Source organism: Phyllobates terribilis, unplaced genomic scaffold (assembly GCF_046119375.1).
Source record: "Phyllobates terribilis strain yellow unplaced genomic scaffold, ASM4611937v1 Scaffold_4__5_contigs__length_816908805, whole genome shotgun sequence".
NCBI classification, from domain to species: Eukaryota; Metazoa; Chordata; class Amphibia; order Anura; family Dendrobatidae; genus Phyllobates; species Phyllobates terribilis.
The window spans coordinates 209,363,718-209,507,896 of NW_027362764.1; the positions used below are offsets into that span (position 1 = coordinate 209,363,718).

The 144,179-nt window shown below is 42.8% G+C and overlaps 1 protein-coding gene across 1 annotated transcript; it reads right to left on the bottom strand.

Moving 5' to 3' along the window:
• Nucleotides 1-35,786: 35,786 nt before the first annotated feature.
• On the bottom strand, nucleotides 35,787-101,595 carry TRIM71 (tripartite motif containing 71). The gene is made up of 4 exons (XM_073676583.1): nucleotides 100,287-101,595; nucleotides 51,714-51,881; nucleotides 42,665-42,799; nucleotides 35,787-39,522 (listed from the first exon to the last, which is right to left on the bottom strand). The coding sequence occupies exons 1-4, from the start codon at nucleotides 101,100-101,102 to the stop codon at nucleotides 38,071-38,073; spliced, it is 2,571 nt and encodes an 856-aa protein (XP_073532684.1). The 5' UTR covers nucleotides 101,103-101,595; the 3' UTR covers nucleotides 35,787-38,070.
• Nucleotides 101,596-144,179: the final 42,584 nt, after the last annotated feature.

A 144,179-nucleotide genomic window follows, 5' to 3' on the forward strand; every position in this document is an offset into this window, starting at 1 on the left:
GGCAGTAGGCCTCGCTACTCTTCACCGCTCTTATGGCGTCGGCACGCCTTGGGCTCACTAACCTGAGCTCCTTGAGTCTGGGCTGGACTGACTTCCTCACGGACTGTAGGTTCCAGACTGACTGTGACTGAACTCCTTACAGACTTGACTTCAGACCAGACTGACTAACTGCCTAGCTGCACCTTCCCTATTTATATCCCTAACGGGCTCCCTCTGGTGGTCTGAGGTGGAAGGTGGAGGTGTGTGAATGCTACGGGGGCCTCTTGTGGAGGAATCCGTCCATGCACCCCTCTGGGATCTGTGGCACCAATGCGCAGCAGGGCGCCACACAAGCACTTTCCAAGTGATGCTAAAATCGCTTGGAAAGCGCTTGTCAACCCGCATGCGGAAATGCATGTGAAGAACGCTTCACATCCGCATATCCCTGGCAGGAAAAACGCATGAGATGAGCATTTCAGCATCATGGGCACATAGCCTTATAAGCAGATTACTCGTCTATTCCTGTAACTCCATTTGTCTTCAAAGGAGAAGGCTGCATGTAAGATGGTCTGTGGAAACAGTGGCTACACAGAATCTTCTTTATCCTGATAGGTAAGGACAGGGTCATCCCTGCCACCAGATCGGAGCTGCACCCCCGTCCGAAGGTGCAACCTCAAAATCATTCTTACTTAAAGGGAACCTTTTTTGTCTGATGTTACAAACCTGAACATATAGCGTTAATCTGCAGGTTAAGAGTTAGGAAAGTGCCCAATTGCCATACCATAAGTGCAGCACCTGGGAGAAAATTAACTCTATTTATCCCAGGAGCCGCCATCTTTCAGTCATACAGGCGTGGCCCAGAGCAATTATAGTCACCCCTCACAGGACTGACAGCAGCGGCTATAGGCATACCCCGGACCTGACTGACAGCTGGCTATGCAAAATAAGCAGGAAATGACTAAAAAATTACACAAAAGATGCTTCAGAAATAAAACTCCAGAGTTTCCTGAAGCGTCTTCTGCCTGAAAAACTCATCAGGTTCTCCTGAGTGTAAAGCCATTGTGTGCACAGAGCCATTGGCAGCCTTCTCTCTAATGACAGCAATAAGAAGGTGTCAATCTGCAGTGGGGGGAGGGAAGCACTGAATGAGCACATCTAACACTGCACAGAACAGAGGAAGATAAAAGAGGTTTCGGAAAATCTTGGTACAGAGGCGCAGTTTGTTATAAAAAACAGACCGCACTTCACTCCCCATCCACGAGTCACCGCTGAGTCCCCTCCGCTGCTCCTGCTCCCCGGTATTGGTTACGGCATGGACATCACGGTGACAGTGCCGCAGAGGATCAGTGATCTCAGCTGCCTGTAGTAACGGACCCTCAGCTCAGAGCTGATGAGCTCACTGATTAGCTGTTGTGCTGACAACATGACGTCAATGCCGCAGCCAATACTAGTCACTATTTCATGCAGCATAAATGAGGTGAAAAAATTTCAATCAAAAAGATCCTGTCATCACATTTGAAATCCCTACACGACCTCCATAGCGTTACAATGGAGAATGACTGATCTCTAAAGCACAATTCCAGCATTTTTTTTCAGCACTGGAGTGGCGCTTTAAATCTAAACCCCCTGTTTTTTCGGCACCGCTCTGGTTACCTCGGTGCCATCGTGTGAGCGCAGCTTCTGACTGGCGAGAAGTCAGAAGTTAAGTCACAAGAGCGCAATGCAAGTCTATGAAAGCCAGAAAGAGGCTCTCATAGACTTGCATTGTAAAGTAACCTCCACGCCGCTCCATGAAACACTGGAGCTGCAGGCAGGTCACTTTACGCCAGAGACCCACGGGAGCGGCAGTGAAAACATCGGAAGGTGAGTATCAGACAGGGGGCAGGGGAATTACATTTAAAGCACCACCGTGTGAGTGTTAAAATCCAAGAGAAACAAACCAATGTTTTCTCAGGTGTCGTCCAAGTTGTACTTAATTGCTTTTGTATGTAGAGGCGTTCTTGCTTCCAAGCCAATTAAAAAATCTTTGGAAGATCACGTTTTTTCTAATTTATCACTAAGCAAGAAATCTGTGATGCAAAATGGAAACGTGAAGCCTCCGATCTGCATCCGTGTCTCACAGATCCCTATAGACCTGAATGACCGAGTCTGATGCCCGGATAGGATCCACATAGGATCAGAATGAGACCTGCTGTGAGTCACAGGGATCGGATCCATGGTTTTAATGATATGTGAATACATCTATTCTACTTTATGGGACAAAGTGCTGTCCAAGGAAAAAATAAAAATTGGACAGTACTCGGACGTGAATTAGCCTCCCATCAGCATCACTCTGTGCCTGTGACGTCGGCTGTTCGAGAGGAAATCTTGCACTTGCTCATTACTGTTCTTTCCTCCGCAGTCTTCCGTCCTTCTATGGACACAGCCATCAAGTGCTTTCTGCCCAGGTACCTTTCCCAGTGTTCTCGGCACATGAGGTTAATCACTCTGGGAACAGAAGCTGCGCAGGAGGCACTTGATCCCTATAGAAGGATGGAAGACTACAGGGGAGAGAAGAGAACAGTAATGCGCACGTGCGAGATTTCCTCTTAAGCAGCCACCGTCACAGGAACAGAGTGATGCTGATGGGAGGAGAGATACATGGAGATAAAGTGTGGAGGCAACGTTATCTTCCAGGCAGCATCCTCCCCAAAGCCTAGAAGACGATTTATCAACAACAAGGCGTCTGATATCAGACACACAGATATCAAGCTCCTCAGCAGTCTATAACTTGTATGCCCATATTAATAGTTTAGAAAGGTCAAATGTGGTGACAGAGTCCCTTTAAAGGGTAATTCCCATCTCCAAAATCTTGTGCCAATATATAGTAGGTGTAATAATTATAGTATGAGCAAATACCTCCAATTAGAAATGTAGTATAGTTTTTCTGATTTGCTATGTCTCTTTCCTCAAGTGTAGGCATTGCAAGACCTTAGGTATCCATGGTTATGTCCACTGATATAGTGATAGTTAGTTAGCTAGTCGTCGTAACAATGGATTCTTAAGGACCTGCAATGCCCCGCACATGAGGAAAGATTAGGATTGGGTCTTGGACATGGGAATACCCCTTTAAGCTTACTTAAATATCATTGTTCTCGGCAGCAGATCATCCTGTGTAAACGTGCTGCTGAGAACATTTTTATTCTAAGTGCACAGAGATATCATATTAAGGATGGCTTTCTGCACATGAAGGTGCAGTTGGCCAGTCTAAACAGGCTAATAAACGACTGCCAATCGGCTTCATAAAACCAGTCAGTGGTCATTTAAGTGCTGAGATTGACCAGTGTAAATGCCTCCTTAGATCCAGGTACCTTATAGGTGAAATCTCCTCTGGTTGACATGCTTCTCCTCTTCTTCTTCTGGGCCCAACGCTATAGCTAGTCTCTGCAGATGTCCCTCTTCTCCAGTCTTCTGCAGCACATCCTTAAAAATAAAAAGTGTCATTATAATGCCACCTAAATAAAAATGTTGTGCCTTAAATAAATAATTGCTCCTCACAGGGGTGTATATAAAAATCATGGGGCACCATAGCAGAAATTCTAATTGGGCCACCCCACCCCCCAAAAAAATACACAGTATGATACCCTCATGGTGATTTCCTCCACATGCACAGTATAATGACCCTATTTTACCCCACCTCAACTCCCAAGGCAAAGTATAGTGACCCCAACACAGTATGATCTCCCAACTGTGACACCCATACAGCTCTCCATGCACTATAATGGGCCTACATACAGTATGATTGCCCGCACTAGCCCTCCAAACAGTATAATAGCCCACACACAGTATAATGGACCCCACACAAACCTTCCCACTGTATAATTGATTGCATACAGTATAATGGACCCCACATATTATGATGGCCCCACATAGCCTTTCTTATAGTATAATGCACCCCCATAATCCTCCATATAGTATAATGCACTCCCCATGGTCCTCCATAGAATATAATGCACTCACCATGGTCCTCCATAAAATATAGGGCACTCCCCATGGACCTCCATAGAATATAATGCACTAACCATGGTCCTCCATAAAATATAGTGCAATCTCCATGGTCCTCCATAGAATATAATGCACCCCCATGGTCCACCATACAGCATAATGCACCCCCATGGTCCTCCATACAGCATAATGCACCCCCATGGTCCTCCATACAGCATAATGCACCCCCATGGTCCTCTGTACAGCGTAATGAACCCCCATGGTCTTCCATACAGTATAATGCACCCCCCATACTGTATTATGGCCATCGGTCACGGATTTAAAAAAAAAAAATACAGTATTCACCTCTCCTGGTTCCACCAGATGCTCCAGTCTCCTCAATGTGCGGTGGGAAGTGCCGGACATCTCAGAGCAGTGGGCACCCTGTAATTACATTATCGCGCCTGCTGCTCTGACACGTCAGACGCAGAGGGGGAATGATGGGGGTGGAAGCGTCTGCTTACGCTCCCTCCTCCATCATCATTGCTTGCACTGGGTCCCCCTCCGGCCTTCAGGGCGAGCAATGATGATGGAGGAGGGAGATTCAGCAGGCGCTTCCACCCCCATCATTCTGTGCGGGCGGCTGGGCGGTGCGGGTGCTGACAGGCGTATGTGGGGTCCGGTGTGGTGAGGGCCCAGTTCGGGCCCCTCGGCTCACGGGTCCCATAGCAGTGGCATGGCTTGCCGCCATTGGCTCCTCACTGTGCTCTCTGCCACAAAAAGTGTCTTCCGCACTGTCCTTCTTATGATACATGACCTCCTCTCCTATAAAATATTGCCTCCACACCGTCCCCCCTTATATTTTATAATGCCACCCCATCCCTCCCTCATGAACTATGCCCGCCACACTGTCCTTCCTTATGAATATAAACTGTCAAACCATCCCCCTTATCAATTATGCCCTATAAACTGTCCGCCCTCCGCACTGTACCTGCGTTATAAACTTTAGCCTCCAAATTGTCCCCATCTTCAGTATCCCTCCCCACACTATACTCCCTCCATGCTGTGCCAATAAATATCACTCCCCCTCATTGTCTACAGTAAAAATTCCTTGCATCTTCGGCTCCACTAAGGAGTGCTTACCTTCCCCTCCTTTGTGGCACTCTATCACGTACAGTAAGCACCCCATGTATCACACATACAGCTTGCACCCCTATGCACCCCCATATACAGCCTGCACCCCCATGTAACCGTCACATATAGCTTGCACCCCCATGAACACCCACATACAACCTGAACCCCCCCCACATACTTCCTGCACCCACATGTAACCTCCACATACAGCGTTCACCCTCATATGTACCTCCACATGCAACCTGCTTCCCCACATGCACCCTCACAAATAACTTGCACCCCCACACATATTTTATTTATTATGCATTGCTTATATAGCGCCATCATTTTCCGCAGGCATTATCACTGTCCCCATTGGGGCTCACAATCTAGATTCCCTATCAGTATGTCTTCGGAGTGTGGGAGGAAACCGGAGAACCCGGAGGAAACCCACGCAAACATGTGAAGAACATACAAACTCCTTGGTGGGATTTGAACCCCGAACCCCAGCGCTACAATGGTTCTAACCACTGAGCCGCCGTGCTGCCCTGCTTTGGTACATTTCCATTTATTTATGAAGATATTGTACAGTCTATGAAAAAAATGAAGGGGTGCCAATAGTGGTGAGAAGCACTTTGGTATGAGTATCCTTGAATTTATTGAGCAGTCTGATTTGTTGGTACAGGTTTGTGGTGTTTTTCCTGGTGTGAAGGGCTTCTGGTAAAACTTAGTATATGCCCCCTTCCATTTGATGGCATGGCTCTGTGACGCCTCATTCTCGAAAAAGCCCTTGTAGTTTACCCTGGGTGATGGGGGACTCGGAGTCGGGTCCTGCGATGAAGAGATGGGGTGCAGCCGTGGCCTGGACTCGACCCGTGCTCAGGGCCATCACATTAAAAAGAGATGGTGTGGGCTCATCCGGGTTGAGTGGCTGATTTATGACTACGCTACCTGTGGTGCCTGATGAAGAGTCACCAGCGCCACTGCAGTCCGCTGAGGCCTGGTTTTATGGCAGTCAGAGTTCTTACTACTCCCCACAGGCGGAGCAAGGCCTCAGGGCAGAGGGACAGGAGGATGGGGGTAGTAGGAGAGGGAGACGGGCGCCGAAGCGTGCGGTATGGCGCAGAATAAACAGTCGGGAGGCCATAGGGGTGAACTTCCAAGGCTTTACTCACTTTAGAGATGGCAGAAGGAAGGTGACTCCCTGCTCCCCACGGGGTCCTGCGGTCACCAGGGACGGGGGTCCGACAATCTCCGAGTAAGTCCAGCATTCAGTCGGGACCCTACACCAGAGTGTTCCTGAACTACAGACCGAATCCTTTCCTGTCCGTGTGTGTGCAAATAGGCCGGGACTCCCTCTGAGCTCCTCTCAGAACAAGGGCACGGGTGGCAGCTCCGCTCCGTCCGATACCCGTTGGGATCCTCTGGGCCTACCGGGCATCCCCAACCAGGACATAGAGTAGCAAGGTTGGGTGTCGGGGGCCGGTACCCCTCTTGCAGCCGGAGTCCCTCTGAATATATCAGCATGGCGAGGACAAGTGGCGTACTCCGCTCCGTCTGCATCCTGCCTGGGATCCATTTGCTGTGGAGCCACACTCTTAAGCTCCGGGCCTTCTTGATCCTGGTCAATGGCCGGGTTGAGACATTCCTTGTCTACAACCTACCTCTCGTCCCAAGGCCAGGGTATGAGGGCTGTGGCCCTTGCTGGTGCAGGCCCACACAGGATCTGCGCTCCGGGAGGGAGGTCACAGTACACACAGTATTTGACAGCACAGAAGAACAGCCGAAAGACTAGCAAAGGCTAGACAAAGGACAAAGGACCAAGATCAAAAATGGCTTTTTATTAAATATGAAATTTAAAGTGTAACTAACTTGTAAGTCCTCCACCCTCACTCACTAACTGGTTCCCCTCACTCTTGGTTCCCCAGTCTCCCTGTAACCAGGGGAGCAGCACCTAGTGCATACTAGCTCCCTCTGGTGGAGAAATGTGGTGTTGGATGCAAAAGGTTGGGTCACGACTATCACACTGTCCTTACCTCAGAGGAGGAACACTACACTCCATTAGAGAAGTGCAGCATCCCTGTGGCGGTCGAACCCTCAGGGGCGCCACATTTCCAGTCACATGATTCAAGGAGTCTGAAGGATACAGATGTGTCCTCCTAAAGCAGAGACATATCGTAAGCTATTATAAAAAAAAAAAAATAGGCTTATTTTGGTTTTTTTGTTTAGGTTTCCTAATCAAGCATGCATGCTGTGGCGGGTCCTTGGTGACAAGATGGGGTTCAATAACATAACTGTTTCACTTACCAGACTGAATGGTTGATCAACTAATAGCTATCTCTTCTACGGGGGTGGGGGGATGGGACCCTGGGGAGTGATAGCTGATGTTTTCATGGAGTCTTTGTACACCACTGCAACTGGTTGGAGGGTTTAGAGGCTAGTGGTGGAGGCTAACGCTGCACTTATTAGCGCACATGGGCATGTGTATCCAATTTTGCAATTTTAGCAGTTTAAAGGGGTTGTCCGCTACTATTAATAATTGGCCACAACCCAGCACCCACCGCGGGGAGCGCGTCACTGATGTCACGCCTCACTTGACTTGACATCAGTGACGGGTTAGGTGATGCCTGTGAGCGCCCAGCGATAGCGCCACTCACAGGCAATACCTGCAAAGCAAGGTATTTACAAAGATATTTATTTTCAACATAAAAATAGAATGGCCAAATATTAAAAGTAGTGGACAACCCCTTTAAGGGTGGAGCTAGTTTTGCCAAAAAAGAAAAGGTTTAAAAACAAATTATTACCACTTTTTCTTATTATTATACACAAGTGGTGCCACTGTAGCTGGATTGGTTTTGCAGCTTGTGGTTTGTAATATTGCAGTCGATTTTGGTTATTTAAATGTATATTTATTGCACTTTTCTCCCGCTTATACTAAACAGATGATGGCCCTATAGCTGGTTTGGTTGTGCAGCTCGTGGGTTTTGGTATTTGTGGACTGGTCAAAAGAAAAGTTGTCAGTCTTCAATCTGTCTACAGTCTTGTTAAGCTCAATACTAGTTATATTAATGCTCCGTTTTCCTACCGGCAATACCCAGATGGCACCACTAGGCTTGGTCAGCGGCTACTGGATTGTGGTGGTTTCAGAGAATGTAGTTATCAAGTGTCCTACGACATATCGAAAAGGGTTCAGAATGTTTTCCAATATATACGTTACAGAAACATGTTTGGGTATTTTATTTCATAGTCTTGGGTTGGTACACTTTCTTTTTCCATTATTGAATTTTTCTTAAGGTGTCAGAGGTAAGTTGGGATCTCTATAGCTATATTACAGTTTACAATTACCCCACTGCTTTGGCAGTCTTGAGTTTTAGAAGTACTGACTCAATACTTTACTGACAGCCAGGGCAAGGCCAGGATTGTATGATTTCATTATTTATGTCACTTAGTTTAAATTTTAGCAATAATCAGGTCTGGGGCTGTTGTATGTGTTTGTTGCTGTTAATCTAGTACTACAGATCCTCATCTTCAAGATGGCTGGACCTTCACTGTGAATACAGTAAGCCCCTGTACTTTGTGTCACCCCCACCTCATTGTAGATTGTAAGCTCTTACGAGCAGGGTCGTCATTATTTTTGCTTTAATTATTGTATTATCTTTAACTATGTTACTTATGACTGTTGAATATGAATCTCTGAATTGTAAAGCGCTGCGGAATATGTTGGCGCTATATAAAGATTATTATTATTACTACTACAGATAATATGGTTATCACTGGAAATTTAAATTGGTTAAATTTGATGGGGGGGGGTCAAGCCATTTAAGGTGTCAAATGGCCCCTCCTGTGGAGGTTGGGGAGTCAGGTGGAAGTGGGTGGCAAGTTATGGTGGAATAATTTTAATTTAATAGAAGCTGTTACACAAAGGTGGTGAATAGGCTGAGCTTTGGCGGCCATCCTGAAGGATGTGATAATCGTAACATCATCCAGGGCTTAGCTGTTAAGCACAGGAATGAGGATCTTTTGTAGAGTCATTGGAGCCCTTGAAGTGGACTGGCTTTGCTACTGTGGCAAGTCAGAGCGTGCCGCCCCTGGATTTCTGCCTGCTGTTTGCAATATGGCAAGCAGCTCATGGATCTCACGGTGTCCGTGAACCTCAGAATATACTTGCCTAGCATTTCACCTAACTCTTACTATACTATGTCATTTTAATTAAAAGTTGTGGCCTTTTGACACCAAAAGAATAATGTGTTGTGTATTTTATTTTATTGGGTTATGTAGTTTAGGTCATGTGTTAATAAATGAGGTCCAACTCATAACCAGAAGTCATGCAACAGAGTCTCTGTATCTTAGGTGATGTATGCAGCAGAGTCTCTGTGTATCTTTGGTGATGTATGCAGCAGAGTCTCTGTGTATCTTTGGTGATGTATGTAGCAGAGTCTCTGTGTACCTTAGGTGATGTATGCAGCAGAGTCTCTGTGTATCTTTGGTGATGTATGCAGCAGAGTCTCTGTGTACCTTAGGTGATGTATGCAACAGAGTCTCTGTATCTTAGGTGATGTATGCAGCAGAGTCTGTGTGTATCTTAGGTGATGTATGCAGCAGAGTCTCTGTGTATCTTAGGTGATGTATGCAGCAGTGTCTCTGTATCTTAGGTGATGTATGCAACAGAGTCTCTGTATCTTAGGTGATGTATGCAGCAGTGTCTCTGTATCTTAGGTGATGTATGCAGCAGAGTCTCTGTGTACCTTAGGTGATGTATGCAGCAGAGTCTCTGTGTACCTTAGGTGATGTATGCAGCAGTGTCTCTGTATCTTAGGTGATGTATGCAACAGAGTCTCTGTATCTTAGGTGATGTATGCAGCAGTGTCTCTGTATCTTAGGTGATGTATGCAGCAGAGTCTCTGTATCTTAGGTGATGTATGCAGCAGTGTCTCTGTGTATCTTAGGTGATGTATGCAGCAGAGTCTCTGTATCTTAGGTGATGTATGCAGCAGAGTCTGTGTGTATCTTAGGTGATATATGCAGCAGAGTCTGTGTGTATCTTAGGTGATGTATGCAGCAGAGTCTGTGTGTATCTTAGGTGATGTATGCAGCAGAGTCTCTGTATCTTAGGTGATGTATGCAGCAGTATCTCTGTGTATCTTAGGTGATGTATGCAGCAGAGTCTCTGTATCTTAGGTGATGTATGCAGCAGAGTCTCTGTGTATCTTAGGTGATATATGCAGCAGAGTCTCTGTGTATCTTAGGCGATGTATGCAGCAGAGTCTCTGTGTATCTTAGGTGATGTATGCAGCAGAGTCTGTGTGTATCTTAGGTGATGTATGCAGCAGTATCTCTGTGTATCTTAGGTGATGTATGCAGCAGAGTCTCTGTATCTTAGGTGATGTATGCAGCAGAGTCTCTGTGTATCTTAGGTGATATATGCAGCAGAGTCTCTGTGTATCTTAGGCGATGTATGCAGCAGATTCTCTGTGTATCTTAGGTGATGTATGCAGCAGAGTCTCTGTGTATCTTAGGTGATGTATGCAGCAGAGTCTCTGTATCTTAGGTGATGTATGCAGCAGAGTCTCTGTGTATCTTAGGTGATGTATGCAGCAGAGTCTCTGTATCTTAGGTGATGTATGCAGCAGAGTCTCTGTGTATCTTTGGTGATGTATGCAGCAGAGTCTCTGTGTATCTTAGGTGATGTATGCAGCAGAGTCTCTGTGTATCTTAGGTGATGTATGCAGCAGATTCTCTGTGTATCTTTGGTGATGTATGCAGCAGAGTCTCTGTGTATCTTAGGTGATGTATGCAGCAGTGTCTCTGTGTATCTTAGGTGATGTATGCAGCAGAGTCTCTGTATCTTAGGTGATGTATGCAGCAGAGTCTCTGTGTATCTTAGGTGATGTATGCAGCAGATTCTCTGTGTATCTTAGGTGATGTATGCAGCAGAGTCTCTGTGTATCTTTGGTGATGTATGCAGCAGAGTCTCTGTGTATCTTAGGTGATGTATGCAGCAGAGTCTCTGTATCTTAGGTGATGTATGCAGCAGAGTCTGTGTGTATCTTAGGTGATGTATGCAGCAGAGTCTCTGTATCTTAGGTGATGTATGCAGCAGTATCTCTGTGTATCTTAGGTGATGTATGCAGCAGAGTCTCTGTATCTTAGGTGATGTATGCAGCAGAGTCTCTGTGTATCTTTGGTGATATATGCAGCAGAGTCTCTGTGTATCTTAGGTGATGTATGCAGCAGAGTCTGTGTGTATCTTAGGTGATGTATGCAGCAGAGTCTCTGTGTATCTTAGGTGATGTATGCAGCAGATTCTCTCTGTATCTTAGGTGATATATGCAGCAGAGTCTCTGTGTATCTTAGGTGATGTATGCAGCAGAGTCTGTGTGTATCTTAGGTGATGTATGCAGCAGAGTCTGTGTGTATCTTAGGTGATGTATGCAGCAGAGTCTCTGTGTATCTTTGGTGATGTATGCAGCAGAGTCTGTGTGTATCTTAGGTGATATATGCAGCAGAGTCTCTGTGTATCTTTGGTGATGTATGCAGCAGAGTCTCTGTGTATCTTAGGTGATGTATGCAGCAGAGTCTGTGTGTATCTTAGGTGATGTATGCAGCAGAGTCTGTGTGTATCTTAGGTGATATATGCAGCAGAGTCTCTGTGTACCTTAGGTGATATATGCAGCAGAGTCTCTGTGTATCTTAGGTGATGTATGCAGCAGAGTCTCTGTGTATCTTTGGTGATGTATGCAGCAGAGTCTGTGTGTATCTTAGGTGATGTATGCAGCAGAGTCTCTGTGTATCTTAGGTGATGTATGCAGCAGAGTCTCTGTGTATCTTAGGTGATGTATGCAGCAGAGTCTCTGTGTATCTTAGGTGATGTATGCAGCAGAGTCTCTGTATCTTAGGTGATGTATGCAGCAGAGTCTGTGTGTATCTTAGGTGATGTATGCAGCAGAGTCTCTGTGTATCTTAGGTGATGTATGCAGCAGAGTCTCTGTGTATCTTAGGTGATGTATGCAGCAGAGTCTCTGTACCTTAGGTGATGTATGCAGCAGAGTCTGTGTGTATCTTAGGTGATGTATGCAGCAGAGTCTCTGTGTATCTTAGGTGATGTATGTAGCAGAGTCTCTGTGTATCTTAGGTGATGTATGCAGCAGAGTCTCTGTATCTTAGGTGATGTATGCAGCAGAGTCTCTGTGTATCTTTGGTGATGTATGCAGCAGAGTCTCTGTATCTTTGGTGATGTATGCAGCAGAGTCTCTGTATCTTTGGTGATGTATGCAGCAGAGTCTCTGTATCTTAGGTGATGTATGCAGCAGAGTCTCTGTGTATCTTAGGTGATGTATGCAGCAGAGTCTGTGTGTATCTTAGGTGATGTATGCAGCAGAGTCTGTGTGTATCTTAGGTGATGTATGCAGCAGAGTCTCTGTGTATCTTTGGTGATGTATACAGCAGAGTCTCTGTGTATCTTAGGTGACGTATGCAGCAGAGTCTCTGTACCTTAGGTGATGTATGCAGCAGAGTCTGTGTGTATCTTAGGTGATGTATGCAGCAGAGTCTCTGTACCTTAGGTGATGTATGCAGCAGAGTCTGTGTGTATCTTAGGTGATGTATGCAGCAGAGTCTGTGTGTATCTTAGGTGATGTATGCAGCAGAGTCTGTGTGTATCTTAGGTGATGTATGCAGCAGAGTCTCTGTGTATCTTAGGTGATGTATGCAGCAGAGTCTCTGTATCTTAGGTGATGTATGCAGCAGAGTCTCTGTGTATCTTTGGTGATGTATGCAGCAGAGTCTCTGTGTATCTTAGGTGATGTATGCAGCAGAGTCTCTGTGTATCTTAGGTGATGTATGCAGCAGATTCTCTGTGTATCTTTGGTGATGTATGCAGCAGAGTCTCTGTGTATCTTAGGTGATGTATGCAGCAGTGTCTCTGTGTATCTTAGGTGATGTATGCAGCAGAGTCTCTGTATCTTAGGTGATGTATGCAGCAGAGTCTCTGTGTATCTTAGGTGATGTATGCAGCAGATTCTCTGTGTATCTTAGGTGATGTATGCAGCAGAGTCTCTGTGTATCTTTGGTGATGTATGCAGCAGAGTCTCTGTGTATCTTAGGTGATGTATGCAGCAGAGTCTCTGTATCTTAGGTGATGTATGCAGCAGAGTCTGTGTGTATCTTAGGTGATGTATGCAGCAGAGTCTCTGTATCTTAGGTGATGTATGCAGCAGTATCTCTGTGTATCTTAGGTGATGTATGCAGCAGAGTCTCTGTATCTTAGGTGATGTATGCAGCAGAGTCTCTGTGTATCTTTGGTGATATATGCAGCAGAGTCTCTGTGTATCTTAGGTGATGTATGCAGCAGAGTCTGTGTGTATCTTAGGTGATGTATGCAGCAGAGTCTCTGTGTATCTTAGGTGATGTATGCAGCAGATTCTCTCTGTATCTTAGGTGATATATGCAGCAGAGTCTCTGTGTATCTTAGGTGATGTATGCAGCAGAGTCTGTGTGTATCTTAGGTGATGTATGCAGCAGAGTCTGTGTGTATCTTAGGTGATGTATGCAGCAGAGTCTCTGTGTATCTTTGGTGATGTATGCAGCAGAGTCTGTGTGTATCTTAGGTGATATATGCAGCAGAGTCTCTGTGTATCTTTGGTGATGTATGCAGCAGAGTCTCTGTGTATCTTAGGTGATGTATGCAGCAGAGTCTGTGTGTATCTTAGGTGATGTATGCAGCAGAGTCTGTGTGTATCTTAGGTGATATATGCAGCAGAGTCTCTGTGTACCTTAGGTGATATATGCAGCAGAGTCTCTGTGTATCTTAGGTGATGTATGCAGCAGAGTCTCTGTGTATCTTTGGTGATGTATGCAGCAGAGTCTGTGTGTATCTTAGGTGATGTATGCAGCAGAGTCTCTGTGTATCTTAGGTGATGTATGCAGCAGAGTCTCTGTGTATCTTAGGTGATGTATGCAGCAGAGTCTCTGTGTATCTTAGGTGATGTATGCAGCAGAGTCTCTGTATCTTAGGTGATGTATGCAGCAGAGTCTGTGTGTATCTTAGGTGATGTATGCAGCAGAGTCTCTGTGTATCTTAGGTGATGTATGCAGCAGAGTCTCTGTGTATCTTAGGTGATGTATGCAGCAGAGTCTCTGTACCTTAGGTGATGTATGCAGCAGAGTCTGTGTGTATCTTAGGTGATGTATGCAGCAGAGTCTCTGTGTATCTTAGGTGATGTATGTAGCAGAGTCTCTGTGTATCTTAGGTGATGTATGCAGCAGAGTCTCTGTATCTTAGGTGATGTATGCAGCAGAGTCTCTGTGTATCTTTGGTGATGTATGCAGCAGAGTCTCTGTATCTTTGGTGATGTATGCAGCAGAGTCTCTGTATCTTTGGTGATGTATGCAGCAGAGTCTCTGTATCTTAGGTGATGTATGCAGCAGAGTCTCTGTGTATCTTAGGTGATGTATGCAGCAGAGTCTGTGTGTATCTTAGGTGATGTATGCAGCAGAGTCTGTGTGTATCTTAGGTGATGTATGCAGCAGAGTCTCTGTGTATCTTTGGTGATGTATACAGCAGAGTCTCTGTGTATCTTAGGTGACGTATGCAGCAGAGTCTCTGTACCTTAGGTGATGTATGCAGCAGAGTCTGTGTGTATCTTAGGTGATGTATGCAGCAGAGTCTCTGTACCTTAGGTGATGTATGCAGCAGAGTCTGTGTGTATCTTAGGTGATGTATGCAGCAGAGTCTGTGTGTATCTTAGGTGATGTATGCAGCAGAGTCTGTGTGTATCTTAGGTGATGTATGCAGCAGAGTCTCTGTGTATCTTTGGTGATGTATACAGCAGAGTCTCTGTGTATCTTAGGTGACGTATGCAGCAGAGTCTCTGTACCTTAGGTGATGTATGCAGCAGAGTCTGTGTGTATCTTAGGTGATGTATGCAGCAGAGTCTCTGTACCTTAGGTGATGTATGCAGCAGAGTCTGTGTGTATCTTAGGTGATGTATGCAGCAGAGTCTCTGTGTATCTTAGGTGATGTATGCAGCAGAGTCTCTGTGTATCTTAGGTGATGTATGCAGCAGAGTCTCTGTGTATCTTAGGTCATGTATGCAGCAGATTCTCTGTGTATCTTTGGTGATGTATGCAGCAGAGTCTCTGTGTATCCTATGTGATGCAGCTTCAGCTTGCCTTTCACTGGTGGTAAGTCCCCCTCTCACCTTTTAGCAGGGTGAAGCTGCATCTACAGTATATCACAAAAGTGAGTACACCCCTCACATTTTTGTAAATATTTTATTATATCTTTTCATGGGACAACACTGAAAATATGACACTTTGATACAATGTAGTCAGTCAGTGTACAGCTTGTAACAGTGTAAATTTGGTGTGTCATCTAAATAACGCAACAGACAGCCATTAATGTCTAAACCGCTGGCAACAAACGTGAGTACACCCCTAAGTGAAAATGGCCAAGTTGTGCCCAAATTGTCAATATTTTGTGTTGCCACCATTATTTCCAAGCACTGCCTTAACTCTCTTTGGCATGGAGTTCACTAGAACTTCACAGGTTGCCACCGGAATCCTCTTACACTCCTCCATGACGGAGCTGGTGGATGATATAGACCTTGTGCTCCTCCACCTTCCATTTGAGGATGCCCCACAAATGCTCAATAGGGTTTAGGTCTGGAGACATGCTTGGCCAGTCCAGCACCTTTACACCCAGTTTCTTTAGAAAGGCAGTAGTCGTCTTGGAGGTGTGTTTGGGGTCGTTGTCATGTTGCAATACTGCCCTGCAGCCCAGTTTCTGAATGTAAGGGATCACGCTCTTCTTCAGTATGTCAGAGTACATGTTGGCATTCATGATGCCCTTAATGAACTGTAAGCTCCCCACAGTCTGCAGCACTCATGCAGCCCCAAATCATGACACTCCCACCACCATGCTTGACTGTAGGAAAGACGCCCTTGTCTTTGTACTCTTCATCTGGTTGCCTTCACACACACTTGACACCATCTGCACAAAATAAGTTTATCTTGGTCTTATCAGACCACAGGACATGGCTCCAGTAACCCACGTCCTTAGTCTCCTTGTCTTCAGCAAACTGTTTGTGGACTTTCTTGTGCATCATCTTTAGAAGAGGCTTCCTTCCGGGATGACAGCCATGCAGACCAATTTGATGCAGTGTGTGGTGTATTGTCTGAGCACTGACAGGCTGGCCCCTCATACCTTTAACCTCTGCAGCAATGCTAGCCGCACTCATATGTCTATTTTGAAAAGACAACCTCTGGCTATGACACCGAGTAAGTGCACGCAACTTCTCTTATCCACCATGACGAGGCTTGTACTGAGTGGAACCAGTCTTGTTAAACCGCTGTAGGGTCTTGGTCACTGTGCAGCAGCTCAGTGTCAGGGTGTTGGCAATCTTATCCCCTCGGACATCTTTATGTACAGCAATAATCCTTTTTTTTCAGATCCTCAGAGTTCTTTGCCATGAGGTGCCATGCTGACCTTCCAGTGACCAGTAAGTGTATGTGAAAGTGATCACACCAAATTTAACACAATTCCTCCCCATTCACACTCGAGACCTTCAAGCACTAATAAGTCACGACATTGAGGAGTGAAAATGGTTAATTGGGCACAATTTGGCCATTTTCACTGAGGGGTGTCCTCACTTTTGTTGCCAGCGGTTTAGACACCAATGGCTGTGTGTTGAGTTATTTAGAGAGCACACCAAATTAATACGATTATGCCAAGGCCTCACTATCAGTATTTGGTCAGTATTTTTTCTCAGGAGTGGGAGCCAAAATCAGGTGAGGAACAATCAGAGAAAAGGTACAATAGAAACAAGTCACCAATTCTGCATTTATCACCCACTCCTGGTTTTGGCTCCCACTCCTGAGAAAAAATACTGATAGTGGGGCCATGACCTTATACAAGTTGTGCACTGACTAATTTACATTAAAGCAAAATGTTATATCTTCAGTGATGTCCCATGAAAAGATATAAAATATTTACAAAAATGTGAGGGGTATACTTACTTTTGCGATATGCTGTATTTCTCCAAAAGAGAGACATACACTGAAACAGAGAGGTAAGGGTGTATGCCCATGATCTGTTAATAGTAGCATTTTGGACACAGCTCACATGTGCTGCGTCCAAAACGCTGCGTTGTACAGTAAAAGCATAGTGGATGGATTTATAGAAATCCTCTGCCCACTGTGCTTCTATTTGCCGCAGCGTAAACTTACCCGCGGCACAGCTTTACGAGCCGCAACATGTTAATTTTCAAAAGAAGTTTGAAAATTTTGATAGAATGGATAGGGTGCGGTAACTCTGCATGTGGTCAATGAACACATTCAGATTTAACTGCGTAATCGGCCGCAGCACTTTAGTTGCAGGGAAAATACGCTGCGTCCAAAGCGCTGCTACAGCCTGATTGTGGCCACATAGCCTAATAGGTGGGGAGAAGTCTAATGATTTACAGAAGCGATTTGTTGTCAAGCTGTAGTTCACAGGAAGCCAGAAAGTGACTTCCTGCCTACACAGAAAGGCATATAGTGGACCAATAGTCATGTGACACAGCTGCCCATAATGAAAGTATGTAGATATCATTTAGTTGGGATCAAACTACACTGCTGGAATAGTTAGCATTAAATGTGCAGAATAAAACTCCTGATGTGATACTTCGTTTTATAGGGCTACAACGCTTAGCACCCAATTTACCTGGTTAAGCACATTATGAGAATATAAGATATATAGGGGGTGAACTAGCCAGTTCTCTACAGTTCTGTGGTCCTAATGGTTGAGTTTTTTAGGCTTCCTAGCTCTACAACCCCTGGCAAAAATTATGGAATCACCGGGCTCGGAGGATGTTCATTCAGTTGTTTAATGTTGTTGAAAAAAAGCAGATCACAGACATGGCACAAAACTAAAGTCATTTCAAATGGCAACTTTAGGGCTTTAAGAAACACAAAGAAATCAAGATTAAAAATGTGGTACTCAGTAAGGGTAATTTTTTTTCAGACCAAGCAGCGGGAAAAAATTATGAAGTAATTTTTGCCAGGGGTTGTAGAAACCCAAATTCAACTTACTGCTTCTCTCACACCACTGCTTACCCATTAGGCTGGTCTCTGCCTCCTAAAATAACATTACTTTCCGACATTTATGTTTGTCGTCAGTCACTTTAACATAGTATGTCTTGTAACGCGCTATTGGTTGCATTACATTCCTCAAATATCTGGGCACTCGTATTACAGTGAGACGCTACCTATGCAACAATGACCTACATTGCAAATTACAACTTTGTGTCTTTCTCTTGCTGATGTCTAACAAAGTTCAATTAAAAAAATATATCCCGCTTCCAAGTGCCACAGAGTTCCACTAACTTTTACAGCAATGATCCTGCTACTCCTTACTGCATCTGGATTTATTTAGATTGTTTCATTTGTGAGGTGAACTGAAGAAATGATTCCAGTCCATAACACAGATGAATAACTCGTGGCCTCGGCTTCCATGAATCAGCCCCGTGGTAGATCCCGCTCAGGTGATGGGTCTTTTGAAGTCCGCTGTGGCTACAACAATCTGTTCAGTGCATTAAGACCTTCCTGTGGATGAGAAATGCGTGTTCCCGCTTATTTATTCTGCCTCCATTTTTCTATCTTTAGCTGTACTGATTGTGTGGTCTCTGCTCTTGAAAAGTGTATAGTTACGTTCTCCGCCTTACTCTCCATCCTCACTCAGGAACGCATAGCATTCACATGCAAACATGTTAATATTTCTCCTTTGCTCTTCCACCTCCTGCAGGCAATGCTTTGTGTGGCCGTGCACAAGAGAGAACAAAAACAACTGCAGGGCCCATGGGTTTCCCAGAAATGCAGAGGCCAATAGTGAAAGCTGAAGTATGCCAGTAGCAAGGAGATGCCTGCTTACCAGAACACGGTGCAGCTCATCTTAAAAACATCTTAGACACATTTACAATCCATAAAAAAAAGGTATGAAAATACTTTAAAAACTATAAATCTACATGTAATTCACCAGAAGTTTTGCAGCTCATACATGAGGCATCCATGTACTTATGTTTTTCTTAATATAATAAAGGAGGGTAGGGGAAGGGGAAGAATTTTTTTTTCAGAAAATGTATATTCTTAAAATTCTACTTTAGGAAAGAAAAAATAAATCAGGGAAGCAAAGCCTTTACAGCACAAATCTCAGACTATATAAATGAGCCATCATGTGTGGACTTTTACATCAATAATGAGGGGCCAGTTATCCTACAATCATGGGGAAAAGCCTTTAAAGGAGTTGTCCAGAATAACTATATTGATTATCGCTTTAGAATAAATTGATCATTATCAGCTTGGGTGGGACTGTGACACAGCTCTGCTCCTTTTACCTAGATGAAAACAGATGAACAGTGGAATGAAGTACACAGGAACGGCGACTATACAATGAATGAGGCTGAAAATAGCTGATCAGTAGGGGAACCGGACCTCTTCTAATCCGATATTGATGACCAATCCTAAGAATGTGTCACCAATACAGTAAGCCTGGACAACTCCGTTGAGACTATGTTAAAAGGGAACTAGACCGCTAATATATGCTACCCGATGCACAGGCAGCATATATCAGACACTGGCTGCACAATTTCAGCCACATATTCTGTGCTGACAGTGTCCCTTTAAATATGACTGTTGAAACTGGGTGCTCGGTTCATCATGGCATGGCAAATCATTTAAGTGCACCTTTCCACCTTATTTTGGATTTCTCCACCCCCACCTTTTTTTTGATTGACAGCTCTGGCTTCATAGAGCCAGAGATGGCAGGAGATCGATGGAAACCAAGCAGGTGGGAAGGTGTATATAAATGATTGACCTTGCCGTGAAACACCGAGCGCCTGTGCTTAGTTTGAACAGTCATTCTCTGCTGACAGAGTCCCTTTAACTCTGAAATGCTGCAGCCTTTCAGAAAAAAACAGGTTAAAAATCACCGGGGCCTGTTCCGTGCAGAATAGTTCGACAGACGGGTTCCCAGCTGCTTCTCCCTGCCCACTGACCTGGAGTGACAGTTCTATGCGTCTATAGGGAGAGACCAGTCACTCCAGGGCAGCCGGTGTGGAGAACCCACCAGGGACCCTCCTGCTGATTAGTCTCCTGTTCTGCTTTGTCCATGGTGGCTATTTAACTCTGTTTTACTCTGAAATGCCAGTGTTTCATAGTTTACCTTATATGGCTGAATATACATTCCCCTTTAAAGGGGCTCTGACAGCACAGAATGACCGTAAAGTACAGGTGTTCGATGCATAATGGCGGGGCCAATCATTTATATACCCCTTCCCACCTGCTTGTTTTCCATTTAGCTCTGCCCTTCTCTGGCTGTATGAATTCAAAGCCATCAAAAATAGGGTTGAAGGGGTTGGGAGTAGAGATGAGCAGTGTTCGACTAGAACTGTTCGCCATGTCAAATTCCAGCTGTTTTGGGCGGTGCTCGAGCCGTTTGACGAACGCGAACGATTTGCAAAAAATTCGGCTGTTCGAGGTTATGTTCGATAACTGTTCGTGCACCAAAAGCGTGTCCTGCAGTCTGGCGCTATTTAGAGCACCAATCATGCAGGGATTGTCTGCCACTCACTGTAATGCCACAGCCATGGTGGTTGTGGCATTACAGTGGTTGCCCAAATCGATGGGAACAGTGCTCATAGTGAAACATGAAAAGCCGGCAATTCAGCAGCGGCATACACCAGTACCCGACAATTTAGAACCGAAAGAATAGATCACCACACATAGATTAGATAGATAGAAACAGGTCAGTCACATATATAAGAAGTACAGTGATAGTGTTGGTTACTGTACTTGTCATTTAGTGTAAAGGATTTATTAAAAAAAATATTAGTGTTTTCATGCACCGTCTCTTTAAAAAAGCCGGCCGGCAATTCAGCAGCGGTACCCGACAATTTATAACAGAAAGAATAGAGCATCACACATAGATTAGATAGATAGAAACATGTCAGTCACATATATAAGTACAGTGATAGTGTTGATTACTGTACTTGTCATTTAGTGTTAAAATAAAGGATTTATTCAAAAAAATAATTGGCGTGGGGTTCCCCATAATTTTAGTCTCTAGCGGAGGTTAAGCAGACAGCTGGGGCAGATGTTTGAAGCCTGGGAAGGGGGTAATACCCACAGAGCTTCCCAGGCCACTAATATCAGCCCCCCAGCTGAATACCTAGCCTTTACTAGCTATTAAAATGGGGGACCCCAAAAAAATGACGTTGGGGTCCCCCCTATTTTAATAGCTAGCAAAGGCTAGGCAGACAGCTGGGGGCTGATATTAATAGCCCAGGAAGGGTGCCATGAATATTGGCCCCCACCCAGGGTAGAAACACCAGCCGTCAGCCGCCCCAGAAATGGCGCATCCATAGGATGCGCCAATTCTGGCACTTAGCCTCGCTCTTCCCACTGCCCTGTAGTGGTGGCAGTGGGGTAATAGGGTTGGGGTTGATGTCAGCTTATAATGCCAGCTGACATCAAGCCCAGGTTAGTAATGGAGAGGAGTCTATAAGACACCCCCATTACTAACCCCATAGTCAAAGTTGCAAAGAAACACAAACACCCAGAATAAAGTCCTTTAATTGAAATAAAGACAATTCTTTATTGTTCTAAATTAAACCATACTTACCATCACGCCCATTCCAGCTGAAGCCAACGATCTCCTGCAATAAAAGTAAAATAATAAAGCAACATCATCCTTATCTTTCCATGGTTCCCACAACAGCTTCAGCTCTGCTACATTCACATGACAGGCTGGATCGCAGCCGAAAGCTGCCATCCAGCTTGCCATGCCGCAGACACTGAGAAGCGCAGTCATGCTTGCGCTCCTCAGTGTCTGGCTGTGACGGCATCCAGATGAGCAGAGGTCATGTCCAATGAACTCAGCTCACCTCATGCACGTCACTGACAGCGTGGGAAAATTCTCCTGCGCATGCGGTGAGTGCAGGAGAATTTTCCCACGCTGTCAGTGACATGTATGAGGTGAGCTCATGTCCAATGAACTCGGCTCACCTCATGCACGTCACTGGGAAAATTCTCAGCGCTTGAGCAGGAGAATTCTCCCACGCTGGGATGGCATCGAGATGACAGGCTGGATCACAGCTGAATGCTGCCATCCAGCTTGTCATCCTTCAGAGACACTGCAGAGCGCAAGCATGCCTGCGCTTCTCAGTGTCTGCGGCATGGCAAGCTGGATGGCAGCTTTCGGCTGCGATCCAGCCTGTCATGTGAATGTAGCAGAGCTGGAGCTGTCGTGGGAACCATGGAAAGGTAAGGATGATGTTGCTTTATTATTTTACTTTTATTGCAGGAGATCGTTGGCTTCAGCTGGAATGGGCGTGATGGTAAGTATGGTTTAATTTAGAACAATAAAGAATTGTGTCTTTATTTCAATTAAAGGACTTTATTCTGGGTGTTTGTGTTTTTTTTTTACTTTGACTATGGGGTTAGTAATGGGGGTGTCTTATAGACGCCTCTCCATTACTAACCTGGGCTTGATGTCAGCTGGCATTATAAGCGGACATCAACCTCAACCCTATTACCCCACTGCCACCGCTACAGGGCAGTGGGAAGAGCGAGGCTAAGTGCCAGAATTGGCGCATCCTATGGATGCGCCATTTCTGGGGCGGCTGATGGCTGGTGTTTCTAGCCTGGGAGGGGGCCAATATTCATGGCACCCTTCCTGGGCTATTAATATCAGCCCCCAGCTGTCTGCCTAGCCTTTGCTAGCTATTAAAATAGGGGGGGACCCCACGTCATTTTTTTTGGGGTCCCCCATTTTAATAGCTAGTAAAGGCTAGGTATTCAGCTGGGGGCTGATATTAGTAGCCTGGGAAGCTCCGTGGGTATTACCCCCTTCCCAGGCTTCAAACATCTGCCCCAGCAGTCTGCTTAACCTCTGCTAGAGACTAAAATTACGGGGAACCCCACGCCAATTTTTTTTTTAATAAATCCTTTATTTTAACACTAAATGACAAGTACAGTAATCAACACTATCACTGTACTTCTTATAAATGTGACTGACATGTTTCTATCTATCTAATCTATGTGTGATGCTCTATTCTTTCTGCTATAAATTGTCGGGTACAGATGCTGAATTGCCGGCCGGCTTTTTTAAAGAGACGGTGCATGAAAACATTAATATTTTTTTTAATAAATCCTTTAACACTAAATGACAAGTACAGTAACCAACACTGTCACTGTACTTCTTATATATGTGACTGACATGTTTCTATCTATCTAATCTATGTGTAATGCTCTATTCCTTCTTGTCTAAATTGTCGGGTACCGGTGTATGCCGCTGCTGAATTGCCGGCCGGCTTTTTTAAAGAGTGTCTTCTGAGCAGTTTGTCAGCTTTTGGACACCTTTGAAGGTGTTTTCTATGTGTTTCTGTTTGCCTGCCATTGGTTTTAACGGTGTTCGACGGTGTTCTAAGGTGTTCGACGAACAGTTCCTCGAACATCCCGGTGTTCGACGAACCGAACCCGAACACTACGGGGGTGGCACAACTCTAGTTGGGAGTGAGGGAAAAAAAGCAGGTGTGAAGGTGCATTCAAAAACTTTGGCCATGACGAGAGAACACCTGTACTTCGTTTGAACAGTCATAAGTCATTTTGTGCTGACACCGAGTCCCTTCAACATATGCAAAACCAGCAGAATACAGATCTCAAATTTACGAGCAATCCCATTAATCCTAATTTCACACTCTCCCCATACTATGCTTATGGGGTCGTGAATGATAAATAAATATTTTTTTTATTTTGGGAAATATGTATGTCCATTATTATTTTAGCTTTATCATTCAAAACGTATGAATTCACAGTTTTTTTCAACATTGTGACCACAGCATTTCCTACATCTTTGATTTCTTTGCTTTAAAATTGATTGAAAATGTACATTAAATAGGTGTTTTTGTCCTTTGTATTTTTCAACATGTTAAAGGGAATCTGTCAGTACGCTCGTCCTATATGGGCATGTAGGTCACAGGAAGTTCAATAACCTGATCCGATGTTGTAGTCCAGAGAAATCCATGTTTTCCCTACTACGTAAATGAGTTAAGATCTATGGGCGAGACATAAGCTCTGGAGGCAGATTCTTGAGATCCATTTCAAATGAAAGGGGAAGTTACCAGTGTGAGACATGTAATGACTGACAGTCTGCTCTCCTGATCTACATGTCTCACACTGGTAACTCCCCCTTTTATTTAAAATAATCTCTGGAGGCAGACTCTCAGGGAGATCAGTGTCCGGCTCATAGATCTTACACAGCTCATTTACATATTAAAATGTGTATTTCTCTGGAAAAGACATCGGATCGCAGATATCAAGGCATTTTATTTAATTTTCTCCATGTTCATATAGACTGCTTAGGAGCGTTGATCCAACTGACAAATGCCCTTTAATATGCTTCTGTTAAGGTGATCCTTTTTTATTCTGGACAGCTTTGTGTGATTCCTTAATGAAATAGAGTTAAAAAGAAAACAAAAGGCGATGGTTGGACATAAAACATTTATTTAAGCAAACAAAAAGTAAACTGCATAGGAACAATTTAAGGTCCACACAGACAATGACTTTATTTAAAGGCTCCCAAGTAGCTGACGTTTCATCCCTTTGCTACCTCTCAGAGCCTTCTCTATGGACCGTGGAGGACATTCAGCAATTTCCATCGGATCATCATTTAACCTTTGCCTTTTCAGAGGCACACATTCAGTCATACTCTTCCTACATACAGTGTGGGAGTTCTGTGCAAACAGCTTGATTGTGGGACTGCCACTCTTGTGATACAGTGGTGCCTGTAGTGCATCGCTTTGCAATGTATTACTGGTTTACACCATCATCCAAGAGTCATCACCGAGTGGCAGACCCAAAAACCATGAAAAACATTCAAGAGAGTTCTCAACCTTATCAAGGTGCAGCAGATGTAAGACCACAAAGCAATGACAGATTAGAGTCATTTTTGTTACAACCCCCCTCCCCCAACTGGGATTCGGTCTGTGCTTTACAAACACCCACAGAGTAAAACAAAATAAAAATGTACTTGACAATAAAAAAAACAAACTCCAAATTGACAAAATGTAACAGATTTTAAAAAATTACAAATATAAAACACGTTATGGTAAAATACAAATAATAAAAGGGAACAAGTTACAGTGTGCGCCAATACCTTTTTAAACATGACACTTTAAATTTAAGGTTTCACTAGGAGGGGGATGTGACGGTATAACTGTCACATGCAGAAGTAACAAGTCACCGTTGTAACGAGAGGCTCGGCTACTCTTACTCACTCTTCCTTGATTGTCGTCCTGCTTGTCATGTCACGACGCACTGGCGGGGAAGAGCAAGCATGGTGGTCATCTGGGTGGAGCTGTAGAGGTGACTATTAGAAATCAGTGAGTCGTAGTGTTACAACTTTACATCCTCCCGCTCACTTAAAAACAAATTTGTCACAGAGCCAGTCTAAAAAAAAGGGTATTTACACGCACAGTAACAGCATTACATTGATTGAATAACAAACTTTGCTGATCTGTTCCATTTAGAGGGGAAGTATCAGTTTTTTTCCAAAAATTCTCACAGGTCTAGCACTACAGATCAATGCTTGCTATTGTGTGATCAATTCACAACATCAGAGACTCAAAATGCATTTTATAAAAATCTGAAAACTCTAATCTTGTACCTTAATTGATCTTTAGAAGAATTCTAGTTCATTCTAACCTCGGTCCTAAAATGTTACAAAGATATGCATCTTTAATCAAATAGATACTTCACCTTTAACTTATGAAGATCAGGGAGGTGATTAAGAACCTTAGGATCATGGAAGTGATGAAGAACCCTAGGATCAGGGAGGTGATTAAGAACCCTAGGATCAGGGAGGTGATTAAGAACCCTAGGATCAGGGAGGTGATTAAGAACCCTAGGATCAGGGAGGTGATGAAGAACCCTAGGATCAGGGAGGTGATGAAGAACCCTAGGATCAGGGAGGTGATGAAGAACCCTAGGATCAGGGAGGTGATGAAGAACCCTAGGATCAGGGAGGTGATGAAGAACCCTAGGATCAGGGAGGTGATGAAGAACCCTAGGATCAGGGAGGTGATGAAGAACCCTAGGATCAGGGAGGTGATGAAGAACCCTAGGATCAGGGAGGTGATGAAGAACCCTAGGATCAGGGAGGTGATGAAGAACCCTAGGATCAGGGAGGTGATGAAGAACCCTAGGATCAGGGAGGTGATGAAGAACCCTAGGATCAGGGAGGTGATGAAGAACCCTAGGATCAGGGAGGTGATGAAGAACCCTAGGATCAGGGAGGTGACGAAGAACCTAGGCTCCAGTACTGAGCAGGATTATGATCCTATCAAGAAATAGTTTCTCTGATTTAATATAACCTGGACCCAGGCTACCACACAATGAATATGAATTGGCTACAGCTAACCGGTACGTATGCCTCCGAGCTGGCAATATCAAGAGTATTTAAAACTAATTTCCATGAAAATAGCTGAGGTCACTGGAGATCTGGCAAGCGTCTATGGCAGCTGCGAGGGTACTTGTCCTAAGGAAGACCACTAATGTCTAACAAAGCATGACAGAGCACACCACGCCATACAGAAGTTACACAGTTAGGGTTACAGTGCAGCTGTCCTGTATCCACACAGATGAGGCAACTATTCGTATTGTTACCCAGATAGTCAGGATAAAGAAGCAAATGTCATTTAGCAAAAGAAATGTGACATGAGATTCAACCCACAAAGTGGCTTATCTATGCAAAAGAGGAAATTGGAGCACTGGCTGATCGTTTTACCCAGTAATGTTGTGCTCTCCCACATTTACAGTGACTCGCCTTCAAGCTGGCAGAGAACATTCTTCTTTTTTCTGACTTTAGGTAACACATTGAGTTATGTAGCTCGTGTCAGGACTGCTGCCACGTCCAATAGCCACAGAGTTGGAATGATTGGGTGACACTCATTTTCCTACATGTTTCAGATGACAAGATGGTGATCTCCATTTAGTATTGGCTTTAAGCCCCCATTAGACTAAGATCTGATATTGATGGGTTCAGACAACACTAATGTGTATGGGAGTCCTGGACAATTTATTGTCGGGGGAGACACCATCTCAGTATGTCCTGTTTCTAACTGTTGATTCATTTGTTCTCATGAATATAAGCAGCCGCAAGAGAGGCAGTGGTAGTCTCAGAACTCGGCCTCTCGGACAAATGAGCAATCCTGTGTATGGAAGAGCAGGCCAAATGATTAGCCGAAGCATTGGTTGGGTAGACCGCCATCTTGTGTATGGCGAGATTTAGGGTCTTTATGAAGACATTGTTTTCACATTTAAGTAAATGAAGAGTATTTGTTGGAGCTTAAGAGGGCCATACACGAGATAGATGTTGGCAACCTGAATTTTGGCCAACCACTATCTTCACCGTCTTCCCATCCCCTGAGGGCTTGGCTCAGCTAAGTGTTCATGTAGTAACCAAAAAGAGGAGGAGAAAACTGCTGGCAGACTCCTGGCAGGAGCTTTTTTTCCATTAAAACAAAAATGGTCTGTCATTAAAATTCCAACAGCATGATGCTTTTCTTCCGACATTATCTATCAGTGAACAGAGGTGCCCATACACATCAGATGTTAGTCTTGTCCAGCTAAAATTGGTGTTTGGAAGATATCTAACAAAAGGGACCCCCTAAGTGTCCTAGCTTGAGGGGACACATGGTCGCACATGCCAGATATAATAAATCAAAAATAGTGACTATAGTTAACATTTGTTTAAGGGTTGGGATTATCTAATTATGCTTAACCACTTCCTCTCCCCTTCACCTTCATTTCCTTTAATGTTCACTTATTTCCCCCCTACTATGCTCTGGTACTCCCTGTTGATGGGATAATTAGGAGTTTTCTTGTCGACCCTCTTCAGTTGGAGCCAGAAGAGATACTTTGATCTGACTGGTCCAGAAGGGTCAGCGTCGGGAACATTTTTCAAATAAAAGGCCCTGCTTGGGGCGGTCTCTGGTAGTTACGGGAATAACAGAAGCTGCAACCCACCCTTTCTCCCCCTAATTTTGTTAATTGTATTATTGTCGTGGTGTTTATTAAGCTGGGCATAGTCATCCAGACAATGCTGGGTGGATTTTGTTAATATTATAAATTGTTTTTTTCATCATTATTTATATTGACATTTATGGCTTTAATATTTTATTTGGGTAACCTTTTAATAAACAATGTGGCCTTATCCAAAATTGTAGTTTGTATCATTTTGTATTAGATAAGTAATTTATTAACTGTCCATATTAAATCGGCATTGTGCTACCATGTGTAACGACACCATAACATGTTTTGGTTAGCCAGTCCCAGCTATTAGAGGACACATTTGGAGACAATGGGTCATATATAAATTTGAGAGAACATAAAATTGTGAGGTATGGCTTTAAGACAGTAATTCAATCAGAATGCGACAATTATTTTAAATCTCTTAACACTATTTGGACATGTAAAACCTTCTAACATCTCCTGAGCATGCTGATCTGGTACACAAATAAAAGTAAAACTGCACTACAGGCAGCAACAAAAAAAAACACGCAAAAAAAAAAAAAATAGCAAAAACACAGAATTATCCTCTCCCCCAAAAAAACAAACGTATATAGACTAAGGGAGAAATGGCTCCAAACCCACAGGAAAAAACAACAATTGATACAAACGAACAAACACTCAAGGGGAAGAATTACATTATCATGACACTTTACATTCATCTTTAAACGCCTCTCCCTAACTCCAAGCTACTGCTGGGAAGCAAAGGATCGGTCTGTAGAGGAGACGCTGCAATAAAAAGATTTCTACCTGAGTTTGCAGCAAGGTAAGTACAATCATTAACAGGTCTATGACCGTGCATTTTCGTTTTCTTTTTTTTTTCCTATCTTCTCTTTGTATTAGAACCAGTTGTGGTTAACCCTTCCAGTACAGCAAGATTAGGTTTTCCAGATCAGCCACTGAAGACTTAACACAAATTAAGATGGCCGTACACACACATTGGCAATTTGCTTGGTGGTGAATATTAATCTTAGTTCATCCACTGTTTTTTCTGTGCTAAACACTAGTATTTACGAGATAGATTAGAAATTTGTGTTACGAGCAATGGGAGAAAAGCCATTGTGAGGGATTACAGCTGGTACACTTCTGACCTATTCCACCATGCTGTACAAACAAGGGCAAATAATTCAGCTTCCAGTTGTATTGCATGTGGCAAGCCTGGCAAATTAAAAATATTCAGCAAGATAGGCAACTCCTATTTCTTCAATTTAAATGGCTAATCTGGCAAAAATGGTGGCGATCAAGCATCAGCAACTTATTGATACATACTGTGGGAATGGGCAAATTGATCACAGAATCTAAATAAATCCCACATAAGCCTTAAGAAAATGGTTGATTGCATAATTTTTAACACTTTTTAATTGGTAATGTATAATAATCATATATAAAGAACGCTTCATAACGACAAACTTTTTTTTTTTCTAAAAGAGGAATACAGACAGCTACTATCTATTAAATAGTTGGCGAGTCTGTAGGGCCATCTTAAGCATGCGGACTGATCGGAAATTGAATCATGAAAATTATAGACCAGCAGTAATGATAACATTCAAAATGATAATCTGTAAATACTGGACTAAATCTGGGTTTACACATGTCGACCGCAGCCATTAACCACCACCAATTGGCTGCATGCAAGCTAATAGGCGGTCATTTAATAGCTTGCTTAGACCAGCCAACCGCATTTTCATGCGCACAGAACGATTGCTAATACGATTGTTCTGTGCCTATAGAGCATTATCGTACACGTCAGAGCCTGTGTCTACGCAGGACAACATACTGATGAAAACACTGATTTTTAAGCCAGCGTTTTTGCTTATATGTTGGGCGATTCCTGGCCTATTTAGACGGCCCGATCATTCCCAAGAATTATTGGCCAGTCTAAAAGCAGCATAAGCCATTAGTGTTTTAATTCTTTGTCTTACATCTAGAACCACAATCAAGACTGTCTATAAAACATCCATTTTCCTGAGTACCTATCAGTAATTTGGTCTTGCCTACAGAAAATGTGTTTCCACTAGAATAGCTCATTAAAAAAATAAAAAAAAAAGGTCAGAGGTACATTAAATCAAAATATTTACTCTTGGTAATGATCATGCATCATAAAATTTCCATATGTAATACGCAATCTAAACTAACAGATAGGTTTTACATTTTGAGGTATATTCCCAAACCTCAGTACTTGGGTGGTGATGGGGGGAAATATTGGCTACTGAGGTATATACAGAGGACTACTCTATGTCTAAGAGCTGGTAGTCTCATTTCCATTTGATGGTTAAGTGGTTTTGAAGCGGAGCCAGTTACTTTTGGCACCTTCTACACCTGAAAGCTTTGGCAACACATTAATATTTTATTAGACAAAAATTGTACAACGCTTAAAAGGAACCTGTCACGCTGTTCATGAAGTCCAAACTCTGGACAGCATTGTATAGAGGAGAAGCTGAACATAATATACAGAATATTTTCCAATAAACCAATATAACTTGTATTCTATTCATTGAAATCCCTGTTAGTATGCATATGGATTCAGTGGGTGGTCCTAGTCCATGATTGACAGCTATCTCTGCATGTACAATCATACATTGATGACGGTCAATCACTGAAAAGGACCGCCTACAGGACTCCGATACATCCAAACACCAGGAATTTCAATGAAGAAAATAAAATTACTGAACTTATCAATCTGATCAGCTCCTGCTGCTCGATCAAATCCTGCCCGCAGAACAGATCATTATCAACATGACATGTCCCCTTTAAGCCTGTTACTGGGATAAACTCTCTGAAATTATAGCTGTACAAGACATCCCATTATATAATGGTTTTACTATTGATAACAGGGACAAGATCAATCTAGAATTAAGGGACATTTGTAGTGTACATAGTAGGCATGGAGGTAGCAAACATCATATTGTATTTCATTGCAGCTCGCAACAGACATGACTGCATGTAAACGCATTAAACGCATACCCTGTCCTATACACACTCGTCAAGGTTATAACCCCTTGCAATAAAAATACCTGTAACACATGCACTGAGAAAAGTCTGTGACCCTATAAACATGCAACAAATTACTACGGTTGGCAAAGTAAAACATTATCCATTTAGCAATGAGTTAATCTATTCATTGCATTGTACTTAATTTTTGATTAATTTTAATCATTAAGAAAAATTTTGAAAAATGTCAGTCTGGGATGGAGAATGGAATGACATGCCAAACTTCTGACTCATATCCAAGTCTGGTGGCTACTGATATATTGTCTAGCAACCAAAGCATGAGGATATGTCTCCTCTACCTCAGAAGAACCTCCAAACCCACATACATTTGAGAAAATGTGTGTGAACCCCCTGAGGTTGGTGGATGGGCTGACTAATGTGTACGGGTGAGATCCTAATTCTTCCTGGTCAAAAAGGTTCTAACATGCTGAATTACAAGGTCCAATTCTTTCATTTGTTTGGCAGAGGGCTCTGCAGCAGCTTGAGCGTCACACAATCAGTTAGGATACATCTATACAGTGCATTCTATAAAGGTGTTTAATATGTGGATGCATGTAAGCACTACCATGTCTATGATGTCCCGTGAGCACAGTGGTGCAGTCAGTTCCATGCAATGCCACGGAGCTGTACCGCCTCATACTAATGCATTAATAACACATGAAAAGGCAAGGCTCATATGGTCCTATCCAGTGAAAAAAAGTTGGATCAGTTTCAAGCTGATGAAAACCTAGTACACTTTACGGGTCGAATTCAAAGTCCATGAAACCTGGAACTTATATGGACCATGATGCGCAGACTGGCAGTGGGTCTCCTGACCCGAACTTGACAGCCTCAAAACAGATCCATTCACACAGACTTGAATGATTTAACAAAAAGATCCTGATGTCTTATTCCAGAGAAATCCATGTTTTTCTTATATGTAATTGAGCTGTTAATATCTCTGGGCCAGACACAGATCTGTATGAGAATCTGCCCCAGAGCTTATTTTTAATAAGGAAGATTTACCCATATAGATGGCTTAGGAGGGCAGATTCTACTGACAAATTTCCTTTAAATAATTGAAGTCAATCTGAACGGATCAGTTTTAGGGCATGTGCACAAGTTAAGTATTTGTATCAGAACTTTTTGCACCACAAACGCTGCGTAAAAAACACTTTTATTGCATGTGTTTTTTGATGAGTTTTTCCCTATTCATTAGAATGGGTGAAAAACGCTGCAAAAACCCTGAATAAATTGACATGTTGCAGATTTTAAACTGCTTCCAATCTGCAAGGAAAAAATAAGAAGCATCTGCATGAGATTTCAGAAATCTCATTGATTTTGCTAGTGCTGTCAACTGAAGGGTTTTGGTACAGAAATTTCTGCTGCAAATACTTAACGTGTGCACATACCCTTAAGGGAAATCTGCATGAGGTAGAGGCTGAGACACTGGTTTCAGGGCTGTGTCACTTATTAGGTTGTGTGTTGTTTCAATACAATGAGTGTTTTATTAGCAGGAGGTTATCACTTCCAGACTGGTGCCCAAATGAGTCCTGGTCCAACCATGCCCTCAGCACTGATTAGCCGCTTACAGTCAGCAATGTACACAGAAAGCGGCTAATCAGGGATGTGGGCAGGGTCAGCTTTCTGAGCTTTTGAGCTCTGCTATGTGCTACATCTAAAAACTTGTCAACTGCTGCACTCAGTAAACCAAGTGATACATCACTGGAATCAGGGTCTCTTTCTGTACATTATGCTGCTCTCAGATGAGGTAGCAAAAACCAGGTGACAGATTCTCTTTAAAGTGTATCTGTTTTTCAGCAGTTTGAAACTATTTTTGCTTTTCATCAATTTCAAACAGATTACAGAAATGTGAACTCAGCCTTAAAATGTATTTTCTGCATTTATGTACAATAAATGACAGGATTTAGTTTATTTAAAGTTGATCTGCTAGAAGAAAAATACTGTAAAAAGTATTAAAAAATGTAGCACTGTGGGTTTTTTTTCTGCTGAGTGACATGTTTTTATGATGATACAAAAACCCTACCATGTGGTAATTCAATTAGATGTTGAAAGAACAAATTAAAACGAAAATCCCCATGAACGACAATGAATGAAAAGCCAGGTTCACACCATGCTATGTATTAGCCAACGTGATTACTTGTGCAATGTGAATAAAAGGGAATTCTAAAATGGCCAATCATACAGTAGTGTCAGCATGTTGCACGTTATCCTATTGCAGCATACTGCGAGTGTGACGTTTGTGTGTTTCTCTCTGGCGTGAATGAAGTGTTAGGTAACTAATAATATTTCCGCCCAAGCCATATCCTCCAATAACCGCATTAACCAGGAACCAATCTGGAGAATAAGTCTAAAAAATGCTAAACAAATTGCAACAGTTAAAATTTTCACCACTGTAAAAACTGTATAATATATAGATAATAGAGAAGGTAAATGGAGTTTCCACTAGATTTCTGATCCGCATGCAATGCCTTTCTACATGTAAAATCAGAATTTTCAGCAGTCAATACTCTGAACAGAATGGCAATATGAGATTATTGGCATAGTCTATGTATACAAAGAGCACTTGGAAAAAAAAGTTGACATTATAAAAAAAAAAAAAATCTTTGGTTTTTAGTTTACATCACATTCACATTTAAAAAGGGAAGATTCGGGTAGAAAAATACTAATTATAATCACACACATACATTCAATGTCCTAGAGGCATAGTTTGTATTTTAAGCAATACTTAGATCAATAACAAAAACTATGTGGGTGAAAGGGTGCACCCACACGGAGAATTTTGACAATATAAAAATTTTAGAAATCAGATTTAAATTTTTTTTTTTTATATATACTTATGTTTTTAGAAGTTTAAAGTGTTAGGGTGCTTTCTCATTGCGTTTTGGCACCTGTTCGTTGGTCACGTTGGGGCTTACGTCCAAACCCCCAGCAAAATGGGATTCGGCGTATGCGCCGACGGGGCCATACACTATAATGGTGCCGACAAAGCGAAGGTGTGCTCTGTCATGCATCACTTTTGGGCGTGTATGCCTACTGGAGAGACATGTGCCAGAACGCAGTGTGAAAGCACCCTTATACTGAAGCTATTCCCTGGAGGTCAGCGGTGCCGGTGACTTAACATTCTACAGGTGCTTGCCGGAAGAATGATCGTCCGATATCGTGCACCTGTCCTATTCTAGATTCCCGCCAGGACGCGTGCACAGTCATCAGGTGTGTGCATTTGTAGAAGTGGGTACAGATCAGTCTATAGGTACCATGCTATTAATCTGTACAACACGGATCCACAAAACAGCTGTGGGTATGAGGTCTAAGTGTTGCTCGTATTTTCTGTTTATTCTTTAATGTGTGTTTCTGTATATCAATCCTTTAAAATCCTTAAAAAAAAAAATCAGCAAAGCCTAAAGATTCACCCAGGATCAATTCTGGTGACATCAAATTTGGCTTAACTAAATAATAGCAAGAATTGGCAAAAATTGCAGCGCCCCAAGGGACTGCACACACTTTTTTTTAATCCAGTAGGATTTTTCACATTTCTCCACTTTAAGTCACAGCCATACAAATTACTGATACAACCACATACTCTTAAGACATGAAGACACAGTAGATGAGGCTGACCGCATGCACATTTGGTGGGCAACAGTGTTATGATTTTGCAAGCAAAATTAAGATATTATACTCAAAATGTTTGCACACTGGAATAATTCTTTGAGTTGTGGCAGTGATTGCAGATGATGATTGCACTGGAGAAGAGACCAGAACTAAACACAAAATTAAATTTGTTCTATGGACTGAGAGAGGTCATTAACAATAAATTTCGATTTGAACAAGCCCCGTTATATACTATTTGGTAGTCAGCTAAACAATTAGGTTTAGAAATTGTCACAATCTTCCATAATTCACATACAGGACAACATGAAGCCCAGGAACTAAGACTAGTGAGGCATTTTTATCTGTATATTTGCCAAACTACAATTACTAGCGTGTTTTGGCAGCCAGGGTAGTTAAAGCACAGATGACCTCCTGCCACAATATAGCTGTTGTGATCAAGTTATTACTCTACATAAATATTTTAACCTCTACTTCTCACTTATCTACCAATACAAGTTGAAAATTCAGATATTAAACACCTCTTAAGAGGGCATGCTTATACTCAACTGGCATCAGAGCATTAAGTGCAGCCAGAACATTAACTGGAGTGAGGTATATAAATCTTAAAGGGAATCTGTCAGCAGGATTTCACCTCCCAACCTCTTTACATTTGAATGTAGCTCTTTCAAAGACAAATCCAGCAATAACTTTACATGGCCAGTCCCTTCCTCAGAAATCAGTGATTGAATTGACAATTTGAAATGAGATTAAAGAGCTATTGTAGATCTGAAGCTTCTGTCACTCCAGCTCTATTCCCCACCAAGCGCCACCTCCTCCTCTCGATTTATTAACAGCCTCCATGCTGTGACTTCAGGCAAAGGAGCAGTCAGTCAAGCAGGAGGCAGTAGCACTGGGCAGGGAATAGAGCTGGAGTGACAGAAGCTTCAGATCTACAAATAGCACTTCAGACTCATTGGCATATCTCTTCAAATGCTGATTTCTCAATAATTGAGGAAGGGACTGCCCATGTAATAGGTATTGCTGGACTTGTTTTTGAAAGAGCTACATGTGCATATAGTTTGGGGTATGAAATCATGCTGACAGATTCCCTTTAATCCTTAAAGCAGAGCCACTGTTTTACAGACAATGTTTAATTCAGCCTTCTTTTCGGCTAATATATATATATAAAAAAAATTAAAAACAAGTGCAAATCAAGGAGAAAAAATATGCTCATTCACACAGACATATCATTTGACTTGCAAATCTGTTCAAATTTATATATATATATATATATATAAAAAAAATTGACAAGCTTGACTGACGTCCGGAGATCTATCAATCTTTGGTTGAGCAGCCACTTTTTGTTTCTGTAAAGTTTCATTAATTTTAAGAACAAAAGGACAATAAAAGTAGTATTTACCTGGGAGAAGCTTCACAATATAAAACTTAATTTGGTGAATGGAGTTTTCTGGCCAAATATATCCATTTTTAGGTTTGGTCTCAAAATGCAGTTTGCATATCATTAAGGCTGGATTTACGCACACCAGTGGTTTTTTTTTTTGTGGCGTTTTTCAAAAGGTCAAAAATTCTGAGGCCAAATTTTAACAACTGTAGTGAAATACAATAAACACAGAACAGCATACAGAGGTTTGTGGCATTTATGAGGAGGATGGCTTTTATCAAAATGCAGCATGCTCCAATGACTGGCTTTTTTTTTCTAGCATCTTTCACAAAGGCTTTTCTAACAGAACTTGTAAAAAATACCTAAAGAACAATTGTACAAAATGAAAACACAATTTTGTACCAAAAAGCTTGTAAAAACAGCATAAAAACTCAAACACCTAAATGGCTTTTTTTTTTAAGCAAGCTTTTAAAAATGCTGAAAAAAAGTTGTAAGTATGAACTAAAACTGTATCTGCCAATAAGTAAATCCCAAAGTGATTGGATATTATTCTAAGTTTTTTCCCCTAATAATGTATATTTAAAATAAAAAATAAACAGCTATTAATCATAAGACTTGTGAAGCTGGATGTCATGAATTGCAGATATGGATAGAAGCCAGACATACACTAAGTTAACTGTGGTCTTTGCAATAAACCCCCCCCACCTCCAAAAAAAACCCCACATCAACAGTGATATAAAAATAAAAAGTAGAATAGTCTTAACTCTGCTATTGTAACAATAACCATTTACACAACAAGTATACTGATCTTTACAGCAATATAGTTGCTGAACACCAATATCATGGGAGCTTTGGTGTCCAGTCACTTGCTGGAAATTATTCAGAATTGGGGTTTCCATGCGATCGTCTCAGGCCATGTCCATTAATAGTTTGACCCAAAAGCGGGTTCTACAAAAAAAAAAAAAAAACAACAAATAATACTTGGTTTTTAATTTTATTATATATAAATATATAAGATATAAATATATTTATTAATAAAAAAAATTAAAAACCACCCTGCAGTTCTGCCTGAATGTAACCCACAAAATGCTTATTATGTTTCAACAAGAAAATAACTTGACCTTTACATGTTGTGCTTCATCTTTCACAATTTTCAGCCTCCAGGGTATTTAAGAGGAACATGTAAAAAACTTGTTGCATTATTAGCACACATACAGTCAATCGCGAGCACACAAACATCTAAGACTGGAATTTGTAAAAAGAACGCCAACTTCAAAACAAGTAAATTATCAATACGTTCAGAATAAACTAAGCATCACACTACTAAAAAAATACAGAAAATAAAATATTGTCTTCGGTTTTTGAGGTATGTGACATTTGTTCAGAAAACGTTTAAAAAAAAAAATACACCTTGTAGAATTTGCATATTGAGGTATTTCTCGTATCGAAACGTACTGAGGTAATAGCAATATACAAGGCGTCCTCTGTTGCAGCAGCACAGGGAAAGGAGGAATTTAAAATTTGGTTAAAGAGGACACAAGTGTTTAAACCGTAAGAGGAAAAATTGAGACAGGTTTTTTCTTTCTTTTTGTTATAAAGTTTATAGCCCTTTTTGGCTTTTTCTTTCTCAGTAAGAGATTTTTTACACATTCTCTTAGCAGGTGTAGTCTTTTTGTTTCAATCATTCAAAGTGAGGTAAGTTGATAATAATTTGTGCAGGATCAGAAAAACAAAAACAAATCAAAATAACACTCTGAGGATCTGAGGTAGATTTTTTTTTCATCCCAATTTTGTTTTATTCTTCACAGGTTCTACTTCTGCAGTTGTGTGTTTACAAGAAAAAAAAATGAGGTAGGTGCTCCATCTTGGTGTATATTAATTATATACTTCTTGAAAACATATCCCTGAGACAATTTTGTGTTGAAAACGGATTAGAAGGCTACAACTCGGTCGTTACCAAAGTCTACCACAACAATTGTGCCATCCGGTGTGACAGCTATGCCAGATGGACGATCCATCTGACCAAAGCCACTTCCTTGAGAGCCAAACTTGTACAAGAAGCTGCCATTTGGCTCAAAAATTTGTATTCTGTGGTTTCGGGAGTCTGCCACAATAATGCGTCCTTCTTGATCAACTGCAACACCTTGTGGTCGCAGGAACTGCCCATTTCCTGTACCCTCTGTGCCCAAGAAATGTGCTGTCTGGCAATCTTGTTTGATGATTAGCAGTCGGTGGTTGTTGAAGTCAGTCACCACAAGATAGCCATCATGACTGAATGCCACTCCACGTGGTGAATCAAAATGCTTCCAGAGAGCACCTTCAAAACCATACTTATTTAGGTATGTCCCATCTGGACCAAATAATTGAACACGATGGTTTCGAGTATCGGACACTAAAATCTTCCCTTCTGAATTAATAGCAACATCCCATGGATAGTTAAATTGCCCATTCTTGGTCCCCTTCTCCCCAAATTTCAAAAGGAATTGGCCCTCAAAGGTGAAGACTTGAACACGATGGTTATCTTTATCAGCTACTACAATCCTACGGGAACTGTCACAAGTGATACCGGCTGGGCGATCAAACTGGCCAGGTCTTGAACCCAAGCTGCCAAACTTGTGATAAAATGTGCCACACGGTTTAAAAATCTGAATGCGGTTGTTGCTCCTATCTGCCACAATTATATATCCTTCTTTGTCCACGCAGACACCCCAGGGACGACAAAGCTTTCCGTCAATGTCACCTTCTCCTCCAATAGAAAGAGAAGGAAGACCAATGCCAGAATAGCATCGACCCGATTTCACATGGACTTTAAAAGGGCTGTTGTCAATGTGTTGATTGCACACCATTACAGAAATTATGTGTTCTCCCTCAAGCTGAGGTCTGTAACTAACCAAATATGTACCATTTAATTGGTCAGTAACCTCAGCTGCAAACAGATTTCCATCAGGACCCACCACTAGAACAGTTATGAGATCACCACCTGATAAACGTACTTCACCATCATGGTCATAACCTATTACTGTGAAAGAAGCAACTTGTCCTTGAAGGGCTCGTTTCAAGCCTTCTCCTGTGGCTTTGGTTAGAGCTCCAAATGCTCCACTACTTACTAGACCCATAGATTTGATTGCAAGATAAAGGGCCTGATCAGGGGGAGTAAACACAACTCTGTCATCCTCTTGAACTTGTAATAAGCCTCTAGCATTTTTTAGATCTTGCATTTGGGCCAAGACGCGGTCACGCGCTATGAGAATATCAATCGTGCAACCCTCTTCTAAAACCTGCTGCACTGCATTGATGGTGCTGTCCAATTTTTTAAGAGCCTGGTGGAGTTTGTCAACCTGGTGGTAGAGAGACTTGACTTTCACCTGACGAATTTTCTCAACCTATGAAAACAAAAAAACAGGAGACAAGTCTGGTAAAAATATCCAAGAAATCCTGAATTTCTTAAAAAAAAAAAAAAAAAAAAAAAAAAAAGCATGTCATGTTCAAAATGCTCTACAAATATTTTGAAATGAAACATTAATTTAGAGTGTCTGTCCCTAATAAGGCTTATCGATGTCACAGAGGGACACTACAGAGACCCATTAACAAGCAAAGACTTTTGCTATGTATCATACCCTTCATGATGTGGTCCAATGTGGGACGCATCCTTTGAGTGCAAGTAACGCCACTTCTTGTTTCCTCTGCAGCAATGTACCCAAGTGTGCATTACACCATTACGTCCATAAGTTATTTCTCACCTTTGAAAAAAGGTATGCGCTTTTCCAGTCACAGTTTTAAATGCGATACCAGATAGGTTGAGAGTTTATGCTATATCTTTATTACTTGTACAGGGTCCCATTTAATTGGTGCAGTGGAGTTTAAATAAATTAGTCTACTCTTATAGTGCCCTTGATCAAGAGTCAGGCGAAACACACAGTACAGACCAAAAGTTTGGACACACCTTCTCATTTAAAGATTTTTCTATATTTTCATGACTTTGAAAATTGTACAGTCACACTGAAGGCATCAAAACTATGAATTAACACATGTGGAATTATATACTTAACAAAAAAGTGTGAAACAACTGAAAATATGTCTTATATTCTAGGTTCTTCAAAGTAGCCACCTTTTGCTTTGATGACTGCTTTGCACACTCTTGGCATTCTCTTGATGAGCTTCAAGAGGTAGTCACCGGAAATTGTTTTCACTTCACAGGTGTGCCCTGTCAGGTTTAATAAGTGGGATTTCTTGCCTTATAAATGGGGTTGGGACCATCAGTTGTGTTGTGCAGAAGTCAGGTGGATACACAGCTGATAGTCCTACTGAATAGACTGTTAGAATTTGTATTATGGCAAGAAAAAAGCAGCTAAGAAAAAGAGTGGCCATCATTACTTTAAGAAATGAAGGTCAGTCAGTCCGAAAAATTGGGCAAACTTTGAAAGTGTCCCCAAGTGCAGTTGCAAAAACCATCAAGCGCTACAAAGAAACTGGCTCACATGAGGACCGCCCCAGGAAAGGAAGACCAAGAGTCACCTCTGCTTCTGAGGATAAGTTTATCCGAGTCACCAGCCTCAGAAATCGCAGGTTAACAGCAGCTCAGATTAGAGACCAGGTCAATGCCACACAGAGTTCTAGCAGCAGACACATCTATACAACAACTGTTAAGAGGAGACTTTGTGCAGCAGGCCTTCATGGTAAAATAGCTGCTAGGAAACCACTGCTAAGGACAGGCAACAAGCAGAAGAGACTTGTTTGGGCTAAAGAACACAAGGAATGGACATTAGACCAGTGGAAATCTATGCTTTGGTCTGAGGAGTCCAAATTTGAGATCTTTGGTTCCAACCACCGTGTCTTTGTGCGACGCAGAAAAGGTGAACGGATGGACTCTACATGCCTGGTTCCCACCGTGAAGCATGGAGGAGGAGGTGTGATGGTGTGGGGGTGCTTTGCTTGTGACACCGTTGGGGATTTATTCAAAATTGAAGGCATACTGAACCAGTATGGCTACCACAACATCTCGCAGCGGCATGCTATTCCATCCGGTTTGCGTTTAGTTGGACCATCATTTATTTTTCAACAGGACAATGACCCCAAACACACCTCCAGGCTGTGTAACGGCAATTTGACCAAGAAGGGGAGTGATGGGGTGCTACGCCAGATGACCTGGCCTCCACAGTCACCAGACCTGAACCCAATCGAGATGGTTTGGGGTGAGCTGGACCGCAGATTGAAGGCAAAAGGGCCAACAAGTGCTAAGCATCTCTGGGAACTCCTTCAAGATTATTGGAATACCATTTCCGGTGACTACCTCTTGAAGCTCATCAAGAGAATGCCAAGAGTGTGCAAAGCAGTCATCAAAGCAAAAGGTGGCTACTTTGAAGAACCTAGAATATAAGACATATTTTCAGTTGTTTCACACTTTTTTGTTAAGTATATTATTCCAAATGTGTTAATTCATAGTTTTGATGCCTTCAGTGTGAATGTACAATTTTCATAGTCATGAAAATACAGAAAAATCTTTAAATGAGAAGGTGTGTCCAAACTTTTGGTCTGTACTGTACCTACAGGGATTAGCATTTTACTTTTATTGTACTGCTGCAACCACCTATATTCATGTACTTCTAATATTACATTGTTGCATACCATCGCACTACAGTCATTTAGCACAACATTATTCTGTTATAGGTTTTGCTGCTATGCACAGGTCACTAATTGTGTAATTCTGCTAATACCTCCCTTGTATAGTGTTGCATTTTTTTGGCTGCACCTTCTGTTTCTACTTGATTTTGAAAAAAGTGATGTTGATTAAAAAACACAGAACTGCGAACCTTTGAGATATTCCTTCTAGGTATATGGCCGTGTGTTTACCAATGAGATGCAGGTGTTTCTGTGTATATGCGCTTCCAGTGAAAGCTGCAGGATTAATGATCAGGTTATAACAGCTTTTGTAGGCAAAATTAGCTGTTCGCCTGGATTATCAGTGAACATATTCATGCTATCTCTCTGTGACATGACAATCATGATATAGGGTTTTTTGACATGGTACAGCACAGGCCCCAAAGCAATAAAGTCTGGTTTGACTCCCTAATCCTCAAATTAGACAGTTTTAGCTCGAAGTCCACACACCAAATGTGCATGTCACCTTCTTTGGAAATGCAGGTTACACTCATTTGGAGACATACTAATTATTTTATTAGACAAGCCACTCATTCCTCATTATTCAATGTTTTAGGATATGTCCCATTCAAATGTTTTACAGCACAAATCACAACAAGAAAAGCCAGACTTCTACATTATAGCCAATATCCTTCAAGTGCTTCTCATCTTTAGAAGAATGAAATCGGTTACTATGAGGAAAATTAGACTTATTGCAATGAATGCATGAAGAAAGGTCAGATGGGAGACAAAAATGGACAAAGAAATTACCATATGGGAAGGGGGAAAAAAGACGACCTATATACACCCAGAAAAAAATGGACTGTATCACCCATACCCACCTTTATAGTAAGATCATTGGGGAGTCTGGAACAGAATGTTACTAACCTTCCATACCAGCTCACATTCCCTCTCCTCGAGTGCCTTCTTGTGTCTGGAGGTGACTGCTTTGATCTCAGATTGCGCGACTTTGGCTTTCATCTCCACTTGCTCTGCCAGTGCTTGGGCCTGTTCAAGAGTGAGCTGCAAGATGAAATAAGAAACCACCTTCACGATTAAAAAATGCATTCTGCTACATGCTTCATATCTCTCGTAATGTCAAGACACCCTGCTATGAGCACGGAGGTCACGGCGTTCACAGGACCCTCTGCAATGTATTACATTGACCACACAGAATATTATGAGCTAGTCTGCCATTATGACCAGAGCAGAATCTGCTTTCAAGTTTAAGAATTATTTTGAAACATTTGTATTCTAAACATAACCCAATATTTCCTCGCATCCTATTCTTACACTTTAAATAATCATAGTAATCTGGATTTTAGTGTACAGTTACATTTTTTTTTTGCAGTCGCATAGTAGCTTTTTGGGGAGAGATATTTAGCCTTATAATTTTGTACCTCCTTATCATATATGTTTCAACTAATGTTTCAACTAATGCGTTTCAATGTATCATATATGTTTCAACTAATGCGTTTCCAAAAATCTTACAAAACAAAAGCTATTAATATTTAATCCCTATTACAATGTCATTCTGGGGTCTTGAAACTGGTGGGTGAATAGTTGTTTAATTTGACACCCCCCAAAAAAGTTTGAGAAAACGCAGATTTATTATGAGGATCTGCAAATTGTGGTTAGGTGAATTTGTTTATGGATAGGTGTTATTATGGGTGTTTTATTCTAATGAAATAATGATAGTTACTTATGTACTGTTCGGGTCAATATGACCTAATAGTGTTTTATACAGATCTCTCGCCATAATTTCAGTCACAGACGATTTATAATATCATTGTGGATTATTTATTGCAGCTATTATTTATCAATTTCTCCAGTTCAAGCAGGCTGTGCTGCAATTATTATGATTGTCATTTATTCATTTAGCGCTATTTTATTCCACAATGCTGATTTTACCCCGTCAAAGTCGTGAGTGTCCATAACTTCGAAAGTTGGATAAAAATGTGGCGAAGATGTCCATAGATTGAAGCTGAAATGGGAAAGCTTGCAAATGCCTCAGATTCTGAAGAAGATATCCAACTGGAGAAAGTGTCTGAAGATGAGGACCACATAAATGGCAGGGAAAGGGATTATGAGAATTCTAAAGCTGAATCTGATGAGGCACGATACACAGACAACTAGTCCAATGCAAGCAATTCAGTCTAAAAACAAAGATGTAATATGGAACTTGCAGCCTTCTGCCCAGGCAGGAAAACTGTCCTCTGCTGGCAGCAGATAATAACTAGCCGCTATTAGAGAAGTTTTGGATAAATGGTTAGAGATTCTTCCAAAATGATACAATACTGGTGAGAATGTCACTGTGGATGAACCACTAGTGGCATTCTGAGGTAGGTGCCCTTCACACCATATATACCGAGTAAGCCAGCAAAGTACGGCATCAAGATATGGACACTGTGTGACAGCAGCAGTTCATACGCTCAGGTATATACAAGAAAAAAGCCTGGAGAAAAACCTGAAAAGAATCAGGAAATGCAAGTCACTTCAGATTTGACATATGGACTAAAAGGGCAAAATGTGACAACTTTTTTTTTATATCGCACCAACTTGGGCAGCTGTTGCCAAAACGAAAACTTACAAATATGGGCAATGTAAGAAAAAGCAAGAATGAACTGCTGCAAGGTATCCTTGGTAGAAGATGTTCATAGTTCAACGTTTTACTTTACGGCCTCGCTCAATACAAGTGAATCGAATCTGGCGGGGATTATACATTCGCATAATTGTGGTCACATGACTGCTCAGCCTCGCAGCCAACAGCAGAGAATCCTCATTGCATACTGTGTGTGATATGAGGAGTCACAAGCCTGCAGTCACAAAGACAACCCCTTTAAGTCCCCCTCACACACACCAGACTGTTGGCCAAACCCGCCGATTGGCCAACAGTCTAATGTGAATGGAGGCCTCAGACAACTAATTGCTAACTAGTGTACACATTTAATGTTTTGAAACTAAAGGATTTCAAACAAATATAACTTAAAAGGGAACAGGTAATTATATTCATGATACCAAAACCACAGGTAACATGAATCAGAGGCGATTATAGCCACGTATATTTTACTCTAAGATGTTTCAGATAAAACATAATTTAGGCACCCGGCCGGGGACTTTAGGGAGAGACCTGACTTGCCAGCTTCTCCCCACCCCACTCCAGTTGATAGACATGTCTCTCCCCAAGTACAAACTTGGAAGAGACATGTCTATCAAACAAAGAAAGGACAAGAGAGACCATACAATAGCTCACACATTAATTTTTATACCTAAAAGTCAGAAAATTCTAAAAACGAAAGCACAGTAGTGTTAAATGCATGGCTCCAGGGATTTGCCAAATTCTGACCTAAATATTTACCCAAGCTATGTAGAGCCGATCACATATGCCCATTGGGGTACATATAAAAGCAAACCATCCATCCCCTAATAAAGTTATATCAGAGGCTGCGCTGGCTGGGGGTGTAGACTATTTGTTGTTCACGTGTTGCTTTAGTCAGGTAATAAAAGCTTTATGGTACAAGCGTTTTACAATGGGACTCACGAAGAGTCTACATTTAATTAAGTAGATTTATATTAACATGGCTAATAATTATATGATATTTGCAGGTCTACATCTGACAGCTGCACCCACAACTGCAAACTACTCTTTGGGTTAGCATTAGACGAGAGGTCTACCTTAATAAATTTACTTTTATACATGGGGGGAAAAAAAACAACTTATTTAACAATGGAGAGAAAAAAATTGTAGACCTGAATTTTTTTTTTTTTTTTTTACAATAATTGTGTGATCTTGATAATACCACTGGAAACTGGTATTCACCTGGAATAAGCTAGTACCACATCTTGGTTAAATCAACATCCCCCTTTATAGGGCCATTCAAATTGGTTACATTCTCCTCCCCGCCCCTCCCTTGTGAGGAACAATGCTTGAAAGGTTTGATGGAAAACTGGCTGGGTGGCTGAAGCGGTGACCCCAGATTGGCAGAGCAGCAATAACAGCTCAGTGCTCCAGTGAGGATCACTTCAACTGGAAGTAACAGAAGGAGACCTTAAAGACATGCGTTTATGGCAGGGCTATAAGCCACAGATCCGCACAGCTCTTTGTTATGCAGGAAGCAAAGCTGACAACTATGATTGAAAGTTGGTTAAAGATTAAACATTGACTTTTTTTAATGTGTCTCGCTGGGAGAAGTAATCTCCATCTTTCTACCCATTAAATACCTAAGCTTTTTCTACGGGGAAAACAAAAATGTGAAAATTAAGATTCTAACATTGTTAATGAGGCTACAAAAAATATTATCAAAGTCTACCAAGATCATACTGATCAATTACTTGACATTGTGCCAAATGTGAAGGAACTGGTGTGCAAACGATGACACCGAATACAATTTCCAGTTCTGATTTTATTTTTCTTAAAGTGAGTTGGCTTACATTTTCATTCTTAGGACTTATAGCTTTAAGGTTGAGAGAAGACACAAGTCCATTAAGTTCAACTTGTACCCTGGCAGTAGTGTAAAAAGAAATATCCATTTTGAGCTTAAAAACACAGTTGTAACACAGGCATATTCTTGCATGGAGTTAGCAATTTGATTTACACTGCCCTGGTCCGGTGTCCAGTCCAGTCCTCCACGGCAAACAAACAATCTTCATTTCTATGCCCAGGATCTGGGTCATCTCTGGTGCTTACTAAGCACTGTGACCTCATGATGTAGGTGTTCAGGATGCCAGGCAGAGGGTGGCGGACACAGAAGTGAAAACCAGCTGTCACAGAGGATTGGACTGGACACCGGAGCGGGCCAGCACAAATTGAATTCTCATGCCTAGAGTCTGCATTACATTAGTTTTTTTATGCTGGCAAATCGTCATCGATATATATCCTTATTCAGCATGTTGGGCCAATAGTATATTGTGAATTGTATTTTGGATCCAGCATGGATTTTTTTCATCATATAATGAATGCAATTATCTTAGATCTGTATCGAAATACAAAAATTTAAATTGTGCATAAAAATATTTATCCGAAGGGTCAATGTACAAGCTGTATGGCTGTGTGTGTGTGTGTGTGTGTGTGTGTGTGTGTGTGTGTGTGTGTGTACACGTGTGTACAGTACAGACCAAAAGTTTGGACACCTTCACATTTAAAGATTTTTCTGTATTTTCATGACTATGAAAATTGTACATTCACACTGAAGGCATCAAAACTATGAATTAACACATGTGGAATTATATACTTAAAAAAGTGTGAAACAACTGAAAATATGTCTTATATTCTAGGTTCTTCAAAGTAGCCACCTTTTGCTTTGATGACTGCTTTGCACACACTTGCCATTCTCTTGATGAGCTTCAAGAGGTAGTCACCGGAAATGGTTTTCACTTCACAGGTCTGCCCTGTCAGGTTTAATAAGTGGGATTTCTTGCCTTATAAATGGGGTTGGGACCATCAGTTGTGTTGTGCAAAAGTCAAGTGGATAAGCAGCTGATAGTCTTACTGAATAGACTGTTAGAATTTGTATTATGGCAAGAAAAAAGCAGCTAAGTAAAGAAAAACGAGTGGCCATCATTACTTTAAGAAATGAAGGTCAGTCAGTCCGAAAAATTGGGCAAACTTTGAAAGTGTCCCTAAGTGCAGTTGCAAAAAAACATCAAGCGCTACAAAGAAACTGGCTCACATGAGGACCGCCCCAGGAAAGGAAGACCAAGAGTCACCTCTGCTTCTGAGGATAAGTTTATCCGAGTTACCAGCCTCAGAAATCGTAGGTTAACAGCAGCTTTGATTAGAGACCAGGTCAATGCCACACACAGTTCTAGCAGCAGACACATCTCTACAACAACTGTTAAGAGGAGACTTTGTGCAGCAGGCCTTCATGATAAAATAGCTGCTAGGAAACCACTGCTAAGGACAGGCAACAAGCAGAAGAGACTTGTTTGGGCTAAAGAACACAAGGAATGGACATTAGACCAGTGGAAATCTGTGCTTTGGTCTGAGGAGTCCAAATTTGAGATCTTTGGTTCCAACCACCGTGTCCTTGTGCGACGCAGAAAAGGTGAACGGATGGACTCTACATGCCTGGTTCCCACCGTGAAGCATGGAGGAGGAGGTGTGATGGTGTGGGGGTGCTTTGCTGGTGACACTTGGGAATTTATTCAAAATTGAAGGCATACTGAACCAGCTTGGCTACCACAGCATCTTGCAGCGGCATGCTATTCCATCCGGTTTGCGTTTAGTTGGACCATCATTTAATTTTTCAACAGGACAATGACCCCAAACACACCTCCAGGCTGTGTAAGGGCTATTTGACCAAGAAGGAGAGTATTGGGGTGCTACGCCAGATGACCTGGCCTCCAGTCACCATCTCGATTGGGGTGAGCTGGAGGCAAAAGGGCCAACAAGTGCTAAGTATCTCTGGGAACTCCTTCAAGATTGTTGGAAGACCATTTCTGGTGACTACCTCTTGAAGCTCATCAAGAGAATGCCAAGAGTGTGCAAAGCAGTCATCAAAGCAAAAGGTGGCTATTTTGAAGAACCTAGAATATAAGACATATTTTCAGTTGTTTCACTTCACACTTTTTTGTTAAGTATATAATTCCACATGTGTTATTTCATAGTTTTGATGCCTTCAGTGTGAATGTACAATTTTCATAGTCATGTAAATACAGAAAAATCTTTAAATGAGAAGGTGTGTCCAAACTTTTGGTCTGTACTGTATGCGTGTATGCACGCGTGTGTGCGTGTGTGTGTATATATATATATATATATATATATATATATATATATATATATATATTACTTATCCATCTCCTGCTGACTTAGATGTGTAAGTACGTGCATTTCTGCATGTGGTGCTGATACTCAAAGAATACATTGAGATTTATTTTTTTTTTATCATTTAAATGCCTATGGATCCTGTGATGTGCACGGCTTTTCCTTCTTGGTGTAGCAATCTCAGTATTGAGGAGGTAATATAACATTTACAAGGGGCAGCATGTTTGAGTAGCAGCAAAGTGAACAACAAATATTTAAAAAATATGTATCTTTTTCTGTACCCTGTGGATAAAACTGGAAATTGACATGTAGTAACAGATTTTAATTCTGCAGCATGTCAATTTATGTTGGAAACTTTAATTGTGAATGGACCCTTTTCTTTGATTAGATGTAAATCTTACAAAATCTGCTAAATCAGAGTCCCTCCACCAAACCGTTCTAAGTCACTGAGTACACATTCTAGCTACTCCATACAGTTATGAGCATGTAAGATCTATTACAGGGGGTAAACTGAAGCGTCATGTCTGTCCTAGATGATGAGAACTTTTCACCGATAAGGAGCAGAGGCAATGAGGAGGCTGCAAAAAGTAAAATGAAGATATAAACTTGGAATTTTTAGACAATTCTTTACTGGCCATTTTCAATGGCTTTGTCTTGCAGAAAAAGAGTGACCATCAGATAAGACAAGACATGATGTGGCACAGGCCCAGGCTCAATGAATTCATCTGCCACATGAGGACAAAACAGTTTTTGTGTGCCCTAATGACCCTTCTGTGCAACCAGCTTTCTGACCCTTTGATGTTGGGAGATAACAGAATTACTTCCTCTGTGTTCTGCTAATGAGCTACCCCTGCAGCAGGCTCCACAAAAGTTAAAAAAGGCACTAGCCACCATTCAGCACGAGTAGCCTACAGGGAGGCAGAGGAGGAAGGTGCCAAATTACCTCATTTACTGCATCCTTTTCAAATTCATGTTTACTCTAAATGGATTTTCTTTCAGCTCCAGGAAAAAAAGAAAAAACAAAAAAAAAAGAACACATTGTCCAAGACAGGCCTTTATCTTTGCTGTGTGCCCTAAAACTAATGGAAATGGCCAACATAGCTCACAGATGGCCTGAGATCTTTCGCTGTGCTCCTGGGATTGGATTGTCAACATGATCCAAAGGGTGTAACCTTCCCCATCTATAATGTAAGGGGATGTGTGCCTCGCTAAGATTTTAATTTCATGCAGAAAACAGTCATTATTTTGATTATTTTAAAAATCAAACTACCTAGAATATTAGACAAGACTATTACAAATGACAAAGATCTGAAAGACTTTGGGTTTATCAAGTACTAAATTTGTAATGGAGCATTAAGAAAGTTGCTTTCCTTTATCCGTTTAAAAGAAGAAGTCTGCATTAAAAGTGGTGCTCCTAGGTTGGTCTATAGAATGAGATTATATACAAGAGGTTTGTGGCATGGAAAATATAATATGACCATTGGTTTCCAGAAACACAAAAAGATCCACAAAGCTCAGGAAGAAAATGTTATGTTGAACTTTAGTAAGCAGGTATAAGGGCACCTCCCAGAGATTCATCACGCCACCATCCAAAATCACAAATTCTTTTAAATTTATGTCTAATAAACCTCTAGGCTTTATTAAGTAGGCCATATACATAGGACTGTCTCATTTTAACTAGGAAGACGCCTTAAAAAACGTAATGGCTTAACAGTACATCAAATTGTAAAGAATTTAGCTAATGTCAACATGACTTTTTTGTTTTTATTAATGTCTAGCTGCACTCATGTTAATTTTCTCAAGAGTAGACATAAAATTATGTAAGATTCAGTTGATACTGCTACTAGATTAGTGATTCTGGTTGATATAGAGCTAAAATAAAATTGACAAACATGTTTTTCCCCAATTCATTATAGTATTTACGTCAGAAATCTGGAGTAAAACACTTTGAAAAGTCTCAAAATTTTGCAGCTTTTGGCGTTTTCACACCAGTTTTGGCCATCTCACTCAAAATGGGGGAACCTGGGATGGGACAAAAATACGGGGCGCAACACTTATTTATTTCCTGGAGAGTTGTGGAATACTTTATGCCACAAATCTTATTCCAGCCACTGACTGGAGTAAAATTTGTGGCAAGGCGCACACCACTATTAAGATGCACACGACTTATAATGAATCAGGTGCCTCTGACTCCACCACATTCTCTCAAAGATTGACGTGAACAATGCCAGCCTTAATGAATCAGGACCTTTCCATCTTACACTTTAATACTCTTATCACAAGTATAATGTCTATTCAGACATCCAACCGAAGAGCAGAAATTAAACCCTTTACCATATTTGAGGGGCGCTAACCTTCTATAGACTATACAAACTCTAAGACCAAATTCACAAGTCTTCTTGTATGTGACAGACGGACTTTTTCCCAACATAAGTACCCATACCCATCAATGGGTGATGCCTGGTATTGCAGGTTAGTATTATTGAAGTGAATGGTGCAGTACAACACACAATCTAAAGACATGTGCGGTGCTGTTTTTTGGATGTAAGGAGTCACGTATTTCTAATCATGTACGTTCGTTAAGCAGTGCCAAAGTGAGACCTTATAAACTGCTCCACTTCCAGAAAAGATCCGTCTGGAGAGTTTTTTGCTTATCAAGTAAGAAGCAGATGTGGTAGACAAGCCGGATAGGCATGCCAGAGGTCTTCTTTAATGTCTCAATGCAAAAATTAGGATTTTAGGGATACGATCACCAGAAGAAAACCATTATTTGAAGGTTTTGTTGGAAAAACCATCGAGCAAGAGGAGATGCCTCCCCCTAGCTTGTCTACATATACCTTGTTGTGGCCATTCCCAGGCTATACTGGCTGGGTTATTTTACAGGTTTTTCTAATTTAGGGTGCTACAGTACTTAGTCACAGTCACGTACACATATGGCTCATCCGGACAGGGAATCTAAATTGACTGAGAATTCCCTAGTAGGAAATAGAAAGTTAGGTGAGCAGACCTTACCGAACTCACTGTACTGCTGCTGTGAAGACAGTAAGTCAATCACTGGCTCCATGCACCTACCTGGATCTAAACCTACATGCACAACTTCTGATATAAACCATATTCAAGTCGGGGGGTGATGAGGATGTTGCAGTATTCATCTGACAATAACAATATTCTTACCTGAATAGCCTGGCGTCCTTGTTGAACATCTGCCAACAGCTGAATAGTAAGTGCCCTTGAGTCTTGAAGAGCATCTTGGAGATAGATAAAGCTGTGCCCAGCATGACGTCCTATAGTGCACTCTCGACAGATAGGCGTAGAGCAAGTATCACAGTAGAAATGCAGAACCTAGAATGTAGTAAACAAATGGCGTATTACACAAACGGAAAAAAGAAAAAGCTTACCGCTTACTTTGGGTAGCACGGACCTATTCACATTAGCGAAGTGATCCTACAACAACCCCAAGGGAACGATGCTTGCACAAATGTCTCCCAACATCTAGTGTTAAAGTTAATTAATGATCTGTATTCAATTATTGCATATTTTCCTAGGTTATCAGATTATGAGCAGCACGGTGGCTCAGTGGTTAGCACTGGAGCCTTGCAGCACTGGAGTCGTGGGTTCAAATCCCACCAAGGAAAACATCTGCAAGGAGTTTGTATGTTCTTCCCATGTTTCTGAGTACTACTGTTCCCCCCTCACACTCCAAAAGACATATGGATAGGGAATTTAGATTGTGAGCCCTAATAGGAAAAGTGACGTTGAAGTGCTGTGGAATATAATGGCACTATATAAGGAAGCATCAATAAAAAACAGAAGCCAACTCCACCAATGATATCTTCACAACAGTAAATCCAGATAGGAAAAGCAAACTTCTCCAAAAGGCTTTATTTAATGCTGTACCATTACTGTCTGCAGAAAATAAAACCTTTCTCAATCATTCTTCAAGGACAATCATTCTTAATTCATCAAGATTGAGGTGTGGTCCCAATATGTGACCTCCATAAATCAGCCAAGGCTAGGAGTCACTGCAGTGTATCCTCCATGTATTACACAGGGAGCCTAATGAGTTGCGGCCCCTCCATTACCCGCAATCTTGGAGCACAGACTTGAGTATACACTAATCAATTCTATTTTAAACAGATAATTTTATAGTACTGTTAATAAAAAAAAAAAAAAGTTCTCCATATGAAACGTTATATGACAAAGCTATTTAACATAGCAGTATTCAATTAATCAATAATTAATGTAATATGGGATCTAAGCCAAGCAAAAGATGAAAAGTCCTCACTCCGTTTTTTTAAAGAAATGACACAAAATAATCAGATTTATTCTATATATATTTGCAGTCATTTAGTATGGATATTGGAGAAATATGTGCATTGCTCCTCTATGACTATGTAGCCAGCTATCCAGCCAGCTATGGCCTTTATGTAGGATCCCACAGGGTGGATGGGCTGTGAAATTTCCACCCAAATTTTGTGGCCTGAAAATCCTTAGTATTACAGTACATGCCCACAGATACCTTGGCCCTAAATTACACCTCTATGGGCATATGAGCTGTAATGTTGAGTCTGTTGACCCACGATCAGTTCGGCGCTGTAGTCAGTGTATGATGACCGTGATATGTGGGCATTTGAACCCAGTCTAAAAAGGAGAGCACATTTTTTAGATTGCACAAAGCAGCTTCCGACATGTTAGCCTTTATTAGTCCAAGATATGGGAGACCATGTTTTAGTTTTTCTTTATGGTGCAGGATTTGAAGAGAATGATTTATTAGCCTGCGGTGTTCGTAGTTTCAGTGGAACCTTAAATATGCTAAGGTTTTCCTAAAAAAAATATATATATATTAAAAAAAAAAAAAGAAGCCAACCCAAAGTGTTATTGCTAGCTATAACAACTGACATTTGGAAATCCAACAGATAACAATGGCAAATACAGATTTCTTGGCGTTTCCTTAAGTTGCTTCAAATAAATAGAGAAGTAAAACCACTGTCACCAAACAGGAAAAGCAATGAACAACAGAGGAAATTCCTGGGTGGCACAAGTCCTGGCTACTTTCTTGTCCATCTGCTCCCTCAGGAGGGGGCAGCTGATGGATATGTCCCTGGGAAACATGTGGCAATCAATCAACATGTGATGAATGGTCACTAGAGTTAAGCCCTGACCTGACGCTGTGACCTCTCTTGCATCACTAAAGTGTTTTAATCCACCTCTCTTTCCAGCATGAGCCAGATAGCCATGGGCTAAATAGGAAAGAGAAAAAGCCAAAGGGTATCATATCTTGGCTTCTCAAGTGGACAGCAACAAAAGAGCAATACTTGGCACAACGTAATGTCTAAAATGAATGGAACATATGCACAGCAGTGACTCGGTGATTGTATCCGTTCAAGAAAAAAAGTGATCAAATTAGTATCATTTTTGAACAATTGCCGAAACCAAAATCCTCTAAAAACTAAATATATCCATCATTAGCCTCATACAGCACAGAACTGCAATAGGATATGTGATGTTAAAAGACTAAAGAGAGACATGTTTTGAAGCTAAAATAAAAACATCTAAAATATCTAAATAAAACACACGCAAATTAGAGACAAAGCCGAAAAGTGCTCATTATCCACTGAAAGATGAAAGAGGACATTAACAACAATACTATAGTTAGTGAGTGAAAGTAATAGTGCATTTACATTTACCAATTTTTCAGCATTAAATGACCAATCAGTAAATATTTACCAATCAGTGGTCGTTTTTAAAAGCCGCTTTACACACAGACCGTGCTTCAGATGCGCACTCAACAATCAGTAATAACCATTCTGTGTACATAGGCCGTCATTGTTCTTGGCAGCATAGGCCCTGTTTACACAAGACTATGTGCTGCCGAGAACCATGATCTTTTCAGCCTTTTATTCGTTAGTTGGGTATTCAGCAGCCAGTTTAGACGGCACTATGATCGGGAAACAAACGTTTAGGAGCACTCACCCGTTCACAATAATCGTGCAGTGTAAAATAATGTCTGAGAGGCCAAATGTTTTCCAGCGGAGCATCGCCCAGAGTATTGCACTGCCTCTGACTGCTTGCCTCTTTTCCCCATAGTGAGTGCCAGGGAGACATGGCACAAAGATACAATGTATATGGCTGCCCATATGATTAATAAAAAAACCAAAACAACCCACAGACCTGTCCTGATACATCTGTGCCCATTGTAAACACTTCTGGCACTGGACAGCAGTCAACATCGGCACTCGGCATGCACACAGACTCCGTGGCCCCATAGACAGAAAGCTGTGATACATTTTTTTAGCCAGCATGATAAAGGGTAGAGGAAGGGATGTGGGGTAGGGGAAAAAAGAAAATCCTAAGTAAAAGATCAATTTAAAACGAGTTTCACAATCCATATTAGATACAAGACTTGTTTCTAACATCAGACAACTTCCATTTCATTGTTGCACATAGCATTTATAGAGGCCTAGATGGACACAGGTGATTAAACAAATTGGCCTCCTATTTGTACTTAATACTTTATTTCACATTCAATTATGAGCTTTCACATTTGTATCTTCAAATGTGTATCATAAATAGCGATATCCATCACTCACTTGCTTTTACATCATCTACATATATCCATTATATCTATTATTTTGACATCCAATTCTTACATATGCCAGACTGTCATATTACCTTGAGGATGATACATTTACATGAAGCCACAAGGATGGGAACACTCGGCTGTAGTATGGACATGATAAAAAAAAAAATACCATAACGGTCCACGCTTTAAACTGTTAGTTTTAAATAATCAATATTAATATAAGTTTGTTTACCTGAATAGGTACATATCATGTATTCAAAAAATTATATTTATTCATAATTATAAAAACACTAAAACCTATCAAATAAAAAAAATTCTGGATCTATAGATATATGTCTATATCTTACATTGTTAGCATGTGTAACATAAGACTGGCAAAGTTATTAAATGCCATAGTCTTCGCTCCAAAACAAACACTTTTTGAAGGGTTTATACTTCACCACTGGGATTTTCTTCTCATATGTCACCCTTTTTGACAACAGCATTACTGGTCTTTCAGGGAGGAGAAAAAAGAAAAAAAAAAGCATACAGGGTCAGATCGAGATTGACACGAGTAGGAAGGTCAAAGGTTATAGCAGTTTTAAATCATCAATGGGCCCAGCTGCCTCGAGAACAAAAAAAATAGAAAACCAAGAACCCATCTGATTATGTAAGAGGCTTCAGTCTATCTGCACACTTCTGGCTAATGCTGCAGGGGTAAAGTTTAGGTCATTTGTCATTAAACTAAAAAGAAAAGTAGATGCACTCACACAAGAAAAAAAAATCTATAAAAATAAAAAACTATGGCACAATATTTTCATCAGTTTGGAACTACAAGACTGCAGATCTACTCCTTACAGATTTCCTTTTTATAATGTTCTGAGAATCCTGTTCATTGCTTGAATACAGGTGCATCTCACTAAATTAGAATATCATCAAAAAGTTAAAAATTTACTGAGATAATGACTTTTGCGTTTTCATTGGCTGTAAGCCATAATCATCAACATTAACAGAAATAAACACTTGAAATAGATCACTCTGTTTGTAATGAATCTATATAATGAGTTTCACTTTTTGTATTGAAGAACTGAAATAAATTAACTTTTTGATGATATTCTAAATTAGTGAGACGCACCTGTACATATCCTGAATTACTAGAGCTTAAGTCTCCTCCATACAAAGGTAATTGCCAAATGATTTAGCTGTTTTTAAAGAAAAAAAATTACATTTGACATATGAAAAGTTTTGATTGGTGGGATTTCAGACTCCCACTGAACACCAAAATTAAGAAGTTCTTAGCCGAGTGCTGTTAAGCTCATAAGCAAGGTTAGCTGAACACTGGTGCCTAGAATGTCCAAGAGGCCATCTTCAGTCACTACAGCCTACACGAGGAGAGCAGCGCTCGGCTGGGAGCTCCTGTCACTTCGCTCAAGCAAAAAACCTTTTCGAAGGTGCAGTTACTTTTCAGCGGACATGACGTAAGGCCCTAATTTTTTACGCAAGTCTTAATGACTTTAGAGCATTTTATTTTAGCGCTCCTTAATTATGAGTCATGATGCCCCTTACTTAATTTGACACACTTTTTTCCAGTGTCATGTGCTACCACTAGAAATGTAGGGCAGGTACAGCATAAATTATGATGAATTTGTAAGGCACCCTCGGCTACGAACAATCCGAGCTTCACCAATTCTTCAAAAAATTTATTGATCTGGTCATGAATGGTATAAACACCAAACGTAGCAATAGTTTTTGCACAATTTCATGATAAACAACATTTTGAGACATTTCAGATAGTTTTATGCCAACATTTTGGAGAAAATTGCTTGATGAATTTAACCCTAAATGTCAAGATAGATACTTCGCTACATAAAGAGCAGATGACCAAGGTCAAAACATCTAAATCTTTCTACAAAATTTGCAGTCCTGTCCAATTCACTTGTATGCCAATCTAAGCAAAATATCAAAGCCAAAAATGGATTCTGGATTTTTTACAACTATTTTCACTTTTCCATTAGAGGCTTTTTTAGAAGCTTCTAAGTAACCACTATGATTTCAAGGTTAAAACATAGAACTACATAAAAAAAATAATTTGCCAGCCTCTCACAGGCTGGATTCACATACAGCAGTATTTTAGTTGGCGTTTTCTTTTGTTTTTTTAGGGGCTGGGAGGGTGGAGATAATGCGCATCAAAAACACAGATTTTTTCTTTTTTGAAGTATGCTTTAAGTATGGTGTTGAAAAATAAACTATCTTTGCTTCAATTTCACAGGAGACCCCCAGCAATGCTGTCTATGGACCAAAAGTCCAAAACTAGTAGTGTAGTTCAGCAATGCAATAATCTAAGAGAACGTGTCAACAGAAAATTACCTATTGTTTAAATAAGGTTTTTTGATTTAAATGTATTAATGGGCTTTTGTCCCCATATCAGAATCATTATTAAAAATAAAACTTAGGAATATTGCAGTTTGCACATTGGCCACTGAGGCTTGGCTTTGTTGGTGGTTCAGGAAATCCACATGTACATTAGCCACAATGGACAGACTTCTGTACTGAAGCTTTTAATGAGCTGGTCAATGTAAAGGGAGGGCGGGAGAGGAGGGGAAGGTGGGTCTACAGTCAGTGGTGTTACTAGAGTCTGATGGGCCCCAATGTAAGATTTGGATCACACCCCCACCCCCCCTGAATAAATATCTGTGTGTATAAACTGTATATGTATGTGTATGTGTGTATTTATACCCTCCATCCTGGTTTATACGTCCCTCATCATGGTCTACATCTCGCTATTTCTGGTACATGTATTTTATCCTGGGCCTCATCCTGGTATATACTGTACATCCCCAATATTGGTTTATGTCCCCCATTCTGCTGCCGTTCTTTAATGTATAGAAGAAAATAAACCATTATACTCACCAGGGGCGTACATAGACGTCATGTGGCTCCACAGAAGAAGTATAATGCACAGCCCAAAGTCCTCCATGTACAGTAGTATAATGCACAGCCCATAGTCCTCCATGTACAGTAGTATAATGCACAGCCCATAGCCCTCCATGTAGTATAATGCACCGCCCATAGTCCTTCATGTACAGTAGTATAATGCACAGCCCATAGTCCTCCATGTACAGTAGTATAATGCACAGCCCATAGTCCTCCATGTACAGTAGTATAATGCACAGCCCATAGTCCTCCATGTACAGTAGTATAATGCACAGCCCATAGTCCTCCATGTATTATTTTGCACAGCCCATAGTCCTCCATGTATTATTTTGCACAGCCCATAGCCCTCCATGTAGTATAATGCACAGCCCATAGTCCTCCATGTAGTATAATGCACAGCCCATAGTCCTCCATGTAGTATAATTGTCACGCCAGGTGTGGGGAAGACTAGTGCAACACAGGGTGAAAAGGGAAAGGGGGGAAGTGGAGACTTCCTAGTCTGGTCTAGCATCACCCTGTCAACTATCGTCCCTATATTGACTCCTCAGCCTGCACGCGTGCCTCGCCCTACTCTCCCTGGCGTATGGCTACGGCTAGGGATGGAAGGAGATGAGCACTAAATTCTATAGACAACAAGGGTGGACAAAAAAGGGGAAATGGCTTAGCTTTAGATGAACTCCAAATAAGCACTCAAGCTACAGAGAGGACAAAGTACTGTTCTTGCTAAGCTTCACAAGTAGAAATGGATATAGCTGGCGACTCCCTCTCAGACACACCAGGTATATATACACCCAGGCCAGAGAGCTAATTAGAAAGAGAGGTAGCCGCTCGGTCCTAAATACAGCCTCTTATCTAAGAAACTGTCTGCAATGCCAAACGTAGAGATCTCCTGCAACCCACTGCAGGGCAACTGTCTGTCACCTCTGACACACCCTTGACAATAATGCACAGCCCATAGTCCTCCATGTAGTATCATGCACAGCCCATAGTCCTCCAAGTAGTATCATGCATAGCCCATAGTCATCCATGTAGTATAATACACAGTCTATATCCTTCATATAATCTAATGCACAGCCCATAGTCATCCATGTAGTATAATGCACACCTCATCGTCCACCATTAAGTATAATGCACAACCCATAGTCATACATATTAGTAAAATGCACTCCCATAGTCCTACACATATTAGTATAATGCACAGCCCATAGTCATCCATAAAGTATAATGCACTCCATTGTCATCCATGTACTAGTATGGTTACTGATTTAAAAAAAAAAAAAATACTCCCCTTACCTTCGCTCTCCCGCTGCGCGCGTCCTCTTGTGAAGCCAGCAGCTGACTTCGGCATGCGACGGGAGTGTATGCCATTGCCATGCGCCCCGTCACGTGCATGCTGACGTAAGCTGCTGGCCGGCAGCATGTATTGTCACGCATGTACCAGATGGGACTGTGAACTGCAATACACTTCAACTGGATGTGCGTCCTTGGACGCACATCCAGTTGAAGTTTCTGCTTGCGTCGGTGGGCCACTGACCCGCCGGGCCCGGCTGCAGCGGCGACCCCTGCAGTCATTACACCCCTGTCTGCAGTGACATCACCTATTGTGATTGGAGAATCCTGTGCTGCATCATTGTAACAGTACCTAGAATGAAAAAGAAACTGCTGAAAAGTCTTCCTGAAAAAAACAGAAAGTATGAGCGAGTCTAAAATAACCCCAGTGGCCAGTGTAAAAATTGCAAGGTTAAAAATGTAGAAAAATACTGCCATTTAAAAATGGATTTAACACAAAAAAAAAAACACAATTGGTCATGTTCTGATAACACAATCCCTAAGAGAATTCCCTATATTACACAGCTGTTTGCCGACCGACTAGATGTAAATTGCTCAGCTCCATTTACTGGCCTGCTTACATAGACTGATGAATAATAGTGAGAACAGAACGATCGTTAATGATTGTTCTGTCCCCATATAGCATAATGCTAATCGGCAGCAGATCACCTGTTTAAACTAGGTATACCTTTTTTTCCCGGCATATAAGATCTTATCACCTGACAAATGAGTGTTTGGCTCGCTGGTCAGGTGACTGCTGACATGGGCTGATAGTCGGAACCAGAATTATCAACAGATAATTATCAACCTGTCTGAAGGTCCGATTACACTGGCCAACAGGTGTTACTAAAAGACCTGCGATAAGCTACTTATTTGCTTGATCGGTTAGTGCAATTGCAATAGTCTGTTTACACAGGCAGGCGGCGCTCCAGATGCACACAGAACAATCGCATTAAACTGTTCAGTACGCATAGGCCTCAATTGTTCTCGGTAGCGTAGGTCCTGTTTACACAGGAATATGTGCTGCTGAGAACAATGAACTTTACTGCAAACCAAAACATAATTTCACCTGAATCATTTTGCTCGTTTGTTGGGTAGTCAGCAGAATGTTTAGTGTAAATTCATTTTTAATGAATCTTTGAGCAAACAAAACAATTTAAAATAAAAAAATAAGCCCCCCCCCCCCCATACAAAGAGTAATCCGCCAACAACAAGTTTGGCTGACAGTCTAAGGTGTATGGGCACCTCTAAAAAAATTGATTGTTTTTGGCGTTAAGGAATGGATCCTGCATGTCTGATTTTGGACTGCAGATCCTTTAGTTCTCCCAGACATAAGATGCCACCAGACATGTCAGACAACACAGAAGCACTAGGCTGAAGGAGCACTCCTGTGTATATGTGAGAGATGGTCCAGATAGCTGCGGTCTGAAAAATTGATTGGCTGACATCCATCTAATTCATACATGGCCAAATCTGGCCAGAAGGGTGGTTTTATTTGGCCCACGACATCAGAAAAACCAACCCTGTGCGGGGCCCGCAGCCCTGTAAGGAGGGCTGTGCGGGGCCCGCAGCCCTGTAAGGAGGGCTGTGCGGGGCCCGCAGCCCTGTAAGGAGGGCTGTGCGGGGCCCGCAGCCCTGTAAGGAGGGTTGTGCGGGGCCCGCAGCCCTGTAAGGAGGGCTGTGCGGGGCCCGCAGCCCTGTAAGGAGGGCTGTGCGGGGCCCGCAGCCCTGTAAGGAGGGCTGTGCGGGGCCCGCAGCCCTGTAAGGAGGGCTGTGCGGGGCCCGCAGCCCTGTAAGGAGGGCTGTGCGGGGCCCGCAGCCCTGTAAGGAGGGCTGTGCGGGGCCCGCAGCCCTGTAAGGAGGGCTGTGCGGGGCCCGCAGCCCTGTAAGGAGGGCTGTGCGGGGCCCGCAGCCCTGTAAGGAGGGCTGTGCGGGGCCCACAGCCCTGTAAGGAGGGCTGTGCGGGGCCCGCAGCCCTGTAAGGAGGGCTGTGCGGGGCCCGCAGCCCTGTAAGGAGGACTGTGCGGGGCCTGCAGCCCTGTAAGGAGGACTGTGCAGGGCCCTGCAGCCCTGTAAGGAGGACTGTGCGGGGCCCTGCAGCCCTGTAAGGAGGACTGTGCGGGGCCCACAGCCCTGTAAGGAGGACTATGCGGGGCCCACATTCCTGTATGGAAAGCTATGTGGGGCCCATTGTACCGGTTGGCCCATGACTTTGACCAAGTTTTTCATTTTTTTCCTCTTTGTGTTGAGTTTGACATCCATGATCTAATTTGTGTGTGTGGGAGAGGGGGGAAAGGCTTTGGCCTGCATAAGCAATTTAGCATTCTATAACTAAGGTAAACTGTCCCTTAAACCAAAAGAAACATGGTGGGACTTGAAGTGATATGCCCACAAAAGAAAGATCGCCAACATCCACGAGTTGAAAAAGAGGTATAATGAAGCAATATCATTTATCTGTTACACGCATGAGCCTATAAACATCCCTAACATATATAAATGTTAGGGATATATGTTAGGGATTTCCGGTGACTACCTCTTGAAGCTCATCAAGAGAATGCCAAGAGTGTGCAAAGCAGTCATCAAAGCAAAAGGTGGCTACTTTGAAGAACCTAGAAGATAAGACATATTTTCAGTTGTTTCACACTTTTTTGTTAAGTATATAATTCCACATGTATTAATTCAGAGTTTTGATGCCTTCAGTGTGAATGTACAATTTTCAGTCATGAAAATACAGAAAAATCTTTAAATGTGAAGGTGTCCAAACTTTTGGTCTGTACTGTGTATATATATATATATATATATATATATAATATATAAGGGATGTTCATATGCTCATGCGTGTAACCGATAAATGATATTGCTTCATTACTAAATTCTGTGGTTTTTTTTTCAATGTAATACAGATGTTTGTAGGAATAGTTCTATTCAGACCACTTAGGACAGATCCACAACTTGTATTTAGGTACTTCCATACACTGCAATTTAAACAGCAGCTCATAAGGGCAAAAAAGTGGCCCCAATTGTCACTATGAATGAACTAACCAGGTTTACAAGGCTCCTGTTCTGCCAACAAATGAAGGACCCAAGACTAGGAACCCCCCACCTATTACATGTTCAGAGCATCTTAGGTACAGTAATGAAATTATCTAACAAATGAAGGACATTCCCAACTAACAAAAAAAAATTAAAAAAAATAAGGCACTATACAAAAGCATCATATGGAGCTTCCAAATACAATTATACAAAGAAAATGAGAAAATTCTGCATATTTTCAGATATTCAAAATACAAACCTTTGAGCCACAGTACAAGCCACAAAATCTAAAAAATAAAAAAAAACTAAGGCTATGGCTGACTGATACATGGTAAGGGATCACAACACCTGGAGAGATTTTTTATAATAATGTTTTGTAGAAGGAAATGAAAAAAATCTGTCCTGTTATGTAACTGCACCAGAAGAGGGCGGCTCCTTTAATAACTGGAAATTTTTGCTTAATTTTTATTCTTGAAATAGAGGGATGCCACATTAAGGGAGGATATGCCAATAAGATTAATAGTTGCCAGGCTCCAGGGTGTCATCACGTGCCCTGCAGCTGGAAGACTACATGACTCGCAGGGCTACAAAGGACCTCATTGTCCCATTATTAAAAGTAGCAAGTGTCTTAAGAAACAAACATGAAACTTGGAACGCAAACAGGAAGAGGCCTCCCAAACGTTTTCTTTTCAAGTAATGGCCTGGACAGCTGGTTTAAAGAGAGAAAGAGAATCTTCATAAATTCCAGTATAGATAATACCAAACGGCATGATGGGGCCATTTATATTAAGCATACCGCACAACTTTCACCACTGGACAATACAATTACAAATATCAGGAGGAAAAAAAAAAACGTATTCGTATGCCCAAGAAAAAAAAAAGAAAATTTAATAGGATAGCCAAAATATGCACAGCCACTAAAAAAAGATCTACGAGTTTACCTGACCATTTTCTGTAAAAGGATAATAAAAGGAATGCAAAACTTTTAGAAGAATAAAAAAAAAAAAAGTTTACATATATAATGTCCATTATTGCATGAACCTGTGTAAGAAAAATAAAGCCATGTTCACATGTAGACATGTAGCAGAAATCCAATGGAAAATTTGCTGCGGAAAATACAATAAAAAGACTGAACTTCTCATTCACAGGGCAAGAAGAAAAAGATCTAAACAGTCCACATTTTAAATATTTGTTGCATTTCTATTCTTTCGGAGGATTGGCCTTGACTTGTTGTGGAATTTTCTCCTTGGAGATAACGAGGATATCAAATTCCGCAACAATTGGGGTTTGCTGTGGATTTCAGGTGGATTAGCAGAGGATCCGCAGCAAAATCCACCAGTCTAGAACAAAAACACTTTCCATAAATTAGTCTGTCACTTGGAATGATACATGGTCACAGGAGGCTGGGGTGTACAGAAACAGTAAGGGAGCCAGAGAGGCTCCAGGGCAGAAGACTAAAGCGTTTGTTATTTTATACGCTGTGCCAATTTCCATAAGGAAAGTCTGCAGGATTTAGTGGGGATTTCTATGGAATTGTTTAAGAAATTTTCTGTAGCAATTCAACAACACAAACATGCCCTTAAGAGTAGAAAATATGTTCATGAAATATCAACTCAGGAAAGATGTACAATATTCACTATGGTATTTCTATTTAAGACTGCTTCTACACCTGCAATGATCTTTTGAAGAAAGCTGTTAAGACGCTAAGCATTTCAGATACCTATAGCTATGAAAAGGTTAAAAGAACAAGTTCCTCCTTGGAAAAAAAAATCCACTGTCAAACTAGTCTTTGGGTTAAAAGAATTTCTTGTTACCATTCTAAGCTTCCCCTGACATCCCCTTGTCTGCATATTTAAGTTCTGTGCTAACAAATCCCCATTTGTTCCTGTATACGCTTCATTTATACTTGAGCTCCAGAATCCAGTCCCCTTCTCTCTTCTGAAAACAATCGCCATTCCTTTGAAGGATCCCAATCTCTCCAATGCCAAAAAACATTTCCCTCTTCCTTGTGCCAATTTAATGCACAATACAGCAATTGACTCAGAATGGGAAATCACAATCTTTAAGTAAAATTTGAGATTCCAACAATTTCAGAGCAATTGCCAAAATGTCAAGCGGAGTCACATAAATCACTCACTAATCAGAACTACATAGCTAAACACTCGTAGAAATAATACAAGCTTACACGACATACAAAGACAAATGTGTAAAACATATGAAAGTAAAGTAATCAGAGGGGAGACTTTACTAAAACTAGAACTTCATATGTCAGTCTTAATCTAATGTTGGGTTAAGAAGAACCTAAAACTGAACGCCTTTAAATAAAATCACCACATCACTGGCTATCTGGACTGGTGAAGAATTACGCTATGACTGACATATTTTTGGGGTAAATTTAAGCAAGTTTGTCAGCATTTTGTTGGCCCTGATCATTCTGCAAGCAAAACGCTCCCAAATTTTCAGAAAATGGGAACTGTAGAGAATACTTTTTTTTTTTTTTTTTTTTTTTTTTTTTAATTCCGCCAAAATTTTGGTACAAAACACTTAATAAAAATGCCTAAGGCTATGTGCCCACGATGCAGAAATGAAGCGGAAAATTTCCGCTTCATTTCTGCATGTCCTTGCCCGGAAAAACGCGTGGGGAACTTGACACGCGTTTTTCGCAAGTTTTGCACATGCGGAATTGCCATGCGTTTTCTAATGCATTGAAGAAGGCAATTCCGCATGCGTAAATGCACAAATAATGGACATGCTGCGGAAAATTCCGCAGCATGGGCATTGAAATTGCAGATTTACATTGGGGACCATGGGAGAAGGATTATCAAGCGTTTTACAAGCGTTTACGATGCAAAAGTTCCACAGCAAAAACACTTGAAAAAAGCATCGTGGGCACGGACCCTTACCTTGGCATGCCACTCTCCACAAAGAACAACGTTACCCCTTAGACCTCAGTCCAGAGCCTCTCACCTAGCCAAATCAGATCTCATACTTTGCACTGACGAGGGGCAATCACCCCAAAACACCGTGGCTGCGAATTGAGATTCTGGTTTAGCTCTTATTCTAAGTCATATTGCATGACTCGTTAAGGGGTCGATAGTGACTTGTAGGATTGCTGCTTCCAACAGGTGGCGCTATAGAGTTCATGTCTTCTCTCTGTCTGAAGAGGCAATTAGCATATTAATAAAATAACTTGAGTTAATCCACAGTAAAAACTAGACTAAAACAACAAGAAAAAAAAAATAGGATTTGCAGACATTAGCAGCAGATTCTTGATGTTGGGAGAGGAGGGCTCCCTTTTCTTTCAGCACATCCCGCAGATGCTCAATCACATTGGAATCTGAGGCACAGTCAACAACTTGGATTATTCATAAAGGGTTTGAGGAACATGACAATTTTTGTTTTGTGGCAGGGCAATGATGCTGATAAGAGAGACCACTGCCTACACAATACAGTTGTCATGAAGCTGAGCAGTTGGTCTGTATCCATGTTTGTCACGTATGGCCTACCCATAGTAACACCCACAGAAATGCCAGAACCGAAAGTGGCCCAGTAGAACATACACTGCCTCCATAGTCTAGCTGCCTTCTCACAGTGCATCCAGGTGCCATCTCTACCTCATGTAAGCAAATCACTGGTATTTATCACTGGTAATCACACAAGTATTTATTTAAAAATAATAATAATTTGCCTTCTTTCGTGAACAGTCTCATGAGAACTCTGGCTGGTCTGCAGCTATGATGCCCATACTGCTGATATGCACAGTGTGTGTGTTCTGACACCTTTCTGATGACCAACATTATTTTTTTCAATCATTTGTATTCTTTTATGGGTTCAGACTAAAAAAGGAAAAAAGGGAAAAAGGAGGATCCACAGATTAACACAACCACTAACTTTGTTTTTTCTAACAGTCATCTAACTCCCTAGAAATAAAATGCCTGCTCAGGCGATAGAAATCTTGCATACTGGAGAACAAAAGAATGAAGATGCAACTATTAAATATATTGGCTATTAAGAAGAATATACAATATAAAACAAGTAATCAGCACGGGATGTTGCACTTTAATTAATTAGACACGGCATTAAAAAGATGTATCAAGTTATTTTTACAGGGGCTATCTATCCACTTTAAAAAAATGGATCTTTAGAGATCACCTCTAAGTAATACAGTATACAGTACTGGTCAAAAGTTTGGACACTTGTTTATGCAATGGTTTTATTGGTTCTTATTGGCAATGCTGGTACACCGCTCCATACGGTGCTGAGCCCTAATCCACAATTATTCTAAGGTCACGGCCCCACTATCAGTATTTGGTCAGTATTTTTTCTCAGGAGTGGGAGCCAGAACCAGGAGTGGGTGATAAATGCAGAATTGGCGCACTTGTCTCTATTATACCTTTTCTCTGATTATTCCTCACCTGGTTTTGGCTCCCACTACTGAGAAAAAATACTGACCGAATACTGACCAAATACTGATAGTGGGGCCATGGCCTAACACAATATGGCAACAACCACTCAAAGTAAAAATAAATAACAGTGCATCATAACTTTAACCCCTTCAGGACATATGACGTATAGATACGCCATAGGTCGTGTCCCTGTATTTTGTGCGGGCTCCGGCGATGAGCCCGCAACCTTTTCAGGCACATGACTGCTGATTTGATCAGCGGCCATGTGCCCCTAACAGCCGTGGGTGGAATCGCGATCCACCCGCGACTGAACATGTTAAATGCTGCTCTCAATCTCTGCGACATTTAACACTATTGCATCGGAATCGCGTCACAAACCACTCCCATGGGTTGGCATGACAACCAGGGGTCTGCAGAAGACCTTCATGCTTGTCATTGCTGATCTGATATGAACGCCGGCCCTGAAGCCCTTCTATGTGTAGAACAAGCGATCAGACGATCGCAGCTTTAAGTCTCCTAAGGGGACTATTGAAGTAAAAAGTAGAAAAAAAGTTTTAACATATTTTAAAACATTAAAAAATATATAGAAGTTCAAATCACCCCCCCCCCTTTTGCCTTATTCAAAATAAAATAAAATAAAAAATCAAAAATGCACATATTTGGTATTGCTGCGTTTAGAAACACCCAATCTAAATATAAACTAAATTAAACTGATCGGTAAATGGCATAACAAGAAAAAAAACAAGTCAAAACAACAGAATGACATTTTTTTGTTGCCACAAGATTGCAATAAAATGCAATAACAGGGGATTAAAACATCGTATCTACCCCCAAAATGGTATCAATGAAAACATCAGAAAAATATAAACCCTCACCCAGCCTCAGATCCCAAAAAATGGAGGCGCTATGGCACTTTTTTTACTCTTTAAAATAAACAAAAAGAACCTATATATGTTTGGTATCTGCAAACTCTTAATGACCTGGAAAATCAAAATGGCAGGTAAGTTTAAGCATATAGTGAACAAGGTAAAAAAAAAAAAAAGTGAGATTGCACTTTTCTTTGCAATTTCACTGCACTGCCCCATAACAGAAGAATAATGTACTACCCATAGTCCTCCATACAGTATAACGCACATCCCATAGTTCTCCTTATAGTATAATGCACACCCCCATATAGTATATAATGCACAGCCCATATCCTTCATATAGTATAATGCACAGCCCATAGTCATCCATGTAGTAGTATGGCCACCTCACTCAGATTTTTATTTTTTTTTTAAAAATAAAAATACTCCCCTTCCTTCCGCTCCCCCTCCTTCTGAAGTTGGCTGCTGACTTCACCGTGCAAGCGAGATGGGAGCACATGACGTCACTGCCATGAGCCCTCAGTCACGTGCACGCCTGATTGGCTGGCAGCGTGCATTGACCAGATGGGTCTGTTTGCCACAATACACTCCAGCTGAATGTGCATCCGAGGACGCACATCCAGCTGGTGTGTAAAGACAACATGGGTGTAACGACCGCACGGGCCCTGTCGTTACACCCCTGGTTGTGGGGGTGCTTTGCTGATGAAACTGTTGGTGATTTATTGCAAATTCCAGGCACATTACCCAGCATGGTAACCACAGCATTCTGTAACATACATGCACTTTTTGTGAATATCATTCGGACAATGACGCAAAACACACCTCCAGGCTACGTAAAGACTATGTGACCAGGAAGGAGAGGGACTGAATGCGGTGTCAATGATATAGCCTCCACAATCACCCGACCTAAACCCAATTGAAATGGTTTTGACGAGTTGAACCGCAAGAGAAAAGGCAAAGCAGCCAACAAGCTCTCAACACCTCTGGGAACGCCTTCAAGATTGTTGGAAAGCCATTCCAGGTGACTACCTGATGAAGCTGCTTGAGAGAATGTCCACGATCTGTAAAGCCAGACCATCAGAGTAAGGCTATGTTCACACATGTTGTGTTTTTCAACGTATTTTGCTACAGATTTTTATGCACATTTTCAGCTGTGTTTTGCAGTACCAGCAAAGTCTATGAGAAACCAGAATTCTCCGTTCACACATGTTGTATTTTTTTGTTGTGTATTTTGTGTCTTGGTTGGGTTTTTGGAAAATAGAGCATGTCACTACTTTCAGCATTTTTTCACCCACAGGAAGTAATGGATGGTGAAAAAAAAAACCACAGGTAGTTTTTTTTCAGTGTTTTTGATGGTAAAATAGAATGTTGTTTTGTTTTTTTTTCACAAAACTTTATGTACATGCATAAATAGAGACAGTAGGATAGTGAAAAAAATGCTGAAGAAACGCAGCAAAACCTGCAGATTTCACGCAGCTGATTTCCTGCCAGAGATCAGTTTTGCTGCAGACTTCGGACTGAAAAAAAACACAACATGTGGGAACATAGCCTTAAGGGAGACTAGTTTGAGGAATCTAAGGATTAACACATTCTAGTTTGCTTCACATTCCACTGTTTTCGTACCTCTGTGGTTTTGCTGCCTTCTGTCTGAATCTATAATGTGCACCTTCCAATAACACAAAAATCATTGCAGGAACAAATATATCCTAACATTTGGCTGGTACTATACTTTAATGAAAAAAAGGTCTCAAGATATCTGTTTCGGACCTTTTCGACACAGGATAGCGCATTTGATCAATGTAGAGTATTTGTAAATGGGGCTAAGCCAGCCCCTTCCTACATCCTGGCTAGTGTATAGGCAGAAAAAGGGGCTGGCATGACTATAGAAATGAGCCTGTCAGCAAGTCCCATGTTATACTCTATTCTGTACACTTAATGAGCCCAACATTATCCCCACAAAATGTACAGCAATTCTTTTCTGAGGGGCAATTAGTCAAACTGGAACTTAGGCCTCATTCATGTGTCAGTAATTATTCTCATTCAAAAAAATATTTTTATTAGTGACTTGAATCAGATTTTCACTGCGTCAATTTTTAACATCAATTATTTTATATCAAGTTAAAAAAAAAAAAAAAAAAAAACCTTCAAAACCTAGCCCTATCCCTTACAATCTTAAACAACAGCCTTGTATGGACGCTTTTCATCTGTGGCTCTCAGACCACTAGGTTCACAAACAAAAAACCACAAGACATGTGAACATATGATAAGCTTTAAGCTTAATAAATGCAACATTTAATCAAATAAAAGCTCATACATCCTTAATATTTATTAAGTTATTACTGGAAACATTGCCATAAAATATAATACAAGCAGTTAGGTGGTTGTATACAGAATATGTCATTTTACAGCCCTGAGTGATATGATCTCAATACATAAATGACGACACTCCAGGACCATGCTGTAGTAACTAAACATTTCTGCAAAGTGCTGAAAACGTTGTTCTTCAAGCCATGTGAATGGTGTTTATTAGGCATTTAACTATAAGGACTACGGCCACGTGACAATCACTAACCAGATCGCTCACGAGAGAGAAAAAAACTCTGAAGACCACATACCTTGGCTTTTACTAACCAAAGGAATTCCTTTATGGTCTTATAAAAGGACATTGTAATGGTATACTCTTAAGTTTAAAGACACTGATCAATGCAGCATGTTAGGTGTAGGATGTGGGGGAAGAGTAGTAGGTCAAACATGGAAGGGGAAAAAAAAAATTTGGAAACCAGAAGTTAACCCTTGAGCTCTCAGGACAGCATTAGTAGTGTCAGATCTTTTAATGCACCGATATGTTTGTGCGGATTTTATGCAGTAATAATTTGCTATTCTATTCCTGAAGGTTGTATTTTATAGACATGAAGATTTACAAGTTCTTTCTAAGTGTCAAAACTAAAGCCTCAGTAAATCTCTCTGCTAGGTGGCAATACACACACTGTAGTTGATTATGGGCTCAGGCTGATGAGTGTATAAATCTGACGTGTGCTATCAGATTTTTACTGACCCATGTTATTCAATAGTGCTGTTCAGATGAATGATTTTTTTTCCTTAGTCCACGAGGAAAGAAAGAAAAAAACAAAAACGCAGAATGTGCTACATTCATCCGAGTCTTGGATGAGACTCTCACATTCAAATCCATTGGTGCGACAATTTTTTTTTTATAATAATTGGATCCCACACGGATCATTAGTGTAGCATCCAATTTTTACGGACAGATTTCTATTATAAACCTAAGAAACTGTATATGATCATTACATGTTTTAACGTAGTATGAAAACAGACAACACACAGACGTCAAAAACGCACAGCACACGGACGTCAAATACGGACAGCACATAGTCAGGGAATGAATGAAAATTAGATAATTTTTTACTCATCTGCATGCATTCTAAAACAGACTGATTTGATACACTTTACCTAGAAAAATACAGTTTTAGTTGACTGACAGATTCCTCACTGAAAATAAGTTGGCCTTGTTCAATATTTCAGGCTGTGCGCACAAGATGAGTTTTTGATGCCGTCTTACAGTTCCAGCAAAGTGGATGGGATTTATGGAGATCTCCTGCCTATTGCGCTTTTTTTGCTCAAGATAAACTGACCTGCAGTGCACGTTTCAAGTCCACAATATGTAAATTTCGCTTGCAAAATACACTGATTTTTATGTGCAGACTTCTCCATTGATTTGCATTAGATACAGAAGATCCACAGGTAAAAACACAGCACATGCGTTTTTGGCAGTGAAAATGCATGTAATCCGCACATGACGGTATCAAAGCCGAATATCAGGAAGTATCAAAATACAAAGCAGTGTTGCTTAAAACATGACATAACAGTGTAATGCTGTGTGCCCACTATGCGATTTTTAAGCGTTTTCGCAGCGGCAATTCTGCTGCAGAAACACTTAAAAAACGCTTGGTAGAAGGTCTGCCATGTTCCCAATGATAATCCGCATGTGCTGTGCACATGCTGCGGAAAAATCCGCAGCACTACCAATTATTTTGTGGAATTGCAGCGTTTTCGCCGCCATTGACTTGCATTGAATCGCATAATATCCGCATCACTACATATGCGGATATTAGGCGATTCAATGTGCAGATGGTACCCGGGTTTGGAGAAGAGGAGACTCTCATCCAGACCCGGGTACCATAGTACCTGTAAAAAAAAAAAAAAGAAAAAAAAAAATATATATACATTATACTCACCTTCTGATGGACCCCGGTCTCCATAGCGATCCATCCTGGCTTGCCGGCAGCTTGCGATGATCTAAAAGGACCTGCCATGATGTCATTTAGTCATGTGACGGGTCACACGACCGCTGACGTCGGCAGTCGCGTGACCTGTCACATGACTAAGTGACGTCATGGAAGGTCCTTTAGACGACGACTAGACACCGGACGGATCGGAAAAGGACACCGGGGGCCATCAGAAGGTAAGTATAATATTTATTTTTAACCATTCTTTACGGTCACACTATATAAATCCATGCCGTTTGCATGGATTTATATAGTGTGACCAAGTTGTCAAGCACTTTCCAAGTGATGCTAAAATCGCTTGGAAAGAGCTTGACAACCCGCATGCGGAAATGCATGTGAAGAACGCTTCACATCCGCTTGTCCCTGGCAGAAAAACGCATGTACAATCCGCATGCGTTTTTTTCTGTCAGGGAGATGCAGAAACGCTCAGGAAAAATCCAGAGCATTTCTGCATCGTGGGCACATAGCCTTAAAAACAAGAACGACAAGAACGCATGTAAAAAATTCACTCAAAATTTACTTTACTTAATAGGTGCAGAAAATCTGCAACATCAAAAACGCACCAAAACCCAAAATCAACTAAAAAGTGTATGGCTGCATCGTCGTAACGATATTTCAGCAGGCAGTTGTTCGTGCAGCGGTTGTTGAACCATCAACCTACTTCTAACTAATGGGTATGCCAACAATAATGGCCGAACCCAGCCAGTATCGATGGGTTCAGCTGACAGGCTTATGTGTATGGGACCTCTGGAAATTTCTTGCCAGAGGAAATATCGATCTGGCAATTCTGATTATGGATGGCAGATCATATCTCCTAGAGATAAGCCAACACAGCCAGAAACGGCTGTTTAATATACATTAAAGCCGAACGAGCGCTCTCTTTTATAGGAGCGCCGGCTGAACGATTGACCTAGCCATTACTTGGTCGTCATCTAGTGTGTATAAACAGTAAGCAGTCGATTTATGAAATTATTGGAGACACGTATCCGGTTGAATAGGTTTACCCCTCCTGAAACCCTCTCTTTTCGGTTCAAGCAGGGATATTTTTGGACTGAATCTTTCAGAATATCAAAAGTGATGCAATTTTCAGTGCTTTATGTGAAATTCTTTATTTTTTTTTGTCAATTTGGAAAAAAATAAAAATAAATGAGACTTAAATTTTTCAAGCAAAAGATGATCAGGAATGGTTAGATGTTATAAAGAAAAAAAGGTAAAACAATATACAATATATTAAACATATAACGCATAAAAATTATATTTAAGTTATCAACATTACTACAACTCAAGTAAATCATACTGAATGCAATCATAGGGAGTCCTACACAAGTAGTCTCTACGACCAAAAATCAGAGACTTCAATAAAAAAAAAATATATATTATTTTCTTTTGACTCATACGGTCCTTGCTGAATCATACAAATGTATATAGTCCAAAAAAGGGAATGGCGCGAATAGGTAGAGAGTAGACACTTCATATGGGTAGCATTATTACACCGATCATAAACCACACACTTAGTCATAAGATGGGATGAGAAGGTGACACACATGGGGGATTACGGGAAATCAGGCCGCTCTTTTCAACTCCATCATCTCCTCGCCCTACCCCCTCCTAAGCTACTTCCAGGAATCCCAGGCATGAGTCACACTCCCAAGTCTCACCAAAGCCGGGTGCCCACAGCTCCTAAATTAAAAACACTCAAACCTACTTTACCAGCAGTTATCGGTCTACTCTAAGTAAAGCGCTTATAAAAACATCCACATGGCCCATATGTGGAAAACTGACTGCGGCTGTGTAATGGGGCCTTACATAGACAATTTCAGAAATGTATTTATTAATTACCGACATCTGATTAGACGTTGCCAATACCACATTAAGTCATTTTCTGCAAATATGCAACCGAAGGAAACAAAACAATCTGACAATCTGAACAGCAGCGTGTTCCAGGCTTCAAGGTAATGTGGCCTTGCCTATAAATCCTGTAGAAGTGTCCTTCCCGTGCTTACGTGCTGCGTGCAAACAATCTTGCTGGTGACGCAAATGACACCGCATGGGAGAAGCAATAATCTACAAGCATGTCTCCAGACAAACTGAATAAAAATAATCCCAGTACATGGCTGTTCAATGGATTTGAAGAACAAAATTGCCTTTTTAAAATGTTCAAAATAACCATTATATTTTACCTTTTTATGGTCTCAATTTATAAAAATAAATATAAAATCAGCAATAATCTGATGATTTTCAACTATATCTGCAAATTAATGATCACATTTAGAGCGAGCCATACCCTAGAGATTGTAAATGGGGGTGTAAATAACACAATCAATTCTACAATTTGTCATCTAAGGCATGTTCTGTGACTTTGGGTCATAATTTCATGAATGGAAGATTTTCAACTCTATTTTAGCAAGTCAGCTTTAGGTTGCATTTACCCTTTACCACCGATCGGCTACATTTCAGGAGATCGGTGGTCGTTTAATAGCCCGTCTAGACGGGACAACCACACTTCATGCTGTGCACCATAATATCATTGTTCTCAGCAGCACATCTCTTATTTTCACAAGATGTACTGCAATGGTGAGAATAATTATTTTTTTAGCAACCTTAAACGGTTAGTCTGAAGCCCAAAAGTACATTTCAATTAATCTTTAAAAACTAATAACTTTTGTCATTTAAGTCATGGTAAAATTCCCTACCATTCACCCTGTACTGCAACTTAGGGTCCCGTTTATATTACCCACTTCCTATGAGAATCTCAGTGCATGATGTAGGACTAACCCTTTAACCCCTGAATTTAACTACACAATGAACATTGTAAAAACTATGGTAGAATTGCAGATTTTTTTCCCCCAATTTCACCCAATTTGAAATGGTTTCCTTTATTTTCCAGAACAAGATATAGAAAAATGAATGGAGTCATTTAAAACTAACTCGTCCCGCGAAAAAAACAAGGTCTCATACAGCTATATAGAATGAAAAATTTTAAATGGTACAGCTCTTGGAAAAAGTGGGAAGAAAAAAAAAAAAAAAATGCAACTAAAAAACCCACTTAACGGCTGATACCGAAAGGGTTAAAAATAGTTTCACCCAACTAACAAGAGTATTGATCATTCTAATGTTGATTGGTCCCTCATTCCTGATTATAGGCCAGTGTAAATGGGCCTTTATCGTGTTCATATCCTCCCCAGAGCTGACCCATCAAATGCATGGTGGCCTCCCAATTGTCCAGTAGCGTGTCTGAACACCAGATTTTGTCAAGAAAAAGAGGCTTCAGGCATAAAGAACTTGGGAAAAAAAACAGCCTCAGGCGTGTCGGGCTGTGACTTATTTCACTCCTATTGGGAGCACATGAATGCTTGGCCAAATCGATCATGTGTATTGGGAGGTTTCAGTGGGAAAAGGTGTCAGATTGACCAGCATTTAGTGACCATCTATGTAAGATGTATGGGCATTAGAGTAATCTTAGCCTAATGGACTTCATCCTCAGTAAATTTTTAACGTCTACATTGGCGATTCACCACAAAAAAAAAAAACATAAAGGGGAATCTTAAATGTCTAAAGATAAGACCACCAACTATGGATAACCATGAAACTTAACAATACAGGATAAAGTTGGTTGTGTTCCCGATAGACACACTTCTAATTTTCCTTGTACAAATATATTTAACTCCATATCTTAACATTACTGGCTAATAAAACTAACATAGTCCTGTCAACACCAACTCTTTGGACTTTGCTTATGAGACCATCACTTTTCTTTACTAACCGCTACCATTTTGAGATTAAACACTAAAATAACCCAAACAATTACAATCAGCAAATTAGGGGTTACATACCCGGAAAAGCATTAATGTTCCTTATCTGAAGCGAGAGGGCTACAAGAAAGGAGGTCAAAATGGGGCCACAATATTAAACTACAGGTTTTTAATTGAATCAATATTTTAAGTCAAAGAGAGGAAAACATACTTAATTTTAAAGGGGAAATAGCTGCCATTTTTCCTTCTTTGTAAAGCCACCCCTTATGTTATTTGTTAAAAAAGGAAATGTGATGCTAGAAAAAGCCTCAGTAAGGAATTCATGGATCGGCAGCAAACCTACATGGAAGGGATAAGGTAACAAATCTATTAATGTGGTTTAAAGTTTGTCAAAACGTAGAACATTAAATATTTCACTAGATTTCTAAAGCCTAAAATTACCCAAAAAATAATCAAGATTGAAATAAAAAAACAAAAAAAAAACCAAAACACCCCACTGCTATGCTATAAGATACCAGGAAATTTGCTCTTCGACCATGGCTAGAATCAGTCATGTCAATGTTACAGCTTTATTTGGAAGTAAATTATCCACTTGAGATAGATGTATAATATTAGCAGGTAGGACAGGTGGGATTGGCAATCCTTCAAATTGTTGAGTGGTGGAGCTAATCTTCGTTCCATGACCCTAGTCTTCTACTTACCAGCTGCAATCTTCTCTTCTCAGTGCTCCTCCAGTCCCAAATTTGATCCAGGATCCCAGCGATGCAGTGCAACACTGAGCCAACTTTGTTTAGGGTTAACTATAACCTAGATAACTCTAGGTAATCAAAACTGAGCACAAAGTGTACCAATACACATAGAGGCTAATTCGGCTAACTTTGCTATCGACAGGACTGGCTGACTAGTATGTATGCGAGCCTCCTAACCCTCCCCAGACAGATGATATTTGGTGATAGACAAGGAATTCAACATGCCCAATCCTATCCCCGATCCTTTTGTTTTTATGGGAGAAAAGATGTTGACCAGAGGTGTCCATCCGGCAGTGCACTTACCCTCCTCTTGCATGCATGTTCAGTCAAACTGAGTAATATGGGTCTTGAAGAATAGCTACTATTTAAGGTGTATGGTCAGTAATGCTTTTATCGCTATTTGAATGGGAGATCTGTGGCAGTCACTAAACAGCACAGAGGAGCTGCGGTGTTCCACTGTGTTTCTTACATCCACTCACTACTGGATCAGATTTCTCCTGATCGGTGAGGACACCAGACCGCCATCGATATCATATTGAGGATGTATCCTAGGTCATCAATAGCTTAGTCAGGACAACCCACTCAAATATTTTTAGGATCAGTTTTGAATGATTAATATTTGTTCCACCAGCCATAGCTAAATACCATAAACTTGCAGAAATGTAAATAAATTATATTCGCAAAAATCAGAATAATTTTTAAATGGGCTAGCGCATTCCACTCTTGGCACAGATCTTGCAATATATCCCTCTTTCCCAGTCAGCATCCCAACAATTAATAATACTGGAAGGCCGGTCTGACAGAGAGAAAGCCTATTACCTTAAAGGGAATCTGTCACCCCCTAGGACTTACCAGACCTCTAAGATGGGCATACAGGTGATAGAAATGTGAATCTATACTTAACTGTATGGCCCATATTAGAGATCTGATTGCTTTGAAAATGATTTTTATAAAATCATTTTACCTATGCTTGGCGTCTGGAGGGGGAAGGGGGAGTGGGGGGGGGGGACGCAAAGAAATCCCCGCCTACTTAATTAATTTCAATATTTCCCTCCACCTCCCCTGCACGTCACAGTGCCCTGTGCAGTTCCCGTGCAATTTACCTGGTACGCAAGGCGCGGTAATCCCTGCTGTCTGTGTATCCTTGTGGAGCAGGAATCTTCTGCACAGGCGAATCACTCTGCCTTCCCGGCACCTGCGCAGAAGATCCCTGCTCCACCAGGATACACCGACTGCCGGAATTACCGTGCCTTGCATACCAGGTAAACTGCGCGGGCTCCGGCACGGGAACTGCACGTGCGGGGGAATAACCAAGTTACTAAACTTCAAAGAACATTTTGTATTATGGGAAGAACAGGTAATAGAAAAAGATTGAAAAAAATTACCAAATTCTTAATCCTCACCAGATCCGCCAGGGTAAACACTGTCCTGCGAATTCCATAATTGACAGTCTGTTTAAAAGGGACCCCACACCAAAAAGAGAAGAAGAGGTGTCAGATAAATCGAAAATATCCTCTGAACACTAAAATAAACGTAATTTTGTTTGTAATTATGGTGTCCCAAAATACAGTACAAGCGTTCCAATATGGTGTAGTGTTAAATAGTTTTCATACATACATCTACTTTGTTTTAACTTAAAAACAAAGAAACTAACATCGCTGTCCAGGAAAGTTACATGCCATTTTCCGCTCAGTCTCTGATAGATGTTGGCTTTGTAATAATGGAAGAGGAACCATCCTACATATTTGGTGGAGATGCATTGATATAAAGCCCTTCTGGGATTCGGCTTTCTCTGTCTATCATGCTATTGGTAATAGTAGATTGGTCAACTCCCCCTCCCCCCGTGGCACTGTTGTCCTCCCTTCCGGGGTCTGTTAAATCCCAGAAAATGAGACTATTAAGATTTTGTTTTAACAGCAGCGCGTGCAGTATTCCCAAGATATTGGAAATCGACCCAGTCCCCATCCCTAGGTGAGTGGCTTACTGAGATGGCCAGTCTTCATAAAATGGAAAACTTGACTACTGAGGTCAATGACTCAAATTTGGAGCCCTTGGATATTGTTTTCAGATTCCCCTGAATTTCAATACTAAATAAAAAATGGACCTCCCCTTCCTCTATGCTCTCACTTCTTATCCCTCTTCGCCTCGTCTTTCCATTTTTTTCTTTTCTCTTACTTTGCTCCAACTTCTTACTCCGTATTATATTTCACTTTTTTCTAACCCTTATACATCTATGGGTCAGTGACGTTAGACAGGATTTTATTTGATGATATTATGATACAGAAACATGCAAAGTACGAGTTCTTCTTCGTTGCATATTATTCATCCTGTGACTAAACAGGTACATTTTGCTTGTACTTTTTTTTTGGTCATACATTTCCTTTATGTGAATGTAGACTTCAAATTGTTCAATAAAAACTGATTAAAACATAAAAACAAAACACATCACATACAGTACTTATTATTCCTCAGGCCAATGCTCTGGTGTCCTCCTAGCCTTTGTTTATGAGTGGCTAGCATGTGACCATCATAGCCATTCTTTACTGGCACCAATGCTTAGCGCTGCTCTATGTCAGTAGCATGGCATCTGACAGATGTGGTCATCGATTGGTTAATAGCAGCCACCTTGTGACTGCTGCAGACAATGACTGCTGAGCACTGAGTAGCTGGGGAAAGAAGCCATCTCTCCCTCTCTCTGGACTTCCGGGGAAAGTCCATGGTTCGGCGTTTCTCCATTCCACAGTTGTTTGACGGCCTTTCCATGTGTCTACATAGAGACCTGTCATCCAACTGGAGCATGGCGGGGAAAAGGGACCAGCATCAGACTAGTCAGGTTTCTACAACCGGCTTTTCAAACTGTTTTCTCTGAAATGTCATTATACCGGACTCCACAGCCAGCCAGGCTCTGATTCATGCTGCCTGTGATTCAAGTATCATTGATCTAATGACGGGTTACCTCTAACCCGTAAAAAAAAATAGGCTAATAAAAAAAAATATTGTGGTTTGTCAGGCGCCTTACTTTTAGCCAATTATTCAGTAATCTACTGAATGCGGAAAGTAGCAAATCAGCAATCACAATGGCCATGGACATAAGCCAGTATGCAAGAAGCTTTAAAAAGAGGTTCTCTCAAGAACACAGCTCCTCGCTAAATACAAGCTGACCTAGTGATCAGCCGATAGCGGCAAGTCGAGCTTTAGAAACGGTGTGTTCATACAGTTCTTCTGCAACGGCCATTAGCAGCAAAACGTACCTATAATAATGACAAGATGAAGGTCATATTTTTCTCCTAAAGATCACTTGTCAGCATGATTTTGCAATGTAAAGACAAGGCAATAATACAGATGAAATTAAGATCTTTGGTGAAGAAATCCATTTTTTTTCTTGTTTAATCAGCATTTTAAGTTTTCTCTTAATGAGGTTTTGGTACACAGGGGCAGAAATGTGCACTGGGTCGTCTCCTCCTGACCCTCTGCCTGTCTCCGATTTTTCAGTGACCTGCCTCCTGTTTAAAATCTGGCGCCAATGCTGGAGATGGTGCACGCGCAGATTCATTTCCTGGCTAGTCTACAATAAAGTGGTGCTGTGGGAGGCGCATGCGCAGACTGGCATCTTAGCTATGACTTTACATGTGCCATCTGTGGCACCGTTTATTGCAGACCAGCCGGTAAATCAATCTGCGTATGCGCCACCCATGGCAATGATGGTGTTAGATTTCAAACAGGATGTGGGTCACTGTAAAATCAGTGATCTGTCATTCAAACACCAGAGACGGGTGAAGGGGCCGAAGTAGGAGAAGACCCAGTGTACAGTCCTGACCCTGTGCACAAATTCTCATTAGAAAAAAATGTCAAATGCTGATTAAAGAACAAATTGGACTTCTTCAAAGGTATCAATTTAATCTGTATTACAGCGCCATTACTCAATATTGCAAAATCGTGCTGAAAGGTTCTCTTTAATACCATTATCTCAAATACAAGCCTTTATTAAGATTATGTATAAGAGAGGAGGAATCCAGCGGTGAGACATCATTCCAGGTAAAAGTCTAAAACTTGACTTATTTCACCATTAAAAACATTCAGGTACAGTAACTGGCTGGTCAGCAAGATAAAATAGGTATCAGGACGGACCTACTCGTTTCGGCAGTAAGCCTTATACATGGGCTTGAATTGGACTATAAAAATTAAAAAAAAAAAAAAATTACTCCTACAGTAAATGTCAAACAAACAAATAAAAAAAAAAATAAAAAATGTTTTTCAGAACTAAACAAAAAAAAAGCAAAAAAAAAATAAAAAATTATCACAGCATTGTATTAAAAACACCTGTTCACCACGCAAAGAACAAGCAGTAACATTTCCATCAGCACAAAATAAAAACATTACAGGTCTCCAAAAAAAAAAAAAAAATTACTTGTGACATTTTCTAAAAAACTTATGAATATATTTTCAGTGGTCCTCAGTGACATTGTCCACACATCAGTATCACATTGCAGTCGCCAACAAAATGGCAATTCATTTTGATCTTAAACGTTATCTTCCCCCTCCTTTTGCAAACACCCAGAAGGGGAGGAGAGACAAACACATGCAAGCAGATCCTGCCCACATTTCCAGAAATCCCAATGCCAGCTACCATTACTGCTGATTTTCAGGACAAATGTGTGCAGCTGCTCCCCCTAGTGTTTAAAAGTAAAAGATAATAATGAATAATTTAATTGTTCACAAACATTTTTTTTTAAAAAAAAAACATTAATACTGAAAACATTTACTTTTATGCTAAATTCCTTTTAATAAATAAAAAAACATTTTCTGAATGCAAACACTTTCTAGTAAGACAATATCTAAGTCCAGAAGTATCAACCCTTGCAGCTTGCACAGCCTTTTCTGCCTCATTAACATATGTTTTACAATAAAGGCCCAGATTCATCGGTTTCCTGGAGTAATTGGCTCCTTTTTAATGGTTGTAATATGTGTGCCTTGTTCTCTGTACAATTTAAGTTTTTCTTTCTCTTGACAACTTTGCTTATCCAGATATTTTAGACTGATTCATGACATGTAATTTACCAAATGTCACATTTTTTTTAGCACATCTCCCTCCAGTCTCTTGCGAGTTAGTTTTATGGTGGTGTTTCCAATTTGGTGCATTTTTCCAACTTTTTTAAAGGATTTGCAACTTTTGGTTCTAATAAGTGTTAAAGAGGTTGTCCGCTACAATGTGTAGTGGGCAGATCAATTTAAACCTTAGAAATAAGGCTTTCTTCAAATACCTTACGTTTCCAAATGAGCCTGTGAGGGGCGCTATCGCTGTCGGTTCATCCCAATCACGTGACCCCTGGGCTGCAGCTGCCTCTGATGTCAAGTCCAGGAAAGCTGACCCGGCATCACTGAGACGGGACCCAGTCTCCTGAGAGACTGGGCTGTGGGCACAGTTTCACCGCACGGCCCAGCATCGCACGCGCTCTCTCCTGCACTGCTTTCATTAACAGAGCGTGCGCAATGCGGGGTGAAAACTCTGCCCACAGCCCAGTCACTCAGGGACACCACTTACAGGCATGCTTGGAAAAAAGCCTATACAAAGGTTTAAATCGATCTGCCCACTACACTTTGCACCGCACAACCTCTTTAAATTTTGCACCAAACGAAGGAGCCATGAGCCGCATGCGCCTTTTTGATTAATTTGGGGCAAAAGCCGTCAGCAAATACCACAAGACAAAAAAAAGTGACTTAAATAATTTGCCAATAATAAGATCGGGTCCAAAGGGGCAGATTCATCAGCTTTGTTCACGCCGGTCTTGATAAGGGAGTCAAAGGCTACTAATTCATTAAGCGGTGTACGCCGCTTTATCAATCTGGAGTGTCTGACGAGTGGCGTGCGCCAGAAATCTCACTCCACTACCCGCCACACCCTCATCCCACCTTAGCTCCGCCCATTTCAGCAGAGCTGGGTAAAAAACTGGCGTGATGATGCCAAAATTCTCAGAATTTTTATGTCAGAATTCAGGAGCGAAAGCTTTGATGAATCGGGCCCAAAGTGTCCAACTGCATTCAAACTAAAAACTTGCTTTTGGCCATCCATTTAGAGTCATTCTTGCGCCTACAGATTTTAATTTGCTGAAATAGAACCATTCAGTAGTTCCCCAGATGTTGGTGTATATTAAACCCCATCTACTTGCAGATTAACCCTATATCTGCAGATAAATAGCATTTCTCAAGGTGATAAGTTACCATTAAAGGGACTCTGGCAGTACGAAATGACTGTTCAAACGAAGTCCTGCCGCTCGGTGCTCCACAGCACGGCCAATCATGTAAATTCACCGTGACACCTGCTTGTCTTCCATCATTCGCTACCCTACCTCTAATTTGATTGACAGCTCATAGAACCAGAGAAGGGTAGAGATGGATGGAAACCCAGCAGGTGGGAAGGTGTATTTAAATGACTGGCCGCCATAATGCACAGAGCGCCTGTGCTTGGTTTGAACAGTGATTCTGTGCTGACAGAGTCCCTTTAAAGAGGTGTCCAGTACACTTGGAAGGAATTCGATCTGACTCATAACATTGTACATAATGCACCCGGCATTATATAGGAGTATATATCAGTGTAATGCTGGCACGATCCTCCTCCAGGGCGGGTCTACTGTGGGATACAAGCAGCGGGTTTCTCACAGTGGACTCGCTCATGTGCAACTATCCTAAAGATGTTATCCAAGGATTTTGTTAAAGGGAATCTGTCACCAATGTTATGGTATCCGAACTAAGGGTAACAAACTAGTGACAGATCCCCCTAGCAAAATGCTGGGTTACTCGATTGTACCAAAATCTTGTATTTGACAGGTCCAGCACATAATGATGAGTCCTGAATATTCATGAGTTCCTGACTTTTTGTCCTCTGCTGCGAATTTAGTTTAAAAAAACTTGTAAATCAGGTTCAGGAGAAAGCCGGGAGCTCAGGACATCAGGACTAGTCATTCGCTGCTGACAGAAACGTATTTTCCAATAAAGTATATTACAAATATGTTTAACATCCCTGGCCTTACATTATATAAAACATAACAAGTAATAAAACGGTTTATGGTGGCTATAGTGTGGGCCCCTGGAGTCATTCCCCCTGGTGGGCTCTAGGCGTCCCAGTCCAACCCTGCATGTATGTAAGGCTTAGTTCACATGTTCAGTATTAAGTCAGCATTTTAAATCAGTATTTGTAGGGCTAGATTTAAGGCCCCGTCACACTTAGCGACGCTACAGCGATCCCGACAACGATACGACCTGTCAGGGATCGTTGCTGCGTCGCTATGTGGTTGCTGGTGAGCTGTCAAACAGGCAGGCTCACCAACGATCAGGAGAGCAGCGACATCGTGGAAAGAATCTTTCCACAATGTCCTGCTCCTGGTTACCAGCCTGCTGAAGCAGGAGCAGACAGGTAACCATGATAAACAGCGGGTTACTAGGGGCACACGCGCACCTAGTAACCTGCTGTTTATCATGGTTACCACTCAGCTACGGTGAGCGGGAGGTTACCGCTCACCGTAGCAGAGTGGTAACCATGATAAACAGCGGGTTACTAAGTGCGCATGTGCCCCTAGTAACCCGCTGTTTATCATGGTTACCAGCCTGATCGCTGGTCCCGCTGGTCACACACAGCGATGTGTGCTGACCAGCGAGAGGGCAAAGACCAAAAAATGGTCCAGGTCATTTTGCAGCGATCAGCAACCTCACAGCAGGGGCCTGATCGCTGCAAAGTGTCACACATAGTGACATCGCTGGTGAGGTCGCTGTTGCGTCACTAAAACCGTGACTCAGCAGCGATCTCACTATGTGAGACGGGGGCTTTACAAGGCAGGGATAGTGATATCTTAGGAATGAAGAGGTGCATCGTTTGCTTTGGTCTGGCTGTGTAAACAGGAATTCAAACGACTGCTGATCGGTATGAGTGTACTGATTGGCGGTCATATTGTGCTTCAGTTGGTCCCGTGTAATCAGACCTTAATTGTTGTGTGTAGATAGAGAAGACAAAGCTTCTTTTAAAAAAAGGGGCCGACTGAGCAGGAAGAGTTTTATACTGAAATCTAGGATGAATGAGCAACAAGATAATTCCCTATAATCTTCAAAATGTTTAGATCACAATTTGCGCCGTTTTAGAAAAAAAATCCTCACAGCAGAGCAGTATTAAAGAAACTGAGCTAATGTACTTGGAGAAGCATATATGGTTATGTGCCAGGTGGCGGAAAAACTGTGGATTTTGCTCCTGGATTTGTGGGCAGAATAACACTATTTGGTGTAATTTTTACTGCTGCAAATTTCTGATATGCACAGTACACTGGATTATTTGTCTGGATTTGCTGCTGAAAAATATATAAAAAAAGAAATTGAGTGCAGTGTGGATTCTAAAATGAAATGTCAATTTATGCTGCAAATTTTTAACAAGTTAGTTTCAATCAGGTATTTTGTAGGGTGAAATTTGCTGCAAATCAGCTTCAAAAATCCATGCCAAATTGTTAGCGTGTGAACGAAAGCTAGAAGTGAGGAGATAAATAAATTGGTGGTGCTCTTAAAGCTGTAGGTGTGATCAGTACTGAGGGACAACTGATCGGATGCTACAATGCAGCACCCAGAATGCTGGGACATTTGTGGACAGTTCTACAATGCATCCATGGTAACGATAGACTTGGCATGTAAACATTTTAGAAGTATTTATGATATTTTTCAGAAAACTAACAAGTCCGAGTTCTGAGACATATAACATGGCAAATAATGAGAAAACCTGCAGAGCGGAACCCTGAGGAAAGGTTCTTCCATCCAATTAACTCTGCAAACAGGGGAGGCACTGTAACAACAAGATAAGAATTTAATTGGATTCTACTCTACATTTCAAGGCTTCCATCTAGACAAAGAATCCTACCCCTGCGACTTGAAGCAATTACTGGTAATTAAATTAAACAATTGGCTTGCTACTATTGTTGCACATTTACATATAGCAAACACCACCATTTGGCTCTGCTCATCCCCTACTACTCAACTTTTCAAAGATACCTGTAATGTGGCTGGCAATACCATCAAGTCACCCTGTAGGTTTACCCTCAAATATGATATGGAACCACCATAATGGATAGTATACACCAAAAAAAAAAAAAACACATGCTTAAGACAAGCTACAACTATAAATATATAAAACTAAAAAGATAAAACTCCAGAATTCTGAAAATCAACCCCTATATTGCAGCATTGAAGCTTTTTTTTCAATTTCTGACATATCAAGTTTATTAAACATTAATGTATAAACCAGTATGCAGTTAGTGAATTCTGAACATTCACACATCAGTCCCTGCAAAATCTCCACAATTTTGTGAAAATTGTCACCGAAACTGATCACCTCTAAAGTTTCAATTTCATTCTTCAGGAGCACACCGCTCCCATTTCTGCCAGGGGGGCAGTACAATCCTTATGACTGACAGTTTAGACAAGGAGAGGGGTTGAGCCGCTCGCCCAAACTGTGCGCTGACAAATGCTGCAAAGCTCAGGCCGCTTTGCCTCTGCGGCATCATAAGAGCGCTGGGGTATTGAAGCTGACAAGATCCTGGGTTCGCTTCAGAGCAGCACCTGCAAGCTCTATAGCAAAAAACCTATAGGAACAGCAGTAAACAGTAACCTAAGCCACGAGTTGTTAATTATAAAATTAAACATCCCTGCTCTTGAAATTTTATACATCTGCTTGAAATCTGATATTAATTCAAAAGGCTGCCAAAAATATTACAAGAAGTAAATAAATAGCTTAAAACAAAGCTTTTTGTCCCAAAGCGGCTTCTGCTTGAAAATCTTGTTTCGTAACCTTTATAATAAAAAAAAAAAATACAAAATAAAACAAAATTTACATCTGGACTGAGCATTAGGGTAAGTTCACACAAGACTTTTTGACATGGGTTTCTAGCTATAAAATCCATATTAAAAAGGGGTCTTCCGCTTTTAGAAGAGTGGACCCCAAATGATTCCTGCAATGTAAAATAAAGACAATACTCATTTTTTCACGCCCCAGGCTGTGTTTTGGCTGCAGTGTTGACTTCACATCAACAGCGTACAGTACCCCTGCAGCCAATCACTGGGCAACACGGTGGCTCCGTGGTTAGCACTGTAGACTTGCAGCGTAGGGGTCCTTTGTTTTAAGATCCCACCAAGGACAACATCTGCAAGGAGTTTGTATATTCTCCCTGTGTTTGTGTGGGTTTCCTGCGGGTTCTCCAGTTTCCTCCCGCACTCCAAAGACATACTGATAGGGAATCTAGATTGTGAGCCCCAATGGGGACAGTGCCGATAATGTCTGTAAAGCGCTGTGGAATTAATGGCGCTTTATAAGTGAGTAAAAAAAATCACTAAGCTCAGCAGTTTGTGCTGTATATAGTGCAAGTTATCGCATTTACCTCTAGATATAAAATCTTCCTAGTTTAACAGTCAAGGGAGAATGCACCCTACATGCTGTTGTTAAAGGGAAGGTAGAGGATCAGAAAAGCATTGCAGCTTCCTTCCAGAAACTGTGCCCACACCTGCCAATTTGCCATGTTTGATATTGCAGCTCGGTTCTGTAATAATCACAATCTTTTCTGGAAGAAAGCAGCCTGTACAACCCCGTTCAAGTCTGCATATTGGTTGTCCCATCAACAAAAAACAAGAGAATGGTGAATATAGCAGCACGGTGTCTAAGTGGTTAGCACTGCAGCCTTGCAGCCCTGGGGTTCTGGGTTCAAATCCCATCTGCAAGGAGTTTGTATGTTCTCCCTGTGTTTGTGTGGGTTTCCTGCGGGTTCTCCAGTTTCCTCCCACACTCCAAAGACATCCTGATAGGTCATTTAGATTGTGAGCCCCGATGGGGACAGTGATAACAATGTCTGTGAAGCGCTGTGGAATTAATGGCGCAATATAATTGAGTGTAATAAATAAACCACTTGACAAGACAACACCTAAGACCGAAAAAAAATGACTGGCCCTAATTCACATTGAGGTCATTTTTGAGACACGGTAAGGTTTCAATACTAGAGGTTAGGACCATCCCAATTTTGGTACACCTTGGCGCTGGTGGGATGGCTTAGGTTTTTGTTTTTTTTTAAATAAAAAAGTGTTCACTAAGTCCCCTATGTTATTTATATGCACCATTGCTTTTTACTTATAGCATGGAACATGCCCTTACACGTTGGATGTATACCAACTTATACTCCAGTTCATTTCTTTTGGGTTTTACTTCACGTAAGGAGACAAATAAAAGGCATATATTTACAACTATTATATTTATGGTAGATTGTTTTCCTCTCTCCTCTTTTAGCGGCCAGAACCCCTGTCTATTTTATATGAAGCCTTCATGCATACAAGAGATTACTGAACTCAGCAAGCTCTTCACTCTTAGTGTTTTGTGATACCTCAACGACCCATCAATAAGGAGACTGAACAGAAGAACACAGAACCTCATACCCACAATGAAGGATTTTCAGTAACTCAGCTTCCTAAGCTGTTTAGCCACAAGTTGTGTGTCTGTGGTTTCCTAAGATTAGTGGAAATGAATTTGATCCAGCAAGAACTATGATGACAGGATTGGTAATGCACGTTAGAAATCATTCAACAGATCAAGCACATTACCGTGGCACAGCGTATGGCAGGCTTATTAGTGAAATTGGGATTTAACTATGAAAACACAGAAAAGACCAAACACTAAATGGTTTGTAGTAGCCATCACCAAGATGGCCCAAGTCCAATCTGACAAAACAGGGCCAATCATTGTAGATTTGTATTTATGGTATACAACGAGAGTTTCCTGTAAAGCCGTACAGAAGCACAGAAATAGTCTGTCACATAGGATTCTAAAAAGCATGATTTTCTGAAGAAAAAAAACAAAACAAGAAATTCGACAATAAATCTAAAGGTGCGCTTACACTGCATGATGCACAGTGTTAAACTGCAGACGGGCAAAATGCTTGATCAGTCGTCATTCACTGTAATAGGCGTTCACAGATGGACCCCTGCTTTAAATGCGACATTGTTCAGTGTGCATAGACTTATATTGTTCTCTGCAGTACAGGCCCTGTTTACACAGGATGATGTGCTTCCGACAATTAAAATATTTTGTGCAAATCAAATGATCATTTCACCAAACGAACGAGCAAAACGCTCATTTTCCGGGTGATCATAAGCTCAATTAGGTTACATTTTTATTCAATGGCGCTTTACATGTGAAATGGGTATACATAATAAAAGACATTTACAATAATCTTGAACACAATGTGACAGCGACTGGTACAGGAGGAGCGAGGACCCTGCCCGTGAGGGCTCACAATCTACAGGGGATGGGTGAGGATACAGTAGGTGGGTGTAGAGCTAGTTGTGTAGCGGTGTGGTGGAGTGGTGGTTACTGCAGGTTGTAGGCTTGTCGGAATAGGTGTACCGTTACTATAGTTCACAGGCCTGAAATGAGAGTATACATTTTCGATACCAGAGTGCCATCTTTTCTGGCTCTTCTGTATTCCTGTATGCTCAACTTGCCAGATACATGTGCGCTAAAAGCCAGACACCCATAGTGGTGACTTATCTCTTGGGAAACAAAAGGATCAAGCGTTGTATTTCAACATGACAGATCCTCCTTTCCCATATCATCTTTTGGTGAAAGCGACAGTAACGCTAGCCATACACATTAGATGGCTGTCGGCCGATCAATGCTACCTCATCCGGCTCTCCCATACACAGGAGTGCTCATTCTGCCGAGCACGCCTGTGTTCTACGAGAAGGCCGCTAATGGACACAACACCGGAGGCTTAGCTCTGGGAAACAACGTGATTCATAGTCGGGTATCGGACATGTGCGATCAACATCTCCACTCAGCATCAGTTTGCCGTCGCCCCCATACACATTAAACCATCAGCCAAATCAATATGAGCAGATATTAGTCTAATGTGTATGAGGGCCTTAAGATCTGTAAACATACGAGATGGCTGGCGGTGATGGCCAACTGTTTGTATGGTGGCCTTTAAACCAAAACTTTACCATACATCAGGTCTACAGACATGTTCAGTGTATAGGGATGGACCTTTTCCACACCGTGCAAACAAGTTCATAGTCAATTTGACGTCGGCTTGTTTTTGTCAAGTTTCAAGTAATAAGGCGGCAAATACATTTCCTACAGCATCAGAGAGAAAAAACAAAAAACACAGTGTTACATTGGAAAAAGGTTGTAGTTCATTAAAACCACAGGGACCACAGAGGGTCCAGGTGCTACATTCAGAAGATGGAATAAGGAAACCAATTAGGCTGTACTGGTCCTAGTACAGTAACACAAATGTTATCTATCTTGTAGTAATCTGATATGACATCGCTGAAAAATTTGAGTGTTGAAGGTACATGCAAATTAGACTTGAGGCGCACAGGGGGCAGAGCAATACAATCCAAGTAGACTGACACTCCCCCAATACACTCAGGTTGTTCCTTTCTGGGAGGCTTTATGTCCTGACGTATTAGAGCACATTGATCATTCTGCTGTGGAATCTCAGTGATGTTATAATGATATCAGAAACTCTTTAAAGAGAAGAGGAATCTCTGCTACCTCCCACTGCAATGATGCATTGATTTCTTAGGCGGGCCATACACACAGGGCTACGATCGGCCAGCATGCAGCTGATCAATGGTACATTGCATTATTCATAACAATGTACTGACCATCGGTGTGCCATACTAAGCTGGCAGATCAGCGGACAGAGACAGAATGTAAAACCAGCAAAGTGGGATTGTTCTAAGAGCTTGTATTTTCAGAAGGCAAACAAAAAAAAATCCCTAACAGATCACATATTTGGCAGTTTGCCATTATGTTTGTGCATAACTTCCAAATAAACGATTGACCAAATTAGTAAAAAAAAAAAAAAAAAAAAAACAGCCATTTTGGCCAACAGTTATATCAGTTTTACAGAATGTGCACTGACTCTTTGGTGCCGAGAATAAAAGTCATTTTTCATATTGTACATCCAGCAGATCTGCTTACAAGGTTGTCAAAAATAGTGTTGTGCAATATAACAAATGACATAACATTACATATGATGTGCATCTCCGTCACGTTATATCAAAGCATACTGTAGGTTACATAAAGTTGAGCTCACAGCTAGAACAGAGATCCAGTGGATGCAACAACTAACCTGAGGCTATAGACCGACATCACTTGTCAGACAAGCACACGCCCGAGCACATTCATGCACCTTGTCTGCTACTTACGGTCGTGCAACTATTTAAGATTTGATTTTGCTGTAAATTAAACTGGCAAATCGCATGCAAAAAACAGTCACGTGCGACTTACATTAAAGTCTATGGCAAGTGAGACTGACAATCCAAGACATTGGGAAACATTGGTAACTGTTGCAGATGTGGTACGGCACAACGCGACACCAGAGAAAATTAAATGCAATGTCACGATCTGCCGGGTAACCATAGCCTTATCATTAAATGGGATTTATCTGAAGAAGTGGAAAAACACAGCTACTTTCTGCCAAGAACGGCTCTAAACCAGTCTACAGGTGGTGTGGTGGTATAGTAGATTACTTCCATTAATGTAAAAAGGGCATTTACACTGCGATATAATCGTGGACTAGTGTAAAAACGCTCGTTTCACGATTATTGAGCTATGTAAACAGGCAGACGATCACCTGAAGAAAAAGCAAAGTGCTCGCTCATCAGGTGAAATGATCTTTTGTACAGCGTCCTGTGTAAACAGGACTCGTACTGCCGACAACAATAGCAGCCTACGCGCATGGAGCGATCTAGTATACATTGCTCAGTGTGCATTGCTTGCTTTAGTCTGCCTCTGTAAACAGGTATTTAAATGACCGTCGATGGGTAAAAGTTTACCGATTGACGGTCGTATTGTGGCGCTGTTGGGTTCATGTAAACGGACCATATACTATAGTACCACTCATCATGTAGATAGGTCTAATGCTGCTTTTGGATAGCAGCCATGTTTTTCTAATCCCAGATACCCCTTTCACATTGAGAGGAAATCTCTCGATTGCCTATTAGGATTTTGGTGCAAACTTATTTTTGAACTGAGCACTCTTCCTAGCGCATTTCACTTTTTTTCCTCTCTCCTATACATGGATTGATGACAAGGTCCGGACCACCCTTTGACTGTATTACCACCATAAATGGCATGTGACACAGAGTCCAGGAATTTGTACAACTGCCCTGGCCCTTAGAAGGTTAAAAATCTTCACATCTTTGAAGTCCTGTTTAATTACCCCAAGGAAATAGAACCCTGAAGGAATTTATTGACTCTAGGACAATGGAGTTTGAGCTCATTACTCTAAATGCAGAGACACAGCTCAGAGAATGTTTGGAAAACAGACACACTGGTGCCGACTATCACAACAATGAGGACTATTCCTGGCTGTTTAAGACCTTGAAAGGGAGCCTACAACCTAGAATTCCCAACATCAAGGAATTTAGCAATTCATTAATTAACAAAATGGTGATATCAGAAAACACACCTATCACTGAGTGCCCTTTTGGCATTTGTTTACCTTTGTTTCAACCTTATTGACTGAATTACAACCAGTGATAACATCTCCATTGAGTGTATATATAAAAAGATAAAAGTTTAAAGGGGCTGTCCACTTCATTAAATAAGTTGAACAATTGACCCATAGTCAGATTGAAAAAAAAAAAAACTAAGCACCTTAAACCAACATTTCTCTGTACTTCTGCAGACAATCAATTGTCGCTTTACTGCCTTACCCACCCTCCACTAGAATAAGAAGCCAGGAGACTAGTGGATGACAACCACAACACAGAAAAATGGCAAGGTAGATGATTGTGTCCTCCTCCCCACCACCCTTATCTTTTCTTTTTAAATTTTAGGACAACCATGGGACAATTTTGAAACTAATCAAATGAACTCAAAGGCAATTGATGAAGGAGCATGAAGCTCTCTGCCTTCCCATATGTAGGCTTATCAATTGGAGGAGGTTGATGGACAGGTCTGACCACATGCTGCTCCATCAATTGCCATTTTGTGGTCAGGAGAACGGGACAGCCTGAAGAAGGTTCCACTAACTCAAAGAGCACCTATAGTTCTTATACATTACTAAGTGCCACAAACTCATGTCGCCAACACATTTGTTAAGTCTAAATGGACAACCCCTTTAATCCTTAAATGGTATAAAGTTAGGGTCTTCAAATCTGCCAAATTTATAATCCATTGTGAATCGCTGTGATAAATTTGGGGACTGTACTCGTACACCATAGATAGCTTTCCGCTGAACGCTAGTATACAGTACTTCACAAATGTCAAGTTTAGAGGTCCCCATACAACTTTCTCTAAAGTAGGGGGTCCCTAAAGGGGTTGTCCAGGCTTATGATATTGATAATTCTACTACAGATTGGTGGGTGTGTCGGACCCCTACCAATCAGCTGTATTCAGCTCTGGTGCCAGGCGGATGTAAACAAGTGAATGGAGCCGATACAGCTCAGACTTCTGTGTATCGACCGTCGCCAAGATCTGCAGCTCAGCTCCTATTCAATGGAATGGGCAACGACCACTACACTGAACACTGTTCACATCCAGCCACTGTGGGAGCTGAAAACAGCTGACTGGTGGAGTGCCCCCAATAATCTGTTATTGATGACCTATCCAAAAAATAGCTCATTAAAATCATAATGGTAGACAACCCCTTTAAGTTTGCACTGTCTAAAACCATACAGCATACCTTGTGACTACTGAATAGAGTCCTACTGGGACAGAAATGTTGCTCCATTTTAGTTGAAGTTTGTCATGTTCACGATTTTACGAGAAAATGCAAGAAAATGGCGGGGGAGCCTAAGCCCTAGGCATCTGTCTGGTGACACATCCTTTATAGTCAGAAATAAGAATGAAGTAAGAAGTTAAATGATCACATCCTTAATCACTCCAGATCAGAGATCATACAGTGGTAACTACTTGACTGACACTGGAATCTCAGCTTATATTATTCCGTGACCACAAGACAGTCCGAACTCTAAGAAACGCGACACTGACTCATTCCCACACGTCTGCCCTCATAGTCAATGGTTTTTGATGTACATGTTTCATTTCAGTCTGAAATCTCCATCTGTAGTGAGAATGCCAGTAATTCAGTGTGGGAAGGAACCACCATTTACACTCCATCTTTTAACTCCTTTCTAATAACACAATTATGAGGGAGACGTGCGAGATCCTTATCCCTCTGCCCTGACTACAGCCAGAAGCAACATCCCAAGATTTACGTGAAGGATCTCCAACACTGCCTTTATGTGCTTCCATGATTTGGAGATTTCACACTTGTACGACTATTAAATACTAGTCATGATATGGGGGGATAGAACAACATGTGAGGCAATTCCTCCATTGTGAAGATATTGTAATCATAGTCACAAGGTACAGAGGCGGGGGACCAAAGTCTAGATGAGCGATTTAAAGGTGTTGTCCACTAATGGAAAACACTCCTTCTTAAGCCACATGCACACAAGTATTTGGTGAGTCTTTTACCTCCGTATTTGAAAGCAAATATCAGAAGTGGGTAAAAAATGTAGAATAAATGACGTGTTTCTAGGATACTTCCCCTCTGACTGTTCCATTCCTGGTGTTGGCTTACAAATATTTTAGGTAAAAACTCAAATACTCAATGTGTGCATGAGGCCTTAAGATCTAAAGCACCTAGGAAAAATAAAAACCAATACTGGTCTCCCAGAAACATGAAAGCTGTGTGAGGCAGTACTCATGATATTGCCATGTCACACGAGCATTGCAGCACATGAGCAGCTGCCGAGATCATGTAAGCACATAGTCCTGAAATCGCTGGACCAGCGCCGGTCCCCAGACAATTATGTACATGCAATGACATGGGTTAATGGGAAGAAAATACCAAATTGGTGCATGGTGGTCTAAATTGCTTCCCCTACCAGTGACCCACCATCCCCAGAAGAAGCTCTTGTGGCTAAACGTTAGTTGGGATTGGTCAATCACTTGGTGTAAGCCAGGATTTCGCTACTATATTGGAACACTAGGGCAGTAGGAACAGTCATTAGTGTTATTTAGGGTGTGTAAATAATGTGTCTGCTGTCACTTCTTGCCATTGTGTGGATATATATTTTTGTAATTTTTTTTTTCAGACTTTTTGAAGTTCTATAGAGCAAGCGGCTCTGTGTCAATCGGACCCAGCTCATAGCTGATAATGGATATGAAATAGGGATCTGCTGTCGCTGACTGATTGTCCAACATTATTTGTGAGCAACATTGAACTTTCATGATCACGTACATGCTAATATATTATATATATATTAGACACATATACATACACACAATCCAAGGTCAGTAAGGAAAACCAATGAGATTTCACACTTCCAGTGCAAGTTAGAAAATAATAGTCATCAAATTGATTGCTAATGGCAACTACCATTGTGTATCCAGGCGGCTCTGATGAGCATTTTCTTCATTACAGAATAAGGTTTATTTGCTGTAACCAGAATGCCTCTTTAATAATGGCACAATATTGACTCATACAAACTATACATCAACAGCTCCATGACATCACATACATCTGACATCCATTCTCAAACCTCACTCACCTAATGCATCAGTCGCACAAGGGTAAGCCATCGATTTGGCAATATTCGTCCTCTATAGAGCATTTACCATTGCTTGCAGTAGGATCATACTGCTGCAGTTTATGATGGAATTCCATTACATAATCATTTGCCTTCAAGCACCAATTAAATTATAGATTACATTTTCAAAAAGGGCTTAGAAAAAATGAAAGCTGGAATCCAATTGGTTGCTAGGGGCAATTCTTCTGCACTCATTTTAAAAGTCTCCCCAATTACCGTATATTATCTTGATTGGAATAAGCTAAATTGAACTAAATTCAGTGCCTTACAAATTAATGTTCATCTGCCACTCATAACTTAAACGAATATATTTTAAATAGGAAAGTTAGAAAATGTACATAAAATATGACTAATCAAATATAATTTGAATGCATTCTGTTTGATCATCAGAGCCATGGAGACAAAGATTTTAGTCATTACTGGCTGAATTACACAATTGTACTTGTTCTGTAAAATCTATGACCAGCGCTACAGATGGTTTACATTTCAGATCCGTCATCTTTTTTTTCCTCTCCATTCACCTTGAGGCATGTGATGGATTTCACTGCACAATTAATATGTAAAATAGCTTGCAAATAAAGTATAATAAGATTCCAAACAAGTAGAAAGATAAACCTGTAACATAAAAGGCGTAAAACACGCAAGAGTCTCGTATAACAAGTCCAACATATTCCTGGTCCCGGAGGTCTTCATCATGCAAGGCTCATCACTATATGGCCATATTCAGGATACATTTTAATTTGAAGACTTTTAAATATAAATGTTCAATTTTTTCTCACTTTTGTGTACGTGAAAACGTATTTAATTTGCGCAGATATTTTTAGCAGTGAAGGAGGTGTAAGAAGGATCCCTTTAGAGTAGATTAACCACATGGCATTTTATACCACAGACATAAGAACTACATATGTTATATGCGGATTTTGATGGGGACCAGCAGTGAATGTCACCCTTTGCATTGCAAGTCGCATCTAAATCTGCATGCAAGACATGCAGATTTTGTTCAGAGCGAAACGTGCCACGTGTGAATACAACCTTCCTTAGTCAGTTCATTTTGTTTAATCCCTTCACAAACGGAATGAATAGTGACATGTGTGACATTAAGCCATTACTAACCAAAAAAAAACCCCACAGTAACAGCAAATTAACAAGTAAAGGAAAGAAATAATGCATTCTTTTTTCATCATTATGCTTACTTATATAGTGCCATCATATTCCACAGCGCTTTACAGTTATTGTCATGTTTTTGCAATATTAGGCTGTGTTCACACATCTTGGTTTTTTTCTGCAGCAAAACCTGACCTCTTGCCAGGAGGTTTGTTCAGGATTTTTCTTGCTGTTTTGCTTGTTTTTTTTGGTGCGTTTTTATTCACTCTCCTTTTGTCTCTTTTATGCGTGTACATAAAGTTCAGTAAAAATCTCATTATGGTTTTGGCACAAAAAAAACGGTGAAAAAAAACTGACACCTGCGTTTTTGGTGCATTTTTTTTTCACCACTCATTACTTCCAATGGGTAAAAAAACGCTGAAAGAAGTGACATGCTCTATTTTGCAAAATAACATGCAAAGTACAAAATCCTGATTTAAAAAAAAAAAAAACACGATGTGTGCATGAGATTTCTGGAATCTCAGACTTTGCTGGTAAAACGCAGCTGAAAATTTGCATAAAAAAAAACAAAACAAGATGTGTGAACATAGCCTTAGCAGCAAAATACATTTTATACATACATATAATGAACAGCAGTTCCCCTTGTCTTACACTCACTACTTTCAAGGTTTTCACAAATGAATATTTAGTGAAATAAATATGTGCTTACTTGTAGAATTTGAAATGTAAGTTTTTTTGTTTTAATACAGTAAGTTGTTTTTCTTACAAATATTATATATATGTATAAAGTACATAAATGTCTAGATCGATATAGGACAAAATTGTGGTGTGAATATATCCTAACCCCAAATTATGCATTATCTTCCCCCTGGACTGGCTTAAAACAAGAGGCTAGTTTGTTTTATTACAATCAGATTTTCGACTCCCATTGTAGCGGACACACAGATTAGAGGTTAATCATACATAGGATAAAGAGTAAATAAAAGTCCAGACGAAAAGCTCATATGGGCAGTAGTATCTAGTTTGGCTGTTTTGTGCTACATTTTCTTTATTTATATACCCACTTCTATAGGTTTTTTACTCTCTAGTGTTCATAAATGTGCTTAAAATCAGTTTGTACTTCGTGTCACTCCCTTCATGAATTTCACACTCTTATGGACAGGAGTTTCTCTGTTTTAGTATTGTTATTTAAGAATAATTGGCCAATTTTCATATTTGTTGTTTAGTATGTTTGAGCAAAGTAATTATTCCTTAGTGATATAATATATAATTTATAGAGTAGGGACAGGTTATACAAGTTGTACCTAAATCCTATGCAGGACCAAAAGGTGTGGGACAACAATTGAAATTCCATTTTAGAGAGTCACAATATTTGGGCAGAAATGCTGAAGGGCACGTAGGTAATAAATGGCTAAAAGTTTTAAACCAGGGACTTCAAACTGGTTTAACAGGCAGAGAGGACACAATGACTATCAGGGAAAATCCAAGAGTAACTCCTCCCTTGGCTAATCGGTCAGGGATAGAAATTGAGCTGATTTGCTATAGATCTCCCCCTATGCATTGCAAAGAGTGAAACCTGTGGAGAAAATCTGCATTGTAGGTCAAATTCAGGGCAGATATATATAATTTTTTTTTTATTGGTACAGTAATAATCTGCAGAATTGGAAGGAAAATCTGCAGAGTATCCATCCCGTATAAACATAGCAGTGTCTCCAGAAACCCCAATTGTTAATCTTTTGAGTGATGATCCTCAAATCAAGTTTCCACGTCAGAAATTATGTATGTATGCATGCATGCTCAATGTCATACAAGCAGGCAGTCCTGGCCATGCACATGCCCACTAAAAAAGTTGTATATGTACATCAACCTGCACAGGGTAACAGATAATGTGGAGCAACATCAGTGATTTGTCTAGTATGCAAAATAACAGTCTGATTTTCATCAGTGTTTAAAGTTTTTTGCAATCAGTGATTTTCTCGCAGGAAAAAATAAATTGCAAAGCTTCTCCTACCCATTACGGACAGCACACGGATGATAATGTGTACCGTCAGTGATTTTTTATGTACCCATATAGGCTTGTAAGGGTAATTTTTTATCTGTGACTTCATCAAAAACCAGACATGTTTTTTTTTTTTTTTATTATTACTCTGGACATGTGAATAGACTGATGGGTACATGTTTGAATCCGTAAAAACATTGATATTAGACGTATCACAGATGGCAGAGTGAGGCCTAGAGTCAGGATTTAAAGATATGGGAATTTCATACAGAAATTATGTTTCTACTGTTACTTTATTACTATTAGCCTATAAATCTGACTGCATGAAGTTTTGTATGGTCTCATTGTGTTTGTGCGCATTTCCAATAAATGCTGGTTTCCTCCCACACACGGAATATAAGCAATTTCACAAAATTGGCTCTTAGCCTAATCTAATAGGAAAATTAGATAGTGAGTTTCAATGGGGACAGAGACTGAAGACAAAGAACAGATCTGCCGGAGATGTTGTCACCATAAGCAGCAGGAAATAAAATGTTTCTCTATCTGTATATACATATATACCGGATCTAAACATTGCAGCAATGTACAAGCATAGGGTCACAAATAAGGGGTCACAAATATTGAATAGAGAAATAAGGGTTGTTCTATGTAGGTGCAAATATTGATTTCTACAAAGCAAGTGAACAAAATATTGCAAATTGTATAAGAAAATGCACAGATTACGTCATTTGTAGCCGACACTTAATGCTATGACCACTAACCGCACGATTTTGTTTTGGGAATGTTGGCCTGAACCCATAAGCTGTAATATGGAGGTCAGGGAATATTTTAAACTAAACATTTTCATTCCTGATCAAAGTCTTTTTGTGACGGTTTTTACTACAATACTATGAATGTAGCAAGGATAAAGATGATATCTATAAAGAACAATCAGGACGTTACATTGTCTCTACGCGGACGTTTAATAAGAATAGAAATCAGAATCACTTGTCATCCTGTATATTCTCTTTTTTTTTTTTTACGGAAGCACAGACGGACTGTTAACCCTTCGCTGGGCCAAAACCATTCATAAAGAAAGGCAAGTTATTTATACAGATACATGGGAATAAATAACATCCGTGCAGCATGTTCCCGTACGCCATCCACGCAATACTATATTTACAACCTACAACACCACGCCCACTGTATACAGACTGGAATCCAACCACAAGGGGAGGGGGCAATATTCAATACTTCGATATCAAACCGCAGCGCATTCTGACAGACAGGGATAGATTTTCTTTTGTACATTTTACAGAACAGCCATCCTGCTTTTGCCTGGGCCACACACACAATCTCTACACAACAATTCGGAATAAATTACTCCACTATGAAAGGCTAAATAGGGGGGAGACGCTGTATCAAATGCAACTCCCTGTGGCCAATACAAAAGGAGTACAACTCCCTTCCTCCCCAGAGTTATTTGTACAGATGAGTGACCGACAATCAAAAGTTTCATATTTAGAGGGAAAGGATGCAAATGGAAAATGAAAGAAATAATCATTTTAATAGGAGAAAAATTAAAGTGAAAACAACGAATCACTGAGCTAAAACTGAAACCCCAAAATCACGAATTCAGGTCAGTATTGCTGTATCAACCCAGTTTCAGGAATACGGTGGAAAAATCATTGATGACCATAAAGATTTCTATTTATATGTAAAAACAATTATTCTAATAGAAACAAGAAAAATATAATATCCTAACACTGGGCAGCCAGGTGAGAACAGACAATATTTGTACATTTTGACCAACATGAACAGTCTAATCTCCTTCTTACATGGGACTGCATAAGGCTGGGTTGTGGGAATAGCACTTCATACCAAATCTAGGAGTCAAGAAGATGTGCAGGGGGCACCTGTTTTATTTGGCAACAACGAAAAGAGCTTTTGGCTGTCAAATTATATTAACACTTTATATGCTAGAACAGTGAACTACAGATAGGACAATCTGGAAAAAAATGTATAAAACTTAAGAAGTGACAGAGCAAGAGAGACTAGTGCAGAGCTGCTGTGCCCCTGCTGCACATGGCAGTGCCAGCCAGGACTCACCTCCTCGTCATGGTGCTGGCAGTAGGAGAGCCTTTCCTGGTACACGGGCAGGATGGAGAAGGCAGTGCCCTGGTAGGGTGAGGAGGTAGACGAGGATGAGGTAGTGGCGGCGCTGGATGCTGCGGAGTTGCAGGGGGAAGCAGTGCCACTGATGCACCCAGGTGCCCTGCTGCTGCCCGGCCCGGGGAACCTCTCGATGAAGTGGTCCTTGGTGAGCCGCACTCGCTGGTGTGCCCGCAGGCAGTTGTCGCACAGGTTCTCCTGGCAGTCCAGGCAGTGGGAGCTGGCACCATTGCCCTCGTCGCAGGAGGAGCAGCGCGGCTCAGGCTGGCTGGGGGCCGCCCGGCGGAGGAGGCTGGAGGACGAGCACGAAGCGGAGCGGGATCGCGGCTGCTGCTGTCTCCGGGCACCGCCGCCGCCTCCCCGGCTCCCATTGCTCTGCGGCTCTTCGGCTGCTCCCACTACTGCATCTAGCAGGTTGCTGAGGTGGAGGAAGGTGGAGGAGGGCAGGGCGTCCATGCCAGCCTCAGACATGAGCACCTTGTGGTCACACACCGGGCAGTGCAGCTGCAGAGAGTCCCCGGGGCTCCGGAGCCCCTCCAGGCACTGCCTGCAGAAAGCATGGAGACAAGGTAAGACGTGCAACCTGCGGGGAGCGGAGCCCAGGCTGCAGCTGCCGCCCCCACTGCTGCCGCCGCTGCTGGAGGCTTGTGACGAGGAGGACGAGGAGCTGGACGAGGAGATGGGGGCAGAGGACACGCACATCTCCTGACACAGCGGGCACTGCTGGAAATCGGACTCCGGGAAAGAAGCCATCACATGGGGAGAGGGGCACAGGCTGCGGGCGGCGGAGGGGCTCAGCCGTGCAGCATGTCCCCGGGCGGGCGGGGCTGCAGGACGGTCCAGCTCCACAGTGATCGATCAGCGGCAGCAGAGGCTCAGTCCTGCGGGGCACACGGGCAAGTTTTCCAGACACACCCCCCTGTGCCAACAACGCGACCTCCAGCTTCAATTATTCATCCCGTCCTGGGCAGCAGCAGATCACCTTTCCTCCACTCCATAGTCCGTGCATGGAATTATCCTGAGTTCTGTTCGATCGGATCGTTGCTTCAATCTGATCGATGAGGTATAATATATGGCTGGGGCTCCCCTCCATGTGTGGTGGTGTGGGCTCCCTGGTCGGCGTCACATGTTATCAGTGGGTTTCCTGACTGCGGGGGCGGGGGAGATGAGCGGCGCTGGATCCTGCTCTAGCCGTGCGCCCTGGACATCACCATCCTGCACTATGATCGCCAGAGCCGCGCTCACTTCCGCCAGAGCAGAGAGGGAGGAGGAGGGGAGGGCACCTCACCAAAACAGGAAACACTACTGCCATCTACACCACAAAGGCTGGAGCTAATCTGCGCTGCTGCTACTGCTTCACACAAGTCACTGAGATTGACTGACTGTCTGCAGGAGCTGGGCTCCATGTTTGCCCCCAGTGCAGAGCTCACCAGTGACTGTCATCAGCTCACCAGTGACTATCATCAGCTCACCAGTGACTGTCTGGTCACTAGTGACTATCATCAGCACGATAGTGACTATCATCAGCTCACCGGGGACTTTCAGGTCACCAGTGACTATCATCAGCTCACCAGTGACTATCAGCTCACCGGGGACTTTCAGCTCACCAGTGACTATCATCAGCTCACCAGTGACTATCATCAGCTCACCAGTGACTATCATCAGCTCACCAGTTACTGTCAGGTTACCAGTGACTATTATCAGCTCACCAGTGACTATCATCAGCTCACCGGGGACTGTCAGGTCACCAGTGACTATTATCAGCTCACCAGTGACTATCATCAGCTCACCAGGGACTGTCATCAGCTCACCAGGGACTGTCATCTCACTAGTGACTATCATCAGCTCACCAGGGAGTGTCTTCAGGTCACCAGTGATTGTCATCTCACCAGTGACTATCATCAGCTCACCAGTGACAATCATCAGCTCACCAGTGACTATCATCAGCTCACCAGTGACAATCATCAGCTCACCAGGGACTGTCAGTTCACCAGGGACTGTCAGCTCACCAGTGACTATCATCAGCTCACCAGTGACTATCATCAGCTCACCAATGACTATCATCAGCTCACCAGTGACAGTCAGCTCACCAGTGACTATCATCAGCTCACCAGGGACTATCATCAGCTCACAAGGGACTGTCATCAGCTCACCAGGGACTGTCATCTCACTAGTGACTATCATCAGCTCACCAGTTCAGCTGAGAGGAAAGGGACAATTCCCAATATGCAAATTTTGTTGCATAAATTTCTGCAACAGCTATTGGTCCATTCATGTGATTGGAGCTGTTAAAGAACATTCTGCAACAATATCTGATTTTTTGTTTAATTTTTACAATGTTCATTGTGCAATGCGATGGACCTGTTGTGAGTATGATTCTTCACATCAGTACGATTATGGTGATACCAAACATATAGTTTTTTTATATTTTAATGGTAAAAAAAAATATCAGAACTTTGTAAAAAAAAATAAAAAATAAACATGGTTTATCACCTTTTTTCTGAGGTCGGTAGCTCTAATATTTTTTTCAAGGCAAGTAATAGGTTTTATCAACACCACTTTTGGAGTACATGGGATGGTTTTCTTTAGGCTACGTTCCCATGTTGAGTTTTTGATGTTGCAGATTTTCTGTATCTATTATGTAAATTAGGACACTTGCGTTTTTTAACTGTGCTTTTTGTCTCTTGGTAAATAATGCTGCTTTGTTTTTGCTATTTAATGGTATTTGGCTTTGACAAAACTTTGATTAGGTCATGTGCGGATTGCGTGCAGGAGACCTCTATAAATCCCATCCACTTTGCTGGAACTGTAAGACGCCACGTTTTTATGCAGTGAAAATATGCAGGGTCAAAAGCACATGGTGGGCACACAGCATTACGCTGGTTAACATGGGTTAAATAATTTTATATTTTAATAGATTGGACTTTAACACAAAATTCCAAATATGTTTATTTTTTTTTAATTTCTGCATTTTTAACTAGGTAAATGGTGATTCAAATGTATTTAATTTTGTATTTTATTTCTTATTCTCTATAGTGGACTTGAATCTACTATAATTCAGTATTTAGTGAATTTAACAAACTCCAATGAAGCTCAGCCGCAGGATGGCATTCCCTCAGCGATAACATTGCATTCCTAAACCAGTCAGTGCACCAGCGGGATAGCGCCACTTACAGTATTTAATCATGTATTTGCTGACTATTTCCTTTAGGTAATTCAAAGATGAAACGAGTAATTACCGTAATTGTTCTTAAAATGTTTTAATAAAGCATTTGATATTTTATTAACCTATATCTGGTGATCTTTGGTTACTCTTTTTGTAACTTTTCATAACCAATATATAATATGGGAGTACTCCACCTTATATATTCTTGGAGGGGGTAAAAAAACGCGGCGTAAATGCAACAAAAACACGTTATCCACACCAAAAGTTCAGTAAAAATCAAAATACCAGAAAGTATCAAAAACAAGGCAGCTTTATTTAAACACACAAAAAACGTAGCTTCAAAAATGCAATAAAAAGGCATGTTAAAAACGCACAAGGAAGAAATGCAAGTAAACTAATTGAAATAATAGGTTCAGAAATTCCGCAACATCAAAAAGGCACCACTAATAATAATCTTTTTATTTGTATAGCGCCAACATATTCCGCAGCGATTTACAATTCAATTTACAGAAACACCGCCCACAACCCATCAATCGGGGGAGTGCAATCAACTGGGTCATGCCTGGGTAATGCAAGGGGGTCCAGAACTTGACTTCAGTATCGGCTGAGGCTAGGTTCACATGATGTGAACTGAGCGAGCAGCGATAGCGCCGCCCACAGGCACATATGGCAGCAAGAGGTATTTACAAAAATACTTATCTAAAAGGTTTGAATCGATGGGCACATTATATATTGTAGTGGACCACCTCTTTAAGGCCTTGGCCCCACTATCAGTATTTGGTCAGTATTTTTTCTCAGGAGCGGGAGCCAAAACCTGGAGTGGGTGATAAATGCAGAATCGGTGACTTGTTTCTATTGTACCTTTTCTCTGATTGTTCCTCACCTGGTTTTGGCTCCCACTCCTGAGAAAAAATACTGACCGAGTACTGACCAAATACTGATAGTGGCTGTGGCCTAAGGCTATGTGCCCACGATGCAGACATGCTCCGGATTTTTCCTGAGCGTTTCTGAATCTCCCTGGCAGAAAAAACGCATACGGATTGTACCTGCTTTTTTCCTGCCAGGGACAAGCGGATGTGAAGCGTTCTTCACTTGCATTTCCGCATGCGGGTTGTCAAGCCCTTTCCAAGCGATTTTAGCATCACTTGGAAAGTACTTGACAACTTGGTCACACTATAACAACAGCTTGAAAAAATGTTTTTAAAATCCAAAATGTTGGTCTCCTGAAATGTATGTTCAGCAAATGCACTCAATACTTGGTCGGGGCTCCTTTTGCATCAATTACTGCATCAATGCGGCGTGGCATGGAGGCGATCAGCCTGTGGCACTGCTGAGGTGTTATGGAAGCCTAGGTTGCTTTGATAGCGGCCTTCAACTCGTCTGCATTGTTGGGTTTCGTGTCTCTTATCTTCCTCTTGACAATACCCCATATATTATCTATGGGGTTAAGGTCAGGCGAGTTTGCAGGCCAATCAAGCACAGTGATACTGTTGTTTTTAAACCAGGTATTGGTACTTTTGGCAGTGTGGACAGGTGCCAAGTCCTGCTGGAGAATAAAATTTCCATCTCCAAAAAGCTTGTCGGCAGAGGGAAGCATGAAGTGCTCTAAAATTTCCTGATAGACGACTGCGCTGACTTTGGTCTTGACACAGCGGACCCACACCAGCCGATGACATGGCTCCCCAAACCATCACTGATTGTGGAAACTTCACACTAGACCTCAAGCAGCTTGGATGGTGGCCTCTCCACTTTTGTTCCAGACTCTGGGACCTTGGTTTCCAAATGAAATGCAAAATTTACTTTCATCTGAAAACAACACCTTGGACCACTGAGCAACAGTCCAGGTCTTTTTCTCCTTGGCCCAGGTAAGACGCTTCTGGCGTTGTCTATTGGTCATGAGTGGCTTGACACAAGGAATGCGACACTTGTAGCCCATGTCCTGCATACGTCTATATGTGGTGGCTCTTGAAGCAATGACTCCAGCAGCAATCCACTCCTTGAGAATCTCCCCCAAATTTTTGAATGGCCTTTTCTTAATCCTTTCAAGGCTGCGGTTATCCCGGTTGCTTGTGCACCTTTTTCTACCACACTTTTTCCTTCCACTCAACTTTCCATTAATATGCTTGGATACCGCACTCTGTGAACAGCCAGCTTCTTTAGCAATGACCTTTTGTGGCTTACTCTCCTTGTGGAGTATGTCAATGACTGCCTTCTGGACATCTGTCAAATCAGCTGTCTTCCCCATGATTGTGGAGCCTACTGAAACAGACTGTGGGATCTTTTTAAACGCATAGGAAGCCTTTGCAGGTGTTTTTTGTTAATTGCCTTATTTTTCAGACTATAAGATGCACCGAACCATAAGATGCACCTAGGTTTTAGAGGAGGAAAATAGAAAAAAATGTAAGCAAAAAATGTGGTCATGATGCCCTGTTAAGGGGGAGTGGGTCTGCTGCTGACAGTTATAGGGAACAAAACCTACAAAAGACAAAAAATATATCTCATACCCTACCATCATTATATATAAATGTAAAGCAAAGTTGCATATTAAATATAGGGTACTTAGTGAACTATTTTTGATCAAAAAAAGTATACAAGCCGTCCCACCAGCGACAAGGTGACCCTAAATTGCGGCTACAGTGTGCGCGCAATTAAGGTGAGTGAATAGTCACTGCTCCCCACGCACAGTCCCAGCATGGGGAGCAGTTACTATTCCGGCACAGCATCTCACAGGGTGAGGGCGCATAGTAGTAACACCATGCGCGGCTCCCTGTCGCAGCAGAGCAGGACGCAGCGCTGGAGGAGAGAGGGGGTGAGCATAATTCTTTTTTTGTGTGCAGCGTGATGGGGATCAGGAGGTGCCATGCATACCAGGAAGAGGGATGAGGGGGACCATACATACCACAATGAAGGATGAAGGGTGCTATACATGCCAGGAAGAGGGATGAGGTGTGCCATACTTACCAGGAGCCGCGCTGCAGGTACAGTGTGTGCGCTATTAAGGAAAATGAATATTCACTGCTCCCCACGCCCCACGATGATTCTTTGGAGGCTATGTGCACACGGTGCGTTTTTTTATGCGGCAAATCCGCGCGAATTCGGCCCCAAAAATGCATTGCACACCTTATCCCAGCATTTCCTATGAGTTTTGACAAGATCTGTGCACATGATCAGGATTTTTCCTTACAGAATTTTATGTGCAGAAAAAGAAGCAGCATGTCCATTCTTTGTGCGTTTTTGGCCTGCGTCATTCCTATACAATGCATTGGAAAAAACGCATGGCAAATCCGCAGGCAAAAACGCACAAACGTATGTAAAAGCAAAAAAACGCATCAAAAACGTGCAGAATTTCCTCAGCGTTTTTGCTACCAAAATAAGGCAAAACCCTTGTTGGCAATTACAGCAGTCAGACATTTTTTTGTAGTTGATGATGAGGGTTGCGCACATGTCAGGAGGAATTTTGGTCCACTCCTCTTTGCAGATCATCTCTAAATCATTCAGATTTTGAGGCTGTCGCTTGGCAACTCGGATCTTCAACTCCCTCCATAAGTTTTCTATGGGATTAAGGTCTGGAGACTGGCTAGGCCACTCCTTGACCTTAATGTGCTTCTTTTTTAGCCACTCCTTTGTTGCCTTGGCTGTATGTTTTGGGTCATTGTCTTGCTGGAAGACCCAGCCACGACCCATTTTTGTCCTCCTGACATTTGCACAACCCTCATCATCAACTACAAAAAAACGTCTGACTGCTGTGCTTGCCAACAAGGGTTTTGCCACCAAGTATTAAGTGTTATTTGCCAGAGGAATCAAATACTTATTTCTCACTGCAAAATGCAAATAAATTTATCTAATTTATACAATGTGATTAGCTTGATTTTTTTGGGGATATTCTATCTCTCAATGTTAAAATTAACCTACCCTTAAAATTATAGACTGTTCATGTCTTTGTCGGTGGGCAAACTTACAAAAACAGCAAGGCATCAAATAATTATTTCCTTCACTGTATATATTGTACCCATAAATAAATATTATTATGAAAAAAACAAAACAATAAAAGTACACATATTTGGTATTGCCGTGTCTGGAACGACCTGACCTATAAAACTGTTCCACTAGTTAACCCCTTTAGTGAACACCATAAAAAATAAAAATAAAAAACGTAGCAAAAATTGGTGCTTTATCATCATACCGCTGAACAAAAAGTGGAATAATCCGCAATCAAAAAGACGAATGTAAATAAAAATGGTACCACTGAAAACATCATCTTTGGCCTGCAAAAAACAAGCCACTATACAGCTCCATCAGCCAAAAATAAAAAAGTTATAGTTATAGAAAAAAGCGATGTAAAAAAATTTATTTTTTCTATAAAATTGTTTTTATTGTGTAAAAGTGGCAAAACAAAAAAACAATATAAATGTAGTATCGCTGTAAACGTACTGACCCAAAGAATAAAGCTGCCTTATCAATTTTACCACAAGCGGAACGGCATTAAAAAAACAACAAAAAAACAATTCCTGAATTGTTGTTTTTTGTTTATTATGCCTTCCAATATTCGGAATATAAAGCGATCAAAAAATGTCACATGGCCGAAAATGGTACCAATAAAAACGTCAACTTGTCTCACAAAAAACAAGCCCTTACATGACTGTCGGCCGAAATATGGAAAAATTATAGCTCTCAAAATATGGCGATGCAAAAACTAGTCTTTGCAAAAAAAAAAAAATGTTTTACTAGATATGATCAACACCATTTGGGGTTCAGGGTATACTCTCTCCCCCTATTTAGCCTTGTTACATTTTTGGAACAACACAGAGAACCCTGAGGAAAAGAGGGGAAACCCTCCCAAATTTTTTCGCACCCTACTTATCCTGGCAAAAAAACAATTACTTACATTTTGGCTAGACCCCCAACACCCCCCACATTGAAGAGCTGATAGCTCAAATTAAACATTTTATGGGAGTGGAGCAACAAGACGCCCTTAGCAATAAGGAGAAGCAGGCTGGCAAATTTCTTCCGAAATGGAAGCAGTTTATTGCTGCTCGTTAGATGAAAAAAGGAAAGTGGTGGAACCCTTCACTTCCACAGCGTGGTACATTATTGAAGATCTTAAAAATAACCTAGGTTCACTATGCCTAATTTAAGGGAGAGGGAGAGAGAGTGGGATGGAGGGATCATTTGGTAATGGTCTATAATACTAATATAGGTGGTCTAATCTAACAAGATGGTTTCAATAATTCAGAGTATCAACTGGATTGCATATTGATTAAACTGATGTAAGTTATAATGTTATTAAGTTTTTATATTGTTTATATTGTTTTGCTTTACCAATCAAACAAGTGAGAATTATCACTTTATACCCTGTCTGCGAACAGGCATTTGATTATTACCTTGATTTGGTATGATATGTTTCCTTTTTGAAAATATTAATAAAAACTATAAAAAAAAATATATATATATATTTTAGTGTGTGACAGCAGCCAATCATAAAAACACAGATATAAATCTGGTATCGCTGTAATTGCACCGACCCGAAGAATAAAGTAGTCTAATCACTTACACCGCACAAGGAACAGCGTAAAAAGTAAATAAAACCAATTCTTCACCTGCTGCTGATTTGTTCATTCTGCCTCCCAAAGATCGCAGTATGGCTCGGCTCACATTTATCCTGTGCTCTGCGCTGAGCGCTTCCACCGGGTTTTCCGTGTAAATCTCTGAAATACGTGATTCAGACGGAACCCCCGGTGGAAGATTCCCTGTAATGAGGCAGATGGAGGCACCGTGGACGCCGTCTGGCCTGTGATCCCACGGTGTCCATATTTTTATTAGGCGTGCATAAAAGTACCGTCGGTCACAGTTTTGTGAACCTCTGAAAAAAAGGACACCGCTAAACAGAGGCCAGACAGAGTCCAGAGTAACTCTGCTGCCTCATTATAGTGAATGGATCCCTCGGGATAGGGTTGTGTTAGGGTTATCTTAGGGTTAGAATTAGGGTTACAGTTAGGGTTAGTTTTGTGTTAGGGTTAGGGTTGTGTTGGGATTTTTTAAAAAGTAAATAAAATGACGATATGGCCATAAGTGTTGAGCGCAAGTGCTCGATACTTGAGTTTGCATCAGGTGCTTGGGTATGCACCGAGTATCACGGGTGCTTGAGTGACATGCTCGAGTCCCCGTCCCGCATGTTTTGCGGATGGTATACAGCCAAAAAAACACACGGGGATTGCCTGCCATACACGAGCAATCCCCACATGTTTTTTTTTGGGTGTCTAACAACCGTGAAACATGCGGGGCAGGGACTCAAGCATGTCACTCAAGCACCCGCAATACTTGGTGCATACCTGATGCAAACTCAAGTAGCGAGCACTTGCGCTCAAGGCTAATGACAACATATTAAATATGATGACAAATTCTGTGTCGTAACTCTGGGTTCAAAATGTTCACTATACCCCTTGATAAAATCCTTGAGGGGTGTAGTTTCCCTAATGGGGTCACTTGTGGGGGGGTTTCCACTATTTAGGCGCATCAGGGGCTCTTCAAACGTGACATGGTGTCCGCTCTCGATTCCGCCAATTTTGTGTTCAAAAAGTCACACAGTGCTCTTTTCCTTCTGAACCCTGCCATGCGCCCAAACAGTATTTTTTCCCCACATATGGGGTATCAGCGTATTCAGGAGAAATTGTACAACAATTTTTGGGGTCCATTTTCTCCTCTTACCTTTGTGAAAATAAAAAATTTGGGGCTAAAAGATAATTTTTGTGGAAAAAGTTAGATTTTTTTAATTTTCACGGCTCTACGTTATAAACTTCTGTGAAGCAACTGGGGGTTCAAGGTGCTCACCACACATCTAGAGAAGTTCCCTGAGGGGTCTAGTTTCCAAAATGGTGTCACTTGTGAGGGGTTTCCACTGTTTAGGCACATCAGGGGCTCCCTAAACGCGGCATGGCATCCGCTAATTATTCAAGCAAATTTTTCATTCAAAAAGTCAAATGGCACTCTTTCCCTTCCGAAACCCTGCCGTGCACCCAAACAGTGGTTCTCCCCCACTTATGGGGTATCAGCATGCTCAGGAGAAATTGTACCACAAATTTTGGGGTCCAGTTTTTCCTTTTACCCTTTCTAAAATAAAAAAAATTGGGTCCAAAGTAACATTCATGTGAAGCACCTGAAGGGTTAATAAACTTGTTGAATGTGGTTTTGAGCACCGTGAGGGATGCAGTTTTTAGAATGGTGTCACTTTTGGGTATTTTCTGTCATAAAGGCCCCTCAAAGTCACTTCAAATGTTATGTGGTCCCTAAAAAATACTTTTGTAAATTTTGTTGGAAAAATTAGAAATTGCTGGTTAAATTTTAACCCTTATAACTTCCTAACAAAAAAAAATTTTGGTTCCAAAATTGTGCTGATGTAAAGTTGTCACGGGTGTGTCAGAAGTGACAGTCATCCTGCAGTTGGTTGCAGGAGATCTCTTCGTTTGGCATTACAGACAACTTCTTAGAAGCTGTATCTCTAGGACCCAGCGGCCACCTTCCTCTGGCTAATAAACACCCTGGCCTGGGTGTATAAATACCTGCTGTGTGCCAGAGGGAGGTGCCGGCGATATTCATTACTCCTTGTTAAGGCTTGAGCAAGAGCAGTACTTCTTCCTCTCTGGTGCTTCCCTCTTCCCTTTGTGTTGCACTCAGTCACACCTTGCGTGACAAAAGTAGACATGTGGAAAATGTTATTTATTAATGATTTTGTATGACATATCTCTCTGATTTAAGGGCAGGAAAATTAAAAGTTTGAAAATTGCAAAATTTTCAATTTTTTTGCCAAGTTTTTTTTCACAAATAAATGAAAGTCATATGAAATAAATGTTACTACTATCATGAAGTACAATATGTTAAGAAAAAACAATCTACGAATCAGTGGGATCCGTTGAAGCGTTCCAGAGTTAATACCTCATAAAGTTACACTGGTCAGAATTGTAAAAATTGGACTGGTCATTAACTTGCAAACAACATTCGGGGGTCAAGGGGTTAAACTTGTACAGATTCTATTTTAAATAGTGAAAAAAAAAAATAGAAATTTGTAAAAAAAAAATTGGTTTGTGTCGCTATTTTCTGAGGCCCCTCATGTTATCATTTTTTAGGTAGATGGCTTGCCAATGTGTGGCATGTGCATTGGTTTAATCAATTTTTCTTGCATTTTTTTAAGGGAGCTGTGTTGACTAAAAAAGCAGCAATTCTGGCATTTCAATATTTTTCTTCTTTTTGCAAGTTAATTAATTTTATATTTTAATAAACTGGACTTTTAGGGCCACATGGATACAAAAATATCCTTGTTTTTTTTTATTTGCATTTATTTTCAAAGGGGAAAAAGGGGGTGATTCAAGTTTTTATATCTGTTTTTATTTTTTATCTTTTTTTACTTTTTTTTTTTACAAGTCTCCTTAGGGGATTTGAATCTGCGATCCTATAGTAGCTTGTGCTATATACTGCAATGCCACTGTATTGCAGTATATGAAGAAAATGATGTTCTCTTATGAAGTCCAGCCTGCAGTCAGCAATGGGGGTCTTCAGCAGATGTTTTGACAACTTATCGGCACCCTGCAATTGAGTCATTAATGCCGCTGTTAGTAATTGAACGCAGTATTTCAATGATTTAATAGCAGAGTTTGGAGCAAGCTCTGGTCACTGCTGTTACAGGTAGGTGCCACCTATGTAACGTAGACATACACCACAGCACCTGCTGGGTATTGTGTGGACTCAGCTCCTGAGCCTGCTCCATACATTGGGACCCAACATAGGACATATTACGTTCTACATCGGGAAAGGGTTACAGAGATTTAAGTTGTGATATTATTAATATGATTGTAATTTAGTTTTCATTGGATACAAAGAATTTAACTCATGATTTTCGCCCGGCATCGAGAGACCAATCATCACAATACTGCTTGTTCAAAATTGGAAAAAAGGAGTTGTTTTTTTTTTGTCCATGGATGGACATGAACTGGTATCGCTACTCAGTCTCATTCTGGTGATTTCTTTTATTTGCTGATGTCACTGTTAACACTTTTGTATGCATTATTTCTTTGTTTTGATATGATAATACACAAATAAAGAAGATCTGTCACCAGATCTAATAATTTGAATACATCATGAAATAGATCACGAGGCCTGATGATAAGGGTGTTCTTACTCTGCAATTCAATCCCATAATAATTACATAATCATTTCTGAATACTCAGCATTTTATAAATCCAGCTATAAATTACCAGATTTTATGAGAATTTAGGCTGCAAAATCTATCTCTGCCCACCTAGCTTGATTGACAAGTTCTTTTTACTGTCCACCTCGGTGTTCCTGCTACTAAAATCCTGCATCTGCTTAGTAGATGCAGCATCCTTAGTATAAAAAGATAATCTTCCAGCACCACTTTGTCTTTAACCCCTTAAGCCCCGAGGGTGGTTTGCACGTTAATGACCAGGCCAATTTTTACAATTCTGACCACTGTCACTTTATGAGGTAATTACTCTGGAACGCTTCAACAGATCCCCCTGATTCTGAGATTGTTTTTTCGTGACATATTGTACTTCATGATAGTGGTAAAATTTCTTCGATATCACTTGCGTTTATTTGTGAAAAAAACAGAAATTTGGCGAAAATTTTGAAAATTTAGCAATTTTCAAAATTTGAATTTTTATGCCCTTAAATCAGAGAGATATGTCACACAAAAGAGTTAATAAATAACATTTCCCACATGTCTACTTTACATCAGCACAATTTTGGAACCAAAATTTTTTTTTGTTAGGGAGCTATAAGGGTTAAAAGCTGACCAGCGATTTCTCATTTTTCCAACAAAATTTACAAAACCATTTTTTTAGGGACCACATCACATTTGAAGTCACTTTGAGAGGTCTTTATGACAGAAAATACCCCAAAGTGACACCATTCTAAAAACTTCACCCCTCAAGGTGCTCAAAACCACATTCAAGAACTTTATTAACCCTTCAGGTGCTTCACAGGAATTTTTTGAATGTGGAAGAAAAAAATTAACATTTAACTTTTTTCACAATAATGTTACTTTAGACCCAATTTTTTTTATTTTCACAGGGGCAACAAGAAAAAATGGACCCCAAAATTTGTTGTGCAATTTCCCCTGGGCACGCAGATACCCAATATGTGGGGAAAAAACACTGTTTGGGCGCACGGCAGGGCTCGGAAGGGAAGGAGCGCCATTTGACTTTTTGATTGTAAAATTTGTTTGAATAATTAGCGGACACCATGTTGTGTTTGGAGAGCCCCTGTGTGCCCAAACATTGGAGCTCCCCCACAAGTGACCCCATTTTGGAAACTAGACCCCCCAAGGCACCTATCTAGATGCATAGTGAGCACTTGGAACCCCCAGGTGCTTCACAAATTGATTCGTAAAAATGAAAAAGTGTTTTTTTTTTCACTTTTTCATTTTTACGAATCAATTTGTGAAGCACCTGGGGGTTCCAAGTGCTCACTATGCATCTAGATAGGTGCCTTGGGGGGTCTAGTTTCCAAAATGGGGTCACTTGTGGGGGAGCTCCAATGTTTGGGCACACGGGGACTCTCCAAATGCAACATGGTATCCGCTAACAAATTGAATATAAAATCGGCTCAAATTGTTAGCGGACACCATGTTGCGTTTGGAGAGCCCCTGTGTGCCGAAACATTGGAGCTCCCCCACAAGTGACCCCATTTTGGAAACTAGACCCCCCAAGGCACCTATCTAGATGCATAGTGAGCACTTGGAACCCCCAGGTGCTTCACAAATTGATTCATAAAAATGAAAAAGGTTTTTTTTTTCACTTTTTCATTTTTACTAATCAATTTGTGAAGCACCTGGGGGTTCCAAGTGCTCACTATGCATCTAGAGAGGTGCCTTGGGGGGTCTAGTTTCCAAAATGGGGTCACTTGTGGGGGAGCTCCAATGTTTGGGCACACAGGGACTCTCCAAATGCAACATGGTATCCTCTAACAAATTGTCGGCTCAAATTGTTAGCAGACATCATGTTGCGTTTTGAGAGCCCCTGTGTGCCCAAACATTGGAGCTCCCCCACAAGTGACCCCATTTTGGAAACTAGACCCCCCAAGGCACCTCTCTAGATGCATAGTGAGCACTTGGAACCCCCAGGTGCTTCACAAATTGATTCGTAAAAATGAAAAAGTGAAAAAAAAAAACCTTTTTCATTTTTATGAATCAATTTGTGAAGCACCTGGGGGTTCCAAGTGCTCACTATGCATCTAGAGAGGTGCCTTGGGGGGTCTAGTTTCCAAAATGGGGTCACTTGTGGGGGAGCTCCAATGTTTGGGTACGCAGTAGATCTCCAAACGCAACATGGCGTCCGCTAACAATTTGAGCCGATTTTCCATTCAATTTGTTAGCGGACACCATGTCGCGTTTGGAGAGCCCGTGATGTGCCTAAACAGTGGAGCTCCCCCACAAGTGACCCCATTTTGGAAACTATACCCCTCAAGGATTTTATTAAGGTGTATAGTGAACATTTTGAACCCAGAGGTACGACACAGAATTTGTTTACATTAGGTCATCATATTGAATAAGTTGTCATTAGTCTTGAGCGCAAGTGCTCTCTACTTGAGTTTGCATCAGGTACTCAGGTATGCACCATGTACAGCGTGTGCTCGAGTGACATGCTTGAGTCCCTGCTCTGCATGTTTCATGGTTATTAGACACCCAAAAAAAAACATGCGGGGATCGCTCGTGCATGGCAGGCAATCCCCGTAAAGTTTTTTTGGCCGTGAAGCATATGGGGCAGAGACTCGAGCATGTCACTCAAATATCCACGATACTCAATGCATACCAGAGCACCCGATGCAAACTCAAGTAGCGAGCACTTGCGCTCAACACTAGTCGCCATATCGTCATCTTTTTTTCTTACTTTTGAAAAAAATCCCTACCCCATCACAACCCTAACCCCAACCCTAACCCCAACCCCAGCCCTAACCCTAGCACAACCCTAACCCTAGCACAACCCTAACCCTAGCCCAATCCTAACCCAAGAGTTTATTTTTGACGCCGTTCCTCGTGCAGTATAAGTGATTAGACGACTTTATTCTTCGGGTCGGTGTGATTACAGCAATACCAGAATCATATGGGGTTTTTATGACTGCCAGCTGTCACACACTAAAAGACGCAATGTTTGTAAAATCTAGTTTTTGCATCGCCATATTTTGAGAGCTATAATTTTTCCAGATTTTGGCAGATAGTCATGTGACGGCTCGTTTTTTGCGGGATGAGTTGACGTTGTTATTGGTGCCATTTTCAGGCACGTGACATTTTTTGATCGCTTTCTATTCCGATTTTTGGGAGGCAGAATAAACAAAAACCAACAATTCGGGAATTGTTTTTTTGGTTTTTATTTATTCTGTTCCGCGTGTGGTAAAATTGATAAGGCAGCTTTATTCTTCGGGTCAGTACGTTTACAGCGGTACCACATTTATATAGTTTTTCTATGTTTTGCAATTTTACATAATAAAAGCAATTTTATAGAAAAAAATATTTTTTAGCATAGCTTTATTCTGAGTGCTATAACTTTTTTATTTTTCGGCTGATGGAGCTGTATGTTGTCTTGTTTTTTGCGGGACGAGATGACGTTTTCAGCGGTACCATTTTTATTTATATTTGTCTTTTTGATCGCGTGTTACTCCATTTTTTGTTTGGCGGTATGGTGATAAAGCATTGTTTTTTGCTTCGTTTTTTTTTTTTTTTTACCGTGTTCACTGAAGGGGTTAACTAGTGGGACAGTTTTATAGGTCAGGTTGTTCCGGACGTGGCGATACCAAATATGTGTACTTTTATTGTTTTTTTTTTTTTTATAATAATATTTATTGATGGGTACATTATATTTTTATTTTTGGTGGATTATTTTTTTTATTTTTATTTTTTTGCAATTTTTTTTTTTTTTTCACTTTTTGAAAGTTTATATACTTTATTATTTTGTCCCACTCTGTGACTTTCACTTTTTTTTCTCTGATCGCCTGCATGGCACAGGAATGCAGCACCATCCCTGTGTCATGCAGACTGTCAGCGCTGGACAGGGAGAAGATTGTTTGGAGATGCACTGCGCATGTCCAAACAATCTTCCTGCTGTCTGGTGACCCGGATGTTGTCATGACAACATCGGGTCGTCATGGCAACACCCGGGAAGCCTTTGCAGACAGCGCTGGAAGCCGAAAGAGGAGGTGAGTATCTGCGATCACCTCCCCTTGCCCCCGCAATGCAGCGATCGACTTCGATCTCAGCATCGCGGGGGTTAATGTGCTGGGAGCGGTGCAGGACCGCTCCCTGCACATAGTATCGGGTGTCAGCTGTGACAATCAGCTGACACCCGGCGGCGATCACGCCCGCACAGCCTGTGTGCGCGCGCGATCGCCATGACGTACTAATACGGATCTGGCTCTTAAGTCCCAGGGCACAGACGCGTATTAGTACGTCAGATGTTGTTAAGGGGTTAATAACAGGTTCTAACACCAGCTGCTGCAAGAGTTATGTTCATCAAGGGTCACTCCATATATAGGTATTGTAAGATGGCCGCTGGACAGGTCCTTGAGGGGAGATATGTGTCACCGAGGTTGGTAGCTTCGGTGATGTAAACCCGGGAAGCATGCTCCAGCAGACATAGTGCTGAGAGGGTTAATAGGGCTTATCAGGGCCGTTTTTTTTCACATATCCCCACCCCAAGGCGTGTATATAAAATGGAGACCAAGTGTCTCATTCAGTGGCTGTGGCTGGAGGTTGGAGACCTCCAGCGTGTCTGTGCTACAGGACACTGACTGTGAGCGGGTGAACTCGCCGTATTGTATGGACTAGTTATTTATCCTGGTTTGTTACTTTGTGCCAGACAAGGCTGACTTTTATTTACTTTCAAGTGCGGTTTTAGGTCTGAATAAACCTGCCTTTGACATTTTTAAGAAACTGACTCCTGTGCCCACCTCAAAAGCAGCTGAGTGAGTACCAAACCCTACAATTGGTGCTAGAAGCACAGGCACGAATCCCAAGGGGCAGTGTGACTGCTACAGGAAACCGTTGATGTCCTGAGTGAAGGCCGCCAGCAAGGCATGTCCGGCAGCATGTAGGAGCTGATAAAGCAACTGGTGCACGCTAATCTCCAGCAGCATCAACAGCAGCAGCAACAGTGGCAATAGCAGCAGCAGGCACAGCAGCAGTGGCAACAGCAGCACAACCAGCAGATGGAGCTCCTGGCCGAGGTGATCCGTGGCAAGGCAACCATCCCACCCCCAAGTCCAGGTGATGACACACATGTCAGGAAGACGGTAAGAAGAGCGTTACAAAAGATGACCCCGGGTGATGACGATGAGGCTTTCCTGACTGAGTTTGAAAGGATGGCAGAACGGGAGAAATTGCCTCCGGAGCAGTGGGCGGAGGTGCTGGCGCCATATTTAACAGGGGAACCACAGAAGGCCTATTATGACCTGGCCTTGCAGGATGCAAAGGAGTACGCCAAATTGAAAATGGAAACCTTGGTGCACTTGAGAGTGACTTTGACTGTCAGGGCGCAACGGGTGCACCACTGGGCCTGTTGCAATGACAAACTTCCCCGGTCCCAAATGTTCGACCTCCTATACCTGTTCCAAAAGTGGTTGCAACCTGAATCTTCCTCCCCAGCACAAATGGTCGAGAAAGTTGTCATAGACAGGTTCATGTAACATCCCTGGCGGCGTGCTGGCATGGCTTACCATCTCCCACCATGCGAGACCGCCAACTTACCTACCAGTCCAGGCTGCACACTATGCTCCCTTTCTTGCTGTGTGCATGTCTCTTGTCTGCTGGCTTAGGGTGGCGGCGCTGTTACTTCCTGATTCTTAAAGTTACAGTGTTTGCAGTCCTAATGCGTCCCCAGCCTATTGCTGTGAGTCACTGGATACTTAAACCCCCTCCACCGAGTAGGAGGTGCCTAAGCAACACTTCCTTCAGTGTGTTCTGTGCAACTGAGTTGCCAGGTCCTTTCCTGTATCTTGTCTGTTTCCGCCACCCTGGGGGCTGAGTACCCAGACCCGTTACCTGTATCTGTGACTTCTTGTCTATTTCCGCCACCCTGGGGGCTGAATGCCCAGGCTCGTTCCTGTATCTCGTTCCTGAGTCAGTTCCTGTCTGAACTGTGTCCTAGCCCCTTACCTGTTTCTCTCTATGTCCGATACTTTCCTTTTCATGCAGTGTCTGAACCAGTTCCTAACTCCTACTTGTTGTCTCTGTACTTCTGTTTGTGAGTTTTGTGTCCACTCGCTACTTCATAGCAAGTACCTTGTGTGTATCTGGTTCTGCTTGTCCCGTTTCCCTGCCTCTGTATCTACCTCCTGTGTTCTAGCTATCTTCCTGTGTTTCCCAGTCTGTTCCATGTGAACAGAGCCCTGTCCTGTCTGCCTGCACCTGCGGCTCTGCTCCGCTTGCCCTCCGCACCTGCGGCTTTGCTCTGCTGTGCCCCGCTCCGCTTGCCCTCCGCACCTGCGGCTTTGCTCTGCTCTGCTCCGCTTGCCCTCCACACCCGCGGCTTTGCTCTGCTCTGCCCCATTTGCCCTTCGCACCTGCGGCTTTACTCTGCTCTGCCCAGCTCTACTTGCCCTCCACACCTGCGGCTTTGCTCTGCTCTGCTCCGCTTGCCCTCCACATCTGCAGCTTTGCTCTGCTCTGCTCCGCTTGCCCTCCACACCTGCGGCTTTGCTCTGCTCTGCCCCACTTGCCCTCCGCACCTGCGGCTTTGCTCTGCTCTGCCACGCGCCGCTTGCCCTTCGCACCTGCGGCTTTGCTCTGCTCTGCCCCGCTCCGCTTGCCCTCAGCACCTGCGGCTTTGCTCTGCTCTGCCCCGCTTGCCCTCCGCACCTGTGGCTTTGCTTTGCTCTGCCCCGCTCCGCTTGCTCTCCGCACCTGCGGCTCCGTTCCTTTATCCCAGTCTGTACTGGTCCCTAGTCAGCCTGTTTTCCTGCCAGTACCGTCCAGTCTGCATAATAGCCGTACCTGCCAGTACCCACCAGTCTGCATACCAGCCGTGCCTGCCAGAACCTGCCTGTCTGCATACCAGCCAAACCTGCCCGTTCCTGCATTCCCCGGTGTGGGTCAACAGTTGTGACCGAGGTCTAACCTGGAGTAGCACCTGGGCCACCTCCCACGTCCCTCCTCGGACCACGGAGTCGATTAAGCCACCGTGTGTTCGTGGTCGGATCTGGCGAGGCTCCTAGTCACGCCCCTCCAGGCACTCCTCGGTTCGTGGCCCAGTGGGACCACTAACCACGCTCACGCCAGTCAGTCCGGGCGCGAGCGTAACAGTTCATACACTCCCTTCCGAGGTCAGTGCAATCCTGGGTTGCCCAGGGAGATCCTCGTAATGCCGATGAATTGGTGGGGTTGGTGGAAAGGTACCAGGTGGTTGAGAGTTCCTTGGAGAAACAAGGGGTCGTAGTGTCTCCATACTGGGGTTCCCAAAAGGGTCAGACACCCAAAAGAGGGGAACTAGAGCCACATTTGGGGGCATCCTAGAGCCCAGGAGAGGTCTGAGTTGCTGTCAAAGGTCCCGCCCAATAACAGTATGTTGGAGATGTCACTCCAGGTCACATAGCCGCCCGTTGGCCCATGACAAATGAGCCAATGGACTGCAGCACAGGACGGCGCTGTTTGTACTTTGCATATCATGCCTGCAGTGCTGTCCCTCAATCAGGCGAGGGACCACGGGCATGCCTCGTGTCAGTGAATGGAGTGCAAGTGACTGCTCTATTAGACTCGGAGAGTTTGGTATCCCTAGTGAGGGCCACAATTCCTCATTGGCTGGTTCCGGGGAAAAAGGTCAGCATCCGTTGTGTCCATGGGGACTCTAAGGACTACCCTGTGGCCCGAGTGGTCATGGACACAAACTCTGGCGCCAAGTCCCATAAGGTGGGCGTGGGCAAGGGCCTGTTGCACCCTGTTATAATAGGGCGGGACTTTGCCTTGTTTTGGGACTTGTGGGAGAAAGGGAGGAAGCCAGGTTGTCCGGACAACAACCAGGTCGCTCCTGAAGAAACCTCATCGCAGGCCACCGCTGCCGGGTTTCTATTTTTGTGTGCTTGTTGGGGATGAGGATGAGGTAGCGTCCCCAGAAGCCAACATCTCTGACCTGGAGGTGTCCAGGGGAAACTTTGGAACTGCCCAGCTCAGCGACTTAACTCTAAAAGGGGCGTTTGATAATGTAACTGTTCTTAATGGTGTTGCTCAAGAACCGGGGGCTGACACCCGATCTCCGCACTTTGCCATAAATGGGGAGCTATTATATTGGGTCACCAAGCTCAGAGGGAAGGTAATCGAGCAGTTACTAGTGCCAGGGCCGTACAGATGCAAGATGTTAGATATGGCCAATGCACATGTCTTAGGTGGTCATCTGGGGGTAGAAAAAAAACAAGAAAGGATCCTCCAGAGGTTCTACTGGCCAGGGTATCACAGAGAGATAGTGAATTATTGTAGATTCTGTCCCACCTGTCAACTCACCTCCCCGGTGGCTCACTTCCTTACCCCTTTAGTGCCTCTGCCTATCCTTCAGGTCCTGTTCGATCGCATTGCCATGGATCTAGTGGGAACCCTGGTCAAGTCCGCCAGAGGACATTGTTACTTATCCGGGTGGTGGAACCTCTGTGCTGTGGTGCAAGGAGGGACCAGAGGGGCGTAACTAGGTATCAACTCGGACCGACCAAGGCCGTACGGCGGCTCAATCGACCAGGGAAGGACCGAGAAGAGGGACCAGGTGCTACTCTGGGGACCGACCTTGTATGAGAGCAGGTGACTCCCACGGGTCAGAAGGCAGGGACTGAACAAATAAAGTAGCACACTGTAACACTGAGTATATAGATATGAAATATGAATAGCATAACTGCTGTAGAAAATAGAAATAAATGAAAAAATTTTTTGAAAAATTTTTTAGCGCATGTAAATATGAAGTATGGAAAATGAATAGCATTACTGCTGTAAATAAATGAGAAATCTTAGCGCATAAATTGGCCAATTCATGTGTACCTGACAGCCGCGGTAAGGCGTTTCTCGATGTCAGGACCTATAAATGTGAATACCTCTCTAAGAGACCTCCGTCTGCTTATGTATGGGAAAGACAGATCCTGATGCATTTAAAACCACCTGCGGCATGCGCTAAAAAATTTTTCAAAATTTTTTTTCATTTATTTCTATTTTCTACAGCAGTTATGCTATTCTTATTTCATATCTATATACTCAGTGTTACAGTGTGCTACTTTATTTGTTCATTATATATGGAGGTAGCTGCTCTTAGTAAGCACCTGTTCACACCTAGTTTTTGTAGTGGAAGTGCCGTCATTTTCTTTGTTACTAGATTCAGCGTTGACTGAGCACTCCACCCCCACCCCCATGCCGCAGGTGGTTTTAAATGCATCAGGATCTGTCTTTCCCATACATAAGCAGACGGAGGTCTCTCGTATTCACATTGATAGGTCCTGACATCGAGAAACGCCTTACCGCGGCTGTCAGGTACACATGAATTGGCCAATTTATGCGCTAAGATTTCTCATTTATTTACAGCAGTAATGCTATTCATTTTCCATACTTCATATTTATATGCGCTAAAAAATTTTTCAAAAATTTTTTTCATTTATTTCTATTTTCTACAGCAGTTATGCTATTCATATTTCATATCTATATACTCAGTGTTACAGTGTGCTACTTTATTTGTTCATTATATATGGAGGTAGCTGCTCTTAGTAAGCATCTGTTCACACCTAGTTTTTGTAGTGGAAGTGCCGTCATTTTCTTTGTTACTAGATTCAGCGTTGACTGAGCACTCCACCCCCACCCCCATGCCGCAGGTGGTTTTAAATGCATCAGGATCTGTCTTTCCCATACATAAGCAGACGGAGGTCTCTTAGAGAGGTATTCACATTGATAGGTCCTGACATCGAGAAACGCCTTACCGCGGCTGTCAGGTACACATGAATTGGCCAATTTATGCGCTAAGATTTCTCATTTATTTACAGCAGTAATGCTATTCATTTTCCATACTTCATATTTACATGCGCTAAAAAAATTTTCAAAAATTTTTTTCATTTATTTCTATTTTCTACAGCAGTTATGCTATTCATATTTCATATCTATATACTCAGTGTTACAGTGTGCTACTTTATTTGTTCATTATATATGGAGGTAGCTGCTCTTAGTAAGCACCTGTTCACACCTAGTTTTTGTAGTGGAAGTGCCGTCATTTTCTTTGTTGTTAGAAGGCAGGGACTGACCGGTACAGCAGATGAGCACGGACTGGCAGGCACGGCAGGTAACAAGCTGGAGCCTCCAGGTAGGCTGGCTGGTAGGCACGGCAGGTAACAGGCAGGTGCTTCTAGGTAAGCGGGCTGGCAGGCAAGGCAGGTAACAGGCAGGAGCCTACAGGTAGGTTGGCTGGTAGGCACGGCAGGTAACAGGCAGGTGCTTCTAGGTAAGCGAGCTGGCAGGCACGGCAGGTAACAGACAGGAGCCTGTAAGCAGGCGGACAGAGCCCATAGACAGACTGGCGGACTGGACTGTAGACAGACTGTCGGACTGGAGAGTAGACAAGCAGACGGACTGGACTTGTAGTCTGGCTGGCGGGCTGGACTAGTAGTCAGGCTAGCAGCGGGACCTGAGGGCTGAAGCAGAGTATAAAACACAAAGCTACAACCTTGCACGGGCACCTCCATATTGGATGAGGTGCCTTTTATAGGGGAAGTCCTCCGGCCATTGGCCGGGGACTTTTTAGGACGGCGCGCGCGGCCCCTTTGAGAGGGAGGGAGCGCGCGTGCCCTAAGCACAGAGCCGGGGAGGCTGCGTGCACCAGCAGCAGCTGCAGGGGGGGCAGAAGACGCCGGAGCAGGACCGCGGCGGTAAGGGGGACGGCGTCTCTGCCAGGCAGGGGGCAGAGACGCCGATGCTACAGTACCCCCCCCCCCTTTATGCCCCTTCTTTTTCAGGCCAGCAAGAATTTTTTTAAGGAGAAGCGGGGCGTGGATGTTCTTCCTGGGTTCCCAAGTTCTCTCCTCTGGGCCAAACCCCTTCCAATCCACCAGAAAAAGTTTTTTCCTCTTATCCTCTTGGTGGCCAGAATGTTCTCTACCTCATAGACGTCCTCAGCGGAGACCGGGCTGGGGAGGTACCTGGATTGTCGGAAAAAGAATTAAGCACAACTGATTTGAGGAGAGATACGTGGAAGGAGTTGGGAATCCGTAAGGTGGCCGGGAGTTTTACCTTGTAGGCTACAGGGTTGATTTGCTTGAGGACTTCAAACGGACCGATGAACCGTGGGCCCAATTTATAGGAGGGTATTTTGAGACGACCATGTTTGGAGGAGAGCCAAACCTTGTCTCCCGGACGGAATTGAGGTGGATCCAGACGTCTCTGATCAGCATGCTTCTTCATCCGCTCGGAGGATTGAAGAAGTGCGGATCTAGTGTCCTCCCAAATAGTGGAAAATTCTGGGGATGTTGACCGTAGACCACAAAGAACGGGGACTTGGAAGAAGATTCGCTCTCATGGTTGTTGTAGGAGAACTCGGCCCATGGTAGGAGCTCCACCCAATCGGTATGGTGAGCGTTGACAAAGTGCCGGAGGTAGCTGGTAAGGATCTGGATTATACGCTCCACTTGGCCATTGGACTGTGGATGATAAGCGGAGGAGAAATCCAGGGTGACATCCAGCAGCTTACACATAGCTCTCCAGAAGCGCGAAGTGAACTGGACCCCTCGATCAGACACAATGTGGAGGGGTAGGCCGTGGAGACGAAAGATGTGATGGATGAAGTCCTTAGCCAGCACAGATGCAGATGGGAGACCAGGCAGAGGGATGAAGTGGGCCATTTTATAAAAGCAGTCAGCGACCACCCAAATGACCGTACAACCGGCAGAAACAGAGAGATCCGTAAGAAAGTCCATAGCAATGTGTTGCCACGGGGCAGCAGGTACGGGAAGAGGCAGGAGACGGCTGGCAAGAAGATGTCTGGGAACCTTGTTGCGGGCACAGGACGAACAGGCCTTGACGAAGTCTACCACATCCTGGCGCATGGTAGGCCACCAGTAATGCCGGGTAATGAGCAGGAAGGTCTTCTTCTGGCCAGCATAGCCGGCTAATTTGGATGAATGACCCCAGTGAAGAACCTTCTTACGATCCGGAACCCCTACAAACGTCTTACCGGGTGGGAGACGAGACAGATCCAAATGGGCCACATTCATCACTTTGGAGGGATCGATGATATGCATAGGCTCCTCCTCTTGATCAGAAGACAGAAAGGATCAGGACAAGGCGTCAGCTTTAACGTTCTTGTCCACCGGGCGGTAATGTAGGGTAAAGTTGAAGCGGGCGTAGAACAAAGACCACCGGGCCTGACGCGGATTGAGTCTTTGGGCGTTCTGAAGATAAGCCAAGTTTTTGTGGTCAGTATAGATGACCACCGGGTGCAGAGTCCCTTCAAGCAGGTAATGCCACTCCTCCAGGGCCAATTTGATGGCTAGCAGTTCTCGGTCTCCTATGGGGTAGTTGCGCTCAGACGAGAAGAGCTTGGAGAAGAAGCCGCAGGTTACCATTCTCCCAGATGGAGATTTCTGGGTGAGCACCGCTCCGGCTCTGGAAGAGGAAGCATCAACCTCCAGAAAGAACTGTTTGTTATCCGGATGGTGCAACACAGGGGCAGAAGAGAAGGCTTGTTTTAAGGAGAGGAAGGCCTCCTCCGCTTCGGACGGCCATTCCTTAGGATTTGCTCCCTTTCGGGTGAGCGCAGAGATGGGAGCAGTCTGGGAAGAGAAATGTGGGATGAAGAGATCGTAATAGTTGGCGAAGCCCAGGAATCGCTGAATCGCCTTCTACCCCTCCGGACGGGGCCACTTTAAGACGGCAGAGACCTTCTCGGGGTCCATCCATAGACCTGTCTTAGAGATAATATAGCCCAGGAACGGAAGAGAGGACTGCTCGAAGAGGCACTTCTCAAACTTTGCACATAGGTGATTCTGCCTGAGCCTAAGCAGGACCTGACGAACATCCCTCCGATGTGAGGGAAGATCCGGAGAGAAGACCAAGATGTCGTCCAGGTACACCACCACGCAAGAATATAAGAGGTCATGGAAGATGTCATTAACTAATTCTTGGAAGACGGCGGGAGCATTACAGAGACCGAAGGGCATCACACGGTATTGTAACGGGTCTGGGAGGCGGAACCTCTGAGCTACTATATAAGGGGGCGGTCCTTGTAAGGGAGCGGGTGGCGACCAGGGAAGACGGGCAGGCAGTCACAGCAGGTGACCGGGACAGTCTCTGAGTGAACGGGCTGGAGGTCACGGCAAGTGACCGGGGCAGTCTCTGGATGAACGGGCAGGAGGTCACGGCAAGTGACCGGGGCAGTCTCTGGATGAACGGGCAGGAGGTCACGGCAAGTGACCGGGGAAGTCTCTGGATGAACGGGCAGGAGGTCACGGCAAGTGACCGGGGCAGTCTCTGGGTAAAGGGTAGGTACGACCTGTGATGGCAGAGCCTCCAGGTAGGCTAGCAGGCAGATGGTTGATGTGTGCTCCCAGGTGAGCAAGCGAGAGTCTCTGGAATGGCAGGTGGTCACAGCACGTGACGGCGGAGCCTCCAGGTAGGCTAGCAGGCAGGTAACAGGTGTGCGCTCCCAGGTGAGCGGGCAGGAGTCTCTGGAATGGCAGGTGGTCACAGCACGTGACGGCGGAGCCTCCAGGTAGGCTAGCAGGCAGGTAACAGGTGTGCGGTCCCAGGTGAGCGGGCAGGAGTCTCTGGAATGGCAGGTGGTCACAGCACGTGACGGCGGAGCCTCCAGGTAGGCTAGCAGGCAGGTAGCAGATGTGCGCTCCCAGGTGAGCGGGCAAGCTGGTCCATAGACAGACTGACAGGAGTTGGAGGGCAGACCGTCGGACCTCAGGCTAGCAGGCAGGTAGCAGAGGAGCGCTCCCAGGTGAGCGGGCAAGCTGGTCCTTAGACAGACTGACAGGAGTCGGTAGGCAGACCGTCGGACCTCAGGCTAGCAGGCAGGTAAGCAGAATATCAGGCAGGAATCAGACAGCAAACTGGCAGGTAACTGGCAACGGGACCTGAGGGCTGAAGCAGAGTAGTGAACAGTGCAACAACATTGCTCGGGCACCTCCATTTTGGAGGAGGTGCCTTATATATGGTGAAGTCCTCCGGCCATTGGCCGGGGACTCCTTAGGACGGCGCGCGCGGCCCCTTTAAGAGGGAGGGAGCGCTCGCGCTCGCGCCCTAAGCACAGTGGCCGGGAAGGAGCGCGCGCTGCCAGCAGAGCGGGAGGAGGACGCCGGGCTCGAAGCAGAGGGGTGAGGGGAACAGCGTCCCTGCCTAGCAGAGGGCAGGGACGCCGGCGCTACAGTACCCCCCCCTTTAGGCCCCCCCTTTTTTAGGCCAGAGAGAAATTTAGCTAGGATGAGAGGGGCATGGATGTTCTCCCGGGGCTCCCACGTTCTCTCTTCAGGACCAAACCCCTTCCAATCTACTAGAAAAAAGGTCTTCCCTCTTACCCTTTTGGTGGCCAGAATGTTCTCTACCTCAAATTCGTTTTCAGCGGAAACCGGAGCAGGAGGCGTACCTGTAGACTTGGAAAAAGAGTTAAGTACCACAGGTTTGAGGAGAGATACATGGAAGGAGTTAGGGATCCGCAAGTTGGCCGGGAGTTTCAATTTATAGGCCACCGGGTTGATCTGACTGATGACCTCCAGAGGACCGATGAACCGAGGCCCTAACTTATAGGAAGGAATCTTGAGCCAGACATACTTGGACGAGAGCCAGACCTTATCTCCTGGACGGAATTGAGGAGGATCCAGACGTTTTTTGTCAGCATGTCTTTTCATACGCTCGGATGACAGAAGGAGTGCGGATCGGGTACTCTCCCATATGAAGGAAAATTTGTTAACAAGAGATTCCGCAGCCGGATTGTCCACCGAGGTGGAGACGGGAAATGGGATCCGAGGATGCTGACTGAAGACAACAAAAAACGGGGATTTGGAGGAAGATTCGCTCTCGTGATTGTTGTAAGAAAATTCGGCCCATGGCAGGAGATCCACCCAGTCTGAATGGTGGGCATTAACGAAGTGCCGGAGGTAACTGGTCAGGTTCTGATTGATCCGCTCCACTTGACCATTAGACTGTGGGTGGTAAGCGGAGGAGAAGTCCAGGGTGACGTCTAGCAGTTTACAAGTGGCTCTCCAGAAGCGTGAGGTGAACTGTACCCCACGATCCGACACGATGTGGAGGGGCAGGCCATGAAGACGGAAGATGTGGCGGATAAAGTCTTTAGCCAGCTCGGGTGCAGACGGGAGGCCTGGCAGGGGAACGAAATGAGCCATCTTGGAAAAGCGGTCAGCGACCACCCAAATGACCGTACAACCGGCAGAGACGGGGAGATCAGTTATAAAGTCCATTGCTATATGCTGCCAGGGGGCAGCAGGTACTGGGAGCGGAAGGAGGCGACCGGCTGGCAGATGTCTCGGAACCTTGTTGCGGGCGCAGGACACACAGGCAGAAACAAAGTCTATTACGTCCTTGTGCAGGGTAGGCCACCAGTAGTGCCGGGTAATAAGCTGGAGGGTCTTTTTCTGACCGGCGTGGCCAGCTAGTTTAGACGAGTGACCCCAGTGTAGGATCTTCTCCCGATCAGGTACTGATACGAACGTCTTACCGGGAGGGAGACGATTTAGACTCACGGGAGCCACCTGCATTACTCTGGCGGGATCGATGATGTGTTTCGGTTCCTCCTCGAGATCAGACACCAGAAAGGATCGGGACAAGGCGTCCGCCTTGATATTTTTGTCAGCCGGGCGAAAATGAAGAATAAAATCAAAGCGAGCAAAAAACAAGGACCACCGAGCTTGGCGCGGGTTAAGTCTCTGGGCATGCTGGAGGTAAGCCAAGTTCTTGTGGTCAGTGTAAATTATTACCGGGTGAAGAGCCCCTTCGAGCAGGTAACGCCACTCCTCCAATGCCAGCTTGATGGCCAATAACTCTCGATCTCCTATGGAATAGTTGCGCTCAGAAGAGGAGAAGAGTTTGGAGAAGAAGCCACAAGTTACCATTCTCCCGGAAGATGATTTTTGGGTAAGTACCGCTCCGGCTCCAGAGGAGGAGGCGTCAACCTCCAGGAAGAACTGCTTGTTGCCATCTGGGCGATGCAGCACCGGGGCGGAAGAGAAGGCCTGTTTTAAGGAAAGAAAGGCCTCCTCTGCTTCGGGCGGCCACTCTCTGGGATTAGTGCCCTTACGGGTGAGCGCGGAAATTGGGGCAGTCCGGGAAGAGAAGTGCGGAATGAAGAGGCGGTAGTAGTTGGCGAAGCCCAGGAACCGCTGAATGGCCTTCAACTCCTCCGGACGGGGCCATTTCTCGATGGCAGACAGTTTCTCTGGATCCATTCGAAGGCCGGTCTGAGAAATAATGTAGCCCAAAAACGGAAGCGAGGTCTGCTCAAAGAGGCACTTCTCATATTTAGCGAAGAGGTGATTCTGTCTGAGCCTGAGCAGGACCTGACGAACGTTTCTCCGGTGAGTCTGGAGATCCGGAGAGAAGACCAAGATGTCGTCCAGGTACACCACTACGCAGGAGTAGAGAAGGTCCCGGAAGATGTCATTGACCAACTCTTGAAAGACGGCAGGAGCGTTACAGAGACCAAAGGGCATTACCAGATATTCATAGTGGCCGTCCCGGGTGTTGAATGCAGTCTTCCATTCATCCCCTTGACGGATACGGACCAGGTTGTACGCCCCACGGAGGTCCAGTTTGGTGAAGATTCTGGCCCCCCTCAGACGATCAAATAATTCTGGAATGAGCGGAAGGGGGTACTTATTCTTCACCGTGATCTGGTTAAGGCCTCTATAGTCTATACAGGGACGGAGAGAGCCGTCCTTCTTTTTTACGAAAAAGAAGCCTGCTCCCGCCGGGGAGGTAGATTTCCGGATGAATCCCCTGGCCAAATTCTCCTCAATATATTCGGACATCGACCGGGTCTCAGCAGCGGACAATGGGTAAATACGCCCACGGGGAGGCGTAGTACCGGGTAACAGGTCGATAGGACAGTCGTATGGTCTATGAGGGGGTAATGTCTCTGCCTCCTTTTTATTAAAGACATCAGCAAATGACCAATAGGGAATCGGAAGTCCAGGTAGATTAGTTGGGGTCGGAGAAGGATGGGCGGGATGAACAGGAACCAAACAAGACTTATGACAGTCCTGTCCCCAGCGAAGGACTTCTCCGGTCTGCCAGTCAAGCACGGGTGCATGTCTCTGGAGCCAAGGTAGACCTAGTAAGAGGGCGTGAGAGAGTCCAGGCAGAACATGAAAAGAGATGCTCTCAGAATGCAGCATTCCCACCTGCAGAGTTACGGATTCGGTGATGAGTTGGATGGGACGTGGTAAGAGGCCCCCATCCACAGCAGCGACAGATAATGGTATAGCCAGAGGTTTGGTGGGAATGCGGTATTTTTCTACCAGGGCCTGTGAAATAAGATTCCCGGCCGCTCCAGAGTCAAGTTGGGCTAGTTCGAAATAACGATTCTCCCCGCAGATAATTGAGACTGACAGCAGCAGAGATGGAGAGGATTTATTCTTGTCTAGGTCGACCTCTCTGAGCGAACCTAGACACAGGCGTTTCCCGACCTCTCCGGGCAGGTACGGATCCGGTGCTCCTTACTGCCACAGTAGAAGCAGCTCCCCTCGGCACGGCGTAAGTCCTGACGGGTTTTGACCATCTTGGTCTGGTCGACCTGCATAGGCTCAGGAGAGTGTACCTGGGGAGAAACGGAGGGAGTGACGGATTTCTGAAAAGTAGGAGCTAGACGTGGAAACCTCCTCTCATGGGTGACTTCTTTGGCACGCTCCTGGAACCGTAGGTCAATCCAGGTGGCAAGAGTTATTAGGTCATCGAGAGTGGTAGGAATGTCTCGACCGGCAAGTTCATCTTTAATACGGCCGGACAGACCCTCCCAGAAGACAGATACCAGAGCGTCGTTATCCCAGGCCAGCTCCGAGGCAAGGGTACGGAACCGTATGGCATATTGGCCCACGGTGAGACTTCCCTGACGGAGGCGTAGCAGAGATGACGCGGATGAGGTCTTCCGTCCAGGTTCGTCGAAGACTTTCCGGAAAGCCGTGAGAAAGGCAGGCAAGTCGGACACCAGGGGGTCTCCTCTCTCCCATAGATGATTTAGCCAGGCCAGGGCCTCCCCGGTGAGATGGGACATGATGAAGGCAATTTTGGCCTGTCGGAGTTAAACTGGTGGGACAGGAGTTCAAAGTGCAGGGTGCACTGATTTATAAAGACCCAAGCCTGAGCGGAGTCGCCTCCGAAGCGAGGAGGTGCGGAAAGCCGGGGTCCGGGGTAGGATACCATAGTATTGGTGGGCAGCGGAGCTGCCGGATTGCGAGTCATGGCTCTGGCGGTGGTTGCTGGTGGAGCAATCAGAGTGTCCAGGCGAGTATTGACATTCTGCAGGTGACCCAGGATGGACTCCTGTTGGGACCTCTGACGGGACAGTTCATGACACAGGTCCGAGAGTGAGGGAGCTTGGGTGCCACCGGGTTCCATGGCCCGAGCAAACTGTAACGGGTCTGGGAGGCGGAACCTCTGAGCTACTATACAAGGGGGCGGTCCTTGTAAGGGAGCGGGTGGCGACCAGGGAAGACGGGCAGGCAGTCACAGCAGGTGACCGGGACAGTCTCTGAGTAAACGGGCTGGAGGTCACGGCAAGTGACCGGGGCAGTCTCTGGATGAACGGGCAGGAGGTCACGGCAAGTGACCGGGGCAGTCTCTGGATGAACGGGCAGGAGGTCACGGCAAGTGACCGGGGCAGTCTCTGGGTAAAGGGTAGGTACGACCTGTGATGGCAGAGCCTCCAGGTAGGCTAGCAGGCAGATGGTTGATGTGTGCTCCCAGGTGAGCAAGCGAGAGTCTCTGGAATGGCAGGTGGTCACAGCACGTGACGGCGGAGCCTCCAGGTAGGCTAGCAGGCAGGTAACAGGTGTGCGCTCCCAGGTGAGCGGGCAGGAGTCTCTGGAATGGCAGGTGGTCACAGCACGTGACGGCGGAGCCTCCAGGTAGGCTAGCAGGCAGGTAACAGGTGTGCGGTCCCAGGTGAGCGGGCAGGAGTCTCTGGAATGGCAGGTGGTCACAGCACGTGACGGCGGAGCCTCCAGGTAGGCTAGCAGGCAGGTAGCAGATGTGCGCTCCCAGGTGAGCGGGCAAGCTGGTCCATAGACAGACTGACAGGAGTTGGAGGGCAGACCGTCGGACCTCAGGCTAGCAGGCAGGTAGCAGAGGAGCGCTCCCAGGTGAGCGGGCAAGCTGGTCCTTAGACAGACTGACAGGAGTCGGTAGGCAGACCGTCGGACCTCAGGCTAGCAGGCAGGTAAGCAGAATATCAGGCAGGAATCAGACAGCAAACTGGCAGGAATCTGGCAGGTAACTGGCAACGGGACCTGAGGGCTGAAGCAGAGTAGTGAACAGTGCAACAACATTGCTCGGGCACCTCCATTTTGGAGGAGGTGCCTTACATATGGTGAAGTCCTCCGGCCATTGGCCGGGGACTCCTTAGGACGGCGCGCGCGGCCCCTTTAAGAGGGAGGGAGCGCGCGCGCGCCCTAAGCACAGTGGCCGGGAAGGAGCGCGCGCTGCCAGCGGAGCGGGAGGAGGACGCCGGGCTCGGAGCAGAGGGGTGAGGGGAACAGCGTCCCTGCCTAGCAGAGGGCAGGGACGCCGGCGCTACAGGTATTCATAGTGACCGTCCCAGGTATTGAATGCCGTCTTCCACTCATCTCCTTGGCGGATCCGGACCAGGTTATACGCCCCATGAAGATCGAGCTTGGTGAAGATCTTCGCACCTTTAAGGCGGTCGAACAGCTCAGAGATGAGCGGCAGGGGGTATTTGTTTTTGACAATGATTTGGTTGAGTCCTCTATAATCGATACATGGACGTAGTGAACCATCTTTCTTTTTAACGAAGAAGAATCCAGCTCCAGCCGGAGAGGAAGATTTCCGGATGAATCCCCTAGCCAGATTTTCTTTGATGTACTTCGACATGGCCCGGTTTTCGGCCAACGACAATAGGTAGATACGCCCACGGGGTGGAGTGGCACCGGGTATCAGGTCGATAGGGCAATCTTATGGCCTATGGGGTGGTAGAGTCTCTGCCTCCTTCTTGTCGAAGACATCAGCATAGGACCAGTAGGGTGCCGGTAGACCGGGTAAATTAGTCGGAGTCGATGGGGTTTGAGCCGGGCGAACCGGAATCAGACAGGTCTCATGGCAATCCTGCCCCCAACGGAGCACCTCACCGGATTGCCAATTCAGAACGGGTTCATGTTTCTGTAACCAGGGTAGACCTAGCAATAGGGGGTGAGAGAGTCCGGAAAGCACATGGAAGGAAATCCTCTCTGAGTGCAGCATTCCCACCTGCACGGCCTCTGTGACGAGCAAGATGGTCATTGGAAGGAGTCTTCCATCCACGGAAGCGACTGCCAATGGTTCAGCCAGAGGTTTGGTAGGAATCTGACACTTCTCTACAAGGGACTGGGAAATGAGATTCCCAGCGGCTCTGGAGTCCAGATGTGCAGTTTCAAAGAAGCGGTTCTCTCCACAGGAGATAGAGATGGACAAAGTCAAGAACAGAGAGGATTTACTTTTGCCTAGGATGACCTCTCCGAGCGGTCCTAGATACTGGTCGATCTGCATAGGTTCGGGCGAGCGTGCCAGGGAGTTGTTGATTGAGAAGCCGGTTCCTGGAAAACAGGAGCAAGACGAGGAAATCTTCTCTCCCGGGTAGTCTCCTTAGCACGTTCTAGGAAACCGATGTCAATCCGGATTGCTAGTGACACCAGGTCATCCAGGGTGGTAGGAATGTCCCGGCCGGCTAACTCGTCCTTAATCCGACCGGAAAGGCCCTCCCAGAAGGTGGACACCAGGGCCTCGTCCCAGGCAAGCTCAGAAGCGAGGGTACGGAACCGTATGGTATACTGGCCCACGGTGAGACTCCCTTGGCGGAGACGGAGCAATGAGGAGGCAGTGGAAATCCTTCGTCCGGGTTCATCGAAGACCCTCCGGAAGGCAGTGAGGAAAGCCGGAAGATCGGACACCAGGGAATCCCCTCTCTCCCATAGAGGGTTTAGCCATGCCAATGCTTCCCCAGTGAGGTGAGACATAATGAACGCCACCTTGGCCCGGTCGGAGGGAAACTGATGTGGCAGAAGTTCAAAGTGCAGCGTGCACCGGTTCAGAAAGCCCCGACATAGGACGGGGTCACTTCCAAAACGAGGAGGCGCAGAAAGCCGGGGTCCTAAGCTGGATGCCGTGGTATTGGTAGGTAGCGGCGCTGCCGGAGCGGGTGTCGCTCGACTTGAGGCGGACACAGGTGGGACAGGCAGTGTGTCCAGGCAAGTGTTGACAGACCGCAGGTAGGTCAGGTTGGTTTCCTGCTGGGATCTCTGACAAGAAACCTCATGGTACAGGTCAGCAAGCGAAGGGGCCTGGGGGCCACCGGGTTCCATGGCCCGTGCAAACTGTTACGGATCCGGGTGGTGGAACCTCTGTGCTGCGGTGCAAGGAGGGACCAGAGGGGCGTAACTAGGTATCAACTCGGACTGACCAAGGCCGTACGGCGGCTCAATCGACTCCGTGACCAGGGAAGGACCGAGCAGAGGGACCAGGTGCTACTCTGGGGACCGACCTTGTATGAGAGCAGGTGACTCCCATGGGTCAGAAGGTAGGGACTGACCGGTACAGCAGATGAGCACGGCAGGCAGGCTGACGGGTGATGATCCGGGCAGACGGACTGGCAGGCACGGCAGGTAAAAAGCTGGAGCCTCCAGGTAGGCTGGCTGGTAGGTACGGCAGGTAACAGGCAGGTGCTTCTAGGTAAGCGAGCTGGCAGGCACGGCAAGTAACAGGCAGGAGCCTCCAGGTAGGCTGGCTGGGAGGCACGGCAGGTAACAGGCAGGTGCTTCTAGGTAAGTGAGCTGGCAGGCACGGCAGGACACAGGCAGGAGCCTGTAAGCAGGCGGACAGAGCCCCTAGACAGACTGGTGAACTGGACTGTAGACAGACTGTCGGGCTGGAGAGTAGACAAGCAGACGGACTGGACTTGTAGTCTGGCTGGCGGGCTGAACTTATAGTCTGGCTGGCGGGCTGGACTAGTAGTCCGGCTAGCAGCGGGACCTGAGGGCTGAAGCAGAGTATAAAACACAAAGCTACAACCTTGCACAGGCACCTCCATATTGGAGGAGGTGCCTTTTATAGGGGAAGTCCTCCGACCATTGGCCGGGGACTTTTTAGGACGGTGTGCGCGGCCCCTTTAAGAGGGAGGGAGCACGCGCACGCCCTCAGCACAGAGACGGGGAGGCTACGTGCACCAGCAGCAGCTGCAGGGGGGCCAGAAGACGCCGGAGCAGGACCGTGGCGGTAAGGGGAACGGCGTCTCTGCCGGGCAGGAGGCAGAGACGCCGATGCTACAGACATCAATACATCCTGGTGGTATTGGACTATGCTACACGGTATCCGGAGGCCGTACCACTACGAAACTCCTCCTCCAAGTGTATAGTCCGGGAGTTGGTCCATATATTTTCCAGGACGTGGTTGCCTAAAGAGATCCTAACCAACCAAGGGACTCCATTTATGTTGAAAGTAATGAGGGAGTTGTGCAAGATCCTGCAGATCACACAACTCAGGACCTCAGTCTACCACCCACAGACAGATGGCTTGGTGGAGAGCTTTAATAAAACCTTGAAGGCCATGTTGAAGAAGGTCATAGAGAAAGACAGCCGGGACTGGGACCGTCTACTGCCATACCTTCTATTCTCCATCAGAGAAGTCCCACAGGCCTATACTGGATTCTCCCCTTTCGAGCTGTTGTATGGCCGACACCCCTGTGGACTCCTGGACATGGCAAAGGAGACCTAGGAGGCAGAATCTACACCCTACAGGATTGTAATCGAACATGTGGCCCAGATGCAAGAGAGGATTGCAGAGGTGATGCCCATTGTGAAAGAACACCTCCTCAAAGCACAAGAGGCACAGTAGAGGGTGTACAATAGGTCGGCAACAGCAAGACACTTCAACCCTGGGGATCGGGTACTAGTGCTTGTACCTACGTTGGAGAGAAAATTCCTGGCTAAGTGGCAGGTCCCCTATGAAGTAGTGGAAAAGATTGGCGGTGTCAACTATAAAGTTCACCAACCAGGGAGAAGGAAGCACTACCAGGTGTACCACGTCAACCTGATAAAGCCATGACGAGATGGGGAGCCCGTGGAAGCTCCATGTTTGGTGGCGAAGTCGGAAGCCAACGTGGGAGACATCAAGGTGGCAGAAACGCTGTCACGTGCCCAGAAGCAAGAATGCCGAGAGTTGCTGCAATGGAACAAGGACCTGTTCTCGGATCTACCGGGGTGTATTCAGATCGTAGAACATGAGGTGCTTACGGAGCCTTATGTCCGAGTGAACATGAAGCCATATCGGATTCCTGAAGCCCGCCGAGAGGTAATCTCGAAGGAGGTGAAGCGCATGCTGAGTCAAGGTGTCATTGAAGAGTCCAAGAGTGGCTGGTCCAGTGCCATAGTCTTGGTGCCGAAACCAGACGGAGAATGGCGGTTCTGCAATGACTATATGAAACTTAACGAGGTCTCTAAATTTGATTCGTACCCAATGCCCAGGGTAGATGAACTAACTGAAAGGTTAGGGCCGGCCAGGTACATTACCACCCTTGACCTTACAAAAGGGTATTGGTAAATTCCTATGTCCCAAGAGGCCAAGGAGAAGACGGCCTTTGCAACGCCGGATGGGTGTTTCCAATACACCAGGATGCCGTTTGGTTTGCAAGGAGCTCCAGCTACCTTCCAGAGAGCCATGGACCGGATCCTAGCTCCCCACAAGAAGTATGCAGCTGCCTACCTGGATAATAATGTGATCTACAGCCAGAATTGGGGAAGCCATCTGAGCAAAGTCTAGGCGATAATCGATGCTCTATGGAAGGCGGGGTTTTCCATCAATCCGAAGAAGTATGCCATGGGCGTGGAGGAAGCCAGATATTTGGGCTATGTCGTAGGCAGAGGTGTGATATGTTTTGTGTGTATTTATAAAAAAATATCAGAAATTTGACAGAAATGGCAAAATATTTGTCATTTTCAAACTTTGAATGATTATCCCTTTAATCCAGATAGTCATACCACACAAAAACATTAATAAATAACATTTCCCTTATGTTTGCTTTACATCATGTTGTTTTATTTTGTTAGCATTTTAGAAAGTTTAAAACTGTAGTAGAAATTTATATTTTTGTACGGACCTGTTCAATTTTGAAGTGACCTATATATTATAAAATCCTCAAAAGTGATACCATTTTAAAAACAGCACCCCTCAACATATTGAAAATTAGTCAGGTAGTTTATTAACCCTTCAGGTGCATTTCTGGAATTAATGCAAAGTGGCATGACAGGAATAAAAAAATTATTTTTGCCATCTAAATGTTGCTAACTTCTGAACAAGCCTCTATAGCCGGCAGACTCTAAAGCCGTTATTTGGCCCTGAATTGCCATGACAAACATCAGGACCATACAATCAAGATCTCAGGGTGCCGATGGGGTTAAAGAGGGAGCCCCCACACTGAATCTTTTCCAATAAACCTATATATCATTTAGCTTAGCTTCTCCTCCTCTATACCATGCTGTCCACAGATCGGACTGCATGTACAATGTGACAGGTTCCATTTAAGGTCCGTTAGATTTCTGCCTATAACGAGCGTTGATTGACTACATGTAAGTCACATGGTGTTTGTTTAAAGGCCCGTCTACACTGTGATAAAATCTGTCTGGTGACGGGATGATTTTGAATACAAATCTGTTCTCATACAGCATGCATATTGTCAGGGCTTTTGACTTGTTTCCATGGGGAGATGTGCTACCAACAACAATCCCATTAGCCTGCATCTAATTGGCAGCATGTTCACACAGGCCAACTAGTGGGAATGAGCAATCCTATGAATGCTCGTTCAGCCAATTATTACCCCACGTACTGTAGCAATACTGTATGGTGTACATTATTCTTCTATCATACATTATATAATTCCTGTGCTGTAACATCACTGAGTAGATTATCCTTATGCTGTGACATCACTTTGTGCATTATCGCTGTAGTGTGACTTCACAGTGAACGTTATCACATTACTGTGACATCCCTTTGTGCATTATTCATGCGCTGTAAGATCATGGAGTTAATTATCACTTATCCTGGTATTGTGATATCATGGTGTGCATTTCCTATGCTGTGACAGCACTTGATGCGATCATGGCAGTGAGGTCTCAATCTAAATTTTGGCTTTTAAAGGTTGCACTAAAAGGATTTGACAGCAACTAACTAAACACCCACCAAAGAGATGCAACTGGCAAGTGACTGAATTCAGAGAGAAAACTGTATTTTTTTCTTACACACAAACCTGAAAGAGTATGAATGGTTTTCTATGTAGGTAGTCATTTAACGCTGTGCAATAAACAACAGCAACTGATTTGCAGACCGGTGGTCGTTTAATAGCATGTTTACACAGGAAAATCGCGCTACTATTCATTCTGCACACAGAATGATTAGTAGTAGATCTGTAATAGATCCTTCAGTGCGCATAGGCTGCCATTGTTCTCGGCATCGCAGATCCTGTTTACACAGGACAATGTGCTGTCATGAGCGATGATCTTATGTGCATTTTACTCGTTCGTCGGGTGATGGGTAGCCTGATAGGCTGTGTGCCCTCAATGAGTTTTTAGTGAGTTTTTGATGCTGTGTATTTTCACTGCATCAAAAACACAATATCTTATTCTATGTTCACACGTTGCTTTTTTCTGCTTTTTTTCTGCAGCTAAAACCTGATCTCTTGGCAGTAAAAAAAACTGCAGATAAAAAGGAAGTTATGTTGACTGTTTTGCTGCTTTTCTTGCTGCGTTTTTCTTTTATGTGTTTTTCTTTGCTGCATTTTTAATGATCCCAAAGTTGAGCTTTGTTTCCACCATACAAGCATGAACAATGCAAGGTGTTAGGCCACCAATAGAAGAAATATGAGAAACCATAAAAAAGGGCAATTTGATCAAATTATTTAATGGAAAAAGATCTTTATGTCTGAAAAAATAGTGACTATTCTGAACAAAAAATTAGTTAATGAAAAAAATATACAATTGCAAATGTAAAAACAGCAGGGCATTTTGTTGGTCAGGCACATTGAGTATTATATTTACACATTGGTCAACCACATTGAGTTGGTCAGGCATTGTTCAGTTTCACACATTGGTCAGGCAATGTTTACTTTAACACATATCACTAATTTAATGAAACTATTCTAATCCTACTTTGCCATTCTCAGGAAAGGAGACAAGACATTTTGGTTTTAACTTGAGAAAATCACAAAAATAAATGGGTTTCACATCTTGCTGTACCTGCTTTTTTTCTCACTAAAAACAAAGCAAAAACTGATGGCAACATTTTTTTGCTGTGTTTTTGCTGCTTTTTTGCACTTACTCATTGCTTTCTATTGGTGAAAAAACGCTGCAAAAACACTGAAAGAGTTGCAGTTTTCAAAAAAGTAGCAGTTTTCCAATTCAGTCAGAAAAAAAAAAACAATGAAAAAATTTCTGAAATCTCATAGTTTTTGCTGGTAATGTAAAAAGCAGCTTTTAATTTGCATAAAAAAACGCAGCAAAAATGCAATGTGTGAACATAGCCTTACAGTTCCAGCCAAGTTGATGGGATCTATAGAGATCTCATGCCCACTGTACTTTTTTTTTCCTCAGTGTAATCTGACCTGCAGTGCGTGCTTAACCCCTTTACCCCCGAGGGTGGTTTGCACGTTAATGACCAGGCCAATTTTTACAATTCTGACCACTATCACTTTATGAGGTAATTACTCTGGAACGCTTCAACGGATCCCGCTGATTCTGAGATTGTTTTTTCGTGACATATTGTACTTCACGATAGTGGTAAAATTTCTTCGATATCACTTGCGTTAATTTGTGAAAAAAATGGAAATTTGGCAAAAAATGTGAAAATTTTGAAAATTTGAATTTTTATGCCCTTAAATCAGAGAGTCATGTCACACAAAATAGTTAATAAATAACATTTCCCACATGTCTACTTTACATCAGAACAATTTTGGAACCAACATTTTTTTTATTAGGGAGCTAGAAGGGTTAAAAGATGACCAGCGATTTCTCATTTTTCCAACAAAATTTACAAAACCATTTTTTTTAGGGACCACATCACATTTGAAGTCACTTTGAGGGGTCTTTATGACAGAAAATACCCAAAAGTGACACCATTCTAAAAACGGCACCCCTCAAGATGCTCAAAACCACATTCAAGAACTGTATTAACCCTTCAGGTGCTTCACAGTAATTTTTGGAATGTGGAAGAAAAAAATTAACATTTAACTTTTTTCACAAAAATGTTACTTTAGACCCAATTTTTTTATTTTCGCAGGGGTAACAGGAAAAAATGGACCCCAAAATTTGTTGTGCAATTTCCCCTGAGCACGCAGATACCCCATACATGGGGAAAAACCACTGTTTGGGCGCACGGTAGGGTTCGGAAGGGAAGTAGCCCAATTTGACTTTTTGATTGTAAAATTTGCTTGAATAATTAGCGGACGCCATGTTGCGTTTGGAGAGCCCCTGATGTGCGTAAACAGTGGAAAACCCCCACAAATGACACCATTTTGGAAACTACACCCCTCAAGGAACTTATCTAGATGTGTGGTGAGCACCTTGAACCCCCAGGTGCTTCACAGAAGTTTAGAACATTGAGCTGTGAAAATAAAATGTTCACATTTTTGCAACAAATATGTTTTTCAGCCTCCAATTTTGCATTTTCATGAGGGTAACAGGAGAAATTGCACCATGCAATTTGTTGTGAAATTCCTCCTAAGCACGCCGATACCCCATATGTGGGGGGAAACCACTGTTTGGGCGCACGGCAGAGCTCGGAAGAGAAGGAGCGCCATTTGACTTTTTGAATGTAAAATTTGCTTGAATAATTAGTGGATGCCATGTTGCGTTTGGAGAACCCCTGATGTGCCTAAACAGTGGAAACCCCCCACAAGTGACACCATTTTGGAAACTAGACCCCTCAGGGAACTTATATAGATGTGTGGTGAGCACCTTGAACCCCCAGGTGCTTCACAGAAGTTTAGAACATTGACCCGTAAAAATAAAATTTTCACATTTTTCCCACAAAAATGTTTTTCAGCCCCCAATTTTGCATTTTCATAAGGGTAACAGGAGAAATTGCACCATGCAGTTTGTTGTGCAATTTCTCCTGAGTAAGCAGATGCCCCATATTGTGGGGGAAAATCACTGTTTGGGCGCACTGCAGGGTTCGGAAGGGAAGCGTCATTTGACTTTTTGAATGCAAAATTTACTTGAATACTTAATAGATGTGCCCCTGATGTGCCTAAACAGTGGAAAACCCCCACAAGTGACACCATTTTGGAAACTAGACCCCTGAGGGAACTTATCTAGATGTGTGGTGAACACCCTGAACCCCCAAGTGCTTTGCAGAAGTTTATAACATGGAGCCGTGAAAATATAAAAATCAAACTTTTTCCACAAAAATGATGTTTTAGCCCCAATTTTTTTATTTTCACAATGGTAAGAGGAGAAAATGGAACCCAAAAACTGTTGTACAATTTCTCCTGAGTACGCCAATACCCCATATGTGGGGAAAATACAGTGTTTGGGCGCACGGCAGAGTTCAGAAGGGAAGGAGTATTGTGTGACTTTTTGAACGCAAAATTGGCTGGAATTGAGAGCGGACGCCATGTCGCGTTTGGAGAGCCCCTGATGTGCCTAAATAGTGGAAACCCCCCACAAGTGACCCCATTTTGGAAACTACACCCCTCAAGGATTTTATCAAGGGGTATAGTGAACATTTTGAACAAAGAGGTACGACACAGAATTTTATAACATTAGGTCATCATATTGAATAAGTTGTCATTAGTCTTGAGCGCAAGTGCTCGCTACTTGAGTTTGCATCAGGTACACAGGTATGCACCATGTATCGCGTGTGCTCGAGTGAAATGCTCGAGTCCCCTCTCGCATGTTTCATGGTTATTAGACACACGAAAAAAACATGCGGGGATCGCTCGTGCATGGCAGGCAATCCCCGCGAGGTTTTTTTGGCCACGAAGCATATGGGGCGGAGACTCGAGCATGTCACTTGAGTACCCGCAATACTCAGTGCTTTCCCGAGCACCCGATGCAAACTCAAGTAGCGAGCACTTGCGCTCAACACTAGTCGCCAGATCGTCATCTTTTTTTTTTTTACTTTTAAAAAAAATCCCTAGCCCAACCCTAACCCTAGCCCAACCCTAACCCTAGCCCAACCCTAACCCTAACACAACCCTAACCCTAGCACAACCCTAACCCTAGAGTTTATTTTTTACGCCGTTCCTCGTGCGGTATAAGTGATTAGACGACTTTATTCTTCGGGTTGGTGCGATTACAGCGATACCAGAATCATATTGGGTTTTTATGATTGACAGCTGTCACACACTAAAAGACGCATTTTTTGCAAAATCTAGTTTTTGCATTGCCATATTTTGAGAGCTATAATTTTTCCATATTTTGGCCGACAGAGTCATGTGACGGCTTGTTTTTTGTGGGATGACTTGACGTTTTTATTGGTGCCATTTTCAGGCATTTGACATTTTTTGATCGCTTTCTATTCTGATTTTTGGGAGTCAGAATAAACAAAAACCAGCAATTCCAGAATTCCAGAATTGTTTTTTTTTATGCTGTTCCGCGTGTAGTAAAATTGATAAGGCAGCGTTATTCTTCGGGTCAGTACGTCTACAGCGGTACCACATTTATATCGTTTTTCTATGTTTTGGCGCTTTTACACAATAAAAGCTATTTTATAGAAAAAAATATTTTTTTGCATCGCTTTATTCTGAGAGCTATAACTTTTTTATTTTTCGTCTGATGGAGCTGTATGGTGGCTTGTCTTTTGCAAGACAACATGACGTTTTCAGCGGTACCATTTTTATTTATATTCGTCTTTTTGATCGCGTGTTATTTCATTTTTTGTTTTGGCGGTATGATGATATAGCATTGTTTTTTGCTTAGTGGTTTTTTTTGTTTTTTTTTTACCGTGTTCATTAAAGGGGTTAACTAGTGGGACAGTTTTATAGGTCAGGTCGTTTGTGTTGCCGCGATACCAAATATGTGTACTTTTATTGTTTTTTTTCATAATAATATTTATTGATGGGTACATTATATTTTTATTTTTTGGTGGATTTTTTTTTTTTTTTTTTCATTTTTTAACACTTTTTGGACTTTTATTCTGTGTCCCACTCTGGGACTTTCACGTTTTTTTATTCTGATCGCCTGTATAGCACAGGGATGAAGCACCATCCCTGTGCTATACAGGCTGTCAGTGCTGCAGATGCAGAAGATATTTTGGTCATGCACTGCGCATGACCAAAATATCTTCCTGCTGTCTGGTGACCCGGATGTTCTCATGACGACATCGGGTCGTCATGGCAACATCCGGGAAGCGCGACAGACAGTGCTGGAGGCAGGGAGAGGAGGTGAGCATTGCGATCACCTCCCCTTGCCCCCGCAATGCTGCGATCGACTGATATTAACACATCATCTTAAACTTCAAGGGGGGGTGTTGGAGGTGTCCTACTGAGTGGTAAACTCTGTGCATAGACCTCATAGTGTGTGCAGACCCTTCATGTCCTTCCTAGGCAGCTGGCCACAACTACTTAGTATACTATTACGGATACTTACCACGACATATCATGACATCATTATGTGTTTCAGAGTTGTTCACTTTGAACGTGACTCACCTCATTTACATTCTTTGTCTGACAGCCCACCCTTAAATCATTTGTTTTGGCGGATAAGACTTATTAGTAAACTTTCAACATTTGGAAGCGTTGCATAGAGAGAATGCTAAGATGCCATCCTGTGTCGTGTTCAGATTTAACTTTAAGATCATAGTTTGAAATAACATTCAGCTGACGAGTGCCACCTAGTGGCCTTTCACGCAACATTGGTATTTGGTAAGTATCATGTCAGAGCCTTCTATCCGATAGTGTTCTACAACATATACCGCAGGCGGAGGACTCCAGCATATGTCACTGTATAGCGCGCTGTAGTACACGTCACTCACAGGCCCCCAATGTTAAAAAAACTTATACCTAGCAGTATTTGATTTTATGGTGGCCCACTATATAACATAGGAAGCACACCAGCCTGACAAGGGCCAGAAGTACGCTCTTTAGGCTTCTTCTGGATAACGAGGTGCCTATGTATATGTTGCACATTTTCATTGGGGGCTTTCCTGTTACGTATCTCGGACATAATGGGAAAACTCCTTGAACCCAATTCATTATTGCATTTGTGTCTTTTTTTGTCTAGTTTAGTCAATAATTCCTTGTTCTTAATTTAAGTCTAATTTTTCTTTTAATCTTCGCCTTTTGTAAAGCACAATTTATGTGTTCGCTGTTTTTTCTCCACTGTGGGCAAGTTTTATTCATTCATTCATTTTATTTATTTGTATTTATTTTACTCGCTTATATAGCGCCATTAATTCCACAGCACTTTACAGACATTATCGGCACTGTCCCCATTGGAGCTCACAATCTAGA

Coding starts and splice junctions, on each gene's coding strand:
- TRIM71 (XM_073676583.1), bottom strand. CDS start 101,102: ATGGCTTCTTTCCCGGAGTCCGATTTCCAGCAGTGCCCGCTGTGTCAG. Junction 51,882..100,286: donor GCCAGCACCATGACGAGGAG/GTGAGTCCTGGC, acceptor ACTACATTCTAG/GTTCTGCATTTCTACTGTGA. Junction 42,800..51,713: donor AAGGACGCCAGGCTATTCAG/GTAAGAATATTG, acceptor TTCATCTTGCAG/CTCACTCTTGAACAGGCCCA.